Below are 126,835 nucleotides of genomic sequence, written 5' to 3' on the forward strand. Positions count from 1 at the left end.
GAAAACACTGTGGGGGTTTCTTCAGTTACTCACAAGTTTATCGTGTAAATATTTTACAGCACAGTTAGTCCTCCTGCGGCCGTGGCCTGGGCCTCACCAGAAAGTGAGGTGGTAACACAAACAGACCCATTCGGTCTCAAGAGTCCTGTCATGGGTTTTAGTTGTGTCTTCAAGCACAGATGAAGGATTCTTTGGTGCCATTTATGGCTAAGGTCTCCCTCTAATAAACATGCACTCATATTTTAGACTTCTCAGTGTTTAAAGTTTATATTCAGTTTCTAAAACCACTTTTTGGTTCTTTTAATTATTACTTTACAAAAAACATTTATGATATCTGGTACAAGGGACATTTTATCAGTAAGTAATGGAATAAATCCATTATTTTAGTAAATAATTCCAACATCTTGGGATAATGAAAAACAAATGGTGTAGCTTCTATTTTTTAAATGTAAAATGAGTGGCAAATTAGCCCCAGAAGAGGCTTGAAATATGATCTTCCCTTTGGTGACACAAAACCACACACTGAAATCAGAGCAGAGCTCCAGATTTTGCTCAGTGATTGAAATATGTACTTGGAATAGATTTTCCATTTTGTCTAACATTCTGCAGGGAGAAAAGGGCTTAGCTACCAATACAAGAGTTGCTGGTCTCTGAAATGATCAATAACAGGGAAGCTGTTAAAGTAATAATCAGCAGGCCTTTCGTGGATGGAAAGAACCGTTCCAGGCCGATGCACAAACTGGATTAACATGGACTTGCTGGACAGTATTATCAAAGACATTCTCATCTCAAAACCATGAAATAAATTGTAAGAAAAATGTTTGACTGGAGTAATTTCCAGCAGTGCAAATACTCTTAACAAAGAAAGCACTGACTATCGGGGCCGATTAAGACAGCATTTCCATTACTGGTCACTGTTAGATGAGCTATCAAGTCCTGTCTTAAGATCTAAGGTCCTGTTTTAAACCCTGAGTGCACGTTTCAGACATTGAGAAAGGAAGAATATGAACCAGGACAATAATCCATGTCCCTGCTTGTTCAGAGTCGAGCCGATGAAATATATATCACGTGTTAAATGGAAGCGGCTTGGCTTCCTCTCAGCCTTGAAGAGCATCAGCTGTAGATTTTGGACTGAGAGTATTTGATCATATAGACAGGTTACTACACAAAGTGAGTGTATTTCTGTTCATGTCTGGCCACATCCATGCCTGGCAGGTTCTGACCATCTCTTTAGGGCACAGCAGAGCCCAGCATGACCTCTCTCCCCCTTCACTCCTTTCTAGTACTGCTAATGGAAGCATCACTTTAGTGACCATGAAAAAACAACTAAGCAGTTTAACTCCAGAAAACCCCAAAGTCAAGAGGAACCCGGACACAGGAAATTGGAAGTGGAGTTTATCCTCTGGAACAAAAGCAGGCTGGAGGCCATGAACAAACATACGGTTCAGTGAGAGCTCCATAAAACATTACAAGCAGAACAAAATGACGACTCTCCCCTGCAGGTTAAAATGTATTAAAAAAAAAAACAATAAAACTGATTGAATACTCTTTCAAAAAAGATCAAGTTCAGGCATGATGAATTTGGACGTTGTAGGTAAAAAAATGTATACAGTATGACAGACTAAATTCACTGATTCTGTGTGTTCCACTTGAAAGATGCAAACTTTATAATGTTATAAAATACAGACAGAATTTAAAACTCATAGCAGGTGTCTGACACTGCGACAATGTGTGAAAAAGTGACAATGATCAACTTGGGCATGTTCTGTGCTTGTGATTTAAACTGCTTGTCTACCCTGAATACCACATTTTCTATAAACCTGCATAAACAGATTAAATACTAACCCCGAATATCAAAAAAATGGGTAAGCTCAGAAAACATTGGTATGTAGACGTTTCTGCCGTTATTGATTGATGACTTTATAGATGTATAAAGCACGTTGTTAAACGGAGGGGACTTTGTCTCTTCATGTTCGACCCCGCGCAGATACAGCGTGCGTCCAGGATCTGTGTGCTCAAATATTTAACGATCGTTCAGAGCAGTCGGACGCTGCGTGGGGCCTGGAGAGCACATGCAGACACGCCGTAGACAGGCCCTCTGCGCGGCGGGGGAACCTCCAAGTTGCACAACAGTGCAGGACAAACAGCGCCTGAGGAAGTATGTGACACTTCGTTTCCTCTGCTAAAAAAAAAGTCAATTTTTGTCAGGCCACACACAAAGTAGTACTAGTACCAGTGTCTGCAACCCACCCCATCCCCCTCAGAATAGCAGATTTTGTACAATTAAGCACTCCTGTGAATTTAGAATGACAGAAGAAACGTCGCAGAGAAAATGAGAGGATAGTCAAGACGCAGCGGACTGCTGTAATTGGAAAATTAACGGTCCATTTTAAAACTGTTTTCTTCACTCAGAAGTGTGCAAATTGGTACTTATTTCATGATCAGAGCCAAGTAAACTACATTTATTCATTTAGGTGATGCTTTTCCCTAAAGCCACTCACAGTATTAAGTTACATACAATTATTCTACCCATTTATACAGCTGGGTGATATTACTGGAGCAATTTAGGTTAAGTACCTTGCTCAAGGGTACTACAGCTGTAGATGGGATTCAAACCCACAACCTTTGGGTCTAATGGTATTAGCTCTAACCACTACACTCCCAACTATCTTCAAACTACGTCTTTAAAGTAGCATGAGCAAGGCAAGCTCTTGTCTCTGTAGCAGAATAAAATGTGTGTAGACACTGCGTAAAGCGACAGTTTCAGCTTTAAGTCAATCGCAAACAAGGTTCTGGTAGGATGAAAAACAAAATACTAGTCAGAATCTTATTGAACACTGTAATAACATGTCTTGGACAACATATTTGAAGGGTGGAGAAGCCCTCTCATCCTGCCCCAAGGAGAACAAGAAGAAAGAAGAGCAAAGCAAAAAGAAAAGTCCATCTTACTGGAAACATTACAGTCCAGGTCAGTACAGTACAGTGGAGGCCAGTGCAATACAGTACATACAGCAGAGCCCAGTACAGTACAATAAGTACAGTGGAGGTAATACAATACAGTACATTGGAGGCCAGTGTAACACAGTACAGTACAGTGGAGGCCAATACTGTACAGTACAGTGGAGGCAGTACAATACAGTAGAGGCAGTACAGTACAATACAGTACAGTGGAGGCAGTACAATGCAGTACAGTGGAAGCCAGTACACTACAGTGGGGGCCAGTACTGTACAGTACAGTGAAGGCAGTACAATACAGTACAGTGGAGGAAGTACAATACAGTACAGTACAGTAGAGGCCAGTACAATACAGTACAGTGGAGGCCAGTACAGTACAATAAGTACAGTGGAGGCAGTACAATACAGTACAGAGAAACCAGTACAGTACAGTACAGTGGAGGCAGTACAGTACAGTGGAGGCCAGTACAGTACAATAAGTACAGTGGAGGAAGTACAATACAGTACATTGGATGGCAATACTGCACAGTACAGTGGAGGCAGTACAGTAAGTACTGAGTACAGTGGAAGAGTGGACGTGTTCCACAGGGACAACTGTGTGTGTCCAACGCGGGACACCCCAGCCAGAGACCGTGTGGCGTTTTTCCCGCGCTACATTCCTCTTACCTCCATTCATTATTATTCTACTTTACTTACTTAGAGGAGTTAGGCTTTTTAAATTCCAAGTAAACAGAAACACGTTCATTCCCCGGGCTTCTGCGTTCGCGAAAATACATCATTTGCATTGTTTCCACCAGAGACAATCGTTTAACTGAGCGCTGCAGGTTTTCCAGAAGATTCTCTATTGAAGTCAGTAGTTAGCAATCATCCCTGCAGCGTCTTTATCCTATTAAGTACAATTTTCCTTAAAACCGCACAACAAAACCACAGATTTTGCCTTCTTCGCCTCCACTCCAGCCTCGCTCGTGCACACGGGCCGTATATTATGTTGCATTAACTGTCCGGTTCAGGCCGAATTTCTTTTCAGTTTCGAAATATTAAAATTCACGCTCTGATCGATGGCAACACCCGAGGCGTCCGTGTTCGGCCGCTCCTCCGAGCGCTTTTTTGGCTCTTTTATTCCTCCAGCTGGGAGACACGGTGCAAGGACGAGAAGTAGAGCATGGCAGGGCTCCAGCGCCAAAGTGTGGAAGCGAAGCCCACCCCCCAGCCTTCCTCCCACACACACACACACACACACACACACACTCCTGCAGACCGCCTCCCGAACCCGTCCTCCGGGGGGTCCTGCTCCGCGCTCGCCACACGTCAAAGAAAGAGGGGCGCGAGACGGACTCGCACCAGCACCCGGACTCGGACCCGGACCTATGCGAGTGGATGGTTCCACGGAACCCCTTCCCGCGTAGTCAGGTACCGCGATCACCCTGTCGCTCTTCTCTCAGTCACACACACCACACCCACGCACCGACACACACGGCACGCGCGGGACAGGTTTGTTACGGACGGGTCATCACTTTGAAAGAAAAAAAAAATCCATCTCTCTACCAGACTGTTTGCATTCAGGAAAAGTGTCATTAAAACCTTTGTGTTTGAGAAGAACTTATAGACAGTGAGTGTATTGCTGGCGCAGCTCTTTCTTTCTTGCGGGGTGGGAGGGAAAGCGCATTATTGCAAACCTCTGCAAAAGAGAACAGCTGTCAGTGGGTTTTAGATGTGAAATCCCTGGAAATCTTCCAGGACCATCAGCACTGTCTGCTAAAGTGCTCGTGGAACACACTCTTGCAAACAGCACTTAGAAGCGTTCGCTTTGGTATCAACACTGGAGAAGATTGCAAAGACTCCGTTGAGGCCGGCGAACGCATGGCGACACAATTCTGCACCAGGGCATCAGTGTCTGAGGGGCACCTTATACACTGAGCCGTCAGGTGGTTTAAAAACTTGAGTCAGATCTATGTATTCGGCAGAAGAGTAATTAAACCTGGGCCTAAAATTTGTCATATTTCCCCTATATTTGATTTACTGTTTGAAATAGATTTTTGGACTTAGGGGGGAGAGCTGACAAATATTGTTAGTCAAAAATTGTAACTCTCCTTCCGTATATAAATCCCAAATGTTTTCGATTAAGCTGAGGGCCCGTGTGCAAGTTCTTCCTGAAAAAATTTTTTCTCCTTATGGTAAAGCATCGGTGGAGCAGCTCCAAACAGATGTCTAGAGCACCGTGTGCAGGCTGTGACACTTGCGTGGCGTGGACGCCGAGTTCCCGTCTCGGTGCTTTGTGACTCCTGACTGAATGCAACAGGCTGTCAGATCTCTGTCTTGCCGCTGTAGTGAAGGCACAGCAGAAACTGAGGTACATGCAAGGTCCAACTCCATGATATCATACATGTTTCTTGCTTCATATCCAGAAGAGGTCTTTGTCTGCACAGTAAATAGGAATTCCATTCCCATCCGCCTCCTCAGAGTAATTCTGTAGCTTCGCGTCCTTTTTGGAAAACTGCATGCACTGCATATGCCTCCCCTGCTGCAGCTCCACCTGTTTTAAGAAACAGTCTTTTACTGTAGCTCTGCCTTGGCAAGACTGTGCCTCAAACACTGCGCTAACTCTTCCGTAGGAAAATTTTTATACTCTAGCTCTGCATATTCTGTAGGACGCAGCTGCCACTACAGCCCTGCCTCCAACTTATATTGAGGTAAGACCCCCGAGTGCAGCCTATCAGCGTCTCTTGGCTACCGGGGAGCGTACAGTCACTCACGTACCTGTGCGTCTGCAGCATCTTCCAGTAAAAGTTCTAGATCTGGTACACTATATGGTCCCATGGAGCAGCTATCTCTTCTTCACACATTCAGCTTGCTTACATTTATGTCGCCGTGTCGATTTACGTTTTCCTGGGAGAGACTCCCGGTTCGACAAAGCTGACTAAACATGTCTAAGGGAGCAAAGCCACTGGGCCGACTGCTTGCTCCTGGCAGAGAATGGGGTAACACTGTTCATAGACTTGATATTTGGTTCCTGTCATTCCCTTGCTGTGATGGGATAATTCCACTGCTGGAAGAACTCGGTACAGTTGGACAGGATGAGTAAAGCATTGGAGTCTGATACCATGACTCAGCCTGTGGAGCCGAGGGACCCCTGGCTCAGCTGATGGGCTTTCAGAGACCGTTACTCTCTTACTGCAATACTGGGGAGAGGAGAAAAAGTAAAACGTTCCAGAAACTTTTAAATTATGGGGTACGTATCAGCTACTTCTGGTGCCAGCAAAGCCTGTAATGAAGTTTCTTGCCTTCCCTCCACATTTTAATGTTGTCTGTCTCCGCAGGATAAGCAGACTGAGCTCCCTTCAGTGGCACCAGCCACCTAAAGAAATCCCCCTCCCCGGCTACAGCGCTCACTCCCAGCCTTGTGCCTGGGGTCAGGATGAATGTGACCACGATCCTCTTGATCTTTTTGGTATTCGGATCCGTCCAGCCTCACAGACTGTGGCACGGAGGTGGGCGGAGCAGGGCTCATGGCAGAGGAAGATTGGGTATGGCCAAGCGCTTTGCACCAGAATGCACACGGTACAGAGAAGCTGGGGAGAAGCACTTGGACTGCCAGGACCGGCAGCTAACTGCGATCCCCCCCTCAGGCTGGCCCGAGGACACGGTCCACCTGCTGCTGGCCCGGAACAGGCTGCAAGTTCTGCGGAGCAACACTTTTGCTCAGTTCCGGTTCTTGAAAAGCTTGGACCTGCAGCAGAACAAGCTGATGAGGATTGATGCGGATGCCTTCGCCGGCCTTAGCCGGCTGACTACGCTACTCCTGCAACACAACAGCCTGCATTTCTTGAGTGAGGAGGTGCTGCTCCCGCTACCCCGTCTCACCTACCTGCGTCTCTATGATAATCCCTGGGACTGCCAGTGCCAGCTTGACAGCCTGGTCCGGACCCTGCAGGTGCCCAGCAACCGTAACCTGGGCAATTTTGCCAAGTGCAAGGAGCCCCCTGCCCTACATGGCCAGAAACTGAAGAGGATTAGACCTGAACTGCTGTGTCCTGAACTAGAGGAAAGAATCCCCCAGGAGCCCAAGGCAGGTTCCAGTGTCCTTCCACCCATCAGGACAAAGCCCGAGGCTATAGACACCTGCCATACCTACATGTTCCCCAAACCCCTCCTGGACTGCGGGAATCAAGGTAGGCCACTGCAGCCCCCATCCATATTGAAGCAGGTCCTCTTATTTCAAATTAAAGCTCACATAATCTAAATATTTACATTTTTTGCATCCACAAGCTCACATTGAAATCTGCACTTAGTAGAAAGCAGACCTCAGGTTAATAAGTTACACAACCCAAAGTGTTAATGTGTTACCACCATTGCAGTTATGGGCCACTCTTTATTCAGACTTTCATTAATTACAAATCACTACAGTTCAGCCCACATGTGGGTAGCTTCCGGTGTTACAGCTGTGCAAACACTGTCTTCATCAGCTTTTTTTAATTACATGATTAATAGAAGGGTACATCTGGTAGATGGGATCAGAAACAGAAATAGCTGTAGTAGAATTTTTCCTTGGGAAAAAAATGCTCTGGACCCTGATGGCTCTGGCAATCTCACCACCCCAAAGTGACCTTCAAAACCCCTGGGCCAACCCCAGAGCTCACAGCAGTTCAATTATTTCATATTTCTGCCATATCAGGAAAAGCCAAACATGAGCCAAACCAAAGGCAACTAAACCAAACCAGACCACTCAGCAAAATCCGCTGACATCAGCACAACAATGGCTTGTTCCGCATAGAGGAATTTGGATTAACTGAAATATTCCAAGACAAAGGGCTGTAAAAATATGCAGATTTTTTTTTTCCTTCACACTGTAAATTTTTTTTTTAGTGGTGCATGTGTGCACACATTCACAATCTCTTACACACACAGCCTGTCAGAGTGCAGACAACAACAGGAGATGTCAGTGTGTAAACTGTGGATGAGATACAGGTAGCAGGGCCTGTTGTACTGGATGTCGAAATCTACATCCTGTCTACTTTCCTACCCCCGGCAGACCACAGCCCATCGCCATGTACCCTTGCTGTCCACAGCTCTGAGGTCCTACATTGAATAGAACTTAGGAAGATAGCTGGCGCTCACTAAGGATTTTTCACGGCAGTGATCATTTGGCAGATGAAGTCCCCTTTTCATGGCCTTCAGATGACAGGACGGACCACACTCTGAGCCTCATGGTACATTTGCAGCAAAAACGTTTGGCTTGAAGCAACAAACACAAATGTGAGACATCATCTTGGGCTTCATGTGAAATGTTGGGGATGTGGAATTGAACTGAATCGCAAAGAATTTGTGCATGAAGGTATGGCTGAAATTACAGATGAGAGTAGAAAATTTAGACCATAAAGATGTGTAGTGAAAAACAGACTTTTCTAATGATCCTTTCTGCAGTTAGAGCATCTGAAGGGTCCTTTGGGAACAGTGTAATTATCTCATCACAGCTTAAATCAGGAGGCTTTAGGTCCAAAATTCTTTGCCCCAGAGTTTTAAAACCATTTGAAAACCTTCCAGTAAAAGATGCATTATGGAACACAGAATAACTGACATATTTTTAAAAAATCTACAACAAAAACTGAGAGCGACATAGACTGAAATTATAACATGCCGAGATGAGATCTTGAAGACAGGACTTGCTAGTTTTTTTGTGCTGCGAGACAGTACTTTAATCTGTGCAGTTCTTGGCACAGAAAAAACGTCTTCATGTTATCAGCTTAGACGTGTGACAAGTGCAACAGAAATTACGTAGTGTCTATAATTCCAATAAATGTCAACAAATTGTCTGTGAGAATGTAACAGGCATTTTGACTTTGTGGTAAACTTTGCCTTGAATCACTGGTGCTGTAGGTCCACTGTCTTGGACTGCTCTAAGTGCTGGAGGGGATGACAGCACTGCCGTACTGGAGTAAATTCTCTCCATGACTTTTTCCTGGATACCCGTGCTGTGAAATTGACTTGCGTCACCATTAGACCTGGAACATCTTCAAAACTTTGACCATTCACTCAGGAGTAAGGAACTATGGGTTTTGCTGCCCGCTGAACTTGTTGTTAATCAAGGAAAAATTTACGCCTTCACTGTAATTATGTTCCTTTTCTAGTGTTTCCAGGAAAAAAAATTCATACCTTCACCATGCAAATAACTTTGTGTCTTTTTCTGAAAAGTGTCATCATTTAGCCTTTGGATGATTGATGGACAATGTGGTTTAAATCATGTCGCATATGTGTTCTTGGGAGGTGGGAGAAATATCTACTCTGCCACAAACTGACCTACATTATTTTTATTCCTTCTATGTGAATGCATTTAATTCTTAATGAAGTGTAAAATTTGGGTTTTGTGGTCCTGGACCACCAGCACTGAGTGAACCATTGGTTTCTCTTTGGAAAGCTGTGGAAAATGCACAAGAAACTGGACTGGACTCTACTGCACTTGGGGTCCAGACCTATATTGTCCAACACATGGGAGGCCAAATCCTACCTAAGCACTCATGGGAGAGCTGTAGCACAGGCTGTGGGAACAACGCCCCTTTTATTGAACATGCTACTAGGTGTACACTGTATGCTACCAACCTTCCCCACCAAACCTCTCTTTTGTGCAGATCTAAGGAATGTTCCAGAGAATATTCCCCCAGATATAGTCCAGGTGGACTTGTCCAGGAACAACATCAAACAGCTGAGGGCCAGCGAGTTTGTGGCAGCCAGAGCCCTTAAATCTCTGAACCTGAGCACCAATGGCCTGGAGGCCATCGATACAGGTGAGTACATCAGTGGTTCACTTCAGCTTGTGATGGGAAGCTGCTGTTTCCTGGCAAGGACAATGAAGTTTGAGTGTCTGACCTACATCCCCCATTCCCCTACTTCAACAGCTGCCTTTGCAGGGCTCCTGCACCTGCGGGAGTTGGATCTGTCCAACAACAGCCTGCACTATGTCCAATATGGCGTTCTTGAGGACCTGTACTTTGTGCGAAGGCTGGTTCTTGGGGGAAACCCCTGGGTGTGTGACTACAACATCCACTACCTGGTGTATTGGCTAAAGCTGCACCCCGGTGTGCAGCACTTCGGACTGGTGTGCCGTTCACCAGAAAAGTTTGCCGGCTGGACCGTGCAGGACTATGTGAAGACCTACAATGGAGACTGTCCTGAGGACAACCTGCTGGACCAGAATAACTACGACTATGGGGAGGAGGTTAGAGCTGAGACAAATGAAGAAGCGATCACATTTCAGCCCAGTCCTCTGAGGGTTCCAAAGAAATTCAAAGTAATAAGATTAAATTAAATAAAAAACACCTGAAAAGGGTTACTTTGAACGCTTCTTTTTATTTGTAAAACATTCCCATTCAGTCTGTATCAGATGATAAACCTTTTTTCTCCACATAATGAAACACAGAGGAAAATGACTTGTTTTACTATTTTAAGATGAGGAAAATTTGTATGAAAAGTGATTTTTTGAACTATTGATGTGATTATATGTACTATTTCCTTTTTTTTTTTAAAGTAAAAGTCTGTCATGTTTCTCAAAATCCTCTAGAACCCATCTTTTTTATGTGCTGTAAAACAGGCATGGGTCGCCTCTGGGTTTTCAGTGTGGCTCAAGTACATCCTAAATCACATATCCTTAAATAGTCACTGGACTCACCCGATACAGATATAATAAACATGATGATTCAAGTGTTCAGGTTATATGATGCCCTCATCAGCCCATCTGATCTGCTGTGGGTCATGGGTGGTAACGTCATCACCATGGGGACCTGACACAACAGCAACAACTCTCTGCTATGGGTTGATGAAAATTCCTGAGAATTCGTACCAAACCCTCCTCTTTACTGCAATAATATCCCTGTATCTGTTAAGTAGATAATTATTTGAAACCCTTGTCTCAGGGTAAGAATCTTTACATCTTAACCAGTTGAGATGGGGGCTGTTTAATTGTGGGAAAGACCTCCTTTAACTGTCTGACTTTCCATACTGGAAGTCTATATCTCTGGTGCCAGAAAGATCTGGCATCAAAGTGAACTATAATATTTCCCTAAAAATAACCTAAAGTTAACAGGGTGGGACTGCAGCAGTTAATTTATATATAAACAACTTCAGCATACCATCACGGTGGCTAATCTAAATGGGCACCATCAGTGCTGATTCAAACATTCAACTGGGAGCTGCACAGGCATTAGGTCACTTTGGATGCCGATGTTCCGATCCAAACTAAGACTTCACAGTTCTTCTTATAGACTCTACAGTTTCTTAGGAGAAACCAAGCAATGCGCTCACATCGCAGCAGTCAAGTAGAGCTTTTGGACACATCAAATCATTAAAACTAAGTATGACCTACAGCAAACAAGAGAAAAAACCTAGACATCTGTGCCATGAAGTTCAGACAAAAAAAAAAGCACAAACATTTGTTTGTACTCCCCTCCATGTGGAAATGCCTTAGTTAAATGCTGGTAAATACCGTTTAAACATGAAGTGAAAGCATAACTAATATTATAAATGTCTTCTTGTCTTGTAGATTTACACGCTGCCTTTCTTGCCCTTGGACTACAGCTCATCTATTTCGTTAGTCTTTTATGCCAACAGTAATCGTTTCCATTCTTCATCCATAGCAAAAACTAAACTTCTGAGCTGTAAACAAAATGAACAGATACAACTTTTTAGACCACACCCCCACAAACGAATGATCCTCCCCCCTCAGATTGCAGGCAGTGTTGTAAAAGTAACAGTGGGAAGTATAGTAACTAAGGTAACCATGGTGCTTACATTCATTTGAGAAATGTACTCTTTAACACTGGCTCCCAAAGTAAGTACTCACTCTAGTATCATAAATCTTCCTACATGTAATAGTAAAAAGAAAAATGCACTCACATCAATAAATCTCAATTTATGCTTTCTGAGTTAATTACTTAGGCTGTCAAATTAGATTAATTACAACCAAAACTCCACAAAGTGAGACAATGATAATAGCAAGCTTCCTCTCTTTCTAATGTTGCTTCCCAGAATAATATTTACATAATAGGCAATTTAAAAAGGTTCATAAACATTTTTTTCCATTTAGGAAAATCAAGAGACCCTACACTCTTACCCAAAAATAGGCATGGAGAGTTCAGGACAGATATTTATTGTATTAACTTGTCCAGGAATAGAACCCAGAAGGAGCTGCCAGAGCGTTCTGGGTCTTGCCAACACCGTTCAGGGGTACAGGCAGGATGCCTGCTTAGAGAGGGATGGGCTCCATACCACCTTTCTACCAACAATTTACATTTAACAGAATCCAGTGAAATGGATGCTGAGAAAAGTGACAGACTGAATCAATGCAGTATTGAATATCATCAAAAATGTACACATTCACAACTGATACGCCCAACACTAGCAAGTTCAGTTTTGGTGTTTGCCAGTTAAGCTATAATAATAATAATTTTATGATCACAATTTGTATCTTATAATGTCAACATCCCTTTCAGCAGCTAGTAATAAATCTTAATTGTTTGCATGGGCACATACAGTAATTCTCATATATGGTTCAGCTGGAACAGCCCTAAACCACTGATTACATGAAATTCAGAAACATTAATGCAATTGCTGGCAGTCTGTCTAGAAGTGTTGCTTGGCCACAGAAGTGGGAATTAAGTGGTTTTGTTCTCAGTTCTTCTCCACCCAGTTCTTCATAAAACATCCCTCCAAGCCACCTTCCTGCAGACCGCCTTATACAAGGGTCCAAACTGGACATACACGGAATTCCTACATAACAGCAACCATTAAAACCCATCCTTTAAAAATCCTGTGCTTAGTACCAAAACTATAAAGAACTGTGATTCAGAGATGGTTTTACAAAAGCTGTAACGTAAACATTCAGAAAAACTGTACAAGAAAACTACCTTAAAACTGGAAATGGGATCTTTAATCATACGTTGGAAAGTGTTTGGTTTGGAAGCACGGCCAGTGGCAGCTGGTGCCATCATCAGTAAACACGCCCAATGTTCCCTGATCATATATACGTCAGATCCAACACGGGATGTTTTTAAAAAGGTCCAACCAGCACACACTAATGTCACGTCACACATTGTTTCATGGCCCAAGAGAACATTGGAGAGCCCAGGAATAAATCACGTTCAAAGCCGGCACAAAGCGCTGAAGGTACTTTAATCTCCCTCCACACGTTATTCCTGGGAATTTTTACCATTACTCCATCATGCAATGAAAGATTCCCAACACAGGTAACAGAGCAAGAGTGCCAACTCTCACAATGGACTCCAGAACAGCTGAAATGCAATGTCTGAAACTGCTTAATCGCAGCAAGTGTGTTTACATGAGCCATCGCACTTCTGACTTTGTTGAGTAAAGGATGAAACTGAACATGTAGCTGTTTGAGGACAGCCATACCTTAGAGGGCATACAAGAGGAGTATACATGATGTATGAGTGTACTTTCCTTGGGAATTATTTACCTTGTTTCACATACAGGGCTGATATATGGAGCTGCTGAAGAGACCTTAGTTGTGTGGCCTCTCCTCTGCCAAGTAATACTTCAGAACACCTTCATTTCCACTGCAAGAGTCAAGTTTTTACTGCCTTCACTTACTTCCAATGCCTTCTACAAATGTTACTTCAACTGCAGTCTTTCATGTTGAAGTTGTAACTAGTAGGAGAATCTTACATCATCACCTATTGAGCACGATGTAAAGTAGCCAGTGCTCACTCTGTGCTTTCTGTATCATGTTTAAACACCTCTACGTCCAGCCTGGATCCCAACCAGAAATTAGAGGACAGAGACTCATGGCATTGCAATGGACTGGCATCCCGTCCTGGGTGTGTACCCTCCCCCTCAGCCTTGCACCCTGTGTTGCTGGGTAAGGCTCTGGCTCACCGCAACTCCACTTGGGACAAGCCGTTGCAGACAATGGAATGGAATGGACTCATGGCATCCACTAGGGGGCCATTGAAGTGAGAGGATGAAGAGTCCACTATGTTGACTCTAGTAGAGGACGTGTGCACATCCTGTCTGCTGGAAGAGCCACCGTAGCTCAGATTCTAGTCTGAATGTTGCCCTATACCCTGCGGATGTGCAGTCCACAGTTACGTCCTGCACTTACCCATATCGATGCCATTGAGCCTTTCAGTGGAACTCATCTCAACTGGAAGATGAGACTGTTCTCTAGCTTGAAAGTGCTTCTTATGAAAGGATGAAAGAGGATTTTAAAATGTATTCAATAACAGGAGACCCAAGGACAGGAGCGGGAAACTTCTCATCTCTTGGTGTTAATGTCCTTTTGAAGAACCGGTGTCTGTAGTGTCTGTAGGATAATGTTCTGCCCTGTTGTATCAGTTAATCCCAGGGTTTCAATGGGCCATTTCTTCTGAGGCTCAAATAATTTAAAGTTGACAGAACGCCACACTGAACGGTTCCATATGGCAGCTGCAGCAACATGGTACATACATATAAACATAACAGGATGACTATGAAAGATTTTTTGTTCGGACACTACAGAAACTTTCTCAGTATTGTAGTAACGTATTCCATTTCCACTGGTGGTCTTTTGTTTCACTGGATTTGGTCGAAGCTAGCTGAAATTCAAAGATGTTTTTAGCCAACTAGTGTAGACAGGCATAATTACTGATGAGCTCATCCCCTCTGACTCAATAGACAGAATTGAGAAATGCTTATAATTTACAGTATTACCGCAAATCCTGGTTTACCGCATACACAATGTACTCCAAATCATCACTCCTGATCCTGGAGGTTCACAGTTTCTGCAGGTTTTATAGCCCACCCCCTCCTCCCGCCACAACTAATGACCCTGGCGCTGCCAAATTAGTTCAGTTAAAGGAATAATTTGTTTAGATAGAATGAAAACAGTTTCTCTGGAAAACTGGCCCTAAGTGTTTGAGATTTTTAAAAGCATAGTGCATATCTAGGTTTTGGTGTTTCAGAACCAAGCATGTGGGAAAATATGTAATGAAAGTATTCCCCAGAAGTATGACTTTTACAATGTTTATTCCAATATACAGTGTACTGTAGATTTATTTAAAATAAATTTAATGACCAAAACCCATGTATCATTGTGACAGCATAGTCTTAAAACATTTCTTATGTTTCAAGTAAGAACAATTAACACACACACACACACATTTTCAGAACCGCTTGTCCCTTACGGGGTCACGGGGAACCGGAGCCTACCCGGCAACACAGGGCGTAAGGCCGGAGGAGGAAGGGGACACACCCAGGACGGGACGCCAGTCCGCCGCAAGGCACCCCAAGCGGGACTTGAACCCCAGACCCACCGGAGAGCAGGACTGCGGTCCAACCCACTGCGCCACCGCACCCCCTTAACAATTAACACCTCCTACTAAAAAAACATTCATGCCAATAATTTTGATTTGCTAAAGTACAATTACAACATTTTCATAATTGTATGTGTTGAACATCAACGGTAATGTTATTATAAATAATGCTTTATTTGTAATTCAACATGCAGTCTGTATCCATATAAATACACTCTACTACAACCTTAAGTACAGTAATTACTGTACTAAGCGACAAATGTACCATACAAAATTTTATAAAATTCTGCCATCTAGTGTCACACAATGTAACTGTTTACGGCCAATGTCTTCACATGTGTTACTATCATGTCATGTATGCTACCGGGTAGTCAAAATCAGTATTCTAGTAAAAGTATTTGTCCATAAGTTTACTAGAGAAAAAATATCTGGTTTTAAAAGAAACTCAAAAGAAGTCTTTTAATACTCCGAACCACAAGCAATGTTAGTAGCTTAAATAATCAGTTTTAACTACATAAAAATATCTACATCAATAAATTAAAACTCGTGATGCCAATAACATCTGACTAATCAAACAAACAGAAAAGAAATAAATGACCACAGTCTGTTAGGCATAATTACTGACTTACTATTGAGTGAATCATGGTGGTACAGCGAGTAGCGCTGCTGTCTCACAGCACCTGGGTGGTGTGAGAGGCTGTGGGTTTGAGCCCCCCTCAGTCTGTGTGGAGTTTGCATGTTCTCCCCATATCTGTGTGGGTTTCCTCTGGGTGCTCTGGTTTCCTCCCGCAGTCCAAAGACATTCTGTTCATATTCACCCATAGTGTGTGAGTGACAGAGAGATTGTGTTCCACTGATGTATGGATGAGTGACCCAGTGTAAATAGTGTATCTAGCAGTGTAAATCACCTTGGTGAATAAGGTGTGTGGGATAGTAACACTACATAGAGTTCATTGGAAGTTGCTTTGGACAAAATCACCTGCTAAATAAATGTAATTATTGACATCCTCTTGTCCAGTGTAAGGCCTGGTGGTTTGGGGCATGTCCCAGAAGTATAGTGCACAAGGCACCAGTCCACCACAGTGTAATCACGCACACACACTCACTGAAACAGATACCCCCAAGGGCAGTTTGGAGCCATCGATCCTGGAGGAACATATGTAAAGACAAACTAACATTTGTTTGAAAACAAGGTCCAGATGGGGGGTGGATGCTCCAGTGCTACACAAGTGATTGATGAAAATAATTTTAAAAAAAAAATGGAATTCATACTGGAGGAGTTCATGGTAAATGCATTCTTCAAAAGGTAAAAGGGTAACAGCAGGATTCAAAGCAAGAACCATTATGATGGTTATTTGGTCATTGTTATCCCCTAACTGCTGCACTAATGGCTGTCCCATAATGAAAGACCCAAAGTAGCTCGTCACGTGACTTTGTCCCAAAGAACTAGTCAGTTTGATGCTTAAAATCCCAAGAAATGTGAACCCTATAGGATTAGACATGTCTAGGTAGGGCATAAAAATGGGACAGTGTCACTCATTGCCTTGAAAACGCGTTATATAGCTAGTTTATTGTTGGTACAATAATAGCCGTGCTTAACAGCTGTTTTAAGTGACACTCCAGTGCTCGCGCGCACTTGGACATTCTGCTTAGAAGGCGCGCGGAACTTGTGACGTAATTACTGCGTACATTTTTCACGAGCCACATTAACAACTGTCTGTACGTTTTTAAAGCGAACGTGGAGCTCGTGTACACTGCGGTGCACATTGTGTTCTTAAGGATTGTTATAATCTCTGTTCGTACTATATGGTGTCTTGCAAAGTAGTTTCGTGGTTCCTTCCACGTCTCAGCAGACGATCAAGTGTAAAAGGTGATACTCCGAATAGGAGGGAAAAATAAAGAAAAATAATGTTATAAACTAAAGGGAATGTAGGGAAAAATACAAGAAATGAGAGCTGTATTACTGTTCATCTCGATACGAAATTAAGCGGCACTTCTGCTGTGTGTAGAAAGGAAAGGGTCCCAGAAGTGCACTTTGTGCCTGACTTTCTGCCAGTTGTCCTGTTCCCAGCGCTGCAGCGTAGGCGACGGTATGCACTCGTAACAAAGAGCGCGCAAGAAACCCCGTGCAACCTCATAGTCGTCCACCCCGCTGAATGTCATTATCGCGCAACGCCGTAAAACGTCGTAGCCGCCTGTTAGCTGCATAAAGTGAGGAAAGGGGATACCGACGGCTGTTGCATGCGATTGCGTGAGAGTAAACACAGTGTTTTTGTGAGACTAATGTTGTAGTGATTTGTCATTTTTGTACCGAGCAGTGCATGAGTCCGTTTTGGTTTGCAGCATGGGGGAAGACGGTGTTGTGGCCAGGCTTTGCAATGTGAAGGCGCTGTTGGGGATCCTAGCGGGGGCTGGAGCTTCCTACGGGATATACAAACTTGTGAGCCGGGTGCGGAGTGACTGTGGGCGTGGCGGGCGCACGAGCTCCACGCGCGAGGAGGGCAGCCGCGCTGAGAGGAGGCCCGCGCTGCAGCCGGGGACGCTGCTGGCCAAAGTGTCCGGGATCCCTCTGCTCCGGGGCAGCGACAGACGGGCCGCCGCCCTCCGGTCTAGTAAGTATTACTAGCCGCTCTAGCTGAGACCCGTCGCTGTAGGTTGGGTTAAAAGCCGTTGTCTGCCGTTCCCAGGTGGTGCGATGGAGCCGCATCACGTGGAGAAGCTGCTCGCGCTGCTCCAGAGCGGCGCCGCGGAAAAGGTCCACGTGCTGGTGACGCTGGGAAATTGCGCAGCCTTTTCCCACAACCAGGTCAGTCAGAGTGTGTGGAAAAACAGCGCGGGACTGAAACAATCGATCCAATCCAATCGCAGCCCTTATTTTGTTACTCCCCCCAGCTGACAATGACATCATGTCAGTGAAGCGCATCCAGACAGAATATATATGAGCGTGCGACCGCCTTAATTCCACTCGCTTGCACAGTGAGTGTTTAGAGCTCGTGTCGTGGGTTCCTGCGAGTCCCTGGCCCCGATCAGTAACACGGCGCTGGGTGATGGTCGCACGTGTTAATGAGATGACCTGCTCAACAGCAGTTTGTGGAGAGGAATGGAAAGTGTATTGAAACGAGTAAATATATTCGAATAAATAGTGTCAGTGTTTATTTGTGGCCATGTTGAATGTTTTAGGGAATAATCTGACTTGCTGACAAATTGACACCTGTCATTAATCTTTTATTCATTGATTTACTTGTGATTTTTGAGTTATGAACAACACCAGTTACAGACAGATGTCTGGTCCCAACTGTGTTTGTAAGATGAGGAGACGGTGTATTTGGAAAACACCTGTAAATCGCATCGTTTTATATTAATTCTAATAGGACCTTATTCGAGAGCTGGGTGGCCTTCCTGTCATTGCCGGTTTGCTGTCGGACCCTCTGCCGGAAGTGAGGGCGCAAGCCCTGAATGCGCTGAACAACCTGAGCATGAATGTCAGGAATCAGGAGCAGCTTAAGGTAGGACCCTTAAGTCATCACATCCCTTAGACTCAACATCGGAATTCCAGGGGATTGCGGTTAATTAATGAACGTAATGATCATCTTTCCCGCAGGTCTATGTGCCCCAAGTTTTGGAGTTAATAGAAATGTCTCCGGTGAATTCTGACCTTCAGCTGGCCTCTCTGAGGCTGCTCACCAATATGTCTGTGACAAATAACCATCAGCATCTACTGAGGAACTCGATAACTCTCTTTCTGTCACTTCTGGTTGTGAGCAATGAAACCTTGCAGGTATTTTTTTTCCCCACTTTTACATGTGTTATGCTGTCATATCTACTGGTTTTCAGTAGTGTTCCAGGTGTTGTTGCTTGAATGAATTTACAACTTGTACCTGAGCATGGGCCAATTCTGCAGTTGTTGAGGACAGCTGGTAGCATAGTGGTTAGAGCTGCTGCCTTTGGATCTAAAAGTTGCAGGTTCAATCTCTGGCTGTAGTAGCCTTGAGCAAGGTACTTACCCTCAATTGCTCCAGTATAATTACCCAGCCGTATACATGGGTAAGTAATTGTAAGCTTGTGATAATTGTAGGTCGCTTTGGAGAAAAGTATCAGTTAAATGAATAAATGTAAATGTCTCTACAGATAGGAGAAATGTCACATTTGGATATGATGCAAATATGCTCATGTTGACTTAAAGTAACATTTTTTTTTTCAAAGCTGTACAGTGCATTAACGGGAATGTCTTTGACTGCATTTGGAGATACAGGGCAATAATTGTATTTTTTTTTTTTTCTTTTTTTTCCTCTCAGATTCAGGTTTTAAAAGTGCTGGTGAATTTATCTGCCAATCCAGAAATGATGGAGGACATTGTGCAAGCCCAGGTAAAATCTCTTGTGTTCAACAGCACAGCAGCCCCATATGTTCCAAATGAAGTATTAGATATGTACTCTAAACAGACGCCACCACTTCTCTGCAAATAGACATAAAGCTGTGCAGGACTGAGAACCATCAGGGCTTCTTATTATTGAAAACAGACACGCAATCTTCACATCCCTCATAGCTCAGCCTATCTGGGAAAAGCTTGCTAATTATCATTTATAGCTCAGCCCGCAGAGTACGCCAGTCTTTATGTGGCCTAAATATAGACATGAGTCCTACCCTGGAACATTTCTCAAGCTGTTCTCTCCCTAAGCCCTTGCTATCAGACTTGTGAGCTCAGTACACAGCTGTTTGATATAATAACATTGTGCTTGGCAGGCTGTGATCCTGTCTCGCTGTTTTTTTCAGGCTCCGGCATCACTGGTCCTGCTGTTTGATGGACGCACGCATCTCGAGGTGCTCCTGCGGCTGCTCACCTTTGTCGGGAACCTGAAAACCTGGCAGGACTCGTTCCTTACTGCGGCGCCCATAGGGGGCCCATCTTGCCATGGCAGAGACTCCGTGTACCGTGTGCTGCTGGCCGAGAACTCAGAGCTCCGCCACCGGCTCCCAGCACTGCTGTCACACCCTGATGTGGAGGTCAAGGCTCAGGTGGCTCGCCTGCTCACCTAGGACCCCAGCTGTGCCCAAACTCCCCCTACCATGCCATGCCTTACCACCTACACTTGCATTTAGAAAGAAGGTGCTGAGTGGATGTGTCTTTCGTTGTGTCTCCTTTCCGGAGACTGTCACACACGTATGTCCACAGGAATGAACCTCAAACCTGCTGCCCATCTGTGAGATGTGGTGAATGTGTCAGAGAACCACAGGGCCTTCCACCATCTGCCCTGATGCACCTAGGTGTTTGTGATGTATAACAGGACAAGCTAGTTTCCGAGAGGTGCAGCCCTGGTCTATTCTTCTCAGCAGAGATGTCCTGTCTTGGAAGTTTTGTCTTTGACAGTCCAGTTGTGCTCTCAGGCTTTCTTTACTTAGATTGGAGATGCCAAGACAACTAATATGTGCCATGTTGGCATTGTATTCCCGTGGACTTCTAACTACTTTGAAATAAAAGCATATTTATTTTATTCAAATAATTTACTAGTATTACTGTTGTCTGTGCTTCTTTGCATGAGGATGTTTTTAATCATTTTTCATTAGGGCACTGGGCTAGTTTGTTCTTGAACCAGTGTGTCTGAGTAAATGTCAAAGTATTTAATTTGAATATTTAGCTGTTTTTGCACTCCTTTAACCATGCATGGCTCACTAGAGTTACTAAACTGAATTTTCTCAGTGATAAAGGCAGCTCATGGTGTGTTAGTAAGAAAAAGTTAAAAAAAAAAAAAAAAAAAAAGAAAATTATTTGGTATTCAAGTGCATTTATTTTATAAACCAATCATAAGAAAAATTAAATGCACAGTAAAGTGTAAAAGGGTGTACGGTCCTTGGATTTTTCACTGGTTAACTGCATTCAGCTGTGCTCTCATAAGGCTTACGGCAATGTGAGAGATTTAAGAATAGTTTCTCACATCTCTTGTGCATGTACAAACCAAGGTACTGTGCAGTTACATTCTGGAACATTATTAAACTTCAATGTATTGCACGCTCAATGAATATTCAAAGTCAGGCCCTACCAAGGTAGCCAGCGTCAAGACCAAACATGTTAGCACTTCTGCACAAAAGCCATATTTTTGAACTGCTGCATAATTAAACAGTACTAATGAATAAAACCCGAAGCTCTTAAAGGTTAAGCGGTGCCTGGTAAAACTCATGCTTGTTAGGAAGATATTTGATTCGGGATAATGAGAAGCTCAGCTGTGACTTATAGAGCACAGATGTAGATATGCACGTGGGTATTATAGTTTTAATAGAGGAAGGATATCGGGGGTATAACGTTTAAGCTAACCTGATCAGAGTGCTGAAAGGTCAAAGCCCACAAAGGCAACTGGTGTAATACCATATGCAAAGCTGCACTGTTGAAAAGCACGGAGTTACCAGATGAACAATGTATTGCCATTGCTAACAGGAATGCTCAGGCTTAAAGCCCATTTACTACGCTTCTGTACGGTACGTTGAATAGAGCTTAGAAATCAAAAACACATTATACAGCAAAAATCTGGTATATAAAACATTCCGCTCCAAAAATGTGGAAATGTAAAAAAAAAAAAAAAAAAACTTCCTAGTCCGAACCCTCAAACACATCCTCATCTTCTGAGTTCAGAAGTCTCGATTCTCCATGATTTAGAACAAAGAAGTCGTCCTCCTTCAATCCGCTCCTTTCTGCAGCCTCTCTGAGTTTCACAGGAGGTTCCAAGTAGTACTGTAAACAAAAAGAGGGGGTGACATCTGCATCGGAATACATTCGTCCACCCGCTTGGCTGCAGGGACACTGAAATGGGGGCTCTGGAAGAGCCCCAGCAGAATGCATTTGTGCCGCCTACACAGATTACTGCACCTGTGCTCAGAAATGGCAAACAGGATCCTCTAAAGCCCACTGCCAGGCAACGCCTGGGGACTGTTTTCGGCGGTCAAACAAAACCGAACTGAAGCGCCTACAGGCCCCAGGAGTCTGTCCCAAGTGCGATCACACACACACATTGTTTGAAACCGCTTGTCCCAAACGGGGTCGTGGCGAACCGGAGTCTAACCCGGCAACACAGGGCCAAAGGGGGAGGGGACACACCCTGGACAGGACACCAGTCCGTCGCAAGGCACCCCGAGCCGGACTCGAACCCCAGACCCACCGGAGAGCAGGACCCGGTCAAACCCGCCGTGCCGCCGCGCCCCCTGCGATCACATAAGCTCCCATTATTTCATGTCTTTTCCGGCACTAAGAGGAAACATGCAGCGATTCAGCTGTGGAGGTGCTACTTTTTATGGACTGGATACCACGATCAGAACAGAGCACGACACCAGGGGGATGTGTGGTCTCGTGCTACTCATCAAAGCCTCAATAATCACCCCATTCCGATTTTATGTCACACTCACCAAACATTAAAAACACTCCATTTTGGGACCATACTGCTTTCTAAAACGTTCCTTCAAAGTTTGCATCTCACTAATGTTTTTAGGAATTTACCGAAATCCCCACCATACTCATTCGCGCTTAGGGCCTTGACCGAAACAATTGTCTTTCTGACCTCCCGGTTCCATTTTACAGATGATGAATTCCACCCGACACAAGGCCAAACGGAAAAGCATCAGTAACTGACGGCAAGCCACCTCATTTTCCAACTGAGGAATCGGACAAACGTGCATTGTTTCCGATGCAGATGCATCGCTGGTAGTACCCAGAGGTCAGTAGGAGACTGATTTCAGTTGGCAGCGGGAAGAATCTGCTCCTCGCGCCTTCACAGATGGCCGGCATTGTTATGCCTGGATATCTGAAAGACCCTGAATTCACCCCTTTAAAACGAGAAGGAGGAAAAGCTGGTGCCTGTTAACAAACTGTTTTTGTGCCACTACACATGCCGAACAATTGCACCTTTGTGTTCCGACGAACAATGCCTAATAACTGCAGATGCCCTCTTACTTAAATGATAAAGCTGCGACAATCTGCGCTGTAAAAATACTGCCTTTTTTTTTGTCTTGTGAGAAAAACTGACATCCTTGATACGGACGACATTGCTCATTTTCTTCCCCTAAACGGCATCTTAACGGCAGGATCCGGCAGTCCATTCATTACGTACTTGAGAAATTTTTTTTTACGTTCGTCTCCAGTGGATAAATCTGATCGCTGTCATTATGAACGCCTAACATTTTCAGAAAGCATTAATCTCGCAAGCCATTTGCTGCTACCAGTCGAAAGACAGAACATAATTATGAATGTAATACCGCGACTCCTGCTAAATAACACGTCATAATGAATTGCCTTCGGAGCAAAAGCAGCGCCACAGGCAACGCCCCACCCGTGAAACACTGGAGACTTGTTTGTTCATGTCAGCACATTTCACGCCAGCCTGACATTTCTAAAAGCGTGTTTCTGTCAGTTGTGCTACGCCTACCTCATGAGCCAAAGCAAAAGTGCCCCAGTGGATTCCGATCGAACGCCTGGCCCGAACATCCAGGTGGATCTGCACAGCCTCCTCTGGGTCCACGTGCTGGGGCTTCAAAAAGTCCCTGAAAGAAGACCGGAAGCGAGCCATTGAGTCACCTGCCCACGCTCTATTTCTGACTCCCTCTCCCATTCACCGTGATGCCATGATGCACCTGGGAAGATACGCTCCGATAGGCACCGCAGCCAGGTCGAAGGGCCCGAAGCGCTTGCCGATCTCCTGGAAGGCGGCGCAGTAGCCGGTGTCTCCGGCGAAGAAGAAGCGGTTGCTGGGGCCCAAGACAGCCCAACTACCCCACAGCACTCGGTTGTCGTCCAGTGGCGTGCGCTTGCACCAGTGCTGGCAGGGCGTGAAGACGAAGGTGACCTCGTCGTGGCCCGGGACGCAGTTCTCCTCCCACCAGTCCAGCTCGATGACGTTCTCGCAGCCGAAACGCTGCATCCAGTCCAGGAGGCCCAGCGGCACAAACCAGCGCAGCTCACCGCCGAAGCGCACGTTTAGGGCAGTCACCGACTTGGCGTCCAGGTGGTCGTAGTGCGTGTGGCTGATGAGCACAGCGTGCACTTTTGGCAGCTGGGCCACGGAGCACGGTGGACCCCGGAACCGCTTGGGTCCTGCAAACTGCACCGGCGACGCCCGCTGGCTGAACACCGGGTCGGTCAGCACCACCAGGTCGTCCATTTCTACCAGCACGGAAGCATGGCCCAGCCAAGTCACCCTGAGCCCAGTGCCGGTCTGTCCCACCTCCTGGGGTTTTTGGATGAAATAAGGCTCCAGAACCGGCAGCTCCTGGTCCAACACCTGAACAGCAGGCAGACCACAGATGGCAAACTGTTGTTCACATGAATAACTAGTGTTTTCCCTGGCACTAATACACCACCCAGTGCGGTAAATAACGTCTGCGGGACAGCATACAAGTATTCCCCGGCTTACAGCGATCCGTACCTATGACGGCTGTCCCATTAACTGGATTATTTTATTGTCCGGTCCCGACCTTTGGTCGTAACATCTAACGATGATCACTCAATCTGTTGTGCGATACCATCAGCTGGCCGCAACGCTACAAGGATCCATGCCTCTTATTGACTCAGCCAGGGCATCTATCAGCGACTGCGTTTCGTTTACAAAAACGTTTCATTTGTGATTCTATTCAATTTACTTTTTTAAATGGCCAGCAAGGCAAAGCATGGGTATCCTGGTGGTGCAGAAAGGGAAAAAAATGGGAAAAAAAAAAAAAAAATCATTCAAGTAAATTAAAAGAGCAGCATGAAACTGTAATTATAATACTGTACCCTATCTATATTATTAGTGTATATTAGTATTAATACGAATAACGTGAGGAAATAGTGGAAAAATACATAACGAAGCCCTTTTATACAGTGTAGCATTCACACATGTTAATTGTTTTTCATTTCCATAGAGCTCATAGAATATAAAGGGATCTTTGACTAATGACAGTTGACTTACGACAGGGACGTTGGAATGGAACCCCGTCGTGAATTGAGCACCACCCGCACGCCTGTCTGTTAACTCAAGCGAAAGCATTAACACAAACTTTACCCATACAAGCGTCTTGTGGTTCGAGAGTGTCGAGCACAACGTGTGACAGTAACCTCTTTAGAGCTGGGGACTTTACTGTTGTTCTTCTCCAACATCAGGAACTTGAGGAATGCACAGAAAGAGGGCGTTGTCCACGTGGGCCATGGGTTGACGAAGCGCCCGTGCAGGTTCCTCCTGGATCTCGTGACGTCCTCCTCTAGCCGGTGATCTAAGCGGAAGCTCTTGCGTGAGGAGCGAGAGGAGCTGCATTTCCTGGGTCCCTCCTCGGGGCCATCCCTGGGCTTCGCCCCAGCCTCCGCGCCTCCATCCGCCTGCAGGCTGGTTGCCTGCCCTACCTTGTCCTCCATGGGCTCTCTGTGTGCTCTAGAGCCCTGGACCACACCAGCAAGGACAGCTGTGCTGTTTTACTGGAGGGTTACCGCAGCAGACGTCACCTGAAACAGCAGATTTATTACTGTACTGACAAAACATGCCATGTTATGTAACGCAAACAACCCATTTATCCCTGAAAAAGAACTATGTTTTACTTAAATACTAATAATAATATGCATATATAAACACAGAAACACCTGTGGAAGCAGGCAGGTCACCTAAGGATCTACACCTGGTTTGGCACTTAAAGAACATAATGATTTTCTTCAACAAAGCAAGGAGATACAAATCTCAGGTTATGTGCTGTTGCTATGACGATACACCCACACACCACGAGGTCTGAAATCTCCTCTTCAAAGGGAGCACCTCTATTTCAGGGCGAGGGGAGATGCCAAGGACTTCGGTGCACAGCCAGCTGATCGGCGTGTCAGGACAAGGCAGAGGGCAGCGCAAATGCAGCAGGGGTGACGAGGACTACTGCGCGGAACATCACATAAATTCGAGAGGTAACATTTGCGAGATATGCAAAACGAGCACGTCACGGAAGGTATCGTGAGAGCAAATGAACGTGTACTCTTGTTTTTCTCCATCGGGGCCCCACGGTTAAACGAGAAGACGTCCGTGGGCGAGACGCAGGGGCGCTACGAATCGAAGGGCACAACTGCTTTTGTACGCGTTCATTTGCACAACAAATGTACACCCCACCGAGATCCACAGGATAATGAATACAAAGGAGTCATCTGTCCCAGTCCACATCAAATCAGAGCCTTTCATTTAAATAATGGCTGCGAGACTTTTCCAAAAAAAATACTGGCCTCCTTCATAACTATGAGAGATCACATAAAGGGGCAAACCTGAACGCCACCATTAAAAATACCCAAGAAAATTTCTATAACCATACATCTAGTAAGTACTCGGGATGTTTCCTTCCACAGAAATTAAAAGATACACGGACGCCACAACTGCTGCCTTAGGGATCCACTTTCGGGCCATTACTTTACAATCTTAATGCTCCTGGTTAAAGTTCTTCCTCCTGCTACAGCTTCATCGATCAAAGTAGTTGAGTTGCTCAGCATGTACACCTTGCAATATAAATGGGCAAATCATTATAATGTTGATTATCCAACACTGGAAGTCAGCATCGCAACACCCACATAAAAGGCAAGGATAACAAAACAACTATTTACAATCTGAAACAAACAAGATGCCCTGATATCAGTAAGCATACCACATAATGGACTAATAAGCATCTCCGTTCGGAACCTTATTATCATCTCAACAGTGGATATACATATTTTAAGCGCCGGCCCTTATCTGGCTGTGCAGGAGGGAGTAGACAGAATAAATAACAGTGCCATAAGGAAATTGTGGAAGGCTGCCATGGAAAAAAAACACAAATGCATTGTTTTTACTTAATCTCATATGCCTCCAATTTGGGAATCTCAGAGTCTTTGAAGCCTCGGTGTAAAATCCAATTTGACTTTTCCACACAGCGCTAGTACATCTGCAAAATTACGAGCGGCAATATTGCTTGGCAAAGTTAATAACTAGTACGACAAATGCGAAGAAACCTTATCACTAAAGCGCAGATACGTATTTAGCTTGCAATGCTCTTAACTAGTTGGATGAGGTTAAAATATATTTTGGACTTTATACGTAGGCACAAAGGAGGCACTTTATTCACGATTTTTACACCCTGCAGGAATATATTTAGCTTAGAAAGTTGAAAAATTAACTGAAAACATTATTCATTTAAAATACCCAAGGGTAAAATTAATACATTTCCAATGTATAGCAAAGCAATGATTAATAATCCATTTACGCCATTAGAGCGACACCAGGTCTTCATCGGATCGAGTTGAACTAGCAGATAAATAAGCGATCCAAGAAAGCCATCAGAAAAAAGATGATCCAGAAAGCCACTGAAATAAAAAGCACGATGAGGGGGAACATAACATTCCTCGCAATGGTCAAGCAACCCTTACTTTGTCATGCCCAGTATTAATTCACAACTCAGTTTAGTACTATTGCTAATATTTTTGGTTCCTTAATACCTGACAAGTTGCTATACCCCTGATTGAATCTTTTACTAAATATTATTTTTGGGCTAAAACAAAAAAAAAGAATAAAAACTTCCAGTATTTTGTTTTTCTTTTGCAATTATACAGGGAGTGATTTTACACAGGTATCACAGCAAAATACTTTATTCATGGGTGCTCTCTGACTGAGTCTCACCTTCAAGGTAAACGTTACGTGATTACCAGGGTACAAAGCGGCAAAAATACTGCTGCTGTAAATCAAAGGCCGGGGCACCCAAAACTACTGGAACACAATAGGATACCATGGGATAGTGAGGGTAGGGTGTAGATGGGTGTGGGGTCTGTGACAGTGAGGGTAGAGCGTAGATGGGTGTGGGGTTGCAGGGGGTGCGGTGGCGCAGTGGGTTGGACCACGGTCCTGCTCTCTGGTGGGTCTGGGGTTTGAGTCCTGCTTGGGGTGCCTTCCGACGGACTGGCGTCCCGTCCTGGGTGTGTCCCCTCCCCCTTTGGCCCTGTGCCCTGTGTTGCCGGGTTAGACTCCGGTTCGCCACAACCCCATTTGGGACAAGCAGTTTCAAACAATGTGTGTGTGGGTGTGGGGTCGGGGACAGTGAGGATAGAGCATAGATGGGTGTGGGGTCTGTGACAGTGAAGGTAGTGTGTAGATGAGTGTGGGGTCGGGGACAGTGAGGGTAGAGCTTATATGGGTGTGGGGTCTGTGACAGCGAGGGTAGAGTGTAGATGGGTGTGGGGTCTGTGACAGTGAGGGTAGAGTGTAGATGGGTGTGGGGTCTGTGACAGTGAAGGTAGAGCATAGATGGGTGTGGGGTCAGGCATAGTGAGGGTAGAGCGTAGATGGGTGTGGGGTCAGGCATAGTGAGGGTAGAGCGTAGATGGGTGTGGGGTCAGGCATAGTGAGGGTAGAGCGTAGATGGGTGTGGGGTCAGGCATAGTGAGGGTAGAGCGTAGATGGGTGTGGGGTCAGGCATAGTGAGGGTAGAGCGTAGATGGGTGTGGGGTAAGAGAGAAGGGACATTATCATGCTTTCCTGATCAGGAGCAGCTGATGATACTGGGTAACGATATACTTTTTGGTGGACTGAACACCTGATCGAAAACACAACGGACAAAATGCAGCGGTGGCACATCGAACTGTGGCTTAACGACGGCAAAGAGACACACGAAGTGTGGAGGCGGTGTGTGTTCACACGAGCCTTACGTGACAGGTAACTTGACAGCTGCCTGCTGCTGGGATTCCAGCAACGAAGATGCAGGAAAAAGAATAATTAACTATCCAGCTCATCAACACAGCTCATAGTCCACAAGAAGAAAGGACATATCAGAGTGTCATAAAACTCAAATTGCTGATCAAAGAAAGTAAAACACACCTTTACTCAGCCACGCGTTCGTTCAGAGTGCAAAGATCGCGAACACAAGGCAGCATCAACACCCGCATGTTACTGTTCGCCACGGAAAGTCACAAATATCCATTCGTTAATAAACTAGTACAGTTCAACTTTGAAGTAAAGCGGAGGGGTGTCAGTTACATAAACGACTGGTTTGGCAGCTTACCTTGCTGTGACGTTGAAAGCGCATAAACGCAACCCGGGGGGTTTGTGCTGATTTCACTGCGATCGGCGCAAAGAACCAGACAGTCGGCGCAGAACACGCGCATCAACGCGGTTCTGCACAATTTCACCGTCTGCACAGCGAGTCCAAGCGTGTGACGTCAAGTGGGCGGGGCTAAACTGAGAAAGATAGGCGGGGCGGGGTTTCTTGCAATTGGGCGGGGCCGGATGTTTGAGGTCAGCTACGAGTTTGCGCATGCGCTCCTTCGAGGGTGTTCTATGAGTAAACAACATGGCGGCGTCCCTGCGCTACCTGTGTCGTGCGGGAAGACAGCTGGTCAGGGGTGGTTTATTGAAGACGCACACCTTTCCCGGGGTAAGGGCGGGTGGTTAATCGTCATGAGAGCAAAAACTTGTTTGTACGTGCGAAGCGACATGATGATTTGTTGACTACCTCAAGGATTAGTAAAAAAAATTGTTTGTCATGCTGAAGCAGTGAGTGAGTATCCGGCGTCGTCTCTCAAAAAACCTGAAACGCTCACCATTGGTTTAATAACTTCGACAGCATGAGCTTTCGTTCTAATCTTAATCACGTTACTTAAGTTATATAACCCAGGGGTTCCCAGAGTAAAGCTGGCTGTTGTCCTCATTTATTCATTCATTGGAGTCGTGTCTCTGGATGTGATGGAGGATCTCTGTCTGGTTATTTGCAGCCCCTTACTGCGCCCAGACACAGAGCAACACAGGCTGCCGCACAGGTGGTGTTAAATGTTCCTGAAACGAAGGTGACCACGCTGGAGAATGGGCTCCGGGTGGCGTCCGAAGACTCGGGTCTACCCACGTGCACAGTGAGTGATCGCAGCGCATGCGCGCACACACACACACACACACACGCACAAACTGTATGGCTCTATAGCCAGCTTGTCCATTTCCTGAGATGGTCTGTGTTTGGTCCGTTGTTTGGGCTGCTTTTTACCACAAACTGTGTTCTTCTTGTAGGTTGGCCTGTGGATCGATGCAGGAAGTCGGTATGAAAACGAAAGGAATAATGGCACAGCTCATTTTCTGGAACATATGGCCTTTAAGGTGCATGTCACAAAAAGACTTGTACTCTGCCCTGGAACCGTGGAACATCCAGTAGCATAAATCCCATTGCATCATGTCAAGTGCATTTCTGGTTGTTGTCATCTTGTGGTTTTATGCCATGAATTCTTGTCTGTCAGGGCACAAGGAAGCGTTCTCAGCTCGACCTGGAGCTGGAGATCGAGAACATGGGAGCTCACCTGAACGCATACACTTCGCGAGAGCAGACTGTCTACTATGCTAAGGCCTTTTCTAAGGATCTCCCCAGAGGTACTGCTTTTGTAAATTCAGTTGAACCGCGCTGTGATCTTTGCCCCAACACCCAGCGCCTAACTTAAGCCGTCATACTGCTTCTCTGCTCTCAGCTGTGGAGATCCTCGCTGACATCATTCAGAACAGCACCCTGGGGGAGGCAGAGATTGAACGTGAGCGAGGTGTCATCCTCAGGGAGATGCAGGAAGTGGAGACCAACCTGCAAGAAGTGGTCTTCGACTACCTCCATGCCACGGCGTACCAGGAAACTGCGCTTGGCAGAACTATCCTAGGGCCCACCGAAAACATCAAGTATGTAGCCCCGTGACGCTTTTGTCCTAACAGCGTGGTTTAACCCACAGTGGTTCACTTTACCTTCTTTGTGTTTTTGGCACAGAACTATAAACAGGGCTGATCTTGTGGAATACATCACGTTACACTACAAAGGCCCCAGAATTGTGCTGGCAGCTGCTGGAGGTGAGTGCCTGGCCTCATGTTTGCTAATGTAAGTGCAATCGCACATATGTTTTTAAATGCCGAAGCCCCCCCCCCCTCCATTTTGCCCAGGAGTTTCCCATGACGAGCTCATAGAGTTGGCGAGATACCACTTTGGGAAGCTGCCTGCTAGGTTCAAAGGCGAGGCCCCGGCTCTTCCGCCATGCAAGTTCACTGGCAGCGAAGTAAGCGTGCTGTTTGTGGAATTTCTGTACAGTGTTCACCTTGACAACATGTAACATTAGCTAATGTAAATGGCATACCCACTAACATCCTAATGGCTTTGTAGATCCGTGTGCGTGATGACAAGATGCCCTTGGCACATATTGCTGTAGCAGTTGAGGCCGTGGGCTGGTCACACCCGGACACCATCCCCCTCATGGTGGCCAACACACTCATTGGAAACTGGGACCGGTCGTATGGGGGAGGCGTGGTAAGGATTTGTTTTAACCATAGGCTTCAAAATCTGTTTGTTTTTTTTTTTTTTTTTTTTTTTTTTCTTCCTTTCTTCCTAAAATGTCCATATCATACTGATCCTGTCATATCATTTGCTTTTAGAACCTCTCCAGCAAGTTGGCACAAATGGCTTGCCAGGGCAACTTATGCCACAGTTTCCAATCCTTCAATACATGCTATACAGACACAGGCTTGTGGGGGCTCTACATGGTGTGCGAGCCAGCCACCATCAGCGACATGCTGCATTTTACCCAGCAGGAATGGTGAGCTGACTGCTGCATTCTTCCACTCCACTTCTATACACTGCCTGTGAAAGTGACATATCAGACTACAGCGGTAGAAGCCTAGCTGTGACACAGCTGCTGCAGAACTGGGTTCAATTCATTTAAGAATTTTTGCCTTCCAATTTAGGATGTCTCTGTGCACCACTGTCACTGAGAATGAGGTTGCAAGGGCCAAGAACCTCCTCAAGACAAACATGCTTCTGCATTTGGATGGTGAGTTATAATTCTGAACCAGAAGGCATGAACTAAAAGTTAAATCTACCTTTGGCACACCCCTTACCTGATTAGGCCCTATCTTTATCAGGCTCCACACCCATTTGTGAAGACATCGGCAGACAGATGCTTTGCTACAGCCGCAGGATTCCTCTCCATGAACTAGAAGCTAGGATTGATGTAAGTAAGGGTGGTGAGAAACTGAAGTTTGTCACGGGCAGCATGTTGTAAGGAGATAAAAGCAATAACTGTGGGACTCAGATGTAGTAAATATTTAGAAACAGTTTTAAGTTAATGTGCTTGTTACAGTTGCCTTAAGCTTTTTCTTCTTGCAGGCCATTAATGCACAAACCATTAAGGATGTTTGTACAAAGTACATCTACAATAAACCCCCTGCCATTGCAGCTGTAGGTATGTCAGCTTCCATTTTAATTCACACTTGTTTAGCTCCAGAAAATTGTTTTTGGGATTATTTTTAATTTACAACAAAGGGTAAGATTTTTGGTTTCACTTGTAAATATACCTCTTAACTGTATTTGAATTTATGTGCTGTGTGCATTGTATGTAAAGGCAAAAGTAACACCTATGAATCTGTTAATGGCAAGTTTTGTGGAATTCAATAACCTACAAGCAAGAGGAAGTAACATAACAGTACATCCTGGGAATGGTTATATGTTTCAGGACCAATTGAACAACTGCCAGATTACAATCGGATCCAGAGTGGAATGTACTGGCTGAAGCCTTGACAACCTGCACTCTAGAGCAGGGACCGTATATGCATGTGCATCATTAAACCATACCTTCAAAGCACAGTATTTCGTTCTGTAAACTTTCTTTGCAATTTTATTATAAAATAAAGACAATGCAACAACATTAAAAGAAAGATGGAGAGGGGGGTTTACTTGTCATTTTTTACTTTTAGCAGCAACCTGTTCCTGGGCAGCCTTCTTGGCTTTAACCATTTCCACGAGTTCCTACAGAGCAGAAAAAATGAATGAAACCTCTTCAGATTGCCCATTATTGAAGAAAATGAGTAATATGAGCTTATTACCTGAGAGAGAGACTGAGTAAAACAAACTCTAAACAACTGTTTACCAAATGCTTTTAAAATGAATTTTCACTCATGTAATCCACATACCTGGTTCAGTCCTACAAAAGGAAAACAATCTTGAGATTTGAACTAGGAACCATTGGACCCATGTCCATTGTCAAAGGGACGCACCTTGTACCGCTTCATGCAGTCCTTCTTACTGCGGCCTGGAATGGCAGCGGCTATCTTCTCCCACCTCTCTGGCGTGTTGACTGGGAAAGTCTTCAGCGCCTGCTCCAACAGCTTCTGCTCTTCTGTTGTCCAGGACGGCGAACTGGTTTCACTGCTTGATGCTTGGGGAGTTTACAGGGAATCCGTGACATTTTGAACAATGAATTATGTCCATACCGTCCAATGCAAGGTTACAGTGGGCTTGAGCCTATCCCAGAAGCAAACAGCGTCAGGCAGCATCCACCTTTGACAGGAATTTAGAGTCACCTGTACACCTGAAACTTTTTTTTTTTTTTGACTGGGGGGAGGAAACCAGAGCATGGAGAGGACATGTAAATGCCACCCGCACCGAACAGAACGAACCCACACACCAGGAGCTGTGAGAACCTGACACTACATGCTTTGCCACAATTCCAACGGGCAGTGGTTTACATACACGGGGAAATTAACTCCTCACTAAGCCGCATCTCAACAAATGGCAAAAAGGGCAGCTGCATCACACAACTCAAACCGAGAAGAAAAACTAATGAACAGTATCAAGAAGTGCTTTAACATCTGCTTTAGCTTACAGTCAAATCTCTCAGAAGGCACAGCGTTGTCTACGGTAGGAGGCACGGCCACATGCTCCTTCTTGAACTTCTCAAAGGCTTTCTTGTTGATTTCATCCTTCTGGAGGGGATCTGAAGACACACACACACTGGCTGAGATGTCCTGCAGGCTGCATTCCATGGTGAGCTAATGGCTTCACTTGGAGTGAAAATGCATTAGAAAAGTTGTATATTCCTTTGTGGTACTTACCAAGCTTTTGCAGATTTTTGGCCTTATTTATGACATCTTTAGCATTCCTTTTAATGCCACTAGTAGAATGCAAATTCATGTAATTGGCAATGACCTCCCATCTGAAAGGGAAAAAACAATTACAAAACATGCAGAAAAACCCTTCAGACAATTTCCTTCAACAGATATTTGAGTGTGGACGTTTGATTTCTGCTAAAAATCAGCCCCAGCATCTACCCAGGAGCCAGTGGTTTTTTTTAAGATGCTGTTGTCTGACACCATATTTATCTGCAGCTGAGGAGTTTCCATGGCAATGAAAAGGTGTACTTCTGCTAAAATGGGTGGAATACTCCACCTTGCGTTGGTTCCTGCAGGGAAGAGGTTCACAGCCTTGATGAGAAGTTGCAGGTCCTCCTCATTCCAGCCCTTGCTCACACCTCCGGCGCCACTCCCGCCTTGCTCCATTCCACGTGCTGCCTGTCGTGCTGCCAGTTCTGCCTCGCGCTCCCGCTGCAGTTGTGCATTCACCTCCTGCACCTGTGGATGAATACAATGTAATCATCTCGCTAGGTGTCTATGCGGTACTCTGATCATAGAGCACCTGTGTCTGGTGCACGAGCCCCTCCACATCCCCACTGGACTCACATGCTTCTCCACAGCAGCCTTGCCCTGTTCCTTTGAGCCTGATGCTAGCACCTCATTCAGGGACTGCAGACTTCATAACAGAGCAAGACAGTGTTTAGGGAAGACCAGTAAAACACGATGGCTGGGTGTTTCCTATTATTAATGGCTATGCTTACCTAACCAGCTCTAGACGATCGCAGAGCTTTTCCACTTCTTCCATCATTTTTACACTGTCTGCCTCGTTGTCGGCAAAGTAATTCCAGTTCTGAAAAGAATCAGCAACAAAACTGCAGAAATCAAAAAAAGCAAGAGAGCGGTAAAACAACAATCTAAGACCAGCCTGGGACTTGTCAGCAGCATAAGGTGACAAAGCCGTAAGCAGAGCCTTTGGCGCATGTAATGTGAGCACCTTGCAGGACGTCCTGAGCTTCTGGCGCTCCTTCTTGATGGCTTTCTTCTGGATCTCCTTCTCCTTTTTGGCCTGCTGTGCAGCTTGCTTGGCTTCTTCTTCCTCTTTCTCCTTGGCCTGGCGTGCAGCCTCCATCTCTGCTTGCCTGGCCTGCAAAGGCAAGGTCAGCACCCAGCACATAGCAGGAAGGCAAAACAAACACACACATTTCTTGCCATCAGGTGTAAACAACTTTTACATAAAAATTGAAATGTACTGAAATATAAAGAATAAATGCAAAAAGTCTCAGAAACAGTATGAATCTTGTTTGTAACTAATGTTCTTTGCCACAACTACGTAGAATATTTGTCTCAATAACAATATACATCGTTTAAAATTTGAACAAAATTATAGAAATAAACACAAATCTAGCACTATATGAACTACAGGTATCTGAAGTATTTCTCATGGTCAAGCCTGCTACTGTCAGTCACATTTACACTGTTCAGTGTACTCTAGTACAGCACAGCAGCAAGACCTGTCTACTGACTAAGTGTTTTGTTTTTAGCTCAGCTAATAGTTTTTACAAAGTTACGAGGCACAAAACCACTCTTTAAATCCATTCACACAATGCCCTGAACTGAAGTTCAGATCTTTAGGACTGAAGAGGGGAGCTGGACTTTTACCTGTTGTAAAAACAAATTCATATTCCCCGCTGAGAACTCAAAATGCACCCAGGCTTACAAAAAGTTACAAAAAGTGGAGGAATTCATACAAGTAAAAAAACGTGAAACGTGAAAACCTCCAAGTACAAAAACCTTGATTATTGCTATATGGTAATAATTACTGACACTCTACATTACTCTGCTACATGTATCAAGCTGTTCAGTAATAGATCTGCAGCTGGACTGGTGAATATGGAGGGCACCAACTGACCCGCTCCTTCTCCTCCTGCTCTTTCCTCTTAGCCTCTGCTTTGGCCTTCTTCTCTGACTCCTTCCGGGCCTTCTCGTCCTCCTTGAACTTCCTTATTCTGGGATCGCAGCTATAGGCTGTGTCTGGGGGGTTGGGGGGGTGGTTGGACAGTGCAAACACACAAACCCATATCAGAACCTACACCTTACTGAGCTAAAGAGCACCCAAGCCCTCTATCAGCAGACTAATCCAATGTCATCTCTGCAGTGATCTCACAGACTCGCATAGGCACATGAGACAAGTGCAGTCACAGAACTCAGAAATGACACAAGCCAGCAACTAGCATGTTTAAACCCCATCTCCACAGGTCAGTCTGAACATTTTGCCAAGTACATCTGCATTGCAAAATGCCATCTTCTACTCCACCCCCCAGCAGTAGGCTGCCATCCTCCCCACACAGCAATCTGAGATGGGCAGAGCACCTCAGCTCTTTCACAAAAGCAGTAACTTGCTGAGACAGATGGCTCATGACCCCCCCAGCAGTGGGCCAAAGCAGCACTATACACATTTGCAACAGTTATGCATGCTGCAGGAAAGTCTTTTTTAACGAAGTCATACCAACTAGCGTTCGTATCCTGTTCATCTCCTCCTTTTTCCTCTGTGCCCGAGAAGCCCGGTTCTGCTTCTCAATCCACCTTCTTTCATCTCGACTAAAATCATTTTACAAAAAACAAAGATGCATCACATACAGATACCAGTGACCTCTGTGGGGCTTCCAAAACTGACTTTAATAACAAACAATGGTTTAAACCAGTTTTCACCTCCATTCCACACCTTCAGCTCTACATAGAATACCAATTTTGGATGACTTTCTGGTTTGAATTTTATTTGATGGATTCACTGTGAGTTAAGTCACTAAATCCTGTACCCACCATTCAGCTTTTTCCTTCTCTTCTTCATCTAAGTAGGAAAATTCCCTCCACGAATCAAAGTTGTACCTGAGTTAAAAGAAGCGATGTGTACATTACACTTTGTTTTGACTCACAAATTCTTGTTAGAAAAGGAGGTATTGTTGGATTGTCCCTGTTGAACTGAAAATGTTGCTGGCAAATTTGAAGGAATGATTAAGGAGAAAATCATTCAACCAGAAATACTAAGAGCAGCCAGATGGTCAGTCTCCCTACTTATTAAGATAGGAAATACAATTTCAACTCCAGACTTGTATGAATATGGACACTCACCAAAAGGAATAAAAATTATCAACCTCTTCAAAGGATGAATCCATAGTTCCTAGTTTAGGGACGTGTTTTTTTATTGCCCACCTGAATTTAGGGAAGAAGCAAACATACAATATATGAGTGCTGACCTCACACAAAAGGACACTGAGCAGTGGGCGGGAGAGACTAACCTGGCATTCCTCTCAAAAACAGGTCCAAACACCTCAAAGAAGTTCTCTTTGCCCTCGCTTTTGCTGGGCACGGCGTTATCAAAGGTGGGATCTACACTGTCAAAGGCTCTGCGCTTCACAGGGTCTGACAGGATTTCAATGGCTGGAGTGATAATGAGGGTACAATTATATGAAGCACTGATCCAATAACAACACGTGCTGCATGCAAATAGCTTCACATCCCGTAAAAAAGCTGTTACCTTTAGTGATGCAGGTGAAGTAGTCGTTGTCACCTTCCACAATCTGCTCTCCGGCTGCTTTCCTTTTGTCTGGGTGGTGTTTCAAAACCATGGCTTTGTCTGGAGAGAAGAGTGCAGGTGAGAGACTGTACCGGGCAGCTTGTGGGGTTCTGGTGAAGAGCCTGGACTTGTAACCAAGTACAACGTATGGGGTAGCTGGTAGCGTAGTGGTTATAGCTGCTGCTGCTGCTTTTGGACCCGAAGGCTACAGGTTTGAATCCCTTCTCCGGCTGTTGAACCCTTAAGCAAGATACTAATCCTAAACTGTTCTAGTAAAATTACCCAATTGAATAAATGAACCAATAACTAAGTAACTTAACACTGTAAGCTGCTTTGGATAAAAGTGTCAGCTAAATATGTAAGTAGTCTCATTCCATTTCATTCAGCATTTTTTCCTTATGCACATTGTCATAACAGCGTACATCTTAAAAGAAGGAAAGGCTTACGAGCAGCTTTGATTTGTCTCTGAGTTGCTTTATATCTCAGGTGAGCCAGTCCAAGGACAGCATAGTGATCTTGATTCTGCAAGAAGCACAATCAAAATGCTAATATAAATACATCTGAGACAGGCATAGTATTATACTACTTCAGCAGAATTCAAAGTCTTATGCACATGATTTGTATTAATATTTCCACTGTGTAACATGTCAACATGTCAAAACAGGCTATTATAAGCAATATGCCTGGAATGAGCATAGCCATAGTACTCTGGTATATGCAGAGGTCTTGGACACTGTCCCTTTGAGGCCAGAATGGTAAAAGTATCCTTTTCCATAATTCTAACAATGTGGGCCTTTAGCCCCTGCTCCACAAACAGCCGGTTCACAACCCTGAACATCAGAGTGCCAGTTCAATCAGGGTTTTTCCTGCTACCTTCCAGTCCTTGGGGTCCAGCGTCTTGAGCATGGGGTACTCTTCCAGCTGCAGCTCATCATCTTCAGACTCCTCCGACAACTCCTCTTCCTCCTCGAGCTCCTGAAAGGAGGCGGACACATTCCTGTCCCTGCGCTTCAGAAAGGCCTCAAACCAACGCCCCACCGGCTCCACCTGGAACTGCACCGAGGCTGAAGGTTGAGGTTCGGGGGTAAAGGTGCATACATGGAGAAGAGAGACTTAGTGGACTCAGAGCACACAACAGTCCCTTTACACATCGGTTACTGCATTTTCTTTTTGACACTTCAACTTGCCTCAGCACTTAGGATCAATGAGCTTCACTGTTTACTGCAGAAATAATTCACACTGACCAAGCAAGACAAACTGAAGATTTTAAAACATTAAAAAAAAAAGAAGAAAACTCCATAAAGGGCCTTAACACATTTATGTACTTGATATAAATACAAGCATAATGTAAATGTTTTAAATAATTCATGATGATCATCATCATCATCGGGAAACTGGTAAAATATTACTGTTTGTATTTATGTTTGAATGTTTGTTTATAAAATCATATTATATGTACAATAAAAGATGTCACGGGGTACATAATTCAATACTGTCAATTAATAATCATTCACAAAAGCAGGTATATTTACGAAGACAAAGAGAACAACATGAAGCTGGTGCTAATCACATCAGCTAGATCATGATGTATGAGCAGGATTCCACAATGTGGCAACTCTCACCCGCGATGGAGTTGCAGACAGCTGTGAGCTGCCCTTCGAGCGCTTCCTTCAGCATCTTCCCCCTCTTCAGTTTCCCCACACAGTCACCATTCAGTTTTCTAAAAACGGGAAAACACGGGCTTCCACCCTGGTCAGTATGTGAGGCCGGTTCACGAACGTCCCACATGGGCCTGCATCGCTCAATTACCCAGTAGGAAAGCGCCTGTGTAACACTTTTAGCTCTCCGGGGTGCAAATGCCGCTTGGTACACTTAGGTTCCCGTTAGTGGTTTTCCTAATCAGAACTACTAGAAACATTACACGGTTTTGTGGTATTTATTTCAACGCTCTGTTTGTGATTAAAAATACGTTTTTGGTTAAATGAACATGTGTTCGTTTGGAATTCATATTTTTGGGTTTTTTCAAGCCTTCGTAGAAGCGATCAAGTCGAGTTTGTCGCTAAAAGTCGTCCGACAGTAACTTCCTGTATTATCGCGGACGCCGGAAGAGACGGAACGTGCTGTGTAACGGTAGCAGTTTCGTGACAAGGAAGTCGTTTAGGTTTAGCTTTGAAAGGGACGCAATGCCGGACTACCTGGGGACTGAACAGCGGAAGGTTAAAGATGAAGAAAAGGAGGATAAACCGATCAGAGGTGAGTTATTGCAGCGGTTACCTTAGTCTGTTGGGGTAGTTGTTGGAATCCCGGTGAAATTCTGAACTCACTCACTCAGTCAGTGGCGTCGTTAGTCCAACCCAGTCACTGCAGTATGTGTCGATGCAATATGAATATATTAGCTATATATACAGCAAAATTAATACTTGTCTGTAGTGGATTTGGTTTTTGAAGTTTTCCCGGACTCTAAAACGCTGGTTAATGATATGTGTCCATATTTTTTTTGGCAGCTCTGGACGAAGGTGACATCGCTCTCTTGAAGACATATGTAAGTTGTCAGCTCAGCTGTGCCACTGTTTTGCAAAGCGAAAAAAGCTAAAAATGCTCCTCTTGGTCAAAGTGACAAGTCAAGTGGTTGCGAACTATGAGAGTGTGTGTTCTGTGTTTTCCTTGATGATGCCGAGCTGAACTCTAATAATATGCAAGCTCTGGTGCCCCCCCACCCAGGGCCAGAGCACATACTCCAGACAGATCAAGCAGGTGGAGGATGACATTCAGCAGCTCCTCAAGAAGATCAACGAGCTCACTGGTGAGTTGAAAAAGGCAGAAGTTCAAGTTACTCTCGTAGTTGTTCAGGTTACGTATCTGCAATCTGCTCTGCGTTTAGCAAAGAAACCTTTGCTAAAACTTCTGCCCGCCCGTCCTGCAGGTATTAAGGAGTCAGACACTGGACTGGCTCCTCCAGCTCTGTGGGACTTGGCTGCAGACAAGCAGACCCTGCAGAGCGAGCAGCCGCTGCAGGTGGCCAGGTGAGCGGGACCTCCTTGACACCGAAGTCCAACTGGCGACTGCGAGACGTACTCGTAACATGCTTACGCGGTCTGTTTCTTCAACAGTAACTGCAACAGAAACTTCTTAAGCCACGTAAATACCTTAGTATTCAAAGTAATTTTTAAGTGGTCTTCAGTTGACGTCGATTCTTTGCAAACACATACACGCTGCCCCCAAAATGTGTTCTACTTGTGTACTTAAGGTTTAAAGTATTAAAAGTACATGTCAATTTTCTAATCAGCCCAGGATTTATAATTTTAAAAAATCGTTTCGGATGTTTGGGTCTATCCTGCACTGATATGTGGGATGAATCTGTTAAACCCGTATTCTTTTTTTGAACCAATAGATGTACCAAGATCATTAACGCTGACTCAGAGGATCCGAAATATATCATCAATGTGAAACAGTTTGCCAAGTTTGTGGTGGACCTGAGTGACCAGGTTGCTCCTACTGACATTGAAGAGGGGATGAGGGTTGGGTAAGAATGAATCCGCCTATGATGAACACTACACGGAGGTGCTGTCTGTTGTAATAAGCTGTTACTGTGTAACATCTTTCAGGAGTGTTTTCCTCCTCATTTTCTTTACAAATAAATGAATTTATTCTTTCAGTGTTGACCGAAACAAATATCAGATTCACATTCCACTTCCTCCCAAGATTGATCCAACTGTCACCATGATGCAGGTAAGAACCAATATGTTTTTACATCATTTGTTGATGTCCTTGAAAGTTAAAACTGTCAGTGTAGTTAGTATATCTTTGTAAATAAGAAGGATGGTATTAGAGTCTACAATATTGCTCAACATCCAGTACTAGAGAGAACTGTTTATTTTTCAGGTGGAGGAGAAACCTGATGTGACTTATAGTGATGTTGGTGGTTGCAAGGAGCAGATTGAGAAGCTAAGAGAGGTGGTCGAGACTCCTTTACTCCATGTAAGCATTTTGATTCTACAGCATTTGTGCCGTATGCATTTGAGCACAAAGCTGACCAAATGTGGCCCAATTTTGATAAGAGATTTTTTAAAAATATTGGTGATATTATAGAAATGTTAGGTGACAGAAGGCCTTCTGTGTCATATTTCTTAGATGAGCAGATTTTGTTTGTTGTCTTTTCCATCAGCCTGAACGATTTGTGAACCTGGGCATTGAGCCACCAAAGGGTGTCCTGCTCTTTGGCCCTCCAGGCACAGGCAAAACACTGTGTGCCCGAGCTGTGGCCAATCGTACAGATGCGTGCTTCATCCGTGTTATTGGTTCTGAGCTTGTGCAGAAGTATGTGGGAGAGGTAAGGACTGAATTGAATGGGTGAATAGGGGTCAGAACCCAGCTTTGAAGTAATAATTTTTCAGATAAGGTTGTGCTGCAAAAAATGTAATGTGTGGTGTCTTCGACTGTATCTCTTTGCAACAGGGTGCAAGAATGGTCCGTGAGCTATTTGAGATGGCCAGAACCAAGAAGGCTTGTCTCATTTTCTTTGATGAAATTGATGCCATCGGAGGTACATTGAGTTGGCGTTAACTTTCTTAAATAGAATTACAGTACAATACTGCCGAGTTCTTAATGACTTTATTTGGTTTTAGAAGTTTGAGTGAACATTCTGCATTTACCTGGCTTCACATTGAGTTCTTAGAAATGAGGGTCTTGGTGGGCTTCTTTCATGGGGTTCCATCTTTCACTACCGTGGATGGGAAATGAGCAGGTGCCTTGGGTATACCTCACAGGAGCCCGTTTTGACGATGGTGCTGGTGGTGACAACGAGGTCCAGAGGACCATGCTGGAGCTCATCAACCAGCTGGATGGCTTTGACCCCAGGGGCAACATCAAGGTCCTGATGGCCACTAACCGACCTGACACGCTGGACCCAGCCCTCATGAGGCCAGGACGATTGGACCGCAAGATTGAGTTCAGTCTACCTGATTTGGAGGTGTGTCCTTAAATTTCCACATCATTTCACTGCAGGATTAGTCAGCAGACAAAACATGCATTAGTGTTTTGTAAAGACCAGTATTTTCCACTGCTTTGGAAACAATTTTTAATCTGCTCTGCCTGCAGTTGTCACAAAGTACAGATTAAGCGCTTCTATGTCATCATTAAGTACATTTTAGCTAATCTTGTAAATAGTGTATTAAACCGTTTCCAAACCAGTGTACTTTTCGTTGCAGGGTCGTACTCACATTTTTAAGATTCATGCCCGGTCCATGAGTGTGGAAAGGGAGATCCGATTTGAGCTGTTGGCTCGTCTCTGTCCTAACAGCACAGGTGAGGTTGTATAATATGCTTAAAGAACACACAGATGGGGTTCTTCCTTTCTGCTAGGGCTTCACTGTGGCGGTTTTTGCAGCGAAACAAATGAGTCATGATGTCACGTTATTTGGAAAAGTACAGGTGGTTCTTGACTTTGAAAGTGGTCCTGTACTGATGACTTTGTTGTGAATCACAAATCCCCTTATATGGTATTATGTAAACCCTCAATATATAAATACAATAAATAGTGCACATGCATGGGACAGCTGGGAGTGCAGGGGTTAGAGCTGCTGCCTTTGGACCCAAAAGTTGCAGGAATCCCACCTCCAGCTGTAGTACCCTTGAGCAAGGTACTTGCCCTAAATTGCTCCAGTAAAATTACACAGCTGTATAAATAGGTGGGTAGATGGATCTTAACATTGTAAGATGCTTTGGAGAAAAGCATAAGCTAAATGAATAAATGTAAATACATTAATGCTAGGATGTGTAATTGGCTTTTTGTATCTTTTAATGTGTATTTTGACATGTGCAAAAATTATACTAATATACAGTACATCCTGCACTATTGTCAGGACTTTAAGGTTATCGGGATGACTGTTGTAAGTCTGAGTTCTTATGAATTGGATATGTCCCAAAGCAAGGAATACTTGTATCAGATTGGGCTGTGGGATTAGATGTTTTTCCTCCCCCTACTCAAAAGGTGTTTCTGGTGAATTGATGATTAAATTGCCCTTAATGTATATGCCTGTATGTTGCTTTACAAATTGGTAAATGACTGGATGAAGTTTAGTGCAGCTGTAGCTGTACTTTTAAGTTGCCTTGTACATTTGATACCTTTGTCTATCACTTTGGAGGACATCTGCAAAATTAATGGGAAAAAAAAAAATTGGCTGACCTCAGGTGCTGAGATCCGGAGCGTGTGCACAGAAGCAGGTATGTTTGCGATAAGGGCCCGCAGGAAGATTGCCACTGAGAAGGACTTCCTGGAGGCTGTGAACAAGGTCATCAAGTCTTATGCCAAGTTCAGTGCCACACCACGATACATGACATACAACTAAGTTTTGTTTTTTTTTTTTGGTAACCTTTATTTGGTTTATTTTTGGAATGGTAACTTGTGTACTGTAATTTGTTCCTTTGTCAGATGTGCTCAATTAAAAAAAAAAAAACCCAATCCTTGCCCACTCTTATACATCCTTTCCAAAGCAGTACTTTGGCATTTAATTGATGTTTAAGCCAGAAAGCATGGGCTTGAGGGGAAGGAAACTGAAAGTAACCTGGCACTTCTAGAAATGAAATAAAACTAGGCAAGGGGTATATTTATTTTGTGATAAGCACTAAATTCTTGTGAAATAAGTAGCTCAATACATTTCTTTACAAATATAGCTTTGCTTCATACTGTAAAAGTTCAAATGATACACATCCTAAGCAGCAAATAAGTTAACTGTATGGGGTGACCTGGTTTTGGTCATTGTGTTAGTATGACATTTTCCCCCCCTCTTCCTTTAAATTTTTTTTTAGAAGCACTTTGCGCACAAACCCCCCCCCCCCCCCCCCCAACAACCCTGAATGCTGTTCTGCGAACTAACCAAAATGCTCAGGTCCCATCACATAGGCAAGGATTAGCAATATGGACCATTAAGATGGAATTCCATGGAGATTAAAATTCCTAACACCTGCAACACAAAGTAACATTTGAAGGCAGCATGTTATTGACCATATGTCACTCCTCAGTTGCAAAGTGTTGTACACAATCCATTTGAAAATATGATACAGTATGTCAGTCATTAAGTCCTCTTATTGATTGAAATGATTATCCATCATGGGAGTTTGCAAAGTTTGCTCCCTGTGAAATCTGCCTGCATTCATGTTTGAGTGAACATACACAGCATTACACTTATGCCAGCTTGCTTTACTGTCCTGGTTTCTCATTTAACTGAGAAAGTAAGATGTATCAGAAGTACTGAAAATGCAGGAAAGAATTTAAAATTAAACCCTAAAAGCCTACATACATAATTCATACACATTTGTGTAGTATTTTGACAACATGACAGTTTTATAAATTACACTGGTATAAGTCACTAACATGAATAAAACAGGTGCTAGCTGCCTCATCTAGCCTTCTATTTTGTTGAATTTCCAGCATGTGGATATATTTTAACAGGCAATTAGGCACAGAAATCAAGGGTACGGCGTGGTGTAAACACAGAAGCAGCAGCAGACGAAGATAAACAAAGCAAATTCTCCCGGCAACAAGCTGCTGTGTTTACTTGGCTGGACCCAGTCAGACCCAGCTCTGGACACCAAGGCAGCAGCAATAAGGGGGGGGGGGGGGGGGGGGGGGGGGAGTACCAGCCTGCAGCAGATCAGCTTTAAATGGCCTGTTAGTGCATCCCAGCAGCTCTTACACTGCCACGGGAAAGGCAGGGCCCTGTATCACATTAATGGACAAATGAAAAACCTGTAAAGACCTTCAGAAACCTTCTTGCAAATAAGATTTCATAATTACACTGATATGTAACAAAGCAGAACATTGTTATCCCTGATCTATCAGCTGCAGTAAAATGAGTGCAAAATTCATCACTGACGGTAGAAGGTTGCATTAACACTGAAACCATACTGACCACCACTTTGTGCCACTGCCTTCCATAAATATCTGCAGTGTCTTCCATAACTCCAACTCTTATGTTTTAATCTCCTATGGAAAAGTAGAACATTTTAAATAACCTCCTTCCATTAAGAAAGGAATACTGCATGACCCACCCCTTAAACAATCCATTGGTCTCCATACCTTCTTCACACCTTTTTACTGAACATTCTCCTCTGCCAATCACTGGTGTTTTAAGTAAAGTCTAAAAGCTACCCCACCTACTTCTTTTAAAGAGCCTAAAATTACATATTAGAACCAGGGTTTGGAAAGGAAGTGAGTATCACATGGTGAATGCTTTGTTCTCCCTCTTCACACTACCACTCCATGCATCTCCTTCAAGCAGGGTGCACAATAACATGGCTCTTGCAGAGGTCACATGCTGTCATTGGACTGGTGACTTCTGGGGCACTGGCAGTGCAGCACTGCATCATGGATTGTAGGGAACACCAACTCGGGGGTCACTGCACCACTGAAGAACTGCAAGGCCCGGAGTTCAGCCAACACGGTTCCTGTTAATCACAAACACACACAAAAAGGAGGTGAGCAAACCCTGTGCTCTCCACAGCAGTCATGGTGATGGTCCACAGCCCTGACACTGGGAACCAAAGGGTATGAACAACTCAAGACACACAGCGTACTTACGGCTGCACCCAGCAAGAAACACGCTTACACCAATCTCTGCGTACTCTTTAATCACCTGGGGAGACAAAACACAGTGATACACACTGCCATACCACCCAACGAGAGAACATTTACACCAGAGCCTGGCATTTAGATGTCTGCTTACAGCTTGGATGGCTTTGGCTCCAACAGAGTCAATGAAGTTGACTGGTGTGAAATCCAGGATGATTGAGTGCACGGGACTCAGGGCCTCCAAGAAGTTACGGGACTCCTCCGAGTCTGACTCTGCCTGCGCCTCCACCAGCTGCCCATTCTCCTGAAGGTCCGAGCCCTCCCCATCTACGACTTCATGGGTGATGCCCATCTCCATGTCCTGTGGCACACAGCACTGGCATGAAGCTACAGTGCATAGTCTTCCTCTCCACCAAACATATGCTGCCTGCACTGTTCAAGTTCCAAGGCAGAGAAGGTGTGTAGGAAATGAAACGGGCCAAAGCACAAATGTAATACTTCAGCAACTCACCAATTTAACAACTGCTTCCTTTATCTGGGAGAAGGACTGCTCCCGTTTGCCATTTTCCTTTTGTTTCTTTGATTTCTGCCTGTGAGATTTGCATTTGGCCTGGATCACTGTAGGGTCTACTCCTGTCTGACAGGAGACATTGAGAGAATGTTAAAGACCTATGAAAAACCTTTTTTTTCGGAAGGTTGCCAAATGTTAAAATATACTTCTGAGTCTCAGTTAAGTAAAATTACTAGCTTTACATCTCATGTCACCTTTTGTTTGAGAGCGCTGACGTAGAGGTCGCTGTTTGCAAAGTAGATAGAGGTGTTGGAGTAGAATATCTTAATCCCAGCACATTCAGTGGCCTGCAACAAGCAGAGAGACAAGGTTACCAATACTGTTTCTTAGCCAGGCAACAGCAACACAGAAGACAAATGAAGGATTTCTCACCATCTTCAAGATGAAGTCAGATCTATTTACATTTTTTTTCCTATATCTGAACGTATCATGTATAACACTGGGAACTGAAACAAAGTGGCTTAAGAGCAATTACCTCTTCATACTCTTCAACATCGTAGTATAGGGCTGTGTTGGGAATCTGGCCAAGAATCATCTTCTTTGGGCTAGAACAAAATCCATAATCAGAATCCTAGTTAAAAGCAAAAATCAATACATCAACACTCCATGTCATAAAGTGTAGCACTAGGAACTTTTGAAAATACATTCTCCAGTTTCCATCTTGAACTCCATTTATGTTTTCTAAAATTATAGTCTGTTGCAAAGCAAATACACTGAGGGACCTGTGTATTGCAAACCTTTTACTGATAGACATTTAGCAGTCAAAGTGACTTTGGAGTTGTGAACAAGGAGTTATGAACAAACTCCCGGTCCCAGTTGTGTTTATGCACTGGAGCAGGGGTGTATACTTAATTTATGAGTAAGTCACAAATAACATTGGAAGTTTAACCCTTCCACGTACCTTTGCGTCCTGTAGATGATGGTGAGCATAGCAAAGGCGATAGCCACAAGCAGCCCATAATCAAGGCCAAGCAGGACCGAGGCGATGAAGGCCACCACCCAGATAGCCTAGGAGTGTCACAGGGAATAATGCTATAGGACAAATGTAAAGAACTGCACACACTTATATCGCATATTGTAGAACCACACTGAAAATTTCACACCAGAACTGCACTATGTTCTAGTACTTTGCAAACCAGCTTAATGCCCCTTAACATCACATTAGATTAATCCTCACTGAAGGAATGCGTACACTGTAGGGTGAAGAACCATGCCTATAATCTGGCTTCAGCTCAGCTGCTTTTGATTATGAATCAAGGAAGTCAGGTTGCATCACATCAAGGAACCTTAGTTTTATTAGCCTCATGGAAATGGCAAGCTTAGACTAACCTACTTGTTTTTAAAACCTACCCACTTACCCTGCCAACTAGTGTGTATGAACTGGGCTCAGATTTCCCACTGAAATTGTGCTGTCTGGGAAACTTACGGAGCTGACCATAGACCTTACGTTCAACTCACACCTGACCAACAGCAGCACTATGCTTCAGACTCACCAGCTCGATTCGGCTTGTACCCCACAGCAAGCAGACATCCCGGAACTGCTTGAACATTCCTAGCAGGTTCACCATGATGATGGCGGCAAGAACAGTCTGTAGAGAAATGAGGGGAACAAATGTTTAAAACTTACTTTTGCCATCATTGTATACTGTTGACATTAACATTTGTAATAACTTGTGTTCTTTCAGCCATTGCTTCCATAATTAAATCATTTCAGCTTACTGGATCTAAATTACATTGAGCTGCTACAGTTGTATAAAATAATGCTACACAAATATCAACATGTAACAGTTATTTTAAGCAAGACACTGGCCAAACTCTTGACCACAAAATCATAAGCTGAATACTATGAAAAGTCATCAGAACTTCTGTTAAGCACAGTTCTTTTTATGAGTGACAGACATTGATGCACTAAAAAGCATGTTTACCCACTGTGCAACAAAGTCTGTCTGCAGCCTTTAAGTGCACGCAAGATCCATTTCCCCATCATCCCTTATTAACTAGTGGTTAGAGCTGCTGTCTTTGGACCCAAAAGTCACATGCTAGAAACTCACCATCAGCTGTAGTACCCTTGAGAAAAGGTACTTTAGTTTAAAAAAAAAAGTAATTAACCAGCTGTATAAATTGGTAAATAATTGTAATGTAGATTAACATTGTCAGTTGCTTTGGAGAGGGAAAAAAAAAAAAAAAAAAAAAAGTCAGCTAAATAAACAAGTGTAACTTAATACAAGTACTGACAGCCAACCAGATTGATACGTACCTTGGGTAGAGGCTCAAACATAAAGCCAATGGCCACCACAACCAGGAGGACCACCAGAGAAGACAACAATCCTGCTATCTGGGTACACAGACATAGACACAGAGATTAACCAACACTTCCTCCTCCTTTTACATCTATGCAACAGTGACCCGGTAATTTTTCTTATCTTTATGCTTTTAAAGCAGCAATAAGGCCATCGCAATCTATAAAAACTGAAATCAGTAATCAGTGTGATCAGCACACAGTTCATAATTACTTTTGAGGGCAATGACTGAGCTCTGTCTGAGTGTGTTGGTAGTGTCAGCCCTCATTTACCTGCGTTTTTCCCCCTGTGCTCTCCTGCACCAAACTGCGGGACATGGAGCAGGTAATGGTGAAGGTGTGGAAGAAGGAACCAGTGAAATTGCACAGACCCAAGGCGATCAGCTCCTGGAATGCCAAGCAGTTGTAGGACACTAGGGACTCTTCTCAGAAAAACCTATACTCCCATTACCATACATAATATCTGGCTTATTTTAACTGTTTACAACAGGCTAGGGAAAATTCCAACCGCTTAACCATCTACCGAGGATCTGCATGTTTTATAGGTGGAACGTACCTGGTTTCCATCTACAGCATAGCCATGCTTGAGTGCAAAGATCTTGGCCAAGGAGATGGCCATTGAAAAGCCAACGATTGCAATGGCAATGGAATCCACTACAAGGCTGTGCAGAAGCGAGAACTTTGGGACAGAAGGAGGAAGAAGCCTGCAGACAGTAAAAATATCAATGCCATTTTCTCAGATGCATTCCAAAATACAGGCATATTACATGTATCCAGTGATGGGAATGCAGCACTTTCTTTAAATGAATTTAAAAAATGGTTTCCTGTGGTGTCACAGACAGGGGTAGACAGAAGTTAATACAAAATTGCTATACCCTGTAGGGATTTCGCCGACAACATCCACATGATAGACGTCACACAGCTTCATTCCATATGAAATCCCTGTAGAAACGATCACCTGCTCACAGGAAACCAGAAGTTACAATTTATACTGTCACATGGGATTTTTTTTTTTTTTTAAAAATGATACAAGAGGGCAAGTCAAAAAGTATGTGCAATAAGTTTTAAAAAAAAAATTGATCACAAATATATTGTTATTTTTTGACATGAGATATCCTTTTACCACAATGATCTCTCCAGGAATAGGCACTGGAAGTTTCTTTTTGAAGCGGTCATTGAGATCTTTGACCACATAGAGGAACACTATACACACAAGCCCCACCACGAGCGACGCAACGTTGGTTTGGCCGATTTTCTTTAGCACTTCAATGAGACTCTGTAGGGTGAAGAAAGCAAACAGGAGCAAAAGAGATGGAGGTCCACAGTCATTTTCACATTACCTTAGCAGATGTTTACTCAGCTACCATGGGATTATTTTCATTTCTAAATTTGATTTTTCTTTTCTACACCATCAGAATATTCACATTTTTTTGCTTGCTACACCTTATAAAAGCAAAACTTGAATGGGATCAAAGAGGTGTTCTGTAAATAAAATGTAATCACTGATTTCACTGTGACGCCAGTCAATTTGAAACACGGTGCCTTGTGGAAGTGCAACCACCCAATGTCATTGTACAGAAGATTGAGTGTCTCATTAGATGTGATGACCAAACCTTGAGATCTGAAAATAATAAGTATAATAATTTTGATGTGACAGCTGTTAAGTCACATACGTCATAAGGGTAAAGTGACAAATCCTCTCCCAACATTACAAAGGCGGACCTTTGAAAACAATGCAGTTAACTTCTGGAGACGCAATTTCCAAGATGGGAAAATGCTGTAGACACTCACGTATAGCACTGACAGGGGGCCACTGTACCGCGTCGTCTTGATGTCTAGCAGATACTTGAGCTGGGAAACGAAAACATGGACGGCAGCAGCTGTGGTGAAGCCTCGAACAAGGGGCTCTGCCAGGTAGATGGCCACAAAGCCAAAGCGCAAGAGACCCAGGGCAAGCTACAATATAAATGAACGAACACAAAAATACAAAGAGTGAGCAGCTACCCAAAAAAAAAAAAAAAAAAAAATTCTGGCATGTCTGACTTTTAAGACCTCCAAATTCAGGATTTACATTTATTCATCTAGTAGATGCCCCCCCCCAAAGAAACACACAACTCAGGGTAAACAGAAGTACATTCACAGTAGGGGAAGAGCTTTGCAATGCAAACACACAAGTGCCAAGTTAGTTTGTCTGATACCACAGCAGGAAAGGACTACGGAAGTTGTAACTTTCAAAGCAGCTGTAAGCAGATAGATTGGGAATGCGAGCCTGACCCACCTGGATGATGCCCACCAGACAGGTGAGAGCTACGGCCACCTGGACTCTCCGGGTATCACGGGCGTCTGTGTCCAAGGTCTTATTGGTGCTGTTGAACTGGTGCACATAGAAGTCTGAATCTGGAGCCTCGCGCTCGGCTACACCGCCGATCATGAGGCTAATAACAGCAAAGGTCCCTGAGGAAGCACAACCAAACACACACGCAGTCAGTTTCGAGGAGGGGGGGGAAGGCAGCCAAGTTTTATTTACTCTCCACAACCTAGTAGTGTATTATACACCTACAAAAAAAATGCCATGTTTCAAAATAAAACTGCTATAATAAGTTCCATACCTAAACCCAAGGAGTGACAATGAATCACATAGAACAGCGTTACAGACACTAAGAGATGTACTTCCTTTTGGCTCGATTTTATATTACATCTACTTTTGTGCTTAACACATTACGCTGAGGTGTGACCGACAAAAAGGTGCAGCACAGAGCAGACTTTAACCGCAGTGCAGAAAACTATTGGAATTCAGGAACCAACAGGCCCAGGACCTTACCCATAGATATGTGTCTGGAGGTACCGAAGAAGGTATACAGCAGCACTGGGTAGAAGGAGGAGTACAGACCATAGACAGGAGGTACTGCTGCCAACATGGCGTATGCCAGACCTGTGGGGGTGAGGACAAGTCAGTTTGTCATCAGCTACTGATGAACGATTGTTTCTCAATCCTTCTCAAAGCATATCATCCAACATGTAAATACTTTAAGTCCATTGCATCTACTGCATGGCATGGAAAAGGAAAGGTGGCAATTAGAAGCCATTTTCCACAGTGTGTGTAGGTGGCTGAACTGAATTTGAAAGTGGGAGGACATTTTCATGATCTCAGAGTACTTGAATTACAGTTCACTGGGAAATTTTGGGTTTAGTATACTTACTGCACAAATCAGAATATTGCGCAATTTTGACATAGCTGTTAAGTACTTAATCCTTTTTCTACCTCTGAATAGTTGCCAAAGCTATTTCATATACCTCCTTGGTCAGTATCCTTACCACACTTAATTTTTTATTATACAATTTCCATACAAGATAAAGCCTCATAGTGGTATGTAACAGTACTTTACATGTCACTGTACCTGTAAGAAACTGCATGATCAAAAAAGGGTGAAGGTCCAGGAGAAACAAGCAAGGCACTTTTTTAAAAAAAAAAAAAAAAAGATCATGTATTTAAACCATTTTTAAAAGAGGAGAAAATGATTTGCATAGACAATGAATGGGAAAAGTGGTCTTCCCACTGTAGGAGAGGTCCTGTTATCTGCAACACACACCTTTAGCTGAGACATGTGCAGGTTAATGGTTGATACAGACAGTCTTTCCTCTCTACTGATCAAACTGACCTTGAGGCAGCTGCATGACACCTGTACTCAGGCCAGACACCACATCCCCGAAGAGGTACTTTCTGACTGGGTAGGATGGCAGCCATGACAGGATGGGCAGGAAGCTGAGCACAGCGGCTTTGGCCCTGTCCGAGGAACAGCTAGGGAACCAGGACATAGGAATTAATGAGGGAGTGGGTCTCTCTCAGCACCCGGTGCCAAAAAACAGGAAACAGCAGGACTTGGATGAACTGAGAGGTCAGTACTGACACCACAAAAATCAGTGTGAAATGTGAACTTCATTAGATGAACAGTGCAAGCGCCAACATAACCCACAGCTTGACTAAACTAAAATCTATGAGGACAAAAACTACAGTTACTTGTTCATCAGCTAGATAATCAGGCTACAAGAGTTGGGGGGGTTTCATGCCTCCCCCATTTACTTATTTAACACACACACACACGTCCCATATGGGGTCGGTCGCGGGGAACCGGAGCCTAACCCGGCAACTCAGGGCGTAAGACTGGAGGGGACACACCCAGGACGAGATGCCAGTCCGCCGCAAGGCACCCCAAGTGGGACTTGAACCCAGACCCACTGAGAGCAGGACCCAGTCCAACCCACTGCGCCCCCTTATTTAAAATTAATAATAATAAATAATAATAATAATAATAATAATAATAATCAGCACAGACATTTTACTTCTGTGGTTTTTGTTTTGGATGTGAAGTTTCTTTATTCATGAAACTAGCACAGCTACCCTGCACAGGGTGTACCCCCCCACCTCAGCCTTGCGCACAATGCTTCTAGGATAGGCTCCGGTTGGCCGCGACCCTTCTCAGGACAAGCAGTTACTAAAACTGGATGGATGATAAACACTTTTGTCACAAGAGCAATACTAACTTACTGAAGTTGCTTTGTCAGCTTTTCTTTAACGGTTTCCGGCGTCCTCTCCTTCCTGTGCAGCAGCTCGCTCTCCATGTACTTCTCACTGTACACAGGCCGATCCACACAGAGCACTGGGGCAGAAGGCCTCTTGCTGGGACTCTCAGGTTCCATGGCGGCAGCAGCAGAGGATGACAGCAACGAAATGCGTCCGGGTCCCTACCTCTCCTGCTCAGAGCACATAGTGCAGTCAGACAGGCTGCTGTGTAAACTTCAGGAGGTCTAACTAAGGACTGACTAAGTTCAGCAAGGAGGAGGTGACATCTCACGGTGGCGCCAACAAATCAATCCAACAGTCATTTACAAAATGAGAAACACACAGTGTGGCTCTAACTGACATGAGCTCTCATCCGTGTTCAGGCAACCAGCAGAGGATGTACTTGGGGGGTATAAAACTACAGGTGGGGAAGCAATTATACAGAGGAAATATGTAATATTCCCACAAGTTCCAGGTAAGGGCTACTCAAAAGTCAACTTTTCAGGGGAAAATGTGAAAATGCTGTTAACTTTGCAGCTGCCCCATATAAGAACTTTTGGAAATGGTCCCCCCCCTCCTTCCCCAATCAGCCCACAGATAGAAATGCTCTCTTAAAAGACAGTGCTTCCAAAAGGATTTTGTAACTTCGGTTACAATTAATCCCTCAGCCACTGCCCCCCATACGCGATGCCAAAATTACACCGCTCTTGACGAGTTTGTGGAGATTACATGTTCTGTTTGCTCTTCCCTGCCCTATTCTTGTGCAAGAAGGACCTGTGAGTGGAGGAGAACCCCCCCCCCCCCCGGTGTTTACCCAACGCTCTTGTACCAGGCTGTCGAGAGGAACACATTCAGTAGAACCAGGTAAGGAGCTGAGCTTCCAGGACCCCTTATCCATAGTCATCATTTGTGCCATTTACTCATTTGGCTGACACCTTTTTTTCCCCCCCAGCAGACTTGCAAAGTTAGATAAGAGTGATTTATAAAGCTGGATATTCTTACTGCATCACTTCAGGGTAAGAACCTTGATCAAGGGAACTTGGGGGGGGGTTTGACCTGAGAACCTTCAGGTGAGAAGGGGACATCCCTAACTGGATGTATGTAGTGAAGCATCGAGGACGAGCCATTCAGGTCTGTATGGAGTCAGTGTAGTTCAGTGGTGGTACCTTCACTGAATTTAGGGGCTGGACATTTATTGGCGCAGCTCATTCGCAACTTCGGCCGGTTGGAATTTCTCCGATTCAACAGTAAGGTTTTCATTTATTTACTTAAGAGATCTTCACGTCTAGGCCCGGCGTGGGAGAGGTCCGATGAGGGTCACATGCACGCGCAGTGACTCGGTCTGACGCATATCTGCGCGAGTCTTAGCTTCCCGTTGGCGCTCCGTGGAAGAGCACCTCGTCGTGCACGCGCAGGGACACTTCGCGGCGCGCACGTACACACACACACACACACACACACACACACACACACACACACACACACACACACACACACACACACACGGTTTCTGTCAGCAGCGGTCCACACATCAGATCTGAAACCGAGCAACTCCAGTCGACACTGACACACTGTTCACTTCAGTCTAGTAACACAAGGAGAATTCTTCTCAGACTTACCTGAAGGCGACAATAAATTAATAAAAAGCATAAGTTAGTAAAATCCGATTTTATACAGATAAAACATCATGTTCTTAAAAAAATAAAATATGTTTTTAACTTCAAATTGAATCATCATGTAAGAGGAGACACGTGTTAATCTGGCGCGAGGGAGTCCGACTGGTGACATTCAGTCGTTACAAAGCTGCTACAGCAATAATGCTGTACAGTGGACTTATTTTTACATTAAATCACAATGGGCACATAGAAAAAGCCAACATCACATTCCTTTGTTGTTTGTAACAAACCACGCACGAGCCGAGCCGCAAAATGATCCCCTCAGCGAGGCTGACTAGTAGTATCATATGCTAGGCAGGCTAGCGGACAGCGAATGATGCGCTGTGTAATAAGCAGCCTGGGACACAACACCTGTTTCTTACCCTCTCGAGCCGTAGTCGGGGGTACGAAAGCCAATTCAAGTGGCCCGCCAGCCGCCCAATCGACAGCCACCACACTCCGTGTTTAACCAAGACTCTTCAGACCAGTCAACCGCAGGCTCCTCTTATACCCGGTAGGGACCGTCACTGAACGCATGTCACGTGAGCAGAAGTAACGGGAGTTGTAGTTCCACGGTGCCCGCGACCTCCATTAAAAACTACAGCTGCCAGTGGCGCCTGTCACAGTACAGTAGTATACCTGTTAATCAATCATGAATTCAGCATCACATTTCAGATTGCATGTTTTGTGCTGCACATCAGTTTTCGTATTTCCCGTTTGTTTTTATCACATTGGTAATGTCAATTTGACTAACGTAATGTGAGGACAACTCGAGGAACCCTGGCTTTAAACCAAAGTGTTGCCATTTCGAGTTCCAGCTCTGATCCCTTTGAACAAAGAATTAAATTTATGTGTCTAGCAAGATAAAACGCAAAAGAGCACGCTATTAAGTCTTTGTGAATCAAGGCGGCTGCTAAGCAATTAGATAATGTAATAAATCCAGCCACTCCAAGAACCTCTTCTAAATGGTACAACTTTGTCCTATATAAGTATAAGAACCGTTTGAAACAGCTCAGAAATGCACTGACTGAATAAAAAAACCTTTCCCCTATCTCTGAACATTATACACAAATAAATAATAAAAACATCACCAACTCCTGCAGTGCCTCAGAGAGTGAGTACAGTAAATCATTGCAAGAGTACGCAAATTACAATTTTCCTTTTCACCATTAAGAGACTGGGACAGTTCTAAACAAAGAATAGATTTGGCTAAGAATGTAAAGGCGAAGGGAACGCCCACATCACCTAACAGAAGCATCACCCAGCACTAACTATTGCTGGGAATATTTAGCATCGTCCCACAGTCGTGCGCTGCCTGGAAGGGGGACTGTCATCAGGCTATTGCGCTGAAAAGCAAGTTTTTCCATCATTCACCCAGTCATCCTTCGCAAACATGTAAAGCACCTGATTACGTGTTCATGCTTCACTGTCCAACTTCCACAAATCAAATGCTTTGCCCAGACATGCAGCTCTTACGGGGCGCATACAGAAGACAGCTGGCTAGTGAAGGACAAGCAGCAACTAGACCTGGTTATGAAACGCCGCTGCTGAAGATCCATACGACGTGTGATCCGATCATCATCAGAACCAGGAAATGCAAAATACATGTAAAAATGATACCGTTCTGTTTTTTCTAGGGTAACGGATTAGTCTGTGTACCTACTGTCTTTGGATTGGTCCTGTTTTCCCAGTCAGGAAACTAACAAAGTATCGCCCGATTGTTAGTGTATTCACTCATCTTTACTACAGCAATTGGAATTAATGGCCGTAAAACAGCGACAAAACACGCGGTGCAGTTACTCAGTAGCGAAATGGATACAGATATGGACAGATTAATCGCACGTGTGTGTGAAGGAGACTGCCAGTCGGAACTATTACATGTCATAAATTAGTACAGTAAAAAGTGTAAACTTGCCAGCTGTCAATGAATAGCGGGAAAATAATTCACTTAAGGAATCAGGAGGTATCAGAGCGGGCGAGTCTCCCCCAGGACTGAGGCAAGCAAATCTATTTCCACTCCCTCAATATTTCTGCATAACTCCAATACTAGTACTATTTCTAATATGTTTTGCCCCCCCTAGAATCCGACACTTTTTGTTGCGTCACAGACCCGAGCCTTCGCGGACATGCGGAGGAAACGCCCGCTGCTCGCTGAATCACACGGGTTCGAGTCAGTGTCTCACTGACACTGTGTGGTCCCACGCTTTACACACCTATAAGTTATAAATCCTTTATTTTGTGCTCATAGCGAGTGATTATCCAGGACTTTAGGTTTTTTTTTTTTGGACGAAACCACAACTTGCTGGTTGTGGAGTGTACCTGTGCCTGTACCTGTACCTGTAGCCGTACTCAAGCTCCGTACGGAGGAAGGTTTTTTTTTTTTTCAGTGGAGAGACATACGTCATCAGCGACTGAGTTTGGAGACTTCAGAGTTTTCCAGTCATGGGAAGAAGAAATGCATCGACGGATAATGAAAACTTCAGTTTTGTCAGTAACGTTGTCAAATATTTGCTTTTCTTTTTTAACTTTATATTTTGGGTAAGTTTTTAATTTTTTTTAGGCAATTTATCCTTTCATATACCCATTCAGAGGGGGCGCGGTGGTGCAGTGGGTTGAACGGGGTCCTGCTCTCCAGTGGGTCTGGGGTTCAAGTCCCGCTTGGGGCGCCTTGCGATGGACTGGCGTCCTGTCCTGGGTGTGTCCCCTCCAGCCTTATGCCCTGAGTTGCCGGGTTAGGCTCCGGTTCCCCGCGACCCGCATGGGACAAGCGGTTCAGAAAATGTGTGTGTGTATACCCATTCAGGGTCAGATCATTATGTTTTATATACATTTAGTTCTGTATGCAGATGGTTGCCATTAATAACCTACTATAAAAACAGCCTGATTCTGAATTAGCTTAGTCCTTCCAGGAAGTTAATTGTCTTCCTTTATTTGTAAGTGACAAAAGTGACAAAAGCAACTATTTTAGTAAGGTTCCTCTGGGCGTATTAAATACCTATCCAGCTGCTGCAGAGTAAAATGCCTGTGTTACTTTGGACTAAAGTGAAATTCATAGCCGACACCTAAGTGAGTTTTATTTCTGTCATTCCTTCATTAGTCTTACTCCCTTTTCCTGAAACATCCCGACCTGTTAAGACAAAAAGTTTAGAACTGTTTCGTAATTCAATGGTTCTAACTGGAATATGTGTTCAAGTAAACTTAGAAGGAGTTTCAAATTGAAAATACTGTTTTAAACATAAAAAACAGGCCCAGCATTTAGAACCGTATGGCTGCAGGAAATATTTTGATATATTTTTATATATAAGATAATATAATGGATAATCAACATACAGTACGGTATCATTCTTCTTCCTACCTGCTTAAACCGAATCTCTGAAATTGAGAAAAAGCGGCCTGATTAGGTTGATTAGGTTATTTTTTCTCTATCACTTTTGTAGGAAATCTTACAAAAAAGTAAAAACTTTTCAGCCATACTTATGAAAGTTGCTTTGAATAAGCCTGACCCTCCTATCTGTGGCTCTGAAAAGCGTGGGAGAAGGCTCAGTGGTCACCTCTGTTGCTTCCTCTAAGATTACCCCCTGATTTAAGATGACTATTTAATTATTTATATAGTATCTTACCACTACGTCTTTCTCTCTTATGTGCCACTTACTGGTGTAAATCTGTGGCCTGAGGGGAAGTTCTCACACTAGAGGCGAACAAGATCTCTCAGCCAGTTAGAGAGAGACTGATTAGTACAGTGTCTCTGGTTCCACATCAGTTGTTTCATAACATCCAGAAATGTCTATGATTTGCTTTTGTGAAACTTGAATGCCAGTTGAAAAGCAGCCATTCACTTATGAGGGCTCAAGGTAGACAAGGACCGGCACCTATTTATGCTCACTGCCAGAAGTCTGCCTCCATACCATGCAATTTATGTGACACCTTACCCCAGGAGTGGGCAATTAATTTTCCCAAGGGGCCACATGAGAAACTGGGACTGTTGTGGAGGGCCGAACCAATAGACTGAACTTAATTCTGATCAATACTAATTTTATCGCTTCATAAAAAGCAGTTAATTGTATGGTTTTGATTAGCTGCTAAGGGGGTGCGGTGGTGCAGTGGGTTGGGCCAGATCCTGCCCTCCAGTGGGTCTGGGGTTCGAATCCCACTTGGGGTGCCTTGCAATGGACTGGCGTCCCGTCCTGGGTGTGTCCCCGCCCCCTCCGGCCTTACGCCTTGTGTTGCCGGGTAGGCTCCAGTTCCCCGCGACCCCCTATGGGACAAGCAGTTCAGAAAATGTGTGTGTGTGATTAGCGGCTATGCGTAAACATGTTACGTTAAGGGTATGAAAATGTGGAATATGTCAAATAGAGCAGTAAAAAATAGTAGAAAAGCCAATCATTACACCACTCTTTCATTTTATTTTTAACATAACATACTTTTAACCTTCACAAAAACAATACTGAAAATGTGTATGTTTTGCAATATGTTAAAGACCAGCAATTAATTAACTTTACACAAAAAGCAATAAGTGCTTTTGATGTTTTTTGGTTCTTTTTTCGTGTTCGGTGAGAAAAATCCAGTCTGTCTTGAGTTTGAACAAGTGCACTGAAGTCTGTTTGAATGTCTGAGGTGGATATGCAAAGGACAGCTGACAGGTGATCATGAGTTAGAGAGGATCTGTATCTGGATTTGTTGAACTTCATCACTGAGAATGTTTGTTCACATATGTACGTAGATCCAAAGAGAACAAATATCTTTTGAGCATGCCTCCGCATGTGTGGAAAGTTCTCCTCTTTGAGATAAGAGTAAAAATCCAGCAGTGATACTGACTAAAAGTGCTTTGCCAGTAGTGTATCAGACTGCATGTCAATGAGTTTGAGCTGAACATCGCTGGATGTATTATCCACGCTGCAGGGGGAAAATGAAAAGTGCAACAAACTATCTCTGATTCAGTGCTCATGCCCTGATGAATTTAACTATTTTAGTTACAACATCAACATGGTTCATTTTTACACTGACTTACAACACACACACACATTTTCAGAACCGCTTGTCCCATACAGGGTCACGGGGAACCGGAGCCAACCCGGCAACACAGGGCGTAAGGCCGGAGGGGGAGGGGACACACCCAGGACGGGACGCCAGTCCGTCGCAAGGCACCCCAAGCAGGACTCGAACCCCAGACCTACTAGAGAGCAGGACTGTGGTTCAACCCACTGCGCCACTGCACCCCATGACTTACAACACCTCCTGATATAATACAATGTAAAAATACCAGTTTCTGGGTTCATTTCAGTCACTTCATCCTGCATCCGCTTCAAAAGTCCGACGATTTCCCCGTCAGATTTGGACAACCATCCGCTGTAATACCTGCCAGTTTGTCCCGTTTCAGTCCCAGCTTGTCCAACTATGCATTTACCTCCGTGAACAAATCCCTCCCTGCCTGTCGTCGTCCCTGTTGTATTCTGTACATGCGTATACTTATTTACATTTGATTTCTAATTTCCGATTGATCTCTCGCGGGCCGGAGAGGGACAGCCAAAGGGCCGGATGTGGCCCGGGGGCCGTAAAATGCCCAGGTCTGCCTTACCCTATCAGTATTTGTTGTATTTTTATTTGACTTTTTATCTAGCAAAAAGCTGACCCACACTCAGGGGCAATAAACACGAACTTTTTCCAACATGATAGTTACCATGTGAAGACTGGATGTTTATTTGGGCTGAACGTGGTGTGACATAGTAGCAGAGGACATTAACAGGGTGTGCATGCATTTGTTTGGTCGTATCTCAGATTAGACCAACAAACTCTGTGAGATTCAAGTCCAAAGTATCCTATTTGTGTATCTGTGTTTGTATTTGTTTGTGTGTAGTTCAGGAAGAATCAAGGCCCAGGTAAGTGTTAGCTTGTTTCAGGCACACGGTGTCCTGTCAGCTCCAGCACAGGCTCCTGCATGTTCCTGAATTCCTCCAAAGACACATGACTTTGATGTAAACTCAATAGTGAAATGAAATTCCCAGTTGGGTAAACTAAAATGCAATAGTGAATGCATTTCTTTTTGTGTAAATGCACCAAATCTCAATGTCCCTTCATTGTTTTTGCTGTTTCCACAGGTCATTTCCATGGTGATGATATCCATTGGTCTGTATGCCAGGATGGAGAAACATGCTGGTAGGGTGCACCCCAATGAAGCAGTGATTTACTCTTTGTGACCTTAAAATTAATGGAAAAGTGCTGTGAAAAAAAATAGAAAATCAAAACCTCTGTAGCTTCCCCCAGGCAAGGAATCACCATGCAAACAGAGTCTTATGATCTCCACCTCTAATGAATTCTAGAGTTTTAAGGGTTTATGGCAGCTCCCCCTTTCTTCTGCAGAGGCAGTGACGGCCTACATGTCTGTGGACCCGACCATTCTGCTTTTGGTTGTTGGAGTGCTCATATTCTTCCTCACCTTCTGTGGCTGTGTTGGCTCCTTGCGTGAGAATATCTGCCTGCTGCGGACGGTCAGTCAGTAAGAGGGAGGATCAGAAACAGAATCATTTGTATGCTGCTTAAAGAATTCTGAAGCAGCAGGTCACTTAAAACCAGACATCTCCATTCTTCTGCAGTTCTCCATCTGTCTGATCATCATCTTTCTGCTGCAACTGGCCATTGGGGTCCTGGGTTTCATCTTTTCTGACAAGGTACTGTGTACCTTCCTAAGATCACCTGGAGCACAGGTTCACATTTCCACTCCAAGGCTATAGAAACTCAGGAACTTCTGGGAGTACACCCCATTTTACATGCAGCACAAGTCAGTTTATACTGTTCACCCTGACACCCTGTTCAAAGCATTTGACTTTGATTGCATAATCTAGAAACCAAGTCATGGGGAAATATATTAAAAGTATTAACTGTCTGAAATATTTTAATTTGCTTCTAAATACCACTGGAGAGTTGCAAACATCTCATGGTACAACTGAGTTATAGAAAATTCCCTAAGGTAAAGTAATATATTATGTTTATATATTTTAATATGCCTTGGACACATGACAGTTATACAGTACACAGATATTGTATTTTTGGTTATCATTATTTCAGTTTGGTGAATTATCTGTTTACCTTTACTAAAAAAGGCTACACCAGAAATCGTGTTACTGACAAGGTGATGTTCCTCTATGATGCTATAAGAAATCTTTGCACACTAATTGGATGGCATGGTGGCACAGCAGGTAGTGCTGCTGTCTCACAGTGCCTGGGTGGTATGGGAGGACATGGGTTTGATCCCCACTCAGTCTGTGTGGAGTTTGCATGTTCTCCCTATGTCTGTGTGGGTTTCCTCCCGCAGTCCAAAGACACACTGTTCAGGTTCCCCCATAATGTGCGAGTGATGGAGAGTGTGTTCCACTGATGTATGGATGAGTGACCCAGTGTAAGTAGTGTATCTAGTAGTGTAAGTCACCTTGGTGAATAAGGTGTGTGGGCTGATAACTCTATGTAGAGTTCATTGGAAGCTGCTTTGGAGAAAAGCATCTGCTAAATAAATAAATGTAATCCTGCGAACTTATTTCCTATTTATTTTAATGCCAAATGTAACTTTTGAATACCGTGAACATATTTTCCTAATGTTACACTAAAGCTTGCAAGCTACTGTTTCCCACTTTAGTCCTGTTCCTCCTTTTCATGGCACACCGCTACCTCCGACTGGCACCAGGAGAATAGATTATACGACCAAAGATGTTTATTGATTACACAGCCACAATGACTGTTAAGGACATACTGGCTAGGCATCAATCCTAATCTAAAAGGGTATTCTGGTCATATATCCATCTACATATCACACCTGCATTGTCATCCTTGCCTGCTGAAGGATGTCAGTGTCAGTGTGCATGAACTGCACATCAGTGTAAAAAAATATTACGCTGAGTCTTCTGTTGTGTAACTAGCTTGCTAACTATCCAATAACTAGGTAACAAGATCAGTTTGCTTTCTAATGAGAAATTAAATGTCAACACGAGAATATCATTGAAATAGCTGTAAACAAAAGTTAGCTCGTGCAGCAAATTTTATCATTTGTTTTCAAACCAATGTTTCCAAATATCTGGTTTTCATGTCGTAATTGAGCCATTACCTAGCTAGACAACTATCAAATCAGCTGAAGTGACTCAGTAAAGCAAGTTTATAACATGTGACTAACCGGTGGGTTAACTAGCAGACTGTGATCTCTCATTTATTTTGTATTTATCTGATTGGTCTATTTGACATTATCCAATTTTAATGGAACAGCAGGTGTAATTTCTTGAAAAAAAATGCATAAATATTTTTTTTTTCCCCATGAGTAAAAAATGTATATTGAAAGTGTTCATGTTCCTAGTGGTTCAAACAATTAAGATGCACAATTTGAATCAAAGTAACTTGAAGCTTCAGTTGTGTTTCGACCTGTCTTTTTTTTTTTTTACTTTTCTTCAATTAAATTTTTGGAAAAGTATTTTCACTTGCATACCCACCACTGACTGAGCGATCAAAACAAAAACTGAAAAGCATTTTATACAGCGAAAATGACAGCAGTTCATTGTTCAAGAGAGGATTGAGAAGCTGTGGCTCTTGGATGCTCCCTGCTGGAAGATGTGTGTGCTTACCCTTGTGAAAATTTATTCATTCAGATGATGCTTTTCTCCAAAGTGACTTACAAAGTTATTACCTACAATTATTTACCCCTTTATACAGCTGGGTAACTTTACTGGAGCAATTTGGGGTAAGTACCTTACTAAAGGCCTGAAGGTGGGACTGAACCCTGTAACATATCGGTCCAAAGGCAGCAGCTCTAACCACTACATTACCAGCTGTCCGTTACAGGTTGAGCCAACAGAACCTCAGGTAAATCATCATCTCATTGTAATTGTGCACAGTTATCTCTCTCTCTGGGGGGTGCGGTGGCGCAGTGGGTTGGGCCGCAATCCTGCTCTCCGGTGGGTCTGGGGTTCAAGTCCTGCTTGGGGTGCCTTGCGGCGGACTGGCGTCCTGTCCTGGGTGTGTCCCCTTCCCCCTCCGGCCTTACGCCCTGTGTTGCCGGGTAGGCTCCGGTTCCCCGTGACCCCGTAAGGGACAAGCGGTTCTGAAAATGTGTGTGTGTGTGTATCTCTCTCTCTCTCACACACACTTTTCTATCCATCAGTTTAGGGAAGTAGGTGGCAAAAGAGGTGGCACTGGGACACACTGTCTGAGACCACAGGACACTCACTGTCACACAAGATTTTGCACTGTGGGAAGAAACCACCACAAAAGTAAAGAAAACATAGAAACTCCACACAGACAAACTCATGGCCTGGAATGAGCGCTACCCTCCGAGCTTCCATCCTGGCCCCTTTACCTAAATGCACACATAGCTGTTTTTATAGAAATTCAAAAAGATGGGGAGAACTACGATGGAGAAATTGAGATTCTACGTATTAAGTTCCTGTCCGTTAATTCGACGTGACTTTTCTACGGGGATTGTCAGGCAGGATTGTGTATTGCTGAGAACTACGGCCTCTGGTTAGTTAACACACATTTTTCTAACAGGAACTCTGGATAATGCATTTAAAATGTAACAGTGAAACATCTCTAAATCTCTTTTGTTCGAACTTGATTTCTGTTGAACACTGAGACACGAACATTTCAGTAAATTGTCCTAAATACACGCTTTAACCTTTTTTTTTTTGCAAAGGCCCGCATCAAGGTGACTGAGGTAATCAACAAAGCAATTGTTCACTACAGAGATGACTTGGATTTACAAAACCTCATTGATTTTGGCCAGAAACAGGTAAGACAGCAACGGAGTTTCATATTTATTTCATTGCAGGGATGACATACTGTCAAAACTGACAAAGTGTAATCTATAAATACAGTGACGTGAGACAGAAAATACACCCTTGTTCAGTTCAGTGGTTTTACTTGTTCACGTTTACATTTATCCATTTAGCAGACGCTTCTGTCCAAAGCGACGTACATCTCAGAAAAAGTACAATTTATGCATTACATCGAGAGAAGGAGACATAGCTGCAGACAAGAAGGTCTCAAGCAAACCTAGTTTGTTCCTACCACTTGCTGTACCGAGGTTCATCATTCAAGTAGGTGCATAAGACACAGACAAATCCCGATACCCACACCAATTTTTTTGTTTTTTTTTAATTTTTTTTTAATGTTAAAACATAACTAATACTCGTATAGCCTTTAAGTTCCATCAGGAGAACAATATAACCTTGTGTGACCTATAACAACATATTTTACTGTCATCATTTATTCAGCCAAAATGACACAGGGCGCTGATATCCCAACATAAGCACCTGTGAGAAATAACTTGCTCTCGTGTCTCTTCTCTACCTCGATCTCTCTTTCCTCCCTGTCCTTTTGGTGTGTGTCAGACCTGTTAAGAATGTGTGTGCAAGTTGAAGTTCCTGTTTGACTTTTCTCTCTTTATGCTCAAGGGCAAACGGATGCGACTGAAATATCACATATCCCCCCTATATCCTCTCTATATGTATAACCAATCACAGTGTTCTGTTGTTTAACATTACCTTTTATAGTTTTGTCCCTAGACCCCGACTCACTTTCTAAACCAATGAGAACTTATTTCTTTGTTCTGCAAAATAGTATATAATCTTTGTGAACATGCAATGAACTTGAGGAGGATTTGGAACGAAACACACTGCTGGTTCTTGTGTCCTACTCCTCCTAGCGATCACTGGTCTCTGGTGTCCGGACGGCTCTGAGGTGGCAGAAGGCTGAGATAGAAATTAAAATAATTTCTAATCTAACAGCACAATTGGCTCACCTACTGCGCAAGTCATTTAGTAACTTTTCTGCACTGTAACACTACAAATCCCATATAATATCCTCAAAGGTTTTTTAATTTTTCATGCTCTGACAGTATTTACACTTATTTATTCAGCTGATGCTTTTATCCAAAGCAAGTTACAGTGTTAAGCTACTTGCAGTTATTTCCCCATTTATACAGCTGGGTAATTTTACTGGAACAATTCAGGGTAAGTACCTTCCTCACGGGTGCTACAACTGGAGGTAGGATTTGAACCTGCAACCTTTTTGGGTCCAAAAGTAACAGCACTAACCGCTATGCTACCAGCTGTCTTCTATAATAATGTGAATTATCCCACATTGTTTAGTTCAACTGCTGTGGGGCTGTGTCCTTCAAAGACTGGACCCAGAATATGTACTTCAACTGCACCCTGGAGAACCCCAGCCAGGAGCGCTGCTCTGTGCCATTCTCCTGCTGCCTGCTACGTAAGGATGAGGTATTTATCCAAGGTTCCCTGACCGCTCTACAATGCACACTTATGGCACACACGCGTATCCCACCTGTCACATACCAGTGGCGCTTTTGTCACTGACGGGAACTGTATAGATAATTTATTTGCGAGGCTTTCTTCATAGTCAGTATGAATCTTACAGCCCGAGTTATGCTTTCAGTATCAGTCATTTCCTTTGCTGAACATGTGCATGGTACAATTTTTATTTTTTTACTCTTCAGAGTATTTGCATCGTTGTAAAAAAAAAAAATGCTGCCCTATGCTGAGAGAAGGTAAAATACGTGTTTTGGCTTCACTCTCACTAGGCTATCATAAATAGGAAGTGTGGCCAAGGAAAGCAAGACCTAGACTACCTGGAAGCAGGAGACTTCATTTACACCAATGGCTGCATTGACAAGCTTGTCAACTGGATTCACAGCAATCTGTTCCTGTTGGGTGGCATTGTGCTGGGCCTGGCCATCCCCCAGGTGAGTTCCACTGAGCCATCCTCTGCACAGATTCCACACCTCCATAGTGTCCCGATTCCAGGATGCATACACTATTAAAAATACACTTCTGCCCCAGAATGTATTGATAACTGTGGGTTGCTGTGACCTACTGGGGTTGCACCCTCAACGGACACACTGTTCAGTACCTGTCTTGGCCTGTTTCCTCTTCATCTGCAACAGCTGGTGGGGATCCTCCTCTCCCAGATATTGCTCAACCAGATTAAGGATCAGATCGAACTGCAGAAGTACAACCTCCATCGCTCCTAAGACCCCATGCACTGAACGGAAGGCGCCACAGTCACCACCCAGCGCATTTCACCGTGCGACCACTTGTGTATGGGGACACTTGTGAACAGTGGAGGAGAGCGGAGTGACAGGTGTGATGTGGGAATAGTATGCTACCAGAAGAGAACATGGAGCCTTGATAGTCATTGCCTGAGGAAGATGATATGTCCCAAATATTTCAAGTATTGCATTCCAGTTCAGAGATAGCTGCATATCTGTACAGTACTCAGTGTTTTTAAATACTGATGCACAGCTATGGAAGGTTACATGCTCCCTACCTATGTACAGTACATATGTGATATAGATATTTTTGTATGTTATGTAAAGTCCATTTGCTTTTGTTATGTGGGATTGTGTAACAGTATAGAAAAAAAGGAGGGATGTCTTTAAAACAAGCGCATTTCTCTTTTTTGCATATCTGTCTGCTTGATTCATATCCATATCTGCATTTTTAAAATTTCTTTTATTTAAAATAAACAAACAACATCATTGAAGGATCTCTTGTGAGGGAAAATGAGTTAGAAAAAGACACAGGCAGGTTAGAAGCTGCTATAGTTTTGGTTCCCCTCAAAGTTCACCAGATCCCCAGCTGCAGTGTTCTGTGGGTGTCTGTTTCGGTAGCCTGGGCAGTCTGACAAGTCCTGACCGCAGAAGTCTTTTGTTTGTACTCTCGCACGGCAGCAGGAAAGAAGCCAATGGAGATTAACTAAAACAACACACAAATGCATATTTTACACAGAAATAAATGTGTATACTGTAGTTTTTTTAAGTTATGTTTCATGGCCTAAAAAACTTCTAAAAACCTAGATACTTTGGGTATGTATTTACATGGTGTAACCATGGCTAAATATTACAGCTGTTTTATAACCCTAGTAGCACAAAGATCATTTCTTCAGGAACACTGCTTATCAGTTCTACATGCAAATAGAAGATATGCTGCATTTTTTCTTCAGTTCTTTGAGCAAACTTCATTTTATGGTATTGCAAAAAGGTTTGGTGATTGTGTTTTGCATGCCACTTGTGGTTTTGGTTATATTGCAGTATCGGGGGCTGCTTCCTTTTGGGAAGATTTTTGAGAAGTAAGCTCAGTTGTTTTTTTTTTTTTTTATTTTTACCAAGAACCATATACCGTACACGGTTATGTATGTGGGTAACTTAAAAGCCGTAGCACATACCAACTAACCAACCACTTGTCCCGTGCGGGGTCATTGCAAGCCAGAGCCAACCCAGAAACACAGGGTGCAAGGTTGGAGCGGGAGGGGAAACACCCTGGGCAGGATGCTAGTCCATCACAGGGCACCCTAAGCAGGATTTGAACCCCAGACCTGCCCTACAGTGCACCGGCCAAACCTGCTGTACCACCACATCCCCTACCCTAGCACATTCACTAAAAAAATGGGAGCATCCTTGGGATTTGTAAAGCTGAATGCTCCTGCAGAAAGGTGTCAGCCACTAATTGCCTCCTACGGTCATCAGATTGAATCAGTAAAGTCGTTTGTCACCTTTTGGTTAAATTTATTGGCCATGCACACCTGCAGTACATCTGCAAAGGGTGCTCCAAACACTGGTTATTTAGGATAACAAACACAAAGAGGGACATTTAACCTCTATATTAGCATTTTCAATGAGTGATTTAGAAAAATCCTCATTGATCCGTTTAGTATTTGGATTTTTTTTTTTTTTTGGGTTGTTGCTCTCGTAACGTCACAGCCCCACCTGTGCGGTCTCCAGTCGGGCTGTGAACGCGGCGCGGCGTTAGCAGTGCGGTGGCACCTTTCACTACACTTCCCACCATTCCACAGCTGCACGCACCGCTGAGCCCCGCCGGCTCCGCATTCTCTCTCTCCCTCACAGGGACGCGCACGGAGCCATGTCGTCTTCCATCCCAGCCGTGTCCGTAGACGTAGAACGTCGCAGGCGCCGCTCCACAGCCGACAGCCAAGGTGAGGAAGCGGCGTCCGCATCACTAACTAAACCGTCTTTTTTTGCTTTCATTTTAAGTAACTTTACCGCTGTCTGTCTTTCTTTTGCATAGAAATTGCGATGTTTGTTTGCGGATGCTCCGTTCGTGGGTGGGAAAAGGTAGACAGTATTGTTTTGGTGAAAACGACAGGAATTTCAGCGCAGATTTCATTTCCAGAACAACTTGTTCAGTTGCGCCGCGAGTTCCAATCGCTGTACTGCTAAGTGAATAATTTAATTATTAAAAAGTTGTGACAGTTGTTGTGTGAAGAAATCTGAGATCTGATGCGTTGTTGGATTATATAATAATAGTCGGATTTTATTATATTAAGTCTTTTTTGGGGGCAGTTTTAAATTATCAAACGTTTTGATTGAAGTTGTCAAATCAAATGTATTAAATTTAAGAAATATACTATGGCAGTGGAAGTTTCCCCCCCCTTTTTCTTTTAATGCTTTCAGTGAAAGTTTCACTCACTCGGCGGCCGTGTGTCAGAATTCACGATGAAGTTTCTTAACTTAATACTACATTAAACGATATTTTGTTAGACGTTGGCACTGATGTTTAAATGACCCATTTGTTGGCTGTTATAACATTATTCCTTATCCATTTAAAGGTTTTCTGCTGTGTTAAATTCTTCATAGTCTCTCTTTCTCGGTTTATGCTTCGCTCACGACTCACGTGCCCTGGCGCTCCGCAGCGCGCGCGCGCACGCGCGCGTCCTCTTCAGGTGCGAGGCAATCACGCGCAGAACATGGCGCAGGGCCTCGCTCCCCTCCCTCGTATAAAATCCGCTAAGTTGAGTTACTTTCCCACGGTTTTCGGTCGGTTTTAGGCAACTGCGATTTGTACCCGCAGTACATGTAAATGTCAAACCTTTAACCTGGTAAAACCTCGCAGTAGTATGTCAGGTACTTGTCAGATATGACCCAAGTTGTACCCAATTGGCTTGAACTCCCCTGCCCCCCGTCGTGTTTATAAAATGTGTCGTTTCTGTTTTCTATTCTTACCCCTGTTATTTACCTTATCAATCCCTGTTTTCCAGTGCAATGAAACCTGGATTATTCTGAGCAGTGTTCAGGTTGGGGTCTGTGGACAGGTTCCACACTTCACCTCACCTGCCCCCTTCTGAGCTGTAACTAATAGCTGCTGTAGCTTTGTTACTTTATTTTAAAGCTCTCTAGGAAGGTGCGCTTCGAGGGTCTTCCTCCTCTTGTTCTCGTGTGAGATTGAGGCCTGCGTGTTAATTTTGTGTGTTGCAGGCTGCGTGACCTGAACAACTTGTTGACACTTTAAATTTGGTGAAGAACCCCAATGTCTTTTTTTTTTTTTTTTTTTTCTCCCCTCTCCTCCCTTCTGTGGAATCCATTGAAAATGCGATTAGTGATCCCGGTTAGTCTCCTCAAATCCCAACCGAAGGAGTTTAGTAACTTGTGACTGCCGTGAGTGTTGTATTGGTCACGGGCTTTTGCTCTGTGAAAAAATGGATCTGTATTATCCCCTCCCACAGATGAGGTGAAGGCCACGTGAGGCTTGACTTTGTGTGTCAGTCATCATGCAACATTGCCTTTTTATCTCTTGAATTTTCCATTTTAGTGTATATGATGATCTGAGTTGTGTATGCATATACAGTTTTAATGGCAGATGTTACGGTTAAAAAGCAACTTGTGTAGTTTACAATTGTGCTCTTTCATGTACTTTAGTTTTCAAGCTAATCTGGGGAAACTTTGCTCATCTGCTGTACTGTTTCTCTTGGGGTTTAATGGACTAACCCTTGTTATACCTACTGATGGGGGTCGCGTGTGTGAGGTCAGAAAGGTTAAACTCTTATCAGTGCTTTTGATAAGCACCGTCTTTGCCTGTCTCTCCCAGAGCCACCGTGGGACCACGAACCAAGGGGTCAGCGGCGTGGCTCACTGTGTGACCGTCTCTGTGTGGGTAGCCTGCACCCAGAGCTGATGGAAACAGTCTCTCCAGCCCTGTCCTACCAGCAGAGCCAAGCTACCTCCAAATGCCTGTCAGGACAGAGGAGTGAGATTGCTTCTCTTTTCTGTTGCAACGTTCAGTTTCAAGCGGAAGTCTCCCAGACAACCATGAACACTTCCCTCAGTGTCAGAGTGCATTTTTCATTTCCCTCTACCACTCAGCAGTGTTCCCCTCTGCACAATTAGATATTGTTGGTGCATTCCTCATATAATTCCATTGATTAAGCAAGATTTTTGGGTATTACAAAACAAAGTACTGTATATGAATTAAATGTAGACTTATTACTGTTCTTGAGCCAAATTGACACACTAAACCAAAGGTCAGTGGTCTTCCTGAAATATGATCACTTACACATACATCTGAATTTGACTTTAATTCTAAATGCTGCTTTGGTAACGTATGCTTGTTTAATGGGGGTATTAGAAAAACTGTACTTTGAAAATTACATGTCCCGACCTATATCTTTTCATGCGTTTGTGAAATGCATTTCTCCAAAGCATTGTACAACAAATCTGCTAAATTCCATTTATTTTAAGACTGCTCTTCTCACGCAGTGACGCTTGCAGCGCTTGAACACAGGTGCTCTAAATGAATAAACGTAAATGTAACTGCTGTTTGTGCATTATCCTGCCCTTCCTTTCCCTGCTGGTAGGGTACTCCTCTCCTTCCCGATGTCCCCACGGCTCCACTGAAATGTGGGATGATGGTACCTGTAAGACCACGATCCGGGCAGAGAATGAGGTGGAGGCACACAAGCAGGTCAACAACTACAGGGTATGTAAAGTCTTGCACCCTGGTACCGCTGACACCAGGGCTGCGACAGGTACTGGCTCTGTTGAAAGAAGCTTACATCATTTATGTCTTTCAGTGTGGGTGACCACCTTCAATCGTTGCCTTTGTAGAGATTTTTTGCGTGCTAGTGGTTGTTAGTGCCTTAGTGAATTACCCAGTTGCGTGATAGTGATGTGCGTTTGCTTGTGTTGCTTGCATGCATGGCAGTGATGTAAAAAATGTAATTTTCTTCAGTTTGGATTCAGGAAGTGGAAGAGCCATGTGACTGAGCGGCCGTTTGAAGATAGATCAGACATTGTGAAAGAGCTTTACTCTGAGCTCAATTTTGTAAAACCCTACACAGGTATATGAAGAAATTCCCTGGTTTTATTACTTTGAATCTAACATTAAATCATTTGTAAATGTGACCACCTTTCTTTTCCTCCCTTGTCTTTCCAGGTTCTTTAGTCACATGTGGAAATATCATATATGTTCTTCTTTTTGCATGGTGGATTTCCCTGATGTACATGTTGGTTAGCCTCTTGATGTTTCTCACAGTGATTGGTGTCCCCTATGGTATGTACCACTGTTGCTGCTAATTGGCAATTTAATAATTACTGTACTGCATTACTTTTTGGCCCTAACTTTACTTTTCCTTTTCTAGGGAAGCTTTGCTTGAAATTGTCTTATTACTTTTTGTGGCCATTTGGGAAGTCAATCCAAAAGGTATTGACAACTAAATGTATTTTTAATGTTAACATATTTACCCTAAAGATCTGATACTATTTCAATATCTGCTGCAGCAGTTGTGTTGTTGTAAGAATTATCTATTTTCCATGTCAATCTGGGATGCATTCATTTTCCTTAAAGAAGATGGCTTATTCTCAGAACATGCACAAATGTATAAATGAGGTTCAGCATGACAAGATGAGGACACACTATGGGGGGGGAGCAGCACCTAGCAAATTAAAGAGAGGATTAAGCTGCAGGAAATTCAGTAAACTCATAAAATGGCAAAATAATAAATTCTTGAATGCAGATAAATTGTGACAAAACTGAAAGAATGACTTAACCAAAAGATGTTATAATAGACAAGTTACGGCAGCATGAGAGCAGGTCTCCTATTCTTATGGTTTGAAAATACAGTACAGGCAGTCCCCAAACTGCGAACTAGTTCCGTGTCCTCAGTCTCTAAGTCAGACCTTAACACAAGTTGGAATGGTTTGGGTGTGGTGGGTATCTACCGTCAGTATGTCAAATGTTTGGCTTACTATATCGTGTGCCTTTCTATGCATAAAAAAAATTAAACACCTTGGATACACTAAAACATGTTTAATATAATACAGTAGTTATATTTATTATTACATTGTATTTATGATAGACATAGAAAGAGATGATAAATGTTACTACTGTGATGATGAACAGAGGACACAGAGGAGGCTGGACCCAAGTGCAGGCTTGTTTATTCAGAATCAAAGGATTTGATGTGTTCTCATGGTCGGTTGGTTGACGAACTGAACAGAGGTGAGGATCTGAAATTGTAGTTGAGGGACAAAGCAGGCGGTCATTATCAAGAGATGGGGAATGTGACTGAGGAACGATGACGGACAGGACTTGGAAGAGCGGAGGGAGGAAGGTTTGAGAGCATGGGGGCGGGTGTCTGGAGTGAGATTCTGCAACTGGAAAGAACTGTCTTTTGTAGCTGTGTGTGTGCGCGTACGTGCAAAACATTAAAGAAACTTTAATGTTCCCTTTTCCATTCTTCATTGGCATTTCACCTTTCTGTTTTAATATGTACTCTTCAGTTTCAGTGGTGATTGTTTTCGTTTTCTTGGCTGCATCACCATCATTTGCATCACATTTAGGCTTTGGTGCCATGGTTATGAGGGTAGAAACAAAAATTAAAGCCAAATACAGTAACACGTGACACTTAACAGCAGTGTGGTCCAACTGAAAAGAACCAAGTCTTTGTCTTATGTCAGCCTCACGCACCCAGCCCACGAGCTTACAAACCACTGTAGACACCCAATGTTTTGTTGCGCTTTGCAAAGTAGCGCCTGTTTGTTATAAACCATTGTATATACAGTAACTCGAATTTTTAATAGGCTTAATTATAAAGTTTTCATTTGATTGTTACTTAAGGGTGATGAATCACCTTCCAGTTAGTAAGGAGGTGGTTCGTAAATACGGGTTGTTCGCAAGGGGGTGGTTCGTTACTTGGGGACTGCCTGTAAACTCATCATGGATTTCATGTCTCACAAAATCAGCATAGCAGTGCAAATCTTCCTTAAATCATTTTGTAACAGCAAGAGGGTGAAAAGAGGGGTTATTTTGGCTGGAGCACTGTGGATTTTAGAGAACTCATCCATTGAATTTTTCCTGTATTTCCTTTCTCGGTGACCAGGGCACCAGCATGATGAAGAAGTGCTGCGTGAAGTTCCCCAATTGTGAGGCTATCCCAGAGGTTGATGAGGTCAAGGAGACTTCCCCTCTGCTCAAGTCTTTCTCTGCTGACCCACTAACCCAATGCACCCAGAGCCCTCAAGACTTCGAGAGGCCCCAATACTGGGTGAGACTGCCTGCGTACCACCATAATGACAAGCAAGATTGGACATACCAGCTCTCCCCTTTGTGCCAAAACATACCCCTTAGCTGTAGGTCCCTAATGTAAAGTGATCAGGGTGTCATGAGAGTATTTTTCAATTTGTCTGGTGTTATAAGGAATCTAAAGATGGGTGTTCGGTGGGGGGTTGTTTCACAGCGCCGCATGAGCACATATGTATGGCTGTTTCTGGGCTACCCGCCCCTGTGTGTGGTACATATCCTGGCCTGCCTCATATCCTGGATGCTGGTCTTCACCATCCCAGTGGCCAAAATGAATGTCAGGACCATGGCCTCCATCCTTGTCTTGTCCCCTGAGGAGGTCCACATTACTTTTCCTGGCAGAGTAAGTGCCTGTAAACTTGCCCCAGTACAGTTGGTGGTTGGGAATGACCCCGAAAAATGTTGATCAGCTGTGCACTAGGGCTTTCCTAAGACCTTGTCAGGCTTCAGTCACCAAGAGCGTGCTACGTTACTCTTAAGCCATATAGCCCTCGGAGAACTAGTCAGAACCTGGTTATGTGAAGGTGGTGTTACTTTATTCAAGTTTTTTTTTTTTTTTTTGTGGTTCCTTACTATTCCTGTAGTCTTACTTTGAGTTGTTTTTCAGAATCAAGGCTGTGAGACCAAAACTCTTCTCTGTTGCTACCATGCCTTCAACTGGTACTACTACAAATACGCAGTAGATGGGATCAACGTATTTGCTGTCAGTATCCTTTGTACACGGGCAACAATGTTAATGGAGAAATACATTTCTACATCGCTGTCTTCTTTGGTTGTCACTGTGCAGTTTGCTGTGTTCCTTAAATTCCTCACCTTCAGATCTACTGCCTCTGGTCATCATTACCCTGGTGATTGGCTACGCAGATGAAGAGAATCGCTTTGTCAGCTCAGAGGTCAAATTTGTCTGTGCTATAAGTTCAATTATGCCACTATCATACTATATCGGCATGGGCATTGCCAGGTAACGCTGATGACATGTTTCCCTGAGCTCTCTGCCCCTTAGTTCTGCCCTCCAGGAGGCCTCTGATTCATACCTGGCTTTGTTTCCATTCCAGTATCTCGGCACAAAGTAACTTTGCGGTGGGTGCCGTAGTGAATGCCACCTTTGGCTCCATCATAGAACTGACCTTCTACATCACAGCTCTCCTCCAGGGACACCATGCAGGGACCAAGTGCTATGAGGAAATTGTCAAATCTGCCCTTACAGGAACCCTGCTGGGATGTATCCTCTTTATTCCTGTAAGTATCAGATGTTCATGTCACATCTACCACAGAACCAACAGCAGAGAGCACAAAGTTGCATATACCTTGTCAAGTGAGTGTAATGTCCTCTGCATGGGAGGCCTAGCTGCATTTATGGCTGTGTTTCTCCAGGGGATGTGTATGATTGTCGGTGGCTGTCGGCACCAGGAGCAGAGGTTCAACAGCCGTTCAGCAGGAGTCAGCTCCGCTTTGCTTTTCATCTCAGTGGGAGGTAAATAGAGACTTCCTTCCATTCCAAGATCAATGTGCGTGTCTGTTCTCTCAGGTGATCATTCCATTTTCTGGTGTCTCTGCAGGCGTGTTCACTCCAACACTCTTTTCCAAGGCTTATGGAAACCTGGTGTGTGATAATTGTTCCAATATTGGCATCAATGGCAGTGACTCCTTGGCCTGCAAGGACTGCCACTACGACCTGGTAACCTCCTGTCTTATTGCCACACTTGGCCCTTTTACGTTCATTTGAGGCAATGATCTATTGGAAGAAGAATAAAAGTTTAAATTCTTCTGTACTAGCCTTTCAAAATGGCCAGTTAACATTCGTGTAACGTCTTGCAGGTTGTGCCTAAGTTTGTATTACCAGTGGCAACTACTTTTTGGAATTAATTGAGGTTTCATTTCAATCCAGTAGTAATGCCCAAGTTTTCCTTTTTCCCCCCCACAGAGTGAAAATAACTATTCCCTTTTCCACAGCCACATCGAGTGAGTGTTGAATCCTCAGTATAAATTGTAACTGTTTTCTTGACAAACATAGTCACTTAAATCTTAATTTGAACAGCCTTTGACCACAAAGTCCTGAACCAGTGTGCTATGTCCTGTAGGCCACTAGTTTACACCGTCTCCATCCTGCTGCCTGTCGCCTACCTCACCGGCCTCATCTTCACACTGAAGACACACTCGCACATCTATGACATCCACATCAGTGGCTGCCAAGGTCAGTTTCCGGGACACAGGGAAATGGCATGAGACAGAAGTGATTGGGATGAAACAAGCACAGGTAGGTCCTATTAGTGTCAATGTTTTTATCCATGCTCTGTGTCAGTGTCTGGGCATCACGGTGCGGTGGTGCACTGGTCTAGGTGGAGAGCTCTGCTAATCCTCATTGTGGCCACCCTGCTGATGTCTGCTTGTGCTGACCTGGTCACTGAACATCTGAAGCCCATCCTGGTGAACTCTAGTGTCTCACAGGTAGGCTGCATAATTTATCATTCATAAAAACATTGATAGCCCAGGTTGCTCTTTGTGATGGCAAATTTCTCTTAAATGTATGGGAGAGCTGTAGTGTGACTTCAGACAACTGAAGTACAGCATAATGGTGGTTTATCTGTCCTTACTGTAAGGGAGTCATGCTTGGGATCAAATCATAACATGTAGTTCATTCTTAGTTGATGTCTAAGAACAGTATCAATCTGAATAAACAACCAGACACACGGGAAATTGTGGGTATGTGTTGAAGTGGCTCTCCTTTAATCTTCTCCTTGTTTATCAGTACTTTATTGGCGTCACTGTGCTGGCGATGGTGCCCGAAATCCCAGAGGTGGTCAATGGAATCCAGTTTGCCCTTCAAAACAACATGAGTTTGAGGTGCATTCCTCCTCAGTTGCAGATAACTCTGCAGTGATTATAAAAATGTTTGTTCATCATACTCCAAAGCTGTGTTAATGTCAGCTGTGTTCTGTGCTCATTCCAACTCAGCCTGGAAGTTGGAAGTTGTCTAGCAGTCCAAGTGTGTATGCTGCAGATCCCCCTGCTCATCCTGTTTAATGCTTTCTATGTAAGTTTCCTTTCAGCACTTTATTGCAGTTCAGCTGACATGAAGATTGTAGATATGTAAATTTCAATGTTTATTTTGATTGCTGATTTGATATTGTAATTTGTTTTCAAACCCTCATGTTACCTTTTTTTTTTTCTTTCCCCTCCTCTCCCCGTTCCATAGGATGTGGGATTTGTGCTGATATTTAGTGATTTGCACCTTTGGTCCAGCATCTTCAGTGTCATACTGGTCAACTACATCTTCATGGATGGGAAGTCAGATTACTTTCAGGGTAAGCAGTTTGCCTTGATGGCTGTTCACTCAACTCATGTATTTCCTTTGGGGGTTATGCATCTTCTTAATAGTCTTAATATTAAATGGAATCACTTTTCACATGTATGAAAGATATTTATTTTTATATGTGCCATTAATTGTAGTAAATGAATGAGAGGTATGTGTTTCATGAAATTGTGCCCCACCTGGTAGGTACTGCTCTGGTTGCAGTCTACCTCATCCTTCTGGCCCTCTACTTTTTTGCTCCCTCTCCTGCTGGATGCTGAAAAGGCTGAGGAACATCTTAGTTATGCCTTGTTTCCTGCTAACACTTCTCACAAAGTCCAAGTTGTTGTGACTTCCTGCTGTATACAGAAAATGAGCAGTTTCCTTGATTGGTCACACAATGGTTTCTTTTTGGATGTCTTATCAGGGATATAATTTAGGAGGGACAATTATATCTTTCAGTGTGAGGCTCACTTTGGGGTGGCATAAGTCTGCTGTTACTTGTAGCAGTTACCCACACATTAAATGGACTGGATGAGATGTTTAATAGCATATGGTGTACTTGATTGTAACTTAAAATACTTTGTTTTTTAGTGTAACTGAACTGTTTCAAGAAGCTAGTGAAAATAAAACATTTTTGTAAATTTAATGTTTTACTAAAACAATGGGAAGTCAAGTTTATGCAGACTAAGTGCACATCCTATTAATGCTTTAACTCAATTAAAATATTCTGCTACATTGTGTAAAATCTACTGCTTTTGCATTAGTGGCTTTTTTTTGAGTTATAAGGTTACATTCAGCTCAGAGGGATGGCTGTAAAGGATTTCTCATGCAAGGGCAAGACTGCTTCACTGTTGCAAAGTTCCCATACCCTCTATATATTACATTTGGCCTAGTTGGAAATGGATGATTAATATTGCTGCATACTAATTATTTGAAGCTGATCAGAAGGAAGTGGTGTTAATGATCCTGATATCCCCTCTAGGGTTAATGTATGAAGCAAAGTATATAAAATACTTACAGTACAAGTTTATTTTTTCATTTCAGCAATGAGAACACAAAACAATTACAAGTACAGATATGTAGTGATTGCCTTAAAACCATTTCCTGCATGGCCAGGGATGGGACTTCAGTCCAGGAAGACCCTCTTCATCACAATGATTCAGATAAAAACCTTAAGCACACTGGGTTCTAGTTCCAAGCTTAAGAAATGGAGGGAGAAGTTTTTTTTTTTTAAAAAAAAAAAAAAAAAGGCAGGCACAGAATTTGTAATATATGACCACAAGGTGAGGAAGATCCTTTACATAAAAAGCAGCTGAGAGAACATGACAGGAAGTACCAATGTTTTGTACCAATGTTTTGTACCAATGTTAAGCAGCATTTTTGTTTTAAAATCTGAGGGGTTTGTTAATCACCACCTTCAAGCAGTAAATCCTCCAGACAGGAAGAAAATTCCATATTTGAGCTGGTTTGCAAATCATTCCTATTAAAGTCCTAATGACTAACATGCACAGCGTAGTTTTGACAGAGGATATGGGCATGCTAACCTGTGTCCAAAAGGGCTTGAATGCAGAAGGATGAAGTTAAGAACTCTGCACAATATCCATCTCTTAATTCCCCATTCATAATATTAAGTGTGTATATGACCCCAAGTTTGAGTCATAAAAAAAAAAAAAAAATTAATCCATGAAGGTGCAAGAGGACATTGATATTGAGATTCACAAGCTAAGAATTATGGACCAAAAGCTCAGGACCCAAGTACACATGAAAAATAAAATCCTTAACGTTGAAGATTAGACTCCAGAAGTTTGTTTGGGGAGTCACAAGAGAATAGATCTATATTCTTGACAAATGTATGGAAATTGAATTAGTGCAAGCACACTTCCTTGAATTTGTTTTACTCTAAGATAGTCATGGCACTTTGCAAAGCGTCACAGCCACATACAGCTTGATTAATTGAAGTCTAATCCTAGCAAACAGATTGAGTCCTGTAGGGGAAAAAAATCCTGCTGCTGATCCTTCCCACATTATTGTGTAGCATTAACTATTGCTAAAGATTTGTACAGATAAGATTTAATTTTGAAAGGACCCCTTCAAAAGTTTTGAAAAAATGTATTAATTAAATACTGTTTCACTGAAAAAGGCACTAATGCATTTGTGTTTATCAGATACAGCTTAATGTGTTTTAACTGGCTCCTCACCTTATGAGCACAACTGTGATCAGAAGTCATTTGTTCATAAATTGTCACATCACAAAAATACAATCAATACAAGGTTAATTATACACTTGTAATATAAACTGCAAATAAAATAACATTTTGCCTTTAACAAACTTCTGCCAGGGCTGTATGACACAGTGGGTAGCATGAGAATTTAACAGCACCTGGACTTGTCCCTGTTCAGTCCACAAAGTTTGCATGTTTCATGTGTGACACCTCCTACAGTTTAAAGATTTGCATTTTCAGGTTAATCAGACAAATTGCAATATGCAAGTGAACCAGTGTTTGTCGCTACCCTGGCCTCAAGATAAGCAGTTTACATTAAAATACTTTATTATAGACATCTCTCTAAGCCTCTGCTGAATGGCAACTGCTGACCATTCTCATGATATGCAATGTTTGTCAGCTTCTGACCATTTTCAGCTTTGTCTATTAAATTAAGTCTTAATATAGATGTATCGATTAATCTATGGCTTGGATGGATGAATACACAGGGAGGAACATGCAGACTCCACATCCTCAGTTGGACTGAAACCCCACACCCACTATCTAGTTCAGGAGCTGTGATGCACCAGCATGATCTGCTGTGCCCCTGCATTCCAATGTATGGATTAGGTTCTGTAAAAAAACCTTACATTAATATTGCTAATAGTACTTTCCAATGTATTAACTTTCCTCTACATTAAAATTATTTTACAATGACCTAACATGCCTAGTTTTCCCATACTCCTGTTCAATCCTGACTTTCACTGCATAAACAAATGCTGTATTTCTCAGCTTGTTATTGATCTCCAACCAAATACTAGGATTGAGCTGTATGCACTGTGGAATTGACTTAAATGAAGTCAGTTTCACACTATTGTGGTTTTCTGCCAACTTAAGGCTGAACACAAACATCGCTTTCACTCTGCAATATGCAGAAAGTTTATAAAATACATTAAGCCAAGAAGGTAACTAAAAGTAGATGCAAAATAGTTTATCTTCAAAATTTCCCAACTCAGTTGTCCATAACATGAGGAGCCAGTGTCAGTCTGAGGGGAGGGCAAGTACAGGCCATTTGGGTCCATTTAAGACTTAAGGGCAGATATTTTATTTAAATGTTTTAAGGAGCTTAAGATGTAACATTTGGTGAAACGGCTACAGGTAACAAAATAAGGATGGGTAAGACAACGCCCTGTGAGATGACTGACATTTGCTGAAGGCTGACCCATCTGTGTCTTTACTAGGTATTAAAAAAGAGAAACTGCAACCCATCTTTAAATAAGACAGCCAGGGATCAGCACCAAATCTGCAATCCTCTCAAGTTAGGGAGGAAGGGAAAAAGAATAAAAATGAGAACTGCTACAGTTACAGTATGGATCCATATAAAGTAATGGACACAGGTAAGATGAAAACATTTTCATGTACCATAAATTCATAGTGGAGAGCATGATTCACAAATAGAGGTGATAAAAGGCAAGTGTGCAGAGGAGGTGGAGAAAGGATGTGTAAGAGTGAAATCAACTACTCAGCCCATGCTACACACTTCTAGACACACCAACAACCAGCCTCAGAGATCTCTGCCTTGGGCTCAATGTCTTCAGCACTTAAGGGGTAGCGAGGGGCAGGACTGTGGCGAATCTTTCTCAATAGAGGAAGGACTAAACATTCCACTTGGCTTAAAAACCATTTTTAAAAAAGCTAAAATAAAGGCATCCAAAGATTTGGTTTTAAGGCGGGCTACAATGGAGGGATTTCAAAGAGTTCTCCCAGAAGTCCTGTGCTCCATGCCCGTTCTGATGGCGCAGTCCTGGGTGATCCACCTAAACCCAAAAGTTATGGTTTGCCCCTATTTAAGTCGCTCGATGAGCTCCTGTGTGAGGCCCAGGTGGAGCAACTGCACAGCTGAGAGGTGAGCCAGGTGGGGGAAGCTCTTGAGCAGTTTCTCCCAACACAGTTCCAGCAGACTGGGTACCACTAGCCAGATCCTGAAAAGGGAGCCAGTCCGCTTGTTCTCGTGGATGTTCACCACACCACCGTGGACGTACATACAGCCCGCCTGCAGGTAGGACAGAAAAACACTGGAGATGCTGTGGTTTTTCAGAGGCACCATTGTGAGGGTGAAACCACAACAACCACAAAAGGATACAATGCTGGTCAAATTAATGGAAACATGGAAAAGGAGTTTAATTTTGATGCAGCTGCAAAGGTGAGTCATTATGCCATTTGCAGTATGTGTCTGACAATTAGCACTTTCATATTAAAGTTTTTGAAGTAACATGGGGCAACTAAGAGTTCCAAAGAGGCCAAATAGTCAGCGCCCAAATTGTAGGTGCACCCGTTACAAAAATGGCAAAGTGACTTAATGTGCCAAGGGGAACAGTCACAAAAATGACAGCATATGCCAAACATGGCTAGACAGCATTGGCAAAGAGAAACAGTGGTCCCCATTTGAAGCAGAGGCACAGGTATAGATGGAAACTTTACATGGTAGCTGCTATATGTCACAAAAGTATAACAAGAATTACCACAGAATTGAATGGTTAGAGCTTCACAAAGCGGGAATTCATGAATCCAAGGCCAACACAAAAATATGCATAACCGGGCAAAAGGAGCACAAAACCTGAACCCTTTATCAATGTAAAAATATTATAATCTAATGAATCATCTGTTGCCTTATTTCCTACATCTAGATGGGTTGAAACTTGGAGAAAGCCAAAGGATGGCTTTAACCCACAATGTCTATTCCTAACTTATGGGGGGGGGAATCTGTAATGGTATGTGCAGCCAGCTCTCATGACTACTCTGCTTGGTTGCATTATGGCCAAGAAATCTGAGGCCATTTTATAGACCACATGCACCTTGGACAAGCAACTAATGACAATGGAATAATGGATAAATTAAGCAAGGGCAATTGAGCAGGAAGTAAAACCATATGGTCTTTGCTGAACTAACCGGCGTCACAGCTGCGCAGTGGAAGTAGGCAGGCTCAGGCATAACTGCTGGCAACTTTGTCCACTGGAATGTCTGCAAGTTGACCTTCCACAAGTCAGCCAGAATCAGCTCCCCATTATAGCCACCGCACACAAATACATCTGGTTGGGCAAGAGAGAAGTGATGAGCTTGAAACAGAGGGTTGTAGACACAATCCTGGGAAGCCACCACTCAGGGGGTGCGCACATACACACGCAAACATGGAATGCATGTGGCTCTTCAATCTTTCCCCACCAGAATAAAGTTCAGGGAACTCACCATTCTTAATCTGTACACAGCTATGGCACCTCCTTGCAGCTGGATACCCTGTGGAAAGTGGCACAGAGCTGTCAACAATGTATGTGTGACATCACATTTCATACAGCCAGTGCAGACCAGCAACATTCCAACACAATGTGCATTTTTAGCTAGACTTGTACTTCTGGCTCCAGTAATATAGACAAACCTATTTTTTCGTGTGGTTTGGTGATGATTTCCTCCCACGAATTAGTCTCCAGGTTGTATGCATGTATCTGAGGAGTGAACAGCAAAGGGTGGCTATGTTCATTTTCTAGTGTCACCTATGACAGTATTTTAACTGGAAATACAAGCATCTAAGGTTAAAAAGTCTCATCCCATATTGTTTCCATGAGGCTACATTTTAGTACCTTATCTAAAGGGTAGGAAGTCCAAGAGGTTCCACCTCCCAGTATGTATATCCTTTGCCCATCATGTGCTATTTCATGCCTGTACCTGTGAACAAGACAACAGCTCCTTACTCACTGCTCAAAATAAATTTAGCAGAGGCTTTCATTACAAGAACAACTTGTCTGTTAAAAAGATATTCATAGATGTAATTCAGGTTTAGCACCATTTCACAGCATAGAACAGCAGGTCCCCTCCTAGGACTGAGTCTAGCATATTTTCATAAAAACCCTACATTCTCAAAGCCTCATACCAGCTCTATTCAGACCCTCTTGGTATTGAAGGAACAGAAACATACCTCTCCTCAGGGAGGTCATCAGGAGGATTGGTGGGTTTGAGGTGGGTCCACTCTCGGGTGGTGAGGTCCAGCCTGTGCAGGTCTGTGCTGTAGATGTAACCCGTAGTTCCACCAAACACATACAGGTAGCCGTTGATGATGACCATTGCCTTGGGGACAGAACCAATGTGAAAATGAAAAAGCTGCCTTGCAATTCAAGCACCCTTTCTCTGCTACCTCCCTCCCTAAAGTTCAGCAATCTTTTCACATCCTCTCAAGCGGGGAAAGCTACACATCAGGACAAAGCTGCTTTACCTGTCCATAAATTCTGTTGGGCTTCTTCCCCCGACAGTTAAGCAGGGACCAACGTTTATACTTGACATTGCAGACGTGGACATCGTTGCCGTTGTTCTCCCCAAATGGGATCCCAGTGCCACCAAACACTAGCAAGTTGTTTCCATGTAGAACAGCTGAAAGCCATGTGCACAAGAACGGAGTATAATTAAAGATGGTACCCAGTACACATTGAAATGTACAACAGCCTGTAAAGCAGCCCTCTTGCCAATTATTCTTCAGTGGATCAGTCTACAGAAAGGTACAAAAACAAGGTACAGAGGACACTTTCTGCTGAAGTGGAATAAAAAAAAAAAAGTGTTTCAGAAATCCGTCAGATTTAATGTTACGAATGAAGTTTAGCTTAGAGTAACAGATCAGTTGAAGCATTTTTGGACATAACAAACTGTACTGAACCACCCACCTGACATGGAGGCCAGCTCAGTGGGCATATAACCTTCTGTACGAATTTGCTGCCAGGTTCCAGTGGCAAAGTGGTACCGCCACAGCTCCCGGAACAGAGGATAGTCCTCATTTTCTGAGCCCCCCGACTCGTCGTAATCTGGGTTGTACCCTCCAAATACGTACAGGTTGGCACTGTCTGCCACGCACCGGTGTCCACTTCGAGCTGGGGGAGTACGGTGACCTGTGACACAAAAGCAGCAGCAGGAGGGTTAGAAATGCCATTGTATCTCAAATACCCTCTATAAGATGAGGAGCACACTGCTGAGCATTCTCCATCAGCACACTTTCATTTTATGGACAAGGGGACCCCACTGCGCAAAAAGAATCTGCTGCTCCCCATAGTGAAAGCAGCGAAAGAGCAAGCAAGAACCACAATTTTTTTTTTTTTTTCCTTATTATTAAAAAAACCACTTAATATATATAGAAGCACCTCTGAGTAAATAGCCAACCCTGAAACGAAAATTATAAAATTCAGAAATGGTCACAATCACTGTCATTAACAAGTAAAGGTACAAGTCATTTACTGTGGTGTGCTATGTGACTGGTTATAACCAGTGATGGAACAGATAAGAAAACATGTTCTCATTACATTGCCGAGTTGTGTGCCAGGATTAACTGTACTGTAAATACTGTTCTAATACTACAGAAAATCTCCATCCAGAAAGAACTAAAAGCATGGTTTTTTTATTTAAAAAAAAAAAAAAAAAAAAATTCCCTCAGATCAGTTTACTATTCTTGAGTCTATTACCATTTAGTTACTGCATAACCAACTTGTCTTACAAGAATTTATTATTTTTTGTCTTTATTTGGCCTTTTGTTTCTCTTATTCTTTTAAAACTCTAGTTCAGTTCCTGTATTTCACATATTATTTGAAAATTGATCCTAACCCTACAGACACCACAATTGCCAGCTATCCTCAGATTTTTCAGCCACCAAATATTTTATATCACACTTCTTAAGCTTGGCATCTTGCTGTTACATGTGTAAATCATCAAATATAATTTCCTCCAGTTCAACTAAATTAGGTCACCTATTTTCAATCAAAAACAAATAACCCAACAAAGTTATCCTCACATAACATTAATTTGTAAATTAAACAACCTTCTTAGGTGATTTTTCCCATTGTGAAGGGGTCAAATGCCCATTGTTTCTTATGGGTGCCAAAAAAGCCATGGAAAAAAAAAAAAAACAGAAGGTATTTTTATGATAACCAACACATTTTATACCTGGAACATATGATGCATATTTGTTGTTTGTGACATTTTCCTTCATTCGTCATCCTATGTATGGTCTGGAGTTTATCCATGAAGCATAAAGTGCTAGGCAAGGTATGTCTTTCACTCTGCAAAGCATGTGGACATTATGCCCTTAGAGGTACTGCATGGTGCTACTGACAAATACTTAACATTACATGATGTTCATTTGCTTGTGTGAGTAAGGCTTTATTCATGGCAGTGTAAGAGAATTCATGTTAAAAGTGGTTATTTAAATAATTGTGTTACTTGAGCCATTTTAAAATAACTTAGTAGTGCAGGCAGAAGCAAGTGTAGCAGTTACAGCCATGGCCCTTCATCTCTTCCAGACCCACTTCTCTCCTAATCTTGTAACAGCTCCATAAATTTGCATTACACCATCTGCCACGATCACCTCTATAGGCATCTACTTGTGTAATGTGCACGTGTAAAAAACAGTGGTGGTAACTACCTAGGCCTCAAGAATTCATGTCTGCCTCTAAAGTGCTCTCCTGTGTGAAATGCACTTTAGTCAGTGCTATGCTGAACTTCAGAGAAATGTCTGCATTTTTCTCATTTATTTATAATTACCTTAATTCATGGTTATAATTTTTAGATTGTCAGTGTTACAAGGGGTAGGAAGTACACAGTAGTTTTTTGTTGAAGTGTCGATAAACTAGTCAAAAATGTCTCCATCCAGTATCCATATTAAAAGACAGAAGTCCATCCTCCATAAACCTCTGCTTTACTCTAAACAGTTACACCAGTGGTTACCATTTCCACAGTAATACACTAGACTTAGCCAGCAAATATACAGATTGATAGCACTCGGGGACAAAAATCCTTTTGGGTTTGAGACACAATGTCTTATACAAGCTGTTAAGAAAATAAAAGTGCCTGCTGTGTAATTAAAATGACTGGGTAACAGGAAGAAATGCTGCTGCGCTAAATAACCTTGTTGTATGATAAAAGCCTACATATTTTGATAGGCTGTTGAAGTGGTTTTTGTTGCTGTACGGGACCTCATTATATATGGTCAGTGTATCTCCTTTCAACAAAGTAGTCAACACTGCAGGTTCAGTCAAGTTAACATCCATTAACCTCGTTCAAGTCCTTCCCATCTGCTCAGATCTTGGTTAGTACAACTACAGTAAATTAGTCCAGTCAGCCAGCTGTAAAACCTGCTCTGTTTGACATATGCATTGTCTGCATATCTGGAAAGACACTGTGCAAAAAACAAGCAGCAGTGTATAACCGACACCTTCCTTGGCAAAACGAAACAGAAGAACAAAAGACAGGAGAGACGGCAACAATTTCAAAAAACGTCAGAGAAAGGAGGACACCTGAGACAATTCCATTCATGCCTGACACAAACACATGTACAGAGATGAAAACAAGCCTGTAGTGATTAAAATGGCACGTGTAGCAACACCATTAATACACATGGCACTGGAAACATGGAGAAAGCAGGACCCTGTACCCCAGTAAGGAAGAAAAAGTCAGGAACAGACAAAAGCCTTCGCTCCTGCAGGGAAGGCTGGAAAAATGTGGAGGCTCGAACCGTTGGATTTTTTTTCAGCGGGCCCATTACCCACCTTCTCTCAAAAACCTGTGAGGGATCCGCAGGCTGGGGCAAGGGTGGACGAAGATGCGTCGAGCCTGCAGCCACCGAACCTTCTTCTTAGAGCCTGTCACCACAACCACCAGCAATGAGTAAGTCAGACAAACAGACGCAAGACGATGGCAAAATGAGGGAAAAGAAAAGAAAAGAAAAAAAAAAAACAAACAAAACGCACACAGACACACACAGTAAACCCAGGCACCTGTTAATAACCCTGCTCAAAACTCACTGGCAACCAAGAGGAAAACTAATACAGAAAACAGTACCAGTAACCATGCAAAATAAAAGCATTACAAATTTGAAATCCCCAGCCTTAAGATTTTTTGCAACAAATGTCCAGGAAAGTAAAAAAAATACAGGAGAAAAAAAAAAAAATAAAAAAAAAAAGACTAGAGACCAATATCTGATGATCTAAGAATCAATATCACCGCAACATTTTGTGTAGGATGAAAGTCTTCCTTGAAAATTACCACAACAAACCTTGTTGCAAGAGGCACCGAGTGTGATTAAATTCAGTAAAAAAAAAAAAAAGTAGAATAAAAAAAACACTTCACATAATTCAGTCATTCTGCTGGTTCTGAAAACAAGCTGTAGAAATTGCGCACATCTTGCAACCAGAAAGCTGCAAGTTCAAACCAAATAAATAATGTTCCAGAACAGATTAAGAAAATCTCCAGCTGTGGAAATATGTTTAATAAAACCATGGAGAACACCACATAAAACTATGTTCCAATGAATATCAAGTTATTAACAGCCAAAAACAATGTCATGCACAGAAAGATGGCAAGATCCAGGGCAGAGAAACTCCTCTGTGCATGGAAACTACCGATAAACCATGTGCAATATTTTACGCTCCAGATAAAACATTCAACCCAACCCACATGACTCATCACACCCCCACAGATATCTGAGGTGGCCACCAAGTAACTAGAGAAATGCCAGCTCTCATACTTCACCCCTATCAGTCTGATACAAGACTGCAAACTGTTTTAATAAAGCAGCCATTTCTTCCTATAGCAACATTTAAACAGTACCTGCAATCAGATACAATCTGTTGTATTTAAATTTTGGGCTGGTTTCCTGTTGCTTAGTTTAACACTGTTATACCCGAGTGTGTGCAACAAGTCAAATGTGAGTTTGAAGTGCAAAGACCAGTAGTCACTTGCACTCTTTAGAAAACTTGTGCACCTACAGACACGTACAAGAAACCTGAGAGCTACAGTTTAATCCCAGCCACAGTCAGGCACCCACAATCCTCCTGAATGAAACTTGTCCGGGAATGATAGCCCCCTTGCAGAACTGCAGTTTCCACATAAAACCCCAGCAGAGACTATTTCTGAAGGATGCTGTGTCAGAGCTTGCAGTTGTGATGCTCTCAGAGAAGCACTTGTTGAAAATGTGAGGAATAATGATCTTTCAATGTTCCAGAAGCTGATGATGAATACATAGGATGTAAACAGACTCTTTCACCTCTCTCCCAAGCCTTCTTTTTCTCACACCTGGCCTTGCAGCTCAATGTCATATTTTCAAACCCTCTAGTAACAACCAGGAATATGTGCATGTCCTCAGAATGAGATGACAAGCAGGGAAAGACCAAATATACATGAACACATGGAAGTCAAATGATGTCAAATCATGCGAAAAGCTTTCTTCATTATCACACATACATTATTGAGTCAAAAAAAAAAAAAAAAAAACTGAGCACAGCTGCAGGGACCAAAATTTCTTCCATCTTTAATTTTTGTTTGTACCGATAAGGATCAATCTAATAATCCTACACACCAAACCTTATGAAAATGATCATGTAAAAATAAGCAGTCAATACATTGATACTGAATGTCAATACATGGTATTCTTAACAGTAAACACCACCTTGTCAGTTTGTATCCAGTAGTGTGGCACATTTCTGGAGTGTGTTATTGAGTGTTTGGCCAACTGACACTGGCACAAATGAGCCTGAAACTCAAGGTTTTAGGACACACAGACAGCACTGTAGGAGTAAAGGTCAGCATTAATGGGACAGAAGGTCATGTATCTTCTAGCGCTGCTGTCTCGAAATCTAAAATCCATTGTTTCAAACCCCATCCCTCCTGCTGTACCCTTAATCAAGGTACTCACCCTGAACTGATACAGTAACACACACTGCAGCACAAGTGCGTAACTCACTGTAAAGTTGATGTGACATTGTAAATTGACCGAGTAAAAAAGGTGTCAGACACATGGAAAAAGACAAGATTTTCCTGATCGCGAAGGAAACTTTACGAGGCCACATAAAAAGTAACTGGAATCATGTCGCTGGAAGAAGAAAAACTAAGCCTAAGCTAAGGTTAATAAATACTAGTAGTGAGGTCAATCAATGAAGCTGTATGCTAATTCAGTAGTCACCGAATCAAACGTCCCAGCAGACCATGACACACAGATTTTATTGGTAAATCTGAACAAGCTTAGCTTGTTTCTAGCTTGAAGCTAGAAACTGACTGTCACCCAGAACCGCTGGTTCATCATAACGCGGCCAACTGAACTGCACAGCATAGCGACACGAATATATACAACACATTATTAGAAACAAGTAACCAGCTCCGCCTGCTCTTTGTCTTTGCTTAACTATTCGGCACTTATAAAAATCTACACCACCCCCTCGAGCAGGTCAACGCATTCCAATCGAGTAAAACCGCAATAAATAATATAAACGGATTGTTGTTGCGCTCCGCAGGACGCAGGCAGGGCAGCCAGGCAGGTTACTTCTCCACGTCAACAGACTCTGATTCTCGTGAAATATGCAGAGTTACACGAGTATGATACGGTCCAGCAAATCTCCGCTGGTCGGAGACACCACTGAGCTCGTATCTCAGGTATTAACTAGTAGTTTTCATATATTTAAATGAAAAAGAAAGCAGGGGCCATGTTTCCAGCAGGTGCCGACTCGACTGACCTGTGGCTCTCAGAGGAGGCCTCCCCGACAGCTTCTCGAAGCGATTCAGCTGCCCCGAGCCGCGCGCATTCTCAGCGCTGTCGGCAGAGGACATCTTTCTCACACTGTCGGACAAGCGCGACGCCGCTTACATTAAATTAAAATACTTTAAATACTGAGACCGATACGTTTAATAACGCGTCGCCCTCACATTCCAAACGTCGTACCAAAAAAAAAAAAAAAAAACATCTGCGGCTATGCGCTGTTCTTAAATACCGCTGACCAATCAGAAAGCACCTTGTTTTGAGATTTGAGCTTGCTGACCAATCAGTAAGCTCGTTGCTCTGACGTTTTGTAAGGTTAAAAAAAAAAAAAAAAAAAAAAAAAAAAACAAAAAAAAGCACAACACTGGCAAAGTGTTGGAGGTGGAAGAGAGTGTATCTCGAATGTGTTTTGCAAATGTTTGGAATCTTTGTTTTATTAGTGTTACTTGTTGTGTAACACTAATGTAATCTGAATTTATAGTAAAATGTCAAGTTATAGTTAAATTATCTTAACCCTAGAAAATATTCCTAGTTCTAGCTGTTAGGTGTCAAACTTGGCAGCTTTGTATTGTATTGTTTACTCAGTTGTTTAAAAAATTCTAAATGTATTTTTTGTATTATATCAGCGCAAGTAGCGTTTGATTCAAGGGACCACAAACACAATGCATGTGAAAAGAGCCAACACGGAACTTTCCTTTGTTTGTAATGTTGTCTTGCGATGGGGAAGGAATTAATTGTAGGAACGAACATTAATTCAGTTCAATTTATTTGTATTGGTAATAATACTGCGTTTGTATTTAAAGCTCTTCGTCTGATGAAGAATGCTCCTTTTATACGTGGAGCTGTATCTCGCTTTGGTGAAAGGCGTATGCTAAATGAATTAACGTAAATGAAAACGTAAAGGTGCTAGGATGGAACCCACCATGAATGGTCATACAGTAAAGTATTGTGAGGGGAAGGAATTAGGCGTAGGACCGAACATGGCGACTCTCGAAAGCCGCAGTAGTTCTCTGGATGACTTACACGAAAAAACGAAGTCCCCTCAAGTCTCCGGACAAAAAGTCCGCGAACTTCTCAATGAAGGCATGGCATCTGACGACGTTACACGGAATCAGTAAGTGCCTCTGAAGTCCGCAAATAGGCTCATTTTTGGCGCCACTGCTCTGTGACTGCAAACCGGCCAGGCCAGGGGCGGGCAGTGGGAGGAGGACCTCAAGTGACCCTCCCCCCCGAGCAGACTCCTCGTTTTCACTTAAAAACTCTTAATTAACATCTTCGCCCAGATAGGCTGTCTTGTTAAGCATACTGTTATGTACGTATAAATTCTAATTGTGTTTTCATTGTCCATTTTCTCTCTGTAATTTGTTATTATAAATCACACTCAAGTCAAGACCAAACGTGAAGAGTACGGTCATATACTTGCTGGTGTAGTGAGAATGCTGTTCCTTCCAGGGTAGATCAGGACCAGGCTACACCGGCAGCGGACCCAAATGGCACCAGCCAAAGGCCCAGTGAAGCCGTGAGCAAAGAAGGCTTCTTTTCTCGAGTCGAGTCCTACACAATATCCTCCACAGCTATAAACTGCACATTTACTTTCTGAACAATCCTACTGTTTTCTTTTTTCGGGATTGCCATGCGCTCTAATGCACAGTAGTTTTGTTGCAATCTCCGCTGGAGGTGTGGATTTTAATCCTACTTCTGGTGATAACATATTTTGTGTAATTTCCTTTGGGAGAACTTTTTAGTTGTCTGTTATAATAAAAAAAAAAAAAAAAAATGTTACCAGTGTTTTTCATGACTAAAAAACTTTATTTGATTTCATGTCATTTGTTGCGTAGGTGTAACAAAAGAGGACATGCCCTCTTATGTTCAAGCAAACCTCATTTATCCTCCCAGTATTTGTGTATTACTCCTCTGAGCAAATATTTTCTGATGATAATACTTTTTTGGGGTTTTTTTATACAAGACAGGATGTTATATATCCACTGATGTTTTTTTTGCATGTGTGTTCATGTCTTTCAATCCTTGACTTTGAGTACTGTATGAAATGGGCAGGAAAGCCAAGTGCTCTCTCCCCGCTAAAGTGTGCACGGTACGGCTGGATCAACGTTGACTGCGACATGCTGAAATGCTCCAGCTGCCAGGCCTTTCTCTGTGTGTCACTGCAGCCAACTAGAGACATTCAGAAATGTAATAATAATAATAATGCATGTTTTTGTGGTACCTTTTAGTAGATAGTTCAGTATCAGAACTGTTACAATTTCTCTTGAATTCTACAATTTTTGTTAAATGTATTGTAGTGACATGTTAATAGAATATGTATGGTTGACTAAACTCATACCTGTTTGTTTGTTTTTAGATGAAGAAAACCTGTCAGAGTTAACCAAATTACTACAGTCCCAACATGAAAAGTTCTGCTTCTGGCCAGACTGTCCATGTCCAGGTAAAGTGGTGAGAAAAAGATTATTGTAATCTGGATTTTGGCACACTTTGCGTGGCTCTTGTCTGCTCTGTATAGATGGGCTGGGTCTTTTACTTGGTTGCTGAATGAACAAGCTGAGCCATCTGCATGGTTCTATATCATTTCAGACCGGTTCTGGAGGGTCCCAATCAGTGAGCCTGAAGTGCTGCTCAGTAGCTTCCTGGAACGCTTCAGGAGCGCCTGTCTGCTGGAACTGCAGCTTCCAGCAATGAAGCCTGAGGACCTGAAAGCTATGGTGAGAATAACTGCATTGGCACTGGAAGGTCAGAATGTCCAATAACTGAGATTAATGGCAGCAGCCTGAAGAAAAAAAATCTTCATGTGTTGCATGAGTTAAACATTTCCTTTTTGCACCCACAATATTTCAGTATTTTTTTTTTTGATAATATTCACTGAATGCCAGAAGCAAAAATATGGGTTCTCTGAATTGTACATTTTTTTGTGTTTGGGTTTTATTTACAGTATTTGGTTTCCGCTGTACCATGTAACAAGTGTCTGCTCTGCTCCCCAGTCCTTAACCGAGGAAGCCATTGGAGTGCTGCTCCAGCTGGTAGAGGATGAGCAACAAAAAGGTGACTCCCCCCTGGTTCAGCTAAGTGCCGAGCCACTGTCTGTGCAGGTAGCCGCCTGCATTGTGGCCCTTTGTGGTTGGGCTGCCAGGTAACAGAAAACAGGGCATCCTTACTCACAGTGCTTTGACTCATTCAGTTCTCAGGGGGACCTTCTGTAGTACTTGTAAATGTTACATAATCTACATTTTTAAAAATTTGAACGAAGTGTAACCTCTGTAGGAGTTTATTATTCACATTAATAATACATTAATGTCAGATATAGAGTTGCACATTATTTTCTTTTCTTCCTGCAGCCCTTCCCTGAGTTCTTTGCACCTGCCCATTCTCACCTGCTCCTACTGTTTGCGCAAAGTGGGACTCTGGAGTTTCCATCAAATAGAGGGTATGATTGCTGACACGGATAGCTCCTTTGAAGCCCCCACCACTCCTGTGTCTGGACAGGAAGTGCGAGGGGACAGACTAACCCCCACCTCCCCCACATGCCGCATGAAGCTACGCAGCCAGGACATCATGCGCACTCATGAGCAGGTTTGTCTGTCGAGAGCTCAGAGCTCTGAAACCATAGGTCTTTAAGGAAAAAGTTTCAAAATGCTACCAAATATGAATATGTAGAAAACACCTTTTTTTTTTTCAGATGGAATCTAGCCCGTCTCCAGTGATGGGCCGAATGCGGAGCAGAGACACGCCCAGCCCTAGTGAAGAGCTGCCCAGCCCAATGATTAGGGGCAAAAGGCCTGTCACTCGCAGTCGAGGACAGGGAGACACGGCAGGGCAAGAGGTACCTTCCAGCCCACAGCGGAAAGCCAAGCGTCTGCGGCTTTCCTCCTCCAGCAGTTCGGTAAGGCAACACAGTGCAAACTTTTTTATGGTCCATAGTGTAACTTCTGCTGTCACCTTGAGCCACCACCTGCTTCCTTGATCATGTCCATTCTCTTCCCTTACAGTCATTTTCCACAATATTTATTTTTTATTTCTTCTAAATTGAATTTTTCACAGTTTTCTGGTTGCTTCCTATCTTACTTTAAAACTGCTGACATATCACCACTGTTAAAGAAACCTTCTCTGGATTCAGTACAGGTCAGAATTTCAGTCCAGTCTCCTCTTCTCCCTTTTTTTTCAACACTCCTGAATGTGCAGCTTATATTCTCCATTTGGTTAAAGCAGCCTTCATTCCTTCAGTCATCATTGTATTTGTCCTCTCTGCACCATTTTCACTGTCAACCACCAGATCCTGCTTTTCTCTCTAGAATAGTTTGGAATCAAAGGATCAGCACTGAAATGGTTTGAGTCTTACTTATCAGATAGATCCTACAAGGTGGTTTAAGATGCACCCTTTCTTCCCCTTAGTCTTTCTGAACTGGTGTTCTGCAGGGTCAGTGGCTTCTTAGTCTTCTCCAGCTACACCACTTCCTGTCTTTATTTCCTGCAGGAGGTTCTCCTTTCATTGCTATACTGATGATACCTAGCTCTTCTTCTCTTTTACCCCATCCGCGATAGAAGTATCCTCTCATGTTGCAGCTTACCTCTCAGACATCTCTGCTTGGATGACTGAGTTTCGTCTACAGCACAGTCCGTTCAAAACTGAGGTCTTTCATCTCCCAGTAGATCCAGCCACCTGTTAGAAACTCTGTATATGCTTCATTGATCAAAAGCTTGGGAGTAACAACTCAAGACTATGCTTCTCCCAGCACACCGAATCCATAGCTTGATCTGCCTTCTGCCAATGTCTCACAATACACTCTACACAGCTTTTGGTCCAAACCGTGGTGATGTCCTGGCTGCACTACTGCAACTGTCTCCTATCTAGTAGATTCTATCAAGCCTCTCCATCTGATTCAGAATGCTGTTGCAAGAATTGTGAGAATCTGCCAATGGATTCCTTTGTATTTCCCCTGCTTGTCTCTCTTAATTGGCTTCTGGTAGCTGTCTGTATGAAGTTCAGAACTCTGGTTATGGCCTACACTCTAATTCCTAATGGGTCTGATCACTCCCTGTACCCTAGCAAGAATTCCATGCTTCACCACCTGTGGTGAAGTTGTCCCAATCAAGTTTCTAAAATACACTTTTGTTTACTCAGAGAAATATGTTGCTTCAGAGAAAAAGCATCTGCTAAATGAATAAATGTAATACAGTTATACAATTTTATGAAATTAGATATGCGCCTAGTAGTGATTGAAAACACCTTTTTGCGCTTCCAGGAAACCTCCATGCATAGGGGTGTGTTTGACCCAGTTGCACAGCATAGAGACTGGTGTCCGTGGGTGACCACAGTTGATGGGGATGCCAACAAGGAACTGCAACTTGATGAAACACAATCCTCGCTGTTTGACTTGGAACGCCCAATACAAGGCTGGAGGGCAGCTCTCCAGCTGTTTCTATCCCTGAAGAGGCCCATCAGCCCAGCTGGGCCCAGTTCTTCTCAGGTAACGTCACATAGTGGTGCCTGTCCAGGGAGAACATGGGAACCAACCTTTCGATCAAAGATTTGCAATGTCATTCTTTCTGGAAGGCTACTGCTTAAAAAAGGAAAGAAATCTTTGTATTTTAAATTTCTTTTGTACTGTAATTTCTCATTTTCTTTTGTCCTTTAGGGCCTTCATGACAAATCCAAGGGAGTGTTTAAGATCTTTCACCAGTGGCAGCTTTCTTCCTCTACCCAGTAGATCTGCAGTTTGTATGCAGTATTTGCTGTTAAGTCTTTTTTTGTAGAGTCATTACCTGGTGTCAGAGCTTCACCTCTACCCCTTCCTTCCTATACACTTCCCTTTTGGTGAACCATAATTTCTGTCTGAAAAAGAGGAGATTGTGTGTCATACTGGTTGCATCAAGTGTGCCAGAGCAGCAGTTCTGAACATAGGCCAAAACAGTGCTTGTTCTATCGTACTATTTTAACATGTGGACAGTTTTCATTTTTCAGGATCCTAAGACCATCTCAGTTTAGGCAGAGTTAAGGGGGAGAGATTTTATCAACTATACTGTACCAATAAGAACACATACAATGGACTGAATGTGTAAACGGCAGACGGAATGAGAATTAAGTGTGTAAAACAAGGTTTGAGGAGAAGTGTGCAGAGACTAGAAAGCACAGAGACTGGAGATAGTTGTTTACATTTTATGAATTGTTGTATACTTTTTAAACACTGAAGTGTAACTGCTGTTTCAACAACCTAAATCCATTTTCTTACTGACCTGAGTCAAATGTCAGCGTATAGGATTGAGCTGTAGACTAATTGTTTGCAGGAGTTAACTCTTTCCTATTGCATATTTTCCTTTTGTGAAATCTATTTTGATTAGAATACAACCATTAAAAACATCTGTTTCAAGCTTTTTTAATAAATGACTTTTTTCCATTACGTTTATATTCTGCATTACTTTTACCCTATTATGATCTTTTATTTTATTTATTATCTTTTATTTTTCTGACACCTTTGTCCAGGGAAACCTGCAATGTAAGACTAGAAAGTTAACAGAAATTTAGGTAGTCATGCAGAAGGAAAACTAGTTGTATAACTCAAGGTACTTTCATACTTTGACTTTACAGGAGTTGGATTCAATCCCGGAATGGTTTCACATGATAAAGGGGCAGCCCTAAACAGTGACCTGCTGCTACAATATACAGTATATATAACTTAATTTTTTTACGGTATACAGATAACAGCTATTCATATTTGTATTACATTTGTAAATTTAACAAAAGCATTATGAAAAGCTTCCCTATATGTCGCAAATCTTTTCTAATGATAAAACCTGGATCTGTTTGATGGATTTTATGAAATGTCACACTGAAACTTCACTCCAGAAACTACTAGGGGTGGGACTGAGTGGGAATCCTAAATAGCAATGATAAACACTGTACTGCCCCTTTCATGTTCTTATTCCTGAGACTGCACCTTGACCCTTGGCTATACTGCAGGTGTGTTTTCACAGGTTATTTAAGGTTGCTGCATAAATTATTCACTTGCATAAAGGTGTTTCTTTCCAGAATTGTGCCAGACACAGCTGAACAGAACTTGCAGGCCTGTTATCCGATTCCAAAGATCAGGTTAGTCCAGCGATGGTGCAGTGTGACTTATCAGACAGGAAGGCTCCTCATCTCAGGAGATAAGGAGGATTGCTGAACTGTAAAACAATTTTCTTTTGATGCCTCAGGAGCAGAATCACGGTAGGAATTAAAACGGCACTGATTTTTTTTTTTTTTTTTTTTTGGCACCACTTATTGTTAACAAATATATTTTACAAAGTGATTATGCTATTTACATTTGGTGGATTTTCTTTAATTAGTCCATTGGCAGTGTATGTTGTTGCTCATGACTACACAGCAGTCAACTTTCACTTTCCTCTTAAATTATGTCTAACACAGAGGGAACTATGGATCACCCATGACTTATTTAAATACATAAACATTAAAATACAGCTTGTAGGGTGGGGTCCCTCTTCCATCGGTACCAAAAGATGAGGTTATTCGGTGTAACTGGAAGTGTCTGCTGCCAGGTGAAGTAATTCCATCCTGTTGCAGAGACAACATGGCCACTGTGTTACTTTTACTGGAGTGGAGGGGGTGCTTGAATGCCTAAATAAAAACAACATGTTTTTTATGGAAGTAAACATTTTGCCAAATTAAACATCTGCAGTGGAGGAAGCTGTACTGAATTGAAATCTTGTTTTTTTTACTCGGTGGCACAGCAGGTAATGCCCTTTACCTCACAGCTCCTGGGCTCTGTGTTAGGATGTAGGTTTGAATCTGGCTCACTCTGTGTGTAGTTTGCATGTACTTACCATGTTCGCATAGATTTCCTCCCACAGTCCAAAGATATGTGTGGAAGAAGGGGATGGAAAACCTCTTCTGATACCCATGTGAGGGAATGCCATGAGTTGTCTGACTTTCCCTTTCCTCATTTGGTGTTTGCTTTTTGGGGATGGATAGATAGATAGATAAGCACTGCTCAAATTTGTGCAGCTGCGAACTCTTTGTATGCTTATTTCATGCTTATGGTGTCATAGTGATTAATGGTTTTACTTGATCTCATTCAGGAGTTTTCTTTTTGACATCACACAAGTGAATATTGTGGCTGCTACTGAGAAGGTTAAAAGTGCTCAGATGGCCTAGTACAATGAATGCTAAGGCCTGCCATGATTCTGAATCTGAATAGCGATCCAAATTTTTATGCAAACTCAAAGTCCTTTTGACACATGTGCAGGTTCAAGTTACATACAAGTGCCAAGAACAAATGCACCCATGAGAATGCTCCAAGTGAAAGGCTTCCTTGCACATCAACAAACTACTGCATTGTTGTGTTTTTGTCTCTTATATTTGTGTTGAGGAATGTCATATTCTGTCATTTTAAAGCTTGAAATAAAATGTGTGATCATGCTACTTGGTGACATAAGCTGAGAGATGCAGTCAGTATTGAATCCTGAATGGCTGGCTGCTCAGTGAGCGTTGCCCATAACCATGAAGTATTTTGTGAAGATTTGGTGCTGATGCTGTTGATTTTTAGGTCAAGTGGATAATAATAGCACAGCATTGCAAGACTGCAGCCTGACAGTCATGTCCTTAATCCTTATTTCAGAGTATCACTGTTCCGTCAGTCCAAATGTTACACAGGGGATTTGCTCCCTTATTTCAGTATGGCGTTTTACACAATGTATTAAAAACAATGTAGAAAAAAAACTTTAAAAAAAAAAAATGAAAAACGTTTACTGTTATGCGATTTATATCTTACTTAAGCATGTTAAGTTGCTTGGAAGCAAATTTAACTATTTTTGAAATGTGCACATGACTACACTAAACTGGCCTTATGAGTTATAAATTATTTATACTGTTGACAGGAGATGTGTTTCTCAGTGACAGGTGGAAACTCGCTCCTCGAGGCCATAAATAATATGTCTGTGTCAGAAGTACCACAGCTGGTGATAATCGTGAAAATATACCTTTCTTTCAGTGGTGCTCATTCACTAAGCAGCTATATTCCTCCAACCCCCAGTGCTGTATTTGACAATCACATGGTTGACCCTTGGAGTGATCCACATAAAAACCAGAAGACTGAGGATGATGTAATTAACAGGGAGGCAAAGGCAACAGTTAAACATGTTGGCTGATGCAGTTTCATGGATTTTTATAGCTTTAGTATGCTGTGTTTCATTTTTGTTTTCTAGACTCCCATCATTGGCCTCACAATAGTGGTACATTTTGAAATCGTCAATGCTGATTTTTAAGTGTATGGTAAAGGTTCAACTAGTTATCTGCTTCTGAATAACAAGTTTCAATGGTTCAGGTTAATTGATAATTTTTTTTAAACACACACACACACATTTTCAGAACCGCTTGTCCCATACAGGGTCACGGGGAACCGGAGCCTACCCGGCAACACAAGGCGTAAGGCCGGAGAGGGAGGGGACACACCCAGGACGGGACGCCAGTCCGTCGCAAGGCACCCCAAGCGGGACTCGAACCCCAGACGCACTGGAGAGCAGGACCCGGTCCAACCCACTGCGCCACTGCGCCACCGCCCCCCCCCCTTTTTTTTGAATAGTTTATTGGAAAATTCAAATGAGGAAAATATTAATGGACTTTGAATTGTAAAAGTTTGGTATGATATATCTACCTATCTACACACATGCACACTGGGCTGCTTCTCCCAGGTGGGGTCATGGTGGGCTGGGGCCTGGCCTGGCCTGTCCTGTCCTGGCGGGGGGGGCAGGCCCAGGGCAGGCTGCGGGTTGGTTGCAGGGAACCCCAAGGAGGGCTTGAACCCCAGACCTGCCAGAGGGTAGGCCCTGGCCAAGCCTGCTGTGCCACTGCACCCCCCTCCACCTCTCCATTCATAATCAGTAACCACTTGTCCAATGTAGTGTCACACTTATACAGTATACAGTACATTTAATCATTATCAATAATTAGCGGTCGTGGTGGACTGGAGCCTATCCTTGAAGGCTAGTGCGCAAAGTCAGACCATTGTAAGGTAGCCACACAAGGACACTTACTATAGAGCTGGTAGCACAATGGACCCAAAGGTTGCAGGTTCAAATCTCACCTCCACTTTAGTATCCATGAGCAAGGTACTTACCCTAAATTGCACCAGTAAAATTGCCCAGCTGTGTAAGTGGGTAAATAATTGTAAGTAGCTTGACATTGTAAGCTGTCTTTGGAGAAAAGCATCACTTAAATGAATAAATGTAAAGTGCAGCCAGCTTGGATATGGCTCATGTCTCCAAAACACAATTTGGATTTAATATTTGGGCAGCATGGTGGCACAGCAAATAGCACTGCTGTCTCACAGCGCCTAGGTGATGCGAGAGGATGTAGGTTTGATCCCTGCTCAGTCTGTGTGGAGTTTGCATGTTCTCCCCGTGTCTGCGTGGGTTTCCTCCAGGTGCTCTGGTTTCCTCCCACAGCCCAAAGATGCTGTCAGGTTCACCCAGTGTGTGTGACAGAGAGAGTGTGTTCCACTGATGTATGGATGAGTGACCCATTGTAAGTAGTGTATCTAGCAGTGTAAATTACCTTGGTGAATAAGGTGTGTGGGCTGATAACACTACATAGTTCATTGGAAATTCAAATTGCTTGGAGGAAAGCGTCTGTTAAATGCACAGCATGTATGTTGTGTAACTATAGAACACATATGACTTATAATGCATGAACTTGATTGTGAAACCAATGTTCCGTTTAAGCGAAAATGTTCTCTCTGTGTTTCTACCATATCGGATATAATCATATTTTATTTAGCTCATGTCTACGGAAACTCTCAGGTCAGACAAAATAACACCATGAAAACTACACTTGAGCGTTGGCGATTTCTTTTGACGTAAGCAGCGTTTTTATTGTCCTGCCGGCGCATTCGTGTGAGGTCATGCGCGGAGGGATCGCAGCTTCAGGACAGAGAGAGAACGGGGGGCTTCGAGAGACACAAATTGCTGCGGAGAGAAAGTGAGGGGGGGAGACGTGAAAAGATTGCAAACAGTCTGCAGTTTCGCAGGCAAATGAAAAATAACGAATAATACAGCAGGAGAGCGTCAGAGCGAGCGACCGAGGAAACCGCTGCATCGGTGTGCAGAGGAATATAAAAATGTCGTCTCCGAGTCCGGGTAAAAGGCGAATGGACACCGATGTGGTGAAACTGTATCCTTTCACAACATAAACAAGGGAACGGACGCGCAGGAACGATCGGCTCGGTTATTATGACAGCTACAGTGACACAGTGCTACAAGCGTACACAGCCCTTTTATAAATTATGGTATATTCTAGGTGAGAGGCGTGTGGTGCAAGACGATTAAAATCATGTCGGCAAGGTTAATGTTAAAGATCTTTTTCTTAAATTTCTACAAAAAGTGAAATTTGTATGGATCGTCAAGTGATCGCCCGATTGTGTGCCTGATCTGATGTCATTTCTCCAGCTGCTGGCTTGTTTTACCAGGTCATTGCAAGGCTTTGGCCCTCAGACATGAGCTCTGGGGAATCATGCTGTTCTCATTTGTTTGTAGAGTAGAGAAGAGGTATCGCGGCATCAGCAAGGCTTCATCAGGACTGTGTGCCTCCCATTCCTTGCTCCTGCCTTTAATAATATAGGTTACGTCTGTATTCACAGCGTTCGACAGCCATATGTTAGGTCAGAGCACTAGTAGCTCAAAGCTTGGGCGCCTACGTTTACCTGGGTAACTTAAACAGTGTTTGATACATACTAGGCCCTAGTAGTATTTCCCCTTTGTAATGCGACAAATTATGTACTTATCCTTCAGAATAATGATTCAGCTGGCCGTGTTTACAAACGTAAATGTCTTTTATGACCTAGTTCACCCTTGTTTACCATTTGGACTTATGTAAAACTGTCACTGCTCAGTCTCAGTAGCGCGGAATGATTCGTAATGGTGTGTGTGTGTGTATCTATGATGTCTATGACTATGTGTATATATATATATCATATGGATACTGTGTGTGAACGTGCTGCTCTATTTTAATTATGGACATATACATGGAGCAGGAATCGTTCGTGCCCAGTTTAGATGAAGTAAGTGGAGCGAAGGCACCGTCCACACCTTGTTACCGCGAAGCTACAGTACAGGGAACTTTCCGCTCTGGTTCGGAAATGGCCAGTGCGTTTCGCTCACGTCGTGTACTAGGTTCCACGTCGCTCCGTTTATCTAACGTGGTAAAAGAGTGTAAAGAGTCCCGTTCGGTAGGGTTAGGCCCCCCTGTCTTGCGCTTTTAGTTAGTCATACTCGGTTGCCTGTTATTTCGCATTAATCCAGTGTCGAAGAACAAATGAGTTTCGACCTCAGTTCACTTCGTGTACCACTCGGTCCGTCACGGGACAAACGTCTCGTCTGCAGCGGCTTCGGCCAACACTTGTGTTCGTGAACCTTTAGTCCTTTAATGTTTATAAAAGGTTGTGCATTGAAGAATCGCCCCGTACGAGGGGGTTGAATATTATTTGAATTTTCGTTCGAATCGAATGTGGCCTAGTTTTCTGCTAAGTAACTCACAGCGAGGTTCGTCTGGGGATTAATATTACTTAATAATAATTAGTTTCCAATTACAGTGCGAAACCCAAGTTTGAAAACTGACTGATTATTAGTCGATGGTGTTGAAAGCTTTTTTTTTCCATGTTTTTGTGTTTTTATAAAGTCGGCTTCCGTGTTATCGGTGGTGTCGACGCGTGTTGAAAGTAGATTCGCTCTCTCTAGAAGTTAGTGTACTCATTTATTTTTGACTGGAACGTGGATTATATAAACACGGAAGGAACGGGTTGTGGTGGTGTTGTGAAAGTGTACTTGTGTATGGCAGCACATTTAGTTTGTTAACCGCCAATAACTAAGTCTTTTGCGCTACAGAAGTGGCCGCAGTCGGGCTCGTCCCCGAAGTTCATCGGGGGTGAGAACAAGTTGTTTTGTTTTCGTCCCTCTGCAGGCAGATCCGGCGCGCTGATTGGCCGCTCTGTTACTACCCGGAAGCGGGAAGAGGGCGGGGCTAAAGGAACAGCTGATGCAGTGACAACAAAGCGTGACCATATCGGCAAAGCAGCACACTGAGCTTTAGTCCACCTGCTCTGTGGAATCAGCTGGAGACATTCCCTCCCCTGCGTGAGGTGTCATGATTCCGAGACCAGTCCTGTGGACTTCTCTGAACTGTGTTCAGTGACAGAGTTGCAGAAAGATCCTTTACTCTGCAATGAAAACATTTATGTAGGTGTGCGTGTATGTGTGTGTTTTTTGTGCTTAGTTAAATGTTTTAGCTTATGGCATTTTTTTTAAATTATATTTTACAGAGCCAGGCATTATTGTTGTTGTTGTTGTTATTGGTGGCACGGTAGCGTAGCAGGTGCAGCTGCCACTTCACACTGCCTGGACTGTTTAGGTGCAGGTTTGAATCTGGCTCAGTCTGTGTGGAGTTTGCCTGTTCTCCCTGTGTCTGTGTAGGTTTCCTCTGGGTGCCCTGGTTTCCTCCCACAGTCCAAAGACATGTTGTTCAGGTAAATTACTGATGCAGAATTGCCCCTTGTGTGTGTGGGTGGCTACCCTGTGATGGACTGGTGTCCCATCCATGGTGTACCCCCCCCTCCAGCTTTGTGCCTTCTGGTTCTGGGATAGGCTACAGGCTGAGTGATTATTATAGTGTACTGTGATCAAGTAATACGGCAAGAGTGAGATTCACACCAGGAACTTTCTGAGTATAAGGAAGTGTCTCTTAATACTGCACTACCTGCCTCTCCATTTTCATAGGTGATCTTTTCAAAAAAATTACATTTGAGAGGTTACATATTTTAACTTGCAGACTCTCTTTTCTGTCACAAAAGCACATTATTTTGAAATGTATTCTGCAAAAAGTGATGTATACCACAAGTGACTTCATGATATTTACCTTCTCTCACACTGTCAGACTGGTTATTTTCTAAAGAAGAGATAATTAAGTAAATCGTGGCCCTTCCCATATGCCGAGCAGCTCTGTGTGTGTGTGAGGACTGGTTTCCCTTTGAGTTCAAGATCCTTCCCTTCACCTGAAAGATGGTATCTACAGTACGGCGAATCTCTTGTGCGCAGGAAGAGAATGTGTGGGTTGAAATTTGAGCTTCACTGCAGTGCTTACATGTCACAACCTCTGTAGAACACCACAGTCCAGACCCACAAATTGGATGGTGACATGGTGCTGATATTCCCAGGTGTTACTGTGGAACTGTGTCTTAGGAGCCCCTCGGTGATAGGGGGACCTAGTATAGCTCACTTGTCATCTTTTACCCTTGCTTTCCTCTACACACCATTAGCGTCAGTACTCTACAATATAGTAAAACATCAGTGTTTTTTTTTTTTTTTAGTTGTGTACTTGTCTTCTGTTATTAGCCCAGTTATAACACTAAAACACTACTTGGACCTGTTGATATGTGATTGCCGTACTTTGTTAACCCTCTTCTGAAAAGTGGCTTCACTGTCTTGATCAAAGGTACAGTCAACATTCCCATTGATAACAATAAAAATATTGTTAATGCTTATTCTCAATGAAATATTTATGTCAATGTTTAAAACATGATCAAGATGAAATAGACTTGTTTTGAAGATGTGTAATTGGGATGACCTCAGTTTAAATTATGGGTAATAACCATATTCTGTCATTAGTCTGCAATCATTCAGATTTGGGTTATGTAAATTGAGTTGTGGATTTGTCACATTTTTAAAATAGCATTTTAAGTGTTTGCTTCTCTGAGCTGCTGTTATGTGGTCGTCTGATTCTGTGCATCACTGGCTGATGAGAATTATGCACCGTTTATCAGTAAGGTTACGCAAATATTTTAGTTGAATTTTGTAGAGAAGACAGACAGGCACGTAGATGAGTGGTACTTTCCTCTGTGTGCATCCAGCATCTTGTGCAACCAGGCAGTAGGGTTACTTTTATTTAGGGGTTATTGTCATGGTTTGTAGTCATCCTGTATTTAAAGTAGAGGAACTGAAATTCTCTTTTTTTTTTTTTTTTTTACTGCAGCTTTCAGAGTGCTCCTCGTAGTCACCTGCAGTTCTCCATTCGACTGTAGGGTAAAACCTCTGCTTCCAGTCTGTTCGTGTCTCACACTTATTTGCCAGACTACTGTGCATGCTTTGGGAATGAATACTACTGCGTTATTGAAGAAGGCTTTGCCGCTTTGTTTACATTGTGGATTTTTTAAAATTTAGTTGGTGTATTCCTGTCCACCCGGTGCTGTGGTGCAGATGGCCTGTTCACTCGGGTGCTTGTGAATATTTTGATCGATGGTATTCTCAATGAAGAGAGCTTGGAGTGTGTGTTCGGATACCTGTGGTGGTCATTCCCTAGGTCCGTGCTCAGGTTTCTTCTGGTGTGTGAGGGCTGTTTGCTGCTTTCCTTGACAGCTCTTGAGCGAGTGAAAGGTCCTATTCAGCTCTGCTTTGCCTGGCCACTCGACAGGTTTTTGCATTATTTTTTGAGGTATGTGTTCCCCTGTGCAGATCCGCCTCCGCCTGAATGCTGTCTTTGTCCCTGCCGGCTGAGGGCGTTGAAGTGTAATCCCGTGAGGCTGATTGTATATATTAGTGTGCAGTGGGCTTGGTTGAGTCATGGAAGACCCAAGCTCTGCTGTCTAGTACTAGGAAGAAGAGAGAAGGCAGTTAGCCCCCGAATGGGCCCTAGATTTCATGAACACCTACTGTATTGTTTTCCTGCAGAGGTTTTCCTGGAGTCAGTATGAATTGCACAACGCAGCAAAATTTTTCAGTGTTCTTAGCTATGTCGATTTTTGTGTCGATTGTGATTAAAGTTTACTGATTACAAAAATACCACTAGTTCTTTTAGAATGTCTGTTTTAGTTTGGTACTTTACAGCCGCCGGAAGATTCCAGAAGGCATCAGAACATTCTAGAAAGTACCTAAACGTTCCAGAAAGCATCAGATCCTAAAAGATACTGGAGTATTCGGTGCTTGGAACCTGGTGCCAAAATTCACTAATTACAAGAATGTGGAATATTTTTCTAAAAACTGACATATAGTATGAACTAATGCCAAAATTATGTTTAATCTAACAAAACTGAATGGAAAATGCCAAAAAAAGACTAAAATTTTTGTTGCATTGTGTTATACCCGTGTTGGTTTGTTAGTATGTTATAGCACTTTAGAATCTAATACTGAGTAATTATTTACTGAGCAGGCTACCTTGTTTATACTGTGGGGGGAAGCATGTATAGCACAGTGAATTACTATACCTTCTCTGTCCTCCCGGAAACAACGTGAGCAGTATAAAGGTTCAGATCCCTTTTACCTTATAGATCTGCCATTGGATTTTTGAGGGGTGGCTGCTAACCCTTTAATACAATTCCATTAGTAATTGTGCCTTGAACATTAGCGACTGCCAGCTGCCCCAGGCTCTGAGTCCTACATCTCATTGGGGTTCAGACCGTGTCCGTCCGATGTGCTGACACGCAGACGAAGCACCTCCGAGAGGCTTGTTTAGCAGAAGCCATTTGGTGACAGGTGTCTGCAGGAGGGTGGTTCCCAAACAGCTCCTTCATTTCCGTACGCTGTGATGTGTCCAAATTAATTAGCTTCCCTGTTCGTTGACTGTAAATTGCACTTAATTCAGCAGGTTTTAGCATATACGAGTTGCGCGCTTATCCCCGGATCCTTGGCGAAGGTGCAGCATTGCTTGTGTAGCTCTCTGGCTTATGTTTTCAAGAGAACAGCAGATCTAGTCATTGCATGACCTCATTCACCAGTGGTCTGCACACTCTGCAGTGTGTGCATGCGTGTTCGACAACGTGTGTGTTTAAGAAGTCGAACAGCTTAGGGTGATTTTGAAGCTGCAGTCTATGAGAAACCTGTGTGTGTCTCATGTCCTGCTGTAGGTTTAGACCTGGAATACCAGTGTAAGGCTTTTCTGGACCAGTCTGTTCATTGTGGCTTGTCTCACCTGACATCCAGAACGCTTTTGTTTCTCCACACAAACGGTGTGGCCTGGCCACTCCTGTTGCCTTGTCAGTGCAGTGGCCCTGGGCCATGTTTTAGTTGGCTGAATTGGCCACATTGCTTGTATATTGAAAAGCTATCCCATAAGCCCTTTGCCTTTATTGAAAGGGTGCGTTGGCCTGCCTTTACTGAAGAGGAATTATAGGAAGCTTCTGGTGTGGAACTGACCACACGTGTTCTGTTTGTGCTCTTTTCTGCTCTTGAATTTCAAGTGTACTCAGCCACAAATGTCTCCGTTGAGCTCATTTCATTCCTAGACATCCCATAAAAGAGCTTTTTTTTATGGGGTTTGTTTGCGCAAACTGAATTACAACATGTTTGCAGTCTCACCCTTTCATTAAGCACTGGGATGGTTCAAAATTTCTTCCACGTTGCAAGTGTATAAAAAGCGGACAGATGAGTGTGAAATGACAGGATAATTCCTGCTGGGCCTATTTGCCTTTATGTCAAAGGGATTTATGGCATCTGCATCACCACAGTAACATAGTAGACTGTGACATCTGCACACATCATCCCTCTTTTTTTTTCTTTTTTTTTTTTAAAAATTTGCAGTTCCTCCTCCTGTTAAGGTGATGATGGTTGTTGATGATGTGTGATGGTTGTGCTGGAACAAATGGGTTGTATTTTAGTATGATCAGTATGAGTTTTCTCTGCAGTCCTCTGCATACCATTGTGTGTTAACGGTGACCATCTGTTCTTTGTTTTATGGTAAACGTTTTAATTTATATTGATTTTTATTGTTTGTCTCAGATTTGCAGTAATGATTGTTTTACTGGCAACTCTTAGCATCTGTGTTGCTGTTTAAAAAGGATGTTTAGCTCCTGTTAAAGGGGGCAGAGTAATTGTTGCTGGGAGTTCACAGCAAGGCAGCTAAAAGCCTGAGAGCATCCTGTGAGTTTGTGTCTGTCTACTAGGGAGATCGTACTCTCAATAGGACCGATCAGCTGGACGAAGACGTAGACGCAGTTCTCCTAGCCATTGTGTTCTGCACATCCCCATGCCCTTGGTTTGACATGGTCTCCGGTGTAGTTTCTGCCAGCTCAGTTAAATTGTGAAAGAGACATTTCCTGCGCAAAGCATTTTGGAAACAAAGTGAGTAAAAACACATTTGAAGCCATTTGTCTTCTAAGGATGGAAGGGGTACCAGCATTTGCACCATCAAGCTGCCAGTTATTTGGTATAAGGGTTTTTGAGATTGAAAGTGTTCATGTATTGGTGGATTTCGGCTGTTGGGTCCTAGTGCATTGTGGGTAAAATTCGTTCAGAGGTGGCAATAAGGGTATAACTTAATCCGAGGTGTCTGTTGGTCAGAGGAGGGGGATGGAGGACCTGTGGGAGTGTGGAGGGAACGTGCTGTAGCTCAGACAGAAGGGGACTCATTTGTGGAGACGTGTCCTATCTGCAGCCGCATCTTTTAGGACCGCTTCCCGGTCTCTCGCTTTCACATGGACTCCTGTGCACACTGATGGAAATATGCCACGCTGCACTTGCAGAGCTAGAAACTGTTGTACTTCCTGTCTTTTGAACTCAGATCTTTCTACTTCTCAGGGGCTCAGAGGATGGGAGGCTGCCAGCGAGTCACTCTCTCCACCATGTGGGCTGTAGTTACGTTTGCTGCAGTTAAAGGCTGTAGTGATTTCTGGAGGACCCCGTTAAACAGCAAATTGAGTTTTTCTGAAATATGTTATTTCACCAGGAACACACTGGAGTTTTCCTGGCTTTGGTCATAAATTCTGATCATGGACAAAGTGCTTGTGAAAACTGCATCACTGTGTGTTTCACTGGAGTTTGTAAGTGTACAGACCCACTGTGTGTTTACGTTCTCCAGTGGGGACTGGGGTATTGGCATCTGTTTGCTCTCTTTGGTGGTTGAGTCTCCTCAGTGGAAAGGCCAACCTGTAAACATAAAGGCTCTTAATGTAAGACTTCAACCTCTGTGTCATTCTGGCCTCTTAATTGTTGAAAAGGACTTGAGAATCGGAGCCTGCCGTTGCCCGGACGGTTTCTGTGGGATGGAAACTCCCAAGAAATTTTAAAAAAAAATACGTTTTGCTCTCCGTGCTGAGAACTCTGCCGATTCTGTTTTCTCCACTGGCTGCGAGGTTTAGTGTTGCTAGGCTGCGATGCCACATGGTCCACCTTATGGTGTATATGAATCATCGTTGTTATTATTCATTTGCTTAGCAGGACCCCTGCATGTAGAGTTGCTTTGCCGCTTGATGTATTACACTTGTATGAGTGTTTATACACAAATAAGGCTTCTTCCTTAAAGGCATGCTCACCAGGGATGTGAACCTACAGCCTTCAGGCTGATCTTCTCGACCCAACACTGAGTCTTAATTGGTGCGTGCCTTTTTGTTGTGTTGACACACCGCTGAGTGCGCCTCTTTCTCTTGCTCTGAACCCAGCCCAGCTGGTTTCAGAGACGATAGCAGGAACTTCCTGTTTAAGTGAACAAAGTGGAAAAGCCATGTGCTTCCTACACCGGGTCCTTTCTTAGTTCAACCTGCTGTTTAACCCTCCGATGTCCACAGACCTTCACAGTGCGTCGTCGGGGCAACTCCACTGCCTTAGTTAATCGTTGATCCCCCTCAAACACCACTTTGTGTGTTTAATCTCACCTGGTGTGCGAGAAGGATCAACGATTAACTATAACCCTGAACGCTGCAATCACGAAGGACGGGGGGCGTGGGAGATTCCACAGCATGCAGAAGGCAGAATTGTAAGGACTGTAATCTACAGTAAGCCTTCAGCTGAGCATTTTCTCTGAGCAGCAGCATGCAGAGGAAGCTGGAGGCAAATAAAGGCTTAAAAGGGGAAATGAGCACAAAAACAGAAGGGTGGAAAAGGAGTAGTACAACCCCCTTAACGATGAACTGTTGGTGTGGCGTATCCAGCAATACACAGACCTGGTATTTCACGTTGAACTGTTGCTGTGCGGTGTACCCAGTGCAGCTTTAGATACAATCTCCCCTCCTGAGGGAGACGAAAAAGAACATAAAGCAACATGAAAGTCAGAAAGCAAAGGCTCGAGGTGTTACCCCCACCAACGAGAGGCGTTTTGAAGCTTCCCAGTGTGAGTTGAAATACGCGCCAGAGCTCAGTCGTTGACTCTGGAGGCTGATCGTGTTTGGCTCTGCACTTGATGCCATTTACTGAATGCCAGGCTAGTTTTCATGTCATCCGCTGTCCTTTGTCCCCATTTGGAACCACGCTGAATTGTGCAATTGTCCCCTGAAATAGTTAATTTCTTGTTTGCGCTGTGCAAAACCAAAGCTATTCTTAGTTGCCCACCCTGCCTTAGAAAAGACTCTCCGTGTCTGTACCATGCTACGTGCCGTTAATTTGCCTGTAGATATTTTTTGTCTATGCAACATGACTTTAGTATGAATTGAAATGCAGAGAAAGCTTCAGAACCAACAATACACATGTTTAATGTGTTTAAATGTAATATTTCAGTCTTGTGGGGGGGGCGTGGTGGCACAGTGGGTTTGACCGGATCCTGCTCTCTTGTGGGTCTGGGGTTCGAGTCCCGCATAGGGTGCCTTGCAACCAGGGGCGTAACTACGTGGTGGCCATGGGTGGCCAGTGCCACCCTTGACTGAAGCTCAGCCACCCCTCTGGCCACCCCTGTTCCGCAAAGCACTCTGACCACACTGACAGGTGGCTTTTTTCGCCACTCAAACTTGTATGACGCGGAGGAGTAGGAGCGGGAAAACTCAGTTTACTCACTGCAGTCAAGTCCAGCGCAAGAAGATACGATGATCAAGAGAGTAAAATCAGTGTTATTTACCTATATTTCACTACCATTTCGTGAAAGTTTGTTAAAGTTGAGGTACTGTGATGTTTCATCATGACAAACAAATGTTAGCTTACCATTAAATATCGCATAACTTAGCTAATAGACTGCTAGCTAAAGTTACTGCCGCTGCTAGCTAGCTAATTTTTAAAAATAATGTTACCGCACATAATGCTACCATGCTTACATTATGAGTCTGTCACGGTTTTTTGTAAGTAGCTATTCAATTTAATAATAATAAAAGTGTTTCTTGATAGGTGTGTTTGTCTAAACTCTACTAGAGTGCAAAAAAGAAAGCAGGATTAGAAAGGTGAAGATACTTTCCCTTTTTTAACAAACTGAGGACTAGTACCAGTAAAACTGAAAATGATGAAGAGGCAGGGAAATGAATGCTACGGAGAGGAAGAAGCAGGGGAAATGTGTGTTGCTTAGAGGGACAAGGAGGAAGCAGAGATGCAGTCCGAGAGGGAGATTGTGGAGAAGCTCTACAGACAAAACACACATCAGACCAGAATCAGAGATGAGCAAAAACACTTGTGTAGTCAGTCATTGCCCACCAGATATGTAGGTTACATCAGTTGTATCTGCCAATATAAAAAAAAAAATCAATTCCAGTACCCAATTTGCATCATAAGCATCTAAATGTAAATATAGAATAAGGATAATATTAAATGATATTATAGTGTTTTTACAGATATTTCTAAGTACTGCCACTGTAATTTCTTGTGTACATTTGTAATAAATTTTATAGAGTTTATAGAATTTCTGTTTGTAGAATTTGCTTTTGGTACAGCATGTCATAGTTGTGATTTTTTTTTTTTTTTTTTTGGGCACCCCAATGAAATCACTGGGTCTTACTTGGCCACCCCTGAAAAAAAGTTCTGGCTACGCTCCTGCTTGCGATGGACTGGCGTCCCATCCAGGGTGTGTCCCCTCCCTGTCCAGCCTTGTGCCCTGTGTTGCTGGGTTAGGCTCCGGTTTGCCGCGACCCCACTTGGGACAAGCGGTTTCAGACAATATGTGTGTGTGTGTGTGTGTGTGTGTGTGTGTGTGTGTGTGTGTGTGTGTATATTTCAGTCTTACCAGACAAATGCTTTAAAATGGAAGATAAATATTTGTGAGTTTGCATAAATCATAAATCTACAGGCTTGCAATGAATAAATGGGCTAAATGTTTCTGTGAATTATCTTGCTGGGTGAAGGACTGTTGCGCTGCACTATAATTACCATGATTTCTCATTGGGGGAAAAATTATGTTCACAAACCAGCAAAGCTGCATATGAAAATGATTAAAACACCCAAATGCATAGTATCCACCTGTTTTGCATTTACATACACTGTATACATACAGATCCTTGCGATGGACTGGCGTCCCATCCAGGGTGTGCCCCCCCACCCTTTCAGCCTTGCCAATGTCTCTGGGATAGGCTCCAGCCGGCTTGCTGCAACCCCGCTCGGGACAAGCAGTTCTTGAAGTTGGTTAGTTGGTATACATACAGAGCTGAACGCTAAATTGTTTACTCTTAAGTCACTAGATGTAGGACAACAATAGCCAGATGGGCATCATTTAACTGGACAAGACATTTTGGCTTGTGGATACAATTGTGTGTCATAGCAAATGGCTGGGACGTGATTTGCACCAAAAACATCCTTGCTTTGACCCCAAGCAGCGGCTTACTGGGTAACGTTTTGAAATAAATGCTCAAAAGGAAAAAAAGGTCCATATAATGGACAGAAATCCGACAATATCACGCCCGAAGTCTGTTAATGAGAGCCCAAGGGTACCTGTTTTTCTGTTGCGCTCTGTCAGATTTTCATTTGGTGCCATCGCTGTGTGTCCCCCTTTGTACTTCGTTCTGGTTTTCATTAATCTTCAAAGATGTGGAGTTGGCATCTCAGTGGTTGAGAAGTTCATCTGTGACCAGCCTGCAGGAGCTTCTCCTTGCTTACTTTCCCTGTGCTCCCACTCTGCACTGCTCTGCACTTCTTAGTCTGTGGTTTCCACCACTAAACTGACCTACCCTGAAAACCTAGCACTTAGAATTCCCACTTTATACTGGCAAAATAAACACTTGCGTGGGTGGAAATCAGACCGAAATACAGCTGATGATGTCGGCTGAGCTGGCGTTATGGACACGACACTGTGTTTCGGGAAACAAAGCTCAAATCTCCTGAATTTAGTTTACATTCATATTTCCCTTTGGTTCCCATATGGACAAACCCTCTCAGGCTTTCTTGGCAGGAGCTGAACATGGAGAATAACGTGTTGCGATTGAGGCCGCTGTGGGAAAGTGTATCCACGAGCACCTGAAACTCACATATAGAGGCAGCTAGTAGTGTAGTGGTTAGACCTGTTGCCTTTGGACGCAAAGGTTTCAGGTTTGAGGCTGTCCTCCAGCTGTAGTAGGTACTTGAGTAAGGTACTTACCCGAAATTGCTCCAGTAAAATTGCCCAGCTGTGTAAATGGGTAAATTATTGTCAGTAGCTTAACATTATAAGTTGCTTTGGAGAAAAGCATCAGAGAAATGTAATTTTGGCTTCTTATTCAAATGGACTTGTTGGCCATGCAAACGACAAAGGAGACTTTCTTTGTGTTGGGTCGTTTCAGCATGCCGACTGCCACTGGAGCCTGGAGGGGTTTTAGTGTAAATGAGACGGCGCTGATTGTTTCACGTGATGTGTTTTTAAAGATCTAAAATGACCACACTTCACAGTGTTTAAAATGAGCATGAACTGAAAAGTGTGAATTGAGTAATGAAATGAATGTCTTGTGGACCTTTTGCCCATGAAGTGCTCAGGGATCGCTGTCTCCACCTGTGCCTACCTGTCCATAAAGCAGGAATTCCAGGATCACTGTGAAATTACACTTCCTTTAGTCATTTGTCATGTCTTATTCCTATTTTTAAATCAGCTGTGATGCATATTTAACCTGTTTTGAAATAATTCCTCCAGGAATTCATTCTGCACTTCCAAATAAATCATGGTTTACATGAAAAATTTGAATACCATTTGAAAAATTTTTTTTTTTTTTTTTGTTGAAAAAAGCATTTGACATCTTAACCTCTGCTCAGCATTGAAAGCAAACATGAAGTCACTATATTGAGTGGACTCAACGAATTTGTAGTGAAGTTTTATGGACCACAAGGAAGTAAGTATTCCTCCACCTCTTTAGATCTATATGTCTTTGCTGTGACAAAATTGTTCTGTAATTGTGTCAGACCTTGGATATTAATAAACAAAAAATAATACTCAAAACTACTTTTAAACACAAGTTCCAACTTTGCTGTCTGTTTCTTCACCTTGCTATAAGCACACAAAGTCTATGGAGGTGCCTTCTGGAGCTCTAGGGTGGGTTGCAGGACCCTTACACTGGGATCCCAGGCAGTCCAGAGGAAATAGCCCCTCGCCTTCGCTTTCCCATAAGACACTTGTCTTGAAAGAAAGAAGTAGTAGCTCATCTGATTGTTGCTCACAGTATCCCAGATTGCCTTCCCAGATCAACACAACTTGTTGTGGAGGAGAAACTGTTGGGATGTTGCGTTGATACATCGTAACTTCCTCATTATCAAGTTCCTTCAGACAGATCCTGCAAGGACCCAAACTGCTCGATGACTGTCAACGAGCTGCTCCATTTCCACTCTAACCAGCCCTTACCCTTTTGTCCACAGCGCCATACGAGGGGGGTGTGTGGAAAGTGCGAGTAGACCTACCGGACAAGTATCCCTTCAAGTCCCCGTCTATAGGTACTGCACAGGGAGAGGGAGCCTTTAATAACCCATAGGAAATGTACACAATACTGTTTGGCTTTGGTTGGCAACAAGTGTCTGTAGAAGGTCTGTTTTCCAGTAATATTTAAAGCATTTTTCTGCCAAACCAGCTGTGACCTGTTTGTCTATACGTGCATGTCTGCATGGTGTTGCTTGGATGCATACATGCCGAGTTATTGTTGACACATCGTGGGTGGGTAACTGAAGAGTACCGATGAGTACTCTCTAAGGCTGGTCTGCAGGGCTCTTAGCGTCTCATTCTGTATTGTGTTCATCTAAAGTCCTTAGAAGTGCCTGGTTCTCAAGAGCGTAAGACTTTTTGTCAGGATCTTCCCTTGTTTAACTCTTCTTTCTGTCTTTTCACTTGCAGGATTCATGAATAAAATTTTTCACCCCAACATTGATGAGGCGTAAGTTGAAAATCACTGTCAGCTGTACAGTTTGCATCCGTGTGTCAGGTCCTCGTTGGTATGGGGTGGTTGGTTCGTGATGTTCATGCTGTGTTGGGGGTGCCTGCCTTTTGACCAACTGCCCACTGTTGTTGTTTCAGGTCGGGAACCGTGTGTCTAGATGTCATTAACCAGACATGGACAGCTCTTTACGGTGAGTTACGTGCTCAGAGCAGCACTTGGCCCCAAGTGAGCTGATGAAGTTGAATGGGGGCAAGAAGGGTGAAATGCTTGGCCCTTGATAGTTATACTGCTTTTAATCTTTACACATAGTGTGAATAGTAATGAGGCAATTGTCTTGGTGATGAAGGTCAGAAAACAGGCCAACTATTCCTCTAACAGAACAGATGGAGTAAAGAGCTTCAGCTTCAGCTTGGCTTCCTGCAGCAGCCCTAGTGCTGTGTGATTGCGCAAAAAAGAATTCAGTTGAGTTCAGGAGCTGCTAGTAAGGATGTTGACCATTCAGGAGCATGTCATCTGGCTGATGTTACCTTATTTCTATAACCCATGAGCCATGGTGCATTATAGCGGCTGCTAGAGACAAATTGTTTTACTTATTATTATCTGTATATTTGACATTACCTGCTCCAGCTGTAAAAAATAAATTAACCTGGTTGAATTCCATGTACTGTGCTGAGATTTTGGACCTGTTACCTGTAACCATTGCACCTGATAAAGATGACTTCTAAGTGGAAATGGGTTTTTTTCTGCCGCAGATCTCACCAATATATTTGAGTCGTTCTTACCCCAGCTGCTGGCGTACCCCAACCCCATTGATCCCCTGAATGGAGATGCAGCGGCCATGTACCTTCACCGGCCAGAGGAGTACAAACACAAAATTAAAGGTGACTCCCTCCTAAAGTCGGCTATTGCCAAGATAACTGGTCCTGCTATTTAATCATTGCAAAATGTTTGGGTAAAATGCAGTCTTCCCCTTCTTATGAGGGTAATGCGTTCCTGGAAAAGCATTTGTAAAGCAAACTGTCATCACTTGAAGCTGGAATTACCATTAGTTTCAGCAGTGAACCTTTTATTGTGTTGCTGAGCCTCACAACTGACATTCATTTTGGGTAAAATACTATCAAATCCCATTAAAATGGTCACAGCTACTGAAGTATTTGATACTAGTTATTGTATAACAGAACATAACACGGTAGTTTCCCTGTATACTCCATATACACCATATAACAGTATATGGGTGTCCGCTCTTTCCTACCCCTGATGTAATATACACTTAATCGCTCACAAACAAACTTACATATATAGGCTATTCAGTGTCTGTGTATTAATTCAGCTGTTAGTGCGAAACACAAAACATAACAGTAAAGACCGAAGAAATGCTATGAAAACAGGGCAAACAAAGTCACACTCATTGAACAAGTTGCCATATGATTCGACATGGGTTTGATTGCTGATCTGTGTGTGTGTGTGTGTGTGTGTGTGTGTGTGTGTGTGTGTGTGTGTAATATATTGTTACTGTGCTGTATAGATGTGTGAAGGACTGCAGTGAGTTCAGTGTATCTTTCACAGTAATTCACCTTGGATAAAGGTGTTGGGTAAATACTTAATAATCACCATATTTTACTTTGAAGAAAAGTGTCTGCAAATAAGTTAACGTATACGTCTCAATCCAGTTTCTCAATCCAAAATCCAACTGCGGTCCTCGTAAACGCGAGGGAATGCCAGGTACGTTGAAGCAGGGGTGTTCGGTGAAAGTGTTGGTCAGGTGGGATTCTTGTACCTGGAAGGGGCACATCACAGTGGCACAGCGAGTAGCGCCGCTGTCTCCCGGTGCCTGGGTGGTGCGAGAGGACGTGGGTTCGATCCCCACTCAGTCTGTGTGGTGTTTGCACGTTCGGTTCAATTTCAATTTATTTTTATAGAGTGCTCTTCTCACGTAGTGACACGGAGCGCTTTAACACAGACACAAGGCAAGAAAAACAGATACAAACAAAGAAGACAGTTGACTAATGGCTGCTATAATAAAGTACTTTTATAGAGCTACAAGTATACCTACTGGCCACCGGGGAAAGGAACAGAAACTCCCCACTGAAGGTTGAAGGAGAAAAAAGCCTCTGGGGGTCCATGGGCCAGTGGTTGCCCACCTCTCCTGGGCATTCTAGATTTAGTAACAATTGTAAGCCAGTTAACAAGTAATAATGATTATGTTGTTAAATGGCATCTTGGAGCCCCAGCTCAGCATGGAACGTCTCGTTCGTCATGGCAGATGGGCATCATCCTCTGTCAGCACGGGATTCATCTGTCACCACTGGCTGGCCTCCTCAGATCTTATGTAGCGAGGTGCATGTTCTCCCCGTGTCAGCGTGGGTTTCCTCCGGGTGCTCTGGTCTCCTCCCACAGTCCAAAGACATGCTGGTCAGGTTCCCCCATAGTGTGCGAGTGAGGGAGAGTGTGTTCCACTGATGTATGGATGAGTGACCCATTGTAAGTCACCTTGGTCAATAAGGTGTGTGGGCTGATAACACTACATAGTGTTCATCGGAAGTCGATTTGGAGAAATGTGTCTGCTGAATAAATACATGTAAATCTCGGGGCAGGGGCACTCTGCCCCATGGGTGTCTTTATGAAGATGGCAGAGCCGTCGGGCAGCAGGAGCGAGTCAGTTGCTCAGTGTAAGGTGCTGAGGTACTCTTACAGGTACCTGCTGCTTTCTCCCACTGCTTTCCTTGTTAAACCTCATTTGCATTTTGTCCCCTGTGCTTTCGCTGAGCTCACAGTGCTGACTCCCAGTGTTTATCTTCCGCAGAGTACATCCAGAAATATGCAACGGAGGAAGCGCTGAAGGAGCAGGAGGAGGGTGCCGGGGACTCCTCGTCGGAGAGCTCCATGTCAGATTTCTCAGAAGACGAAGCTCAGGACATGGAATTGTAGTAAATGGAGAGGCCCTCGAACAACCAGAGACTACGTGATTTCCTAACCATGAGAAGCAGACTATAATGTTCATATTTAAACAAGTCAATTTTTTTTATTACTAAACAAAGATTTTTTTTTTTTTTTTTTTTCTGGATATAGCGTTGGTGTTTCTCTCACCCTCTAGATGTTCGCCATCTTTCAGCCACCTCTCCTCTCCATCCCCACTCAGTGCCGTGTAAGGGTTCCCACAATCCACCGGGGCAGCTGCCCAACCCGCATGCATGTGACCGCTGCGTCCTGATGTGCTGTACTCATCCGTGACCGAGCAAGACAGCGATCAAGGGGAACACACCTTTTTTCACTGGCTCATACAGGAAAAAAGAAAAAAAAAAAAGAGGAGCAAGAATTATGACCTTTAGGACCACACACTGACATTTCTTGGCAGTTGCAACCTTTTTTGAATAATTTTGTTAAAAGAGTTGCTCAAAATGAGCTTGTTGAGTAGGAGCCTTTAGGCATCTTTATCAGTCGTCACCTCCTTTCGGGCAGCAAACGACACCGGTGTTGTTGGCTGTCTCATTGCGGAGAGAGTTTTTCAGAGGCTGTTTATATGATGAAGTGTAAAAATGGGGAAAGCACCTCTTCGGAAAGTAGTTCTCATCACCAACTCCTTGCCTTTCTTTATCATATATAGTGTGTGTGTGTCTCCTAATGTGCTCGCCTTACACACAGCTCGTGGGTGTGAGATGTCAGCGCAGCGTGGAGGCTGCCGGTGTTGTTCATCTGCTGTCATCCACCCAGATTCCTCTTTCCTTTCTCTCAAATGATGCATGTTACCACAGAGTGAACCAGATGCTGCTCCTCTCCTGTGAAATGTGTTACACGCATTTTGCCAGCGATGCTGTCTTTGGAGTGTGCTACATGTGGGCAGGGTGATGATGGGAGGGCAGGATGGTGGGAGCCGCTACCTCCCTGCTTCTCTTGCCCCCTCTTCTCGAGAAATGCAGACATCCCTTTAACAATACTGACATAAAGAGAGGAGAGGAGAGTGGTAGATGGTGAAGAACCAGGCGTTATTTCTACAGTTTGCTTTGCCAAGCCAAGAAGATTCTGTTTTTAATCCCCTCTTAATTTTACTTCCATCTGCTGGAAAGTCATAGCGTTGGGACACCCTGTTGTGAAATGTGGCATGATCGTAAATGAAGACTTTGTAGGACGTGACCCCAGCTACTGTCGGGCAGGAGGCTAGAGCGCCTGGTGTGGCGTGAGGTGTACAGCTTTACTGCGGTACGTACCACTGGAGCGTGGTCTTTGTGGGGTGGGGGCACCGTGTTAACTCGTCGAACTTGTCAATTTGCCCTTTGCTTGTGCTGAAATATAATACTAGATGTTTGAAATTCTTAGAGGTTGTTTGCTTTTTGGATGTTGAATTCATTTAAAAAGTATGGCTGCTCTTTCTTGCAGTTATAACTGGTTTGAGCTCATGTCTTGTATAGCAGAGGATTCTTCTCGATTTACATCACCCTCTTCTGTGGCTTACTTTAAAAAAAACAAAAAAAACCAAAACTCCAAAGATGCACCATGCTAGTTATGTCTCTTTATGCAATTGGCTTGAGCAGTTTGGTGGATGTTGGCTTTCTGCCACTGAACAGAGTTTCTGGGGACACTGAAAGAACTGCACACTGGGACAGATGGGGGACTCAATTCTTCAACTTTACTTTATTAATGGCATATTGCAAAATAAGGTGAACCTTTGGCTGTGCCCCCCTGCATTTTTCAGTGTTTCTGTGGCCAAATATTATAGTCAGGTCTCTGATGTAGGGAGAATCAGGTCAAGTGGCTGATGTGAAACCAGCGTGGTCACAGGTTCGAGGTGCCCTGCACACTGTTTTGTGGAGTGGGCCGGGCCAGACCACACCTTTGTCCTTTACACTTTCCCTGTAAAGGCCTCCCCGGATGCATTGAAGAAAGATGAACCTTTACAAATATAAACTAAATAGTTTGTTGTCTTTAGGTGGGTTTTTACATGTTTATTTAATCCGATCTCTGCCATTTTGTATTACAAGAAAGGAAGCAAACCAAATGACGGACTGTGACTGTTTACGTCTTCAGGACATGTTCATTACATTTTCTAACTTGGGTTTGCAACTTCACTTCACTGCACCACGCCAGCATTCGGCACCCAGCAGCCATGCGGGACAATCGGAGGGGCCAGCAGTTCTGTTGAGTGCAACTCTGTTTCCCCCTCATTTCTGCCTAATGCAATCATGGGAGAGACAGTTATTATTTGACTTGTTTTTGGTTTTAAAGCCTCACAAATTTAAATGACCAGAAGTGCTATATTTTTTAAAGGAGTTCAAAACGAGCTCCCCTTGTAAAGTTAATAAATGAATGAATAAAACCTGTAAATGTGTCTGGTCCCATGTCTGTTTGCACCTCAGCGAGACCATCAGCAATCTGCTCTGTTCTTTTTTTTTTTTTTTCTTTAAATAGAAATGTAACTGGAATATTTTCAGTGATACTCATGCACAACAAGGTTGGCAGAACAGCAACAGAGGGCACGGGGAACATAACCTTTATGAATGTAACGTGGTTAACGTGAACACAACCCCCGTACACAACATGCTACCTTTCAGCCTGACTGTAAAGGTTTGTAAGTGAAGTCCACCTTCCAAGGGGGGGGGCTCTCTCCCCAGTATGCATGTCCCCTAAGGCAGGGGTCTCGGAGGACACCGTTTCCGCAGGCCATCTCTGAAATTTTGAGTGAAGCAGCCCTGCGCTGTGTTGGCTGGGGAGGGAAGGGGACTTTTATTGAACAGGCTGTTCCCATGGTAACCCAACACAAGAAAGTCAAAAGGACTGACATCTGTCCTGGATCCCTTCTTCCTCTTCCACCTCAAAGTTATTTTTCTTCTTACCATTATTTTACATTGTGATTATGTAGTCGGCATGTTTGTCGTTGACAAATGCCCTCTATCTATAACCTCGTAAATAGGTGTGTATAAATAAACTGTAATATGTTTTTTTTTTAATAAAAAACATTAAATGTGTACAAATCTTGCACTGAAGCGTTCTTTATTATTCCTGAAAAGGAAGAGAACAAATGTAGTGCTTTGGTTGAACTTAATATCTATATAAATTATTAAAAAAAATGAAACAATGTAAATGATAAAAAAGAGCTTTGAAACAGGCCAAATGAAAACTTTGTGACAACTCTTGGGACATGTTAATCCAAACGATCCACATCTGGACTCCCTGACTTGAGCGATTTAATACGTTTTAGTTTCTCACCAATTTGCAAAATTATTGTATAAATTTAGCGCGTGCAGCTCTGCATTTCGTCCCGCTATATTTTAGTGTAGTTACTCAGAACCGCCACGTGGTGGCAGCACAGTTCAGGGAAATACACTAAAGTAAACCCTTAAGCTTTTCTGTATCTTCATACATGTGGGCTTCTGTTGGTGTAATATATGTGTGGATGTGTGTGTTTAAAAAGTTTTGTTTTTTACATACTTTAAAGGATTACATTTACTAGATTTTTCTCTGTTGAGGTCTTACCTTAGGGTTAGCAGACTCCCACAGTGAAAACTTTTGTTAAGCTAATACTTAACTGATTAAATAAATTAACCTCATAAATACACGAGTAATAAGTGAAATTTCCCATTCTTTAAGACGTCCTCATAACTATATGTACATAAACACCCCTTCAGTCAAAGCCTGGACGACCTTGTTAGAAGTTCCACTTGCGTCCACTAGGAGGCGCTCTGTGCCCGTTCTTCACACAATGCCTCTTGAGCCCTTGCATCGTGTGTATCGGCGCTGTCAAAACAAATTCCTTCGCGTACGGCAGTTCAGTCTCTCTAATCTAGAATGTGCTCTCTCCAGGTTCTGTTTCAAATGAAACACTGGAAGAATTTAAGAAAGAAATTTGTTTTTAGTCCTTTGTTTTACACCGGACAGTCATCCAGAGAAACTGAAGCTCGTTTCTAAAACGCCTTCAGGTTGACTACGTTGTCCAAGGGTGGTCACACTCTTCTCATAGCTCCATCATCAACATTTGTTAGAAGTCGTCATCCTTAAGTGTGGTGCTACCGCAGCGGGACCAGGTAGTGTAGTGTTTGGGGGTTGCGGCCCTGCAATCTGAAGGTTCCTGGTTCGAATCCCACTCCCGCTGCACTACCCTTGATCGGGGTACTTACCCTGAGCTGACACAGTGAGAATACCCTGCTGTGTAGGTGGGTAAATCATCGTATGTTGCTTATTGTACAGATGGAACACTGAAAGTTGCCTCAGACAAAGGTGACAGCTAAAATAAGGGTAATATTGCAATAAGAGCAGAGAGCACCTGGAAGAGCTGTGTACTGCAGTGTGAGAGTGCGATACAGCACCATGAATGAGATGACATTGTCGCCTGTGTCTGAATCCATGTGTCCATCTCTCCAAACCTCTTGTGTTTCTGGAAGGATCATTCGTTCTTGAACCGGATCCTTCACGTTAGAAGACTCCCATGAGGCCGTGGAGACACTCGTAGTACGGACATTAAGAATCTGCCGCACTGTTAGGTTCGGATATGTGGGGATGGGTGTAAATCAAGTGTGGAGAGGTTTAAAGATTTTTTGTGCTGCGTTGAAACATTCAGATGTGCTTTATGCTATTGTGATGAAGCTCCAGTACCTGCACAACGAACTCACAGCCTAGCTTTTGGGCCCTGGAGCGCCGGGAGAATTACAGTGCTTTTCCCAAGGTCCCCTCTTTCCTATGCGCTAAATTCTGTTGCGTCTCTCAAAAAGTCACCCACACTCTGCCTCCAGCCCAAGACCTAGCGGCCGGTGCAGGGTGAGGAGATGGGAGGGAGATGGGGCAAGACGCCGCTTTGCTGAAGGTCTGACCTCCAGAGATGCAGAAACCGGAGCTTCTCAATGAAATATTCAGGGACCAGTTTATCCGCAGTGCGTTCAGTCAGGTGGGTCGAACCGGCGCTGCTCGCCCGCATGATGTAATGCTTATCTCGCTTGCGGCCCTGCGATTGGACAAGAAAAAGAACCCCGGCGTCACGTGATGTGCCCCACCGGGTGTTGATGCACAGTCTCAAATGCATCTGCAAGCTTTTAGTTTGCTCTTCTCATTACAGGCTTTCTGGCAGTGCTGCCCTGTGATCCACTTATGGGAAACTGTTACAACGTCACAGAGATCAAAAATATTTTATCCTAAGAATACAAAACTCATCTTTCATTCCAATTCATAAGTCAGGTCCAGCTTTTGCCTCTTCCACTGAGATTTTTTTGCTCACGCTTATATGATCTGTCCATTGAAGAGCATGTATCTGCACGTGCGTGTGGACATGCATCTGATCATAAGCGACCAAAGGATTTTTGCATCTTGACACTGTGAACGGAGGCTTGTTTGTGCTGTGTACCTTTAAAGGTCACCAGCTGTATCAGCTCATCATGACCAATTTGTTATGAATTATAAACTATATTGTTATAAGCGGAGACAAAAAAGGGTGTGAAAATGCAAACGGCATGGAGCAGGATATACACTGCTGTTTGGTCTACTTACACGTTGCAGCCCTTGCAGGACCTACATCCTGTAGAGACCGAGTAGCGGTGAGTTGGGTCTGAGCTGGGATCTGTTGCCACCCAGCTGATTGTGACTCTGAAAGGCTGAAGACAGAGTTGCTGCTGTCCCCGACGACATGCCGCTGAGGAGCTGTACTGTGCGTCACTGCCAGGGGAGCAGCCCGGCCGCTCAGCGCTCCCAGGTGAAATGCCACCCCGAGTGACACACTAGCTGTGCTCTCGCCTGCCATGGTGGAACCGGGCTGCTGTGGGGCAAATCACTCCAGTTTCCAGCTCAGTTTGCCAACTGCGTGAGGCCTGGTGAAGGACAAGACACCATCTTCACTGGTGTCCAACCGTGCGATTGGGGAGCCTGGGCAATGGGAGGCCCAACTGCCCGTGGTGGGAAAGGAGGGCTCACACACACACACACTCAGCGAAACACAGCACAAGGACACAGACGGATCATTATGTTGCCCGAGAACCATCTAAAGCGAGGTGCCTGTCTGTCTCTCATCCCTCTCAGATGCTCGCAGAGCCTCGTTTCCTCGGTAGATGCTCTCCGCGCCCCGCCTTCGGTCTCCTGAAGGACGGCTCCCTATGCAGCGGACAGCTGAAGGTAAACAGTGTGCTCTCAGACTTCCCCTGAGAAAGGAAAAACCCTTCTCAATTACGAGAGAGGACTTTACACGCCTGGGACAGAAACGCTCCATGGCAGCCGTGTTGTAGAGTAGAAACCACCAATGATGCAAATGTGAAGAACTCCCCTTGGCAGGACACGTATTTTATTATTCATTATGGTCCAAATCTGAGGTTCCCTCTGCAAATGTGTTGTGGACTGAGGTGTGTGAGCTCCTCCCACTGGAAAAAGTAACATTTAATGTGCGTAGCAATTCGGATGATTTGCGGATCTTTCCATTCAGTGCCACATGCTCATAGCTGTGACATATCCTTGTTTCATGTGTTGGAACTGATTGTTTATTCAGACAATTTGAGATTCTTTGGAATTTCAGTGACATGGCACAATAAATTATGCTTCTGCAGAATTTCACCTGGTTTTCTCCCTCACAGACACATGGACACATTTGGTGCCTCCATACCTGGACTGTGGGAAATAACCAAGTTACACAGACATTCTGCATTCTGGAACTTTCTACAGCATGCAGTTCACGGTTTGCTAAGATAAATAAATGTAAATGAGGTAAAAAGCCACTTTTCTGTGCAGCCTTCCGTTTAGAGCGGTGCGGCGCGCTCCCGCGAGTTGGAGCACGACAGCGGGCGGCCGGATTACCACGTTTGTTGACCGCTCTAATCCGTCCGCGTTCACTCTGGCATCTCATCGCGACCAGAGGAGAAAGGAGACGCCTGGCCGCCATGGAAGGCGCGCGCGCTTTGGAAACGCAGAACGTGGCAGTGCGCAAAGTGCGGCGCGCGGCCCCGTCCAAGAAAGAAAGAAAGAAAGCAAGAAAGAAAGAAAGAAAGGACGGAAGAAAGGAAGGAAGAAGGAAGGAAGAAAGAAAAGTAAAGAAAGAAAGAAAAGTAAGGAAGGAAGGATGGATAGAAGAAAGGAACGAAGAAGGAAGGAAGAAAAGTAAAGAAAGAAAGAAGGGAAAGGAAGGTAAGGAAGGAAGGAATAAAGAAAGGAAGGTAAGGAAGGAAGGAAGGAAGAAAGAAAAGTAAGAAAAAAGAAAGAAAGGATGGAAGGAATGAAAGAAAGAAAGAAAGAAAGAAAGAAAGAAAGAAAGAAAGAAAGAAAGAAAAGGGAAAGGAAGGTAAGGAAGGAAGGAATAAAGAAAGGAAGGATGGAAGGAAGGAAGAAAGGAAGGAAGAAGGAGAAGAAAGAAAGAAAGAAAGAAAGAAAGAAAGAAAGAAAGAAAGAAAGAAAGAAAGAATATAACGCAAACGTGCGAATAAAAAGAACACACTGTAACATTCTCCTTTGGGCTGTCTTCGTTTTAGCACAAATAACACTCTTTGTACACAACTCAAAGCTGAACATTCTTCCGTTTCCGATAGCAGAACAGATGGGGCAACATTTACTTTTTTATTTATTTATTTATTTACGTAAGTTTGTGTGTTGATATATACTGTCCATTTATTTTCGCTTAACATTTCGATCCTGGAGAAGCGGGAGGCCAAGTTGGAAGAATCCTTCACCATTTCTTGCTTCCAAAAAAAATTTATGCGAAAAACTTAATATTCCGTTAAAAAAAAAAAAAGACGCGCTATAAAAGAATGGATGCGGACACTTATCTATATTGCTCAGTTTGAGCAGTTTTCCATAAGGACTCCAAGGCGGTGTGGGTGCGGAACCTACCTTGGACAGCTCCCCTCAGTCCTCCACACACACACACACACACACACACACACACACACACAGCCCTCACAATAATGCTCCCAGAGGCCGCTACAAACACTAAAGACACGAATATCAATCTACTGTCCACTTACACACGCAGATCTAACGGCGTGAACGCACCACATGGGGGAATAAATTATCCCAGAAATGTAATGTTGTAATACAGTAATACAATCTGTATATTTCACACGAACACGGTTCCCGTATCTATGGATTGGCTGCAATAATACATAGTTCCATCATTACTATATAAGGTTCAGAAAGCATAGT

General features: G+C 43.3%; 12 protein-coding genes across 18 annotated transcripts; 8 read left to right on the forward strand and 4 right to left on the reverse strand.

Moving 5' to 3' along the window:
* Positions 1-4,208: 4,208 nt before the first annotated feature.
* LOC108931491 (leucine-rich repeat-containing protein 17-like) lies at positions 4,209-10,269 on the forward strand. Of its 2 annotated transcripts, none has more exons than XM_018747257.1 (4): positions 4,209-4,365; positions 6,273-7,124; positions 9,579-9,734; positions 9,846-10,269. In XM_018747257.1, exons 2-4 carry the CDS (start codon positions 6,371-6,373, stop codon positions 10,253-10,255), a joined length of 1,320 nt encoding a protein of 439 aa, XP_018602773.1. In that variant the 5' UTR covers positions 4,209-4,365; positions 6,273-6,370; the 3' UTR covers positions 10,256-10,269. The 2 variants fall into 2 exon arrangements, with proteins under 2 accessions (XP_018602773.1, XP_018602774.1); XM_018747258.1 differs by lacking the exon at positions 4,209-4,365 and adding an exon at positions 5,606-5,645.
* A 6,754-nt stretch (positions 10,270-17,023) lies between these two features.
* Positions 17,024-20,745, forward strand: armc10 (armadillo repeat containing 10). Of its 5 annotated transcripts, none has more exons than XM_029249745.1 (7): positions 17,024-17,121; positions 17,595-17,863; positions 17,939-18,057; positions 18,623-18,757; positions 18,853-19,029; positions 19,547-19,618; positions 20,025-20,345. In XM_029249745.1, the coding sequence occupies exons 2-7, from the start codon at positions 17,596-17,598 to the stop codon at positions 20,286-20,288; spliced, it is 1,035 nt and encodes a 344-aa protein (XP_029105578.1). In that variant the 5' UTR covers positions 17,024-17,121; position 17,595; the 3' UTR covers positions 20,289-20,345. The 5 variants fall into 5 exon arrangements, with proteins under 5 accessions (XP_029105578.1, XP_018602768.2, XP_029105575.1 ...); XM_018747252.2 differs by having other exon boundaries at positions 17,047-17,121; positions 17,570-17,863; positions 20,025-20,745; XM_029249742.1 differs by lacking the exon at positions 17,024-17,121 and adding an exon at positions 17,302-17,508.
* Positions 20,746-21,047: 302 nt separating this feature from the next.
* Positions 21,048-29,387, reverse strand: LOC108931347 (N-acyl-phosphatidylethanolamine-hydrolyzing phospholipase D-like). Its single transcript, XM_018747070.2, has 5 exons — positions 29,253-29,387; positions 25,324-25,704; positions 23,865-24,511; positions 23,660-23,774; positions 21,048-21,975 (listed from the first exon to the last, which is right to left on the reverse strand). The coding sequence occupies exons 2-5, from the start codon at positions 25,615-25,617 to the stop codon at positions 21,835-21,837; spliced, it is 1,197 nt and encodes a 398-aa protein (XP_018602586.2). The 5' UTR covers positions 25,618-25,704; positions 29,253-29,387; the 3' UTR covers positions 21,048-21,834.
* Positions 29,388-29,526: 139 nt separating this feature from the next.
* pmpcb (peptidase, mitochondrial processing subunit beta) lies at positions 29,527-32,856 on the forward strand. The gene is made up of 13 exons (XM_018747033.1): positions 29,527-29,624; positions 29,962-30,096; positions 30,248-30,334; positions 30,472-30,601; positions 30,697-30,895; positions 30,981-31,060; positions 31,151-31,263; positions 31,368-31,511; positions 31,637-31,797; positions 31,946-32,031; positions 32,123-32,211; positions 32,367-32,442; positions 32,713-32,856. Exons 1-13 carry the CDS (start codon positions 29,541-29,543, stop codon positions 32,775-32,777), a joined length of 1,449 nt encoding a protein of 482 aa, XP_018602549.1. The 5' UTR covers positions 29,527-29,540; the 3' UTR covers positions 32,778-32,856.
* A 66-nt stretch (positions 32,857-32,922) lies between these two features.
* On the reverse strand, positions 32,923-39,503 carry dnajc2 (DnaJ (Hsp40) homolog, subfamily C, member 2). Its single transcript, XM_018747032.2, has 17 exons — positions 39,305-39,503; positions 38,556-38,746; positions 38,129-38,204; positions 37,644-37,742; positions 37,405-37,546; positions 37,238-37,318; positions 36,929-36,994; positions 36,615-36,706; positions 36,018-36,139; positions 35,103-35,252; positions 34,870-34,958; positions 34,715-34,784; positions 34,425-34,606; positions 34,091-34,191; positions 33,862-33,972; positions 33,254-33,414; positions 32,923-33,005 (listed from the first exon to the last, which is right to left on the reverse strand). Exons 1-17 carry the CDS (start codon positions 39,468-39,470, stop codon positions 32,937-32,939), a joined length of 1,968 nt encoding a protein of 655 aa, XP_018602548.2. The 5' UTR covers positions 39,471-39,503; the 3' UTR covers positions 32,923-32,936.
* A 280-nt stretch (positions 39,504-39,783) lies between these two features.
* Positions 39,784-44,139, forward strand: psmc2 (proteasome 26S subunit, ATPase 2). Its single transcript, XM_018747450.2, has 12 exons — positions 39,784-39,935; positions 40,187-40,224; positions 40,404-40,485; positions 40,606-40,705; positions 41,074-41,205; positions 41,339-41,411; positions 41,565-41,660; positions 41,848-42,012; positions 42,138-42,225; positions 42,449-42,651; positions 42,890-42,986; positions 43,872-44,139. The coding sequence occupies exons 1-12, from the start codon at positions 39,866-39,868 to the stop codon at positions 44,027-44,029; spliced, it is 1,302 nt and encodes a 433-aa protein (XP_018602966.1). The 5' UTR covers positions 39,784-39,865; the 3' UTR covers positions 44,030-44,139.
* Positions 44,140-45,295: 1,156 nt separating this feature from the next.
* On the reverse strand, positions 45,296-55,847 carry slc26a5 (solute carrier family 26 member 5). The gene is made up of 19 exons (XM_018747451.2): positions 55,721-55,847; positions 53,668-53,873; positions 52,781-52,920; positions 51,943-52,053; positions 51,400-51,575; positions 50,913-51,077; positions 50,245-50,397; positions 49,997-50,079; positions 49,678-49,825; positions 49,395-49,508; positions 49,080-49,157; positions 48,316-48,411; positions 47,724-47,830; positions 47,298-47,367; positions 47,017-47,109; positions 46,763-46,888; positions 46,406-46,612; positions 46,261-46,315; positions 45,296-46,127 (listed from the first exon to the last, which is right to left on the reverse strand). The coding sequence occupies exons 2-19, from the start codon at positions 53,817-53,819 to the stop codon at positions 45,991-45,993; spliced, it is 2,211 nt and encodes a 736-aa protein (XP_018602967.2). The 5' UTR covers positions 53,820-53,873; positions 55,721-55,847; the 3' UTR covers positions 45,296-45,990.
* Positions 55,848-57,264: 1,417 nt separating this feature from the next.
* Positions 57,265-68,022, forward strand: tspan33a (tetraspanin 33a). The gene is made up of 8 exons (XM_018747095.2): positions 57,265-57,875; positions 61,433-61,490; positions 61,695-61,822; positions 61,928-62,002; positions 65,005-65,100; positions 66,461-66,589; positions 66,910-67,071; positions 67,273-68,022. The coding sequence occupies exons 1-8, from the start codon at positions 57,780-57,782 to the stop codon at positions 67,357-67,359; spliced, it is 831 nt and encodes a 276-aa protein (XP_018602611.1). The 5' UTR covers positions 57,265-57,779; the 3' UTR covers positions 67,360-68,022.
* Positions 68,023-69,080: 1,058 nt separating this feature from the next.
* Positions 69,081-79,221, forward strand: cax1 (cation/H+ exchanger protein 1). Its single transcript, XM_029248141.1, has 20 exons — positions 69,081-69,320; positions 71,210-71,368; positions 71,976-72,097; positions 72,350-72,458; positions 72,554-72,670; positions 72,759-72,820; positions 74,499-74,663; positions 74,856-75,041; positions 75,306-75,405; positions 75,518-75,659; positions 75,754-75,937; positions 76,073-76,172; positions 76,258-76,376; positions 76,623-76,660; positions 76,780-76,892; positions 77,001-77,146; positions 77,448-77,542; positions 77,654-77,732; positions 77,895-78,003; positions 78,198-79,221. Exons 1-20 carry the CDS (start codon positions 69,248-69,250, stop codon positions 78,269-78,271), a joined length of 2,292 nt encoding a protein of 763 aa, XP_029103974.1. The 5' UTR covers positions 69,081-69,247; the 3' UTR covers positions 78,272-79,221.
* A 2,054-nt stretch (positions 79,222-81,275) lies between these two features.
* On the reverse strand, positions 81,276-90,929 carry klhdc10 (kelch domain containing 10). 2 transcript variants are annotated; one of them, XM_018747460.1, is made up of 10 exons: positions 90,727-90,923; positions 87,769-87,861; positions 84,901-85,122; positions 84,459-84,613; positions 84,165-84,313; positions 83,830-83,914; positions 83,628-83,694; positions 83,441-83,488; positions 83,144-83,283; positions 81,276-82,247 (listed from the first exon to the last, which is right to left on the reverse strand). In XM_018747460.1, exons 1-10 carry the CDS (start codon positions 90,818-90,820, stop codon positions 82,038-82,040), a joined length of 1,263 nt encoding a protein of 420 aa, XP_018602976.1. In that variant the 5' UTR covers positions 90,821-90,923; the 3' UTR covers positions 81,276-82,037. The 2 variants fall into 2 exon arrangements, with proteins under 2 accessions (XP_018602976.1, XP_018602977.1); XM_018747461.1 differs by lacking the exon at positions 87,769-87,861 and having other exon boundaries at positions 90,727-90,929.
* Positions 90,930-91,642: 713 nt separating this feature from the next.
* Positions 91,643-97,099, forward strand: zc3hc1 (zinc finger, C3HC-type containing 1). Its single transcript, XM_018747240.1, has 10 exons — positions 91,643-91,863; positions 92,202-92,310; positions 92,789-92,939; positions 93,109-93,192; positions 93,339-93,466; positions 93,743-93,891; positions 94,097-94,331; positions 94,438-94,641; positions 96,002-96,226; positions 96,395-97,099. The coding sequence occupies exons 1-10, from the start codon at positions 91,661-91,663 to the stop codon at positions 96,464-96,466; spliced, it is 1,560 nt and encodes a 519-aa protein (XP_018602756.1). The 5' UTR covers positions 91,643-91,660; the 3' UTR covers positions 96,467-97,099.
* A 4,557-nt stretch (positions 97,100-101,656) lies between these two features.
* Positions 101,657-119,042, forward strand: LOC108931617 (ubiquitin-conjugating enzyme E2 H-like). The gene is made up of 7 exons (XM_018747512.2): positions 101,657-101,922; positions 114,630-114,706; positions 115,227-115,301; positions 115,696-115,735; positions 115,876-115,928; positions 116,491-116,619; positions 118,542-119,042. The coding sequence occupies exons 1-7, from the start codon at positions 101,870-101,872 to the stop codon at positions 118,664-118,666; spliced, it is 552 nt and encodes a 183-aa protein (XP_018603028.1). The 5' UTR covers positions 101,657-101,869; the 3' UTR covers positions 118,667-119,042.
* Positions 119,043-126,835: the final 7,793 nt, after the last annotated feature.

This window comes from Scleropages formosus, chromosome 2, assembly GCF_900964775.1.
Source record: "Scleropages formosus chromosome 2, fSclFor1.1, whole genome shotgun sequence".
Taxonomy (NCBI): Eukaryota; Metazoa; Chordata; class Actinopteri; order Osteoglossiformes; family Osteoglossidae; genus Scleropages; species Scleropages formosus.

Coding starts and splice junctions, on each gene's coding strand:
- dnajc2 (XM_018747032.2), bottom strand. CDS start 39,470: ATGTGGGACGTTCGTGAACCGGCCTCACATACTGACCAGGGTGGAAGC. Junction 34,959..35,102: donor AGCTCAGGACGTCCTGCAAG/GTGCTCACATTA, acceptor GATTCTTTTCAG/AACTGGAATTACTTTGCCGA. Junction 33,973..34,090: donor CAAAAATCTGCAAAAGCTTG/GTAAGTACCACA, acceptor GTGTGTCTTCAG/ATCCCCTCCAGAAGGATGAA.
- pmpcb (XM_018747033.1), top strand. CDS start 29,541: ATGGCGGCGTCCCTGCGCTACCTGTGTCGTGCGGGAAGACAGCTGGTC. Junction 30,602..30,696: donor TTCTAAGGATCTCCCCAGAG/GTACTGCTTTTG, acceptor CTCTGCTCTCAG/CTGTGGAGATCCTCGCTGAC. Junction 31,798..31,945: donor CATTTTACCCAGCAGGAATG/GTGAGCTGACTG, acceptor CTTCCAATTTAG/GATGTCTCTGTGCACCACTG.
- klhdc10 (XM_018747460.1), bottom strand. CDS start 90,820: ATGTCCTCTGCCGACAGCGCTGAGAATGCGCGCGGCTCGGGGCAGCTG. Junction 84,314..84,458: donor CCAACAGAATTTATGGACAG/GTAAAGCAGCTT, acceptor TCTGTCCCCAAG/GCAATGGTCATCATCAACGG. Junction 83,915..84,164: donor GATGACCTCCCTGAGGAGAG/GTATGTTTCTGT, acceptor TCTTGTTCACAG/GTACAGGCATGAAATAGCAC.
- armc10 (XM_018747252.2), top strand. CDS start 17,058: ATGGTGTCTTGCAAAGTAGTTTCGTGGTTCCTTCCACGTCTCAGCAGA. Junction 17,864..17,938: donor GGCCGCCGCCCTCCGGTCTA/GTAAGTATTACT, acceptor TGCCGTTCCCAG/GTGGTGCGATGGAGCCGCAT. Junction 18,058..18,622: donor CAGCCTTTTCCCACAACCAG/GTCAGTCAGAGT, acceptor TAATTCTAATAG/GACCTTATTCGAGAGCTGGG.
- LOC108931491 (XM_018747257.1), top strand. CDS start 6,371: ATGAATGTGACCACGATCCTCTTGATCTTTTTGGTATTCGGATCCGTC. Junction 7,125..9,578: donor CCTGGACTGCGGGAATCAAG/GTAGGCCACTGC, acceptor TCTTTTGTGCAG/ATCTAAGGAATGTTCCAGAG. Junction 9,735..9,845: donor CCTGGAGGCCATCGATACAG/GTGAGTACATCA, acceptor CTACTTCAACAG/CTGCCTTTGCAGGGCTCCTG.
- cax1 (XM_029248141.1), top strand. CDS start 69,248: ATGTCGTCTTCCATCCCAGCCGTGTCCGTAGACGTAGAACGTCGCAGG. Junction 71,369..71,975: donor ATGCCTGTCAGGACAGAGGA/GTGAGATTGCTT, acceptor CCCTGCTGGTAG/GGTACTCCTCTCCTTCCCGA. Junction 77,733..77,894: donor TCCTGTTTAATGCTTTCTAT/GTAAGTTTCCTT, acceptor CCCGTTCCATAG/GATGTGGGATTTGTGCTGAT.
- psmc2 (XM_018747450.2), top strand. CDS start 39,866: ATGCCGGACTACCTGGGGACTGAACAGCGGAAGGTTAAAGATGAAGAA. Junction 40,486..40,605: donor GAAGATCAACGAGCTCACTG/GTGAGTTGAAAA, acceptor CCCGTCCTGCAG/GTATTAAGGAGTCAGACACT. Junction 42,013..42,137: donor TGCAGAAGTATGTGGGAGAG/GTAAGGACTGAA, acceptor TCTTTGCAACAG/GGTGCAAGAATGGTCCGTGA.
- zc3hc1 (XM_018747240.1), top strand. CDS start 91,661: ATGGAACCCACCATGAATGGTCATACAGTAAAGTATTGTGAGGGGAAG. Junction 92,311..92,788: donor CTCGAGTCGAGTCCTACACA/ATATCCTCCACA, acceptor GACTTTGAGTAC/TGTATGAAATGGGCAGGAAA. Junction 93,193..93,338: donor GCCAGACTGTCCATGTCCAG/GTAAAGTGGTGA, acceptor ATATCATTTCAG/ACCGGTTCTGGAGGGTCCCA.
- tspan33a (XM_018747095.2), top strand. CDS start 57,780: ATGGGAAGAAGAAATGCATCGACGGATAATGAAAACTTCAGTTTTGTC. Junction 57,876..61,432: donor TTTTTAACTTTATATTTTGG/GTAAGTTTTTAA, acceptor CTGTTTCCACAG/GTCATTTCCATGGTGATGAT. Junction 62,003..65,004: donor GTTTCATCTTTTCTGACAAG/GTACTGTGTACC, acceptor TTTTTTGCAAAG/GCCCGCATCAAGGTGACTGA.
- LOC108931347 (XM_018747070.2), bottom strand. CDS start 25,617: ATGGAGGACAAGGTAGGGCAGGCAACCAGCCTGCAGGCGGATGGAGGC. Junction 23,775..23,864: donor ATCGGAGCGTATCTTCCCAG/GTGCATCATGGC, acceptor GTCTTCTTTCAG/GGACTTTTTGAAGCCCCAGC. Junction 21,976..23,659: donor CTTTTGCTTTGGCTCATGAG/GTAGGCGTAGCA, acceptor TTTTGTTTACAG/TACTACTTGGAACCTCCTGT.
- LOC108931617 (XM_018747512.2), top strand. CDS start 101,870: ATGTCGTCTCCGAGTCCGGGTAAAAGGCGAATGGACACCGATGTGGTG. Junction 115,302..115,695: donor CTTCAAGTCCCCGTCTATAG/GTACTGCACAGG, acceptor TTTCACTTGCAG/GATTCATGAATAAAATTTTT. Junction 115,929..116,490: donor GACATGGACAGCTCTTTACG/GTGAGTTACGTG, acceptor TTTCTGCCGCAG/ATCTCACCAATATATTTGAG.
- slc26a5 (XM_018747451.2), bottom strand. CDS start 53,819: ATGGAACCTGAGAGTCCCAGCAAGAGGCCTTCTGCCCCAGTGCTCTGT. Junction 52,054..52,780: donor TGTCATGCAGCTGCCTCAAG/GTCAGTTTGATC, acceptor TCACCCCCACAG/GTCTGGCATACGCCATGTTG. Junction 49,509..49,677: donor ATGCTGTAGATGGAAACCAG/GTACGTTCCACC, acceptor TTGGCATTCCAG/GAGCTGATCGCCTTGGGTCT.